Source organism: Eleutherodactylus coqui, chromosome 12 (assembly GCF_035609145.1).
Source record: "Eleutherodactylus coqui strain aEleCoq1 chromosome 12, aEleCoq1.hap1, whole genome shotgun sequence".
Taxonomy (NCBI): domain Eukaryota; kingdom Metazoa; phylum Chordata; class Amphibia; order Anura; family Eleutherodactylidae; genus Eleutherodactylus; species Eleutherodactylus coqui.
This window is the reverse complement of record NC_089848.1, coordinates 131,648,168-131,792,346: the sequence shown is the minus strand read 5'-3', so window position 1 is coordinate 131,792,346 and position 144,179 is coordinate 131,648,168. Positions and strand designations below refer to the sequence as shown.

The following is a 144,179-nucleotide window of genomic DNA, read 5'->3' as shown; positions in this document are numbered from 1 at the left end:
AGATAGATAGATAGATAGATAGATAGATAGATAGATAGATAGATAGGAGATAGATAGATAGATAGATAGATAGATAGATATGGGATAGATAGATAGATAGATAGATAGATAGATAGATAGATATGAGATAAATAGATAGATAATAGATAGATAGATAGATAGATAGATAGATAGATAGATAGATAGATAGATAGATATGAGATAGATAGATAGATAGATAGATAGATGGATAGGAGATAGATAGGAGATAGATAGATAGATAGATAGATAGATAGATAGATATGAGATAGATAGATAGATAGATATGAGATAGATAGATAGATATGAGATAAATAGATAGATAATAGATAGATAGATAGATAGATAGATAGATAGATAGATAGATAGATAGATAGATAGATAGATGTGAGGTAGATAGATATGAGATAGATAGATAGATAGATAGATAGGAGATAGATAGATATGAGATAGATAGATATGAGATAGATAGATAGATAGATAGATAGATATGAGATAGATATGATAGATAGATAGATAGATAGATAGATATGAGATAGATATGATAGATACGATAGATAGATAGATAGGTATGAGATACATAGATAAATAGATAGATATGAGATAGATAGACATAGGCGTAGCGCCACGGGTTGCTGGGGTCGCCATGGCGACCCAGCCCCTGCGCTCACGGGGCCCCGAGGCCACCCTCCACCATACCCACATGCACATTCAGTGCATTAATGGCTGGCTGGTCTGTCTGCAGCAAGATTGCTATCATGCGGCAGCCAGAACGGCCAGCCTGAGAGGAAGCCCGGCAGAGCAGGGAGTAACTCACATGGGCCGACAGGGGAGGAGGGAGGAAGTCATATGGGACGGCAGGGCACAGTGATTATGTGCTGCCCCCTGCTTCCTGCTGAATGGAAGCTTCTGAGTTTGCCTCTCCTGCTGCTGTCACATGGAGGAGAAGTGGACCGGGCCCTGGGGTAAGTGTATATATGTGTGTGTATCTGTCTGTCTGTCTCCCTCCTTTATCTATCTATCTATCTATCTATCTCAGTATCCGTCTGCTATCTATATACTATCTATCTATCATTCTATCTATCTATCATCTATCTGTCTGCTATCTATATACTATCTATCTATCTACTATCTCTCTGCTATCTATATACTATCTATCTATCATTCTATCTATCTATCATCTATCTATCTCATATCTGTCTGCTATCTATATACTATCTATCTATCTACTATCTATCTGCTATCTATATACTATCTATCTATCTACTATCTATCTGCTATCTATATACTATCTATCTATCATTCTATCTATCTATCATCTATCTATCTCATATCTGTCTATCTATCTCATATCTATCTAGCTATATACTATCTATCTGCTATCTATATACTATCTATTCATCTATCTATCTATCTATCTATCTATCTATCTATCTATCTATCTCATATCTATCTATCTATCTCTCTCTCTCTCTGGTACAAGTTATACATCTCCCTGGATTTACTGTATTCACACTTTACACACACTTAAAAACCGCATCCAATACACATGCAGTTTTTAATAGTGTCTGCAGCTCATTAATAACGTATGCGGTCTTTAAATTCTGCATGCAGGTTTTTTTATGTGTTTTTCTTTATTGTGGTTCTAAAGTACAACATAAACATGACCCCCCCTAAGCCCAGGTTCACACAGGGCAGATTTGCCGCGGTTCTGCCGCAGCAGATCCGCTCGCGGCCGCTAATCTCGGGATTAGCCAGCCATGTGGACAAGGTTTCTCAGAAACCGCTGCGGTAAATCCGGTTGAAACCGCGGCTGCGTCCGCCGCAGCCGCGGTTTCAAAAGAAGCAGCATGTCTGTTTACTTTTCTTTTTTTGTTTATCTACATCGCGGCCGCGCTCTCCTTTATGGGAGAGCCGGCCGCAATGGAAAAGCAAGCAGCCGGGCCACTTCAAAGCCGTCGCGGCTTAAACCGGAGCGGCGGTTCTCCCGGCGGAAATCTTGCGGTTTTTGCTGCAGCCAAACCGCGAGATTTCCGACTGGAATACGCCAAGTGTGAACCCAGCCTAAGGCCGCTCTCACACATGTTCAGAAAACGCAGCTTGAAATCGTGGCATTTTTACCGGAATTTCAAGCAGCGCTTTCGAACACAGGTTACAACGTTTGACAGCGCTTTTTAATGGACCCCATCGTTGTGAGGAGGTGTGTTAAAAACCACGAAAAAATAGAACAGACAGCTCTCGAAAATTACAGCGTTAGAAACACCGTGTTCAAGCGCAGATTTGAGTAACCTCATTAAAATCTACGGGAGTGTTATACCGCGGTTAGTACGGCGCTCGGGACACCGCGCTAATAGCGGTAAAAAGCGGTGTGTGTCTGAGTGGCCTGCGGGGCTACAAACAAATGTTCAGGAAATGCATCATGTTTGGAAAGATAACGCCAAGGGGGAGATCATGTAAGCAGCACGATCTAGATATGGGTACGGGGGCGTGTGGGGTGGAGGCCTGGGGCGGGGGCCCGAGCAGAACTTTTGCACCCGGGCCGCTGAGCCCTTATGTACGCCCCTGTAGATAGATAAATATGAGATAGATAGATATGAGATAGATAGATAGATAGATAGATAGGAGATAGATAGATAGATAGATAGATAGATAGATATGAGATAGATAGATAGATAGATAGATAGATAGGAGATAGATAGATAGATAGATAGGAGATAAATAGATAGATAGATAGATAGATATGAGATAGATAGATATGAGATAGATAGATAGATAGATAGATAGATAGATAGATAGATGGATAGGAGATAGATAGTTAGATAGATAAATAGATAGATATGAGATAGATAGATAGATAGATAGATAGATAGATAGATATGAGATAGATAGATAGATAGATATGAGATAGATAGGAGATAGATAGATAGATAGATAGATAGATAGATAGATAGATAGATAGGAGATAGATAGATAGAGACACAGATAGATATGAGATAGATAGATAGATAGATGGATAGGAGATAGATAGATAGATAGATAAATAGATAGATATGAGATAGATAGATAGATAAATAGATAGATATGAGATAGATAGATAGATATGAGATGGATAGATATGAGATAGATAGATAGATAGATGGATAGGAGATAGATAGTTAGATAGATAAATAGATAGATATGAGATGGGTAGATATGAGATAGATAGATATTAGATAGATAGATAGATAGATATGAGATAGATAGATATGAGATAGATAGATATGAGATAGATAGATATGAGATAGATAGATAGATAGATAGATAGACAGATAGGAGATAGATAGATAGATATGAGATAGATAGATATGAGATAGATAGATAGATGGATAGGAGATAGATAGTTAGATAGATAAATAGATAGATATGAGATAGATAGATAGATAGATATGAGATAGATAGATATGAGATAGATAGATAGATATGAGATAGATAGATAGATAGATAGATAGATAGATAGATAGATAGATAGGAGATAGATAGATAGATAGGAGATAGATAGATAGATATGAGATAGATAGATATGAGATAGATAGATAGATAGATAGATAGATAGATAGATAGATAGGAGATAGATAGATAGATAGATAGGAGATAGATAGATAGATAGGAGATAGATAGATAGGAGATAGATAGATAGATAGATAGATAGATAGATAGATAGGAGATAGATAGATAGATAGATAGATAGATATGAGATAGATAGATAGATAGATAGATAGATAGGAGATAGATAGGAGATAGATAGATAGATAGATAGATAGATAGATAGGAGATAGATAGATAGATAGGAGATAGATAGATAGATAGATAGGAGATAGATAGATAGGAGATAGATAGATAGATAGATAGATAGATAGATAGATAGATAGATAGATAGGAGATAGATAGATAGATAGATAGATAGATATGAGATAGATAGATAGATAGATAGATAGATAGATAGATAGGAGATAGATAGATAGATAGATAGATAGGAGATAGATAGATAGAGAGACAGATAGATATGAGATAGATAGATAGATAGATAGATGGATAGGAGATAGATAGATAGATAGATAAATAGATAGATATGAGATAAATAGATAGATATGAGATAGATAGATATGAGATAGATAGATAGATAGATAGGAGATAGATAGATAGATAGATAGATAGATAGATATGAGATAGATATGATAGATACGATAGATAGATAGATAGGTATGAGATACATAGATAAATAGATAGATATGAGATAGATAGACATAGGCGTAGCGCCACGGGTTGCTGGGGTCGCCATGGCGACCCAGCCCCTGCGCTCACGGGGCCCCGAGGCCACCCTCCACCATACCCACATGCACATTCAGTGCATTAATGGCTGGCTGGTCTGTCTGCAGCAAGATTGCTATCATGCGGCAGCCAGAACGGCCAGCCTGAGAGGAAGCCCGGCAGAGCAGGGAGTAACTCACATGGGCCGACAGGGGAGGAGGGAGGAAGTCATATGGGACGGCAGGGCACAGTGATTATGTGCTGCCCCCTGCTTCCTGCTGAATGGAAGCTTCTGAGTTTGCCTCTCCTGCTGCTGTCACATGGAGGAGAAGTGGACCGGGCCCTGGGGTAAGTGTATATATGTGTGTGTATCTGTCTGTCTGTCTCCCTCCTTTATCTATCTATCTATCTATCTATCTCAGTATCCGTCTGCTATCTATATACTATCTATCTATCATTCTATCTATCTATCATCTATCTGTCTGCTATCTATATACTATCTATCTATCTACTATCTCTCTGCTATCTATATACTATCTATCTATCATTCTATCTATCTATCATCTATCTATCTCATATCTGTCTGCTATCTATATACTATCTATCTATCTACTATCTATCTGCTATCTATATACTATCTATCTATCTACTATCTATCTGCTATCTATATACTATCTATCTATCATTCTATCTATCTATCATCTATCTATCTCATATCTGTCTATCTATCTCATATCTATCTAGCTATATACTATCTATCTGCTATCTATATACTATCTATTCATCTATCTATCTATCTATCTATCTATCTATCTATCTATCTATCTATCTATCTCATATCTATCTATCTATCTCTCTCTCTCTCTGGTACAAGTTATACATCTCCCTGGATTTACTGTATTCACACTTTACACACACTTAAAAACCGCATCCAATACACATGCAGTTTTTAATAGTGTCTGCAGCTCATTAATAACGTATGCGGTCTTTAAATTCTGCATGCAGGTTTTTTTATGTGTTTTTCTTTATTGTGGTTCTAAAGTACAACATAAACATGACCCCCCCTAAGCCCAGGTTCACACAGGGCAGATTTGCCGCGGTTCTGCCGCAGCAGATCCGCTCGCGGCCGCTAATCTCGGGATTAGCCAGCCATGTGGACAAGGTTTCTCAGAAACCGCTGCGGTAAATCCGGTTGAAACCGCGGCTGCGTCCGCCGCAGCCGCGGTTTCAAAAGAAGCAGCATGTCTGTTTACTTTTCTTTTTTTGTTTATCTACATCGCGGCCGCGCTCTCCTTTATGGGAGAGCCGGCCGCAATGGAAAAGCAAGCAGCCGGGCCACTTCAAAGCCGTCGCGGCTTAAACCGGAGCGGCGGTTCTCCCGGCGGAAATCTTGCGGTTTTTGCTGCAGCCAAACCGCGAGATTTCCGACTGGAATACGCCAAGTGTGAACCCAGCCTAAGGCCGCTCTCACACATGTTCAGAAAACGCAGCTTGAAATCGTGGCATTTTTACCGGAATTTCAAGCAGCGCTTTCGAACACAGGTTACAACGTTTGACAGCGCTTTTTAATGGACCCCATCGTTGTGAGGAGGTGTGTTAAAAACCACGAAAAAATAGAACAGACAGCTCTCGAAAATTACAGCGTTAGAAACACCGTGTTCAAGCGCAGATTTGAGTAACCTCATTAAAATCTACGGGAGTGTTATACCGCGGTTAGTACGGCGCTCGGGACACCGCGCTAATAGCGGTAAAAAGCGGTGTGTGTCTGAGTGGCCTGCGGGGCTACAAACAAATGTTCAGGAAATGCATCATGTTTGGAAAGATAACGCCAAGGGGGAGATCATGTAAGCAGCACGATCTAGATATGGGTACGGGGGCGTGTGGGGTGGAGGCCTGGGGCGGGGGCCCGAGCAGAACTTTTGCACCCGGGCCGCTGAGCCCTTATGTACGCCCCTGTAGATAGATAAATATGAGATAGATAGATATGAGATAGATAGATAGATAGATAGATAGATAGATAGATAGATAGGAGATAGATAGATAGATAGATAGATAGATAGATAGATAGATAGATAGATAGATAGATAGATATGAGATAGATAGATAGATAGATAGATAGATAGATAGATAGGAGATAGATAGATAGATAGATAGATAGGAGATAAATAGATAGATAGATAGATATGAGATAGATAGATATGAGATAGATAGATAGATAGATAGATAGATAGATAGATAGATAGATAGATGGATAGGAGATAGATAGTTAGATAGATAAATAGATAGATATGAGATAGATAGATAGATAGATAGATAGATAGATAGATAGATAGATAGATAGATAGATAGATATGAGATAGATAGATAGATAGATATGAGATAGATAGGAGATAGATAGATAGATAGATAGATAGATAGATAGGAGATAGATAGATAGAGACACAGATAGATATGAGATAGATAGATAGATAGATGGATAGGAGATAGATAGATAGATAGATAAATAGATAGATATGAGATAGATAGATAGATAAATAGATAGATATGAGATAGATAGATAGATATGAGATGGATAGATATGAGATAGATAGATAGATAGATGGATAGGAGATAGATAGTTAGATAGATAAATAGATAGATATGAGATGGGTAGATATGAGATAGATAGATATTAGATAGATAGATAGATAGATATGAGATAGATAGATATGAGATAGATAGATATGAGATAGATAGATATGAGATAGATAGATAGATAGATAGATAGACAGATAGGAGATAGATAGATAGATATGAGATAGATAGATATGAGATAGATAGATAGATGGATAGGAGATAGATAGTTAGATAGATAAATAGATAGATATGAGATAGATAGATAGATAGATATGAGATAGATAGATATGAGATAGATAGATAGATATGAGATAGATAGATAGATAGATAGATAGATAGATAGATAGATAGATAGGAGATAGATAGATAGATATGAGATAGATAGATATGAGATAGATAGATAGATAGATAGATAGATAGGAGATAGATAGATAGATAGATAGGAGATAGATAGATAGATAGGAGATAGATAGATAGGAGATAGATAGATAGATAGATAGATAGATAGGAGATAGATAGATAGATAGATAGATATGAGATAGATAGATAGATAGATAGATAGGAGATAGATAGGAGATAGATAGATAGATAGATAGATAGATAGGAGATAGATAGATAGATAGGAGATAGATAGATAGATAGATAGGAGATAGATAGATAGGAGATAGATAGATAGATAGATAGATAGATAGATAGATAGATAGATAGATAGGAGATAGATAGATAGATAGATAGATAGATAGATAGATATGAGATAGATAGATAGATAGATAGATAGATAGGAGATAGATAGATAGATAGATAGATAGGAGATAGATAGATAGAGAGACAGATAGATATGAGATAGATAGATAGATAGATAGATGGATAGGAGATAGATAGATAGATAGATAAATAGATAGATATGAGATAAATAGATAGATATGAGATAGATAGATATGAGATAGATAGATAGATAGATAGGAGATAGATAGATAGATAGATAGATATGAGATAGATATGATAGATACGATAGATAGATAGATAGGTATGAGATACATAGATAAATAGATAGATATGAGATAGATAGACATAGGCGTAGCGCCACGGGTTGCTGGGGTCGCCATGGCGACCCAGCCCCTGCGCTCACGGGGCCCCGAGGCCACCCTCCACCATACCCACATGCACATTCAGTGCATTAATGGCTGGCTGGTCTGTCTGCAGCAAGATTGCTATCATGCGGCAGCCAGAACGGCCAGCCTGAGAGGAAGCCCGGCAGAGCAGGGAGTAACTCACATGGGCCGACAGGGGAGGAGGGAGGAAGTCATATGGGACGGCAGGGCACAGTGATTATGTGCTGCCCCCTGCTTCCTGCTGAATGGAAGCTTCTGAGTTTGCCTCTCCTGCTGCTGTCACATGGAGGAGAAGTGGACCGGGCCCTGGGGTAAGTGTATATATGTGTGTGTATCTGTCTGTCTGTCTCCCTCCTTTATCTATCTATCTATCTATCTATCTCAGTATCCGTCTGCTATCTATATACTATCTATCTATCATTCTATCTATCTATCATCTATCTGTCTGCTATCTATATACTATCTATCTATCTACTATCTCTCTGCTATCTATATACTATCTATCTATCATTCTATCTATCTATCATCTATCTATCTCATATCTGTCTGCTATCTATATACTATCTATCTATCTACTATCTATCTGCTATCTATATACTATCTATCTATCTACTATCTATCTGCTATCTATATACTATCTATCTATCATTCTATCTATCTATCATCTATCTATCTCATATCTGTCTATCTATCTCATATCTATCTAGCTATATACTATCTATCTGCTATCTATATACTATCTATTCATCTATCTATCTATCTATCTATCTATCTATCTATCTATCTATCTATCTATCTATCTATCTATCTATCTATCTCATATCTATCTATCTATCTCTCTCTCTCTCTGGTACAAGTTATACATCTCCCTGGATTTACTGTATTCACACTTTACACACACTTAAAAACCGCATCCAATACACATGCAGTTTTTAATAGTGTCTGCAGCTCATTAATAACGTATGCGGTCTTTAAATTCTGCATGCAGGTTTTTTTATGTGTTTTTCTTTATTGTGGTTCTAAAGTACAACATAAACATGACCCCCCCTAAGCCCAGGTTCACACAGGGCAGATTTGCCGCGGTTCTGCCGCAGCAGATCCGCTCGCGGCCGCTAATCTCGGGATTAGCCAGCCATGTGGACAAGGTTTCTCAGAAACCGCTGCGGTAAATCCGGTTGAAACCGCGGCTGCGTCCGCCGCAGCCGCGGTTTCAAAAGAAGCAGCATGTCTGTTTACTTTTCTTTTTTTGTTTATCTACATCGCGGCCGCGCTCTCCTTTATGGGAGAGCCGGCCGCAATGGAAAAGCAAGCAGCCGGGCCACTTCAAAGCCGTCGCGGCTTAAACCGGAGCGGCGGTTCTCCCGGCGGAAATCTTGCGGTTTTTGCTGCAGCCAAACCGCGAGATTTCCGACTGGAATACGCCAAGTGTGAACCCAGCCTAAGGCCGCTCTCACACATGTTCAGAAAACGCAGCTTGAAATCGTGGCATTTTTACCGGAATTTCAAGCAGCGCTTTCGAACACAGGTTACAACGTTTGACAGCGCTTTTTAATGGACCCCATCGTTGTGAGGAGGTGTGTTAAAAACCACGAAAAAATAGAACAGACAGCTCTCGAAAATTACAGCGTTAGAAACACCGTGTTCAAGCGCAGATTTGAGTAACCTCATTAAAATCTACGGGAGTGTTATACCGCGGTTAGTACGGCGCTCGGGACACCGCGCTAATAGCGGTAAAAAGCGGTGTGTGTCTGAGTGGCCTGCGGGGCTACAAACAAATGTTCAGGAAATGCATCATGTTTGGAAAGATAACGCCAAGGGGGAGATCATGTAAGCAGCACGATCTAGATATGGGTACGGGGGCGTGTGGGGTGGAGGCCTGGGGCGGGGGCCCGAGCAGAACTTTTGCACCCGGGCCGCTGAGCCCTTATGTACGCCCCTGTAGATAGATAAATATGAGATAGATAGATATGAGATAGATAGATAGATAGATAGATAGATAGATAGATAGATAGATAGATAGGAGATAGATAGATAGATAGATAGATAGATAGATAGATAGATAGATAGATAGATATGAGATAGATAGATAGATAGATAGATAGGAGATAGATAGATAGATAGATAGATAGATAGGAGATAAATAGATAGATAGATAGATATGAGATAGATAGATATGAGATAGATAGATAGATAGATAGATAGATAGATAGATGGATAGGAGATAGATAGTTAGATAGATAAATAGATAGATATGAGATAGATAGATAGATAGATAGATAGATAGATAGATAGATATGAGATAGATAGATAGATAGATATGAGATAGATAGGAGATAGAGAGATAGATAGATAGATAGATAGGAGATAGATAGATAGAGACACAGATAGATATGAGATAGATAGATAGATAGATGGATAGGAGATAGATAGATAGATAGATAAATAGATAGATATGAGATAGATAGATAGATAAATAGATAGATATGAGATAGATAGATAGATATGAGATGGATAGATATGAGATAGATAGATAGATAGATGGATAGGAGATAGATAGTTAGATAGATAAATAGATAGATATGAGATGGGTAGATATGAGATAGATAGATATTAGATAGATAGATAGATAGATATGAGATAGATAGATATGAGATAGATAGATATGAGATAGATAGATATGAGATAGATAGATAGATAGATAGATAGACAGATAGGAGATAGATAGATAGATATGAGATAGATAGATATGAGATAGATAGATAGATGGATAGGAGATAGATAGTTAGATAGATAAATAGATAGATATGAGATAGATAGATAGATAGATATGAGATAGATAGATATGAGATAGATAGATAGATATGAGATAGATAGATAGATAGATAGATAGATAGGAGATAGATAGATAGATAGATAGGAGATAGATAGATAGATATGAGATAGATAGATATGAGATAGATAGATAGATAGATAGATAGATAGATAGATAGGAGATAGATAGATAGATAGATAGGAGATAGATAGATAGATAGGAGATAGATAGATAGGAGATAGATAGATAGATAGATAGATAGATAGATAGATAGGAGATAGATAGATAGATAGATAGATAGATAGATATGAGATAGATAGATAGATAGATAGATAGGAGATAGATAGGAGATAGATAGATAGATAGATAGATAGATAGGAGATAGATAGATAGATAGGAGATAGATAGATAGATAGATAGATAGGAGATAGATAGATAGGAGATAGATAGATAGATAGATAGATAGATAGATAGATAGATAGGAGATAGATAGATAGATAGATAGATAGATAGATAGATAGATAGATATGAGATAGATAGATAGATAGATAGATAGGAGATAGATAGATAGATAGATAGATAGGAGATAGATAGATAGAGAGACAGATAGATATGAGATAGATAGATAGATAGATAGATGGATAGGAGATAGATAGATAGATAGATAAATAGATAGATATGAGATAAATAGATAGATATGAGATAGATAGATATGAGATAGATAGATAGATAGATAGGAGATAGATAGATAGATAGATAGATAGATAGATATGAGATAGATATGATAGATACGATAGATAGATAGATAGGTATGAGATACATAGATAAATAGATAGATATGAGATAGATAGACATAGGCGTAGCGCCACGGGTTGCTGGGGTCGCCATGGCGACCCAGCCCCTGCGCTCACGGGGCCCCGAGGCCACCCTCCACCATACCCACATGCACATTCAGTGCATTAATGGCTGGCTGGTCTGTCTGCAGCAAGATTGCTATCATGCGGCAGCCAGAACGGCCAGCCTGAGAGGAAGCCCGGCAGAGCAGGGAGTAACTCACATGGGCCGACAGGGGAGGAGGGAGGAAGTCATATGGGACGGCAGGGCACAGTGATTATGTGCTGCCCCCTGCTTCCTGCTGAATGGAAGCTTCTGAGTTTGCCTCTCCTGCTGCTGTCACATGGAGGAGAAGTGGACCGGGCCCTGGGGTAAGTGTATATATGTGTGTGTATCTGTCTGTCTGTCTCCCTCCTTTATCTATCTATCTATCTATCTATCTCAGTATCCGTCTGCTATCTATATACTATCTATCTATCATTCTATCTATCTATCATCTATCTGTCTGCTATCTATATACTATCTATCTATCTACTATCTCTCTGCTATCTATATACTATCTATCTATCATTCTATCTATCTATCATCTATCTATCTCATATCTGTCTGCTATCTATATACTATCTATCTATCTACTATCTATCTGCTATCTATATACTATCTATCTATCTACTATCTATCTGCTATCTATATACTATCTATCTATCATTCTATCTATCTATCATCTATCTATCTCATATCTGTCTATCTATCTCATATCTATCTAGCTATATACTATCTATCTGCTATCTATATACTATCTATCTATTCATCTATCTATCTATCTATCTATCTATCTATCTATCTATCTATCTATCTCATATCTATCTATCTATCTCTCTCTCTCTCTGGTACAAGTTATACATCTCCCTGGATTTACTGTATTCACACTTTACACACACTTAAAAACCGCATCCAATACACATGCAGTTTTTAATAGTGTCTGCAGCTCATTAATAACGTATGCGGTCTTTAAATTCTGCATGCAGGTTTTTTTATGTGTTTTTCTTTATTGTGGTTCTAAAGTACAACATAAACATGACCCCCCCTAAGCCCAGGTTCACACAGGGCAGATTTGCCGCGGTTCTGCCGCAGCAGATCCGCTCGCGGCCGCTAATCTCGGGATTAGCCAGCCATGTGGACAAGGTTTCTCAGAAACCGCTGCGGTAAATCCGGTTGAAACCGCGGCTGCGTCCGCCGCAGCCGCGGTTTCAAAAGAAGCAGCATGTCTGTTTACTTTTCTTTTTTTGTTTATCTACATCGCGGCCGCGCTCTCCTTTATGGGAGAGCCGGCCGCAATGGAAAAGCAAGCAGCCGGGCCACTTCAAAGCCGTCGCGGCTTAAACCGGAGCGGCGGTTCTCCCGGCGGAAATCTTGCGGTTTTTGCTGCAGCCAAACCGCGAGATTTCCGACTGGAATACGCCAAGTGTGAACCCAGCCTAAGGCCGCTCTCACACATGTTCAGAAAACGCAGCTTGAAATCGTGGCATTTTTACCGGAATTTCAAGCAGCGCTTTCGAACACAGGTTACAACGTTTGACAGCGCTTTTTAATGGACCCCATCGTTGTGAGGAGGTGTGTTAAAAACCACGAAAAAATAGAACAGACAGCTCTCGAAAATTACAGCGTTAGAAACACCGTGTTCAAGCGCAGATTTGAGTAACCTCATTAAAATCTACGGGAGTGTTATACCGCGGTTAGTACGGCGCTCGGGACACCGCGCTAATAGCGGTAAAAAGCGGTGTGTGTCTGAGTGGCCTGCGGGGCTACAAACAAATGTTCAGGAAATGCATCATGTTTGGAAAGATAACGCCAAGGGGGAGATCATGTAAGCAGCACGATCTAGATATGGGTACGGGGGCGTGTGGGGTGGAGGCCTGGGGCGGGGGCCCGAGCAGAACTTTTGCACCCGGGCCGCTGAGCCCTTATGTACGCCCCTGTAGATAGATAAATATGAGATAGATAGATATGAGATAGATAGATAGATAGATAGATAGATAGATAGATAGGAGATAGATAGATAGATAGATATGAGATAGATAGATAGATAGATAGATAGGAGATAGATAGATAGATAGATAGATAGATAGGAGATAAATAGATAGATAGATAGATATGAGATAGATAGATATGAGATAGATAGATAGATAGATGGATAGGAGATAGATAGTTAGATAGATAAATAGATAGATATGAGATAGATAGATAGATAGATAGATAGATATGAGATAGATAGATAGATATGAGATAGATAGGAGATAGATAGATAGATAGATAGATAGATAGGAGATAGATAGATAGAGACACAGATAGATATGAGATAGATAGATAGATAGATGGATAGGAGATAGATAGATAGATAGATAAATAGATAGATATGAGATAGATAGATAGATAAATAGATAGATATGAGATAGATAGATAGATATGAGATGGATAGATATGAGATAGATAGATAGATAGATGGATAGGAGATAGATAGTTAGATAGATAAATAGATAGATATGAGATGGGTAGATATGAGATAGATAGATATTAGATAGATAGATAGATAGATAGATATGAGATAGATAGATATGAGATAGATAGATATGAGATAGATAGATATGAGATAGATAGATAGATAGATAGATAGATAGATAGATAGATAGACAGATAGGAGATAGATAGATAGATATGAGATAGATAGATATGAGATAGATAGATAGATGGATAGGAGATAGATAGTTAGATAGATAAATAGATAGATATGAGATAGATAGATAGATAGATATGAGATAGATAGATATGAGATAGATAGATAGATATGAGATAGATAGATAGATAGATAGATAGATAGATAGGAGATAGATAGATAGATAGGAGATAGATAGATAGATATGAGATAGATAGATATGAGATAGATAGATAGATAGATAGATAGATAGGAGATAGATAGATAGATAGGAGATAGATAGATAGATAGGAGATAGATAGATAGGAGATAGATAGATAGATAGATAGATAGATAGATAGGAGATAGATAGATAGATAGATAGATAGATAGATAGATAGATATGAGATAGATAGATAGATAGATAGATAGATAGATAGATAGATAGATAGGAGATAGATAGGAGATAGATAGATAGATAGATAGATAGGAGATAGATAGATAGATAGGAGATAGATAGATAGATAGATAGATAGGAGATAGATAGATAGGAGATAGATAGATAGATAGATAGATAGATAGATAGGAGATAGATAGATAGATAGATAGATAGATATGAGATAGATAGATAGATAGATAGATAGATAGATAGATAGGAGATAGATAGATAGATAGATAGGAGATAGATAGATAGAGAGACAGATAGATATGAGATAGATAGATAGATAGATAGATAGATGGATAGGAGATAGATAGATAGATAGATAAATAGATAGATATGAGATAAATAGATAGATATGAGATAGATAGATATGAGATAGATAGATAGATAGATAGGAGATAGATAGATAGATAGATAGATAGATAGATATGAGATAGATATGATAGATACGATAGATAGATAGATAGGTATGAGATACATAGATAAATAGATAGATATGAGATAGATAGACATAGGCGTAGCGCCACGGGTTGCTGGGGTCGCCATGGCGACCCAGCCCCTGCGCTCACGGGGCCCCGAGGCCACCCTCCACCATACCCACATGCACATTCAGTGCATTAATGGCTGGCTGGTCTGTCTGCAGCAAGATTGCTATCATGCGGCAGCCAGAACGGCCAGCCTGAGAGGAAGCCCGGCAGAGCAGGGAGTAACTCACATGGGCCGACAGGGGAGGAGGGAGGAAGTCATATGGGACGGCAGGGCACAGTGATTATGTGCTGCCCCCTGCTTCCTGCTGAATGGAAGCTTCTGAGTTTGCCTCTCCTGCTGCTGTCACATGGAGGAGAAGTGGACCGGGCCCTGGGGTAAGTGTATATATGTGTGTGTATCTGTCTGTCTGTCTCCCTCCTTTATCTATCTATCTATCTATCTATCTATCTATCTCAGTATCCGTCTGCTATCTATATACTATCTATCTATCATTCTATCTATCTATCATCTATCTGTCTGCTATCTATATACTATCTATCTATCTACTATCTCTCTGCTATCTATATACTATCTATCTATCATTCTATCTATCTATCATCTATCTATCTCATATCTGTCTGCTATCTATATACTATCTATCTATCTACTATCTATCTGCTATCTATATACTATCTATCTATCTACTATCTATCTGCTATCTATATACTATCTATCTATCATTCTATCTATCTATCATCTATCTATCTCATATCTGTCTATCTATCTCATATCTATCTAGCTATATACTATCTATCTGCTATCTATATACTATCTATCTATTCATCTATCTATCTATCTATCTATCTATCTATCTATCTATCTATCTATCTCATATCTATCTATCTATCTCTCTCTCTCTCTGGTACAAGTTATACATCTCCCTGGATTTACTGTATTCACACTTTACACACACTTAAAAACCGCATCCAATACACATGCAGTTTTTAATAGTGTCTGCAGCTCATTAATAACGTATGCGGTCTTTAAATTCTGCATGCAGGTTTTTTTATGTGTTTTTCTTTATTGTGGTTCTAAAGTACAACATAAACATGACCCCCCCTAAGCCCAGGTTCACACAGGGCAGATTTGCCGCGGTTCTGCCGCAGCAGATCCGCTCGCGGCCGCTAATCTCGGGATTAGCCAGCCATGTGGACAAGGTTTCTCAGAAACCGCTGCGGTAAATCCGGTTGAAACCGCGGCTGCGTCCGCCGCAGCCGCGGTTTCAAAAGAAGCAGCATGTCTGTTTACTTTTCTTTTTTTGTTTATCTACATCGCGGCCGCGCTCTCCTTTATGGGAGAGCCGGCCGCAATGGAAAAGCAAGCAGCCGGGCCACTTCAAAGCCGTCGCGGCTTAAACCGGAGCGGCGGTTCTCCCGGCGGAAATCTTGCGGTTTTTGCTGCAGCCAAACCGCGAGATTTCCGACTGGAATACGCCAAGTGTGAACCCAGCCTAAGGCCGCTCTCACACATGTTCAGAAAACGCAGCTTGAAATCGTGGCATTTTTACCGGAATTTCAAGCAGCGCTTTCGAACACAGGTTACAACGTTTGACAGCGCTTTTTAATGGACCCCATCGTTGTGAGGAGGTGTGTTAAAAACCACGAAAAAATAGAACAGACAGCTCTCGAAAATTACAGCGTTAGAAACACCGTGTTCAAGCGCAGATTTGAGTAACCTCATTAAAATCTACGGGAGTGTTATACCGCGGTTAGTACGGCGCTCGGGACACCGCGCTAATAGCGGTAAAAAGCGGTGTGTGTCTGAGTGGCCTGCGGGGCTACAAACAAATGTTCAGGAAATGCATCATGTTTGGAAAGATAACGCCAAGGGGGAGATCATGTAAGCAGCACGATCTAGATATGGGTACGGGGGCGTGTGGGGTGGAGGCCTGGGGCGGGGGCCCGAGCAGAACTTTTGCACCCGGGCCGCTGAGCCCTTATGTACGCCCCTGTAGATAGATAAATATGAGATAGATAGATATGAGATAGATAGATAGATAGATAGATAGATAGATAGATAGATAGATAGATAGATAGGAGATAGATAGATAGATAGATAGATATGAGATAGATAGATAGATAGATAGATAGATAGATAGATAGATAGATAGATAGGAGATAGATAGATAGATAGATAGATAGATAGATAGATAGATAGATAGGAGATAAATAGATAGATAGATAGATATGAGATAGATAGATATGAGATAGATAGATAGATAGATAGATAGATAGATAGATAGATGGATAGGAGATAGATAGTTAGATAGATAAATAGATAGATATGAGATAGATAGATAGATAGATAGATAGATAGATAGATATGAGATAGATAGATAGATATGAGATAGATAGGAGATAGATAGATAGATAGATAGGAGATAGATAGATAGAGACACAGATAGATATGAGATAGATAGATAGATAGATAGATGGATAGGAGATAGATAGATAGATAGATAAATAGATAGATATGAGATAGATAGATAGATAAATAGATAGATATGAGATAGATAGATAGATATGAGATGGATAGATATGAGATAGATAGATAGATAGATAGATGGATAGGAGATAGATAGTTAGATAGATAAATAGATAGATATGAGATGGGTAGATATGAGATAGATAGATATTAGATAGATAGATAGATAGATAGATAGATAGATAGATATGAGATAGATAGATATGAGATAGATAGATATGAGATAGATAGATATGAGATAGATAGATAGATAGATAGATAGATAGACAGATAGGAGATAGATAGATACATATGAGATAGATAGATATGAGATAGATAGATAGATGGATAGGAGATAGATAGTTAGATAGATAAATAGATAGATATGAGATAGATAGATAGATAGATATGAGATAGATAGATATGAGATAGATAGATAGATGGATAGGAGATAGATAGTTAGATAGATAAATAGATAGATATGAGATAGATAGATAGATAGATATGAGATAGATAGATATGAGATAGATAGATAGATATGAGATAGATAGATAGATAGATAGATAGGAGATAGATAGATAGATAGATAGGAGATAGATAGATAGATATGAGATAGATAGATATGAGATAGATAGATAGATAGATAGATAGATAGATAGATAGATAGGAGATAGATAGATAGATAGGAGATAGATAGATAGGAGATAGATAGATAGATAGATAGATAGGAGATAGATAGATAGATAGATAGATATGAGATAGATAGATAGATAGATAGATAGGAGATAGATAGGAGATAGATAGATAGATAGATAGGAGATAGATAGATAGATAGGAGATAGATAGATAGATAGATAGGAGATAGATAGATAGGAGATAGATAGATAGATAGATAGATAGGAGATAGATAGATAGATAGATAGATAGATATGAGATAGATAGATAGATAGATAGATAGGAGATAGATAGATAGATAGATAGATAGATAGGAGATAGATAGATAGAGAGACAGATAGATATGAGATAGATAGATAGATAGATAGATAGATGGATAGGAGATAGATAGATAGATAGATAAATAGATAGATATGAGATAAATAGATAGATATGAGATAGATAGATATGAGATAGATAGATAGATAGATAGGAGATAGATAGATAGATAGATAGATAGATATGAGATAGATAGATATGAGATAGATAGATAGATATGAGATAGATAGATATGAGATAGATAGATAGATAGATAGATAGGAGATAGATAGATAGATAGGAGATAGATAGATAGATAGGAGATAGATAGATAGGAGATAGATAGATAGATAGATAGATAGGAGATAGATAGATAGATAGATAGATAGATATGAGATAGATAGATAGATAGATAGGAGATAGATAGGAGATAGATAGATAGATAGATAGATAGATAGATAGGAGATAGATAGATAGATAGGAGATAGATAGATAGATAGATAGGAGATAGATAGATAGGAGATAGATAGATAGATAGATAGATAGATAGATAGATAGATAGATAGATAGATAGGAGATAGATAGATAGATAGATAGATAGATATGAGATAGATAGATAGATAGATAGATAGATAGGAGATAGATAGATAGATAGATAGATAGATAGATAGATAGATAGATAGGAGATAGATAGATAGAGAGACAGATAGATATGAGATAGATAGATAGATAGATAGATGGATAGGAGATAGATAGATAGATAGATAAATAGATAGATATGAGATAAATAGATAGATATGAGATAGATAGATATGAGATAGATAGATAGATAGATAGGAGATAGATAGATAGATAGATAGATAGATATGAGATAGATATGATAGATACGATAGATAGATAGATAGGTATGAGATACATAGATAAATAGATAGATATGAGATAGATAGACATAGGCGTAGCGCCACGGGTTGCTGGGGTCGCCATGGCGACCCAGCCCCTGCGCTCACGGGGCCCCGAGGCCACCCTCCACCATACCCACATGCACATTCAGTGCATTAATGGCTGGCTGGTCTGTCTGCAGCAAGATTGCTATCATGCGGCAGCCAGAACGGCCAGCCTGAGAGGAAGCCCGGCAGAGCAGGGAGTAACTCACATGGGCCGACAGGGGAGGAGGGAGGAAGTCATATGGGACGGCAGGGCACAGTGATTATGTGCTGCCCCCTGCTTCCTGCTGAATGGAAGCTTCTGAGTTTGCCTCTCCTGCTGCTGTCACATGGAGGAGAAGTGGACCGGGCCCTGGGGTAAGTGTATATATGTGTGTGTATCTGTCTGTCTGTCTCCCTCCTTTATCTATCTATCTATCTATCTATCTCAGTATCCGTCTGCTATCTATATACTATCTATCTATCATTCTATCTATCTATCATCTATCTGTCTGCTATCTATATACTATCTATCTATCTACTATCTCTCTGCTATCTATATACTATCTATCTATCATTCTATCTATCTATCATTCTATCTATCTATCATCTATCTATCTCATATCTGTCTGCTATCTATATACTATCTATCTATCTACTATCTATCTGCTATCTATATACTATCTATCTATCTACTATCTATCTGCTATCTATATACTATCTATCTATCATTCTATCTATCTATCATCTATCTATCTCATATCTGTCTATCTATCTCATATCTATCTAGCTATATACTATCTATCTGCTATCTATATACTATCTATCTATTCATCTATCTATCTATCTATCTATCTATCTATCTATCTATCTATCTATCTATCTATCTCATATCTATCTATCTATCTCTCTCTCTCTCTGGTACAAGTTATACATCTCCCTGGATTTACTGTATTCACACTTTACACACACTTAAAAACCGCATCCAATACACATGCAGTTTTTAATAGTGTCTGCAGCTCATTAATAACGTATGCGGTCTTTAAATTCTGCATGCAGGTTTTTTTATGTGTTTTTCTTTATTGTGGTTCTAAAGTACAACATAAACATGACCCCCCCTAAGCCCAGGTTCACACAGGGCAGATTTGCCGCGGTTCTGCCGCAGCAGATCCGCTCGCGGCCGCTAATCTCGGGATTAGCCAGCCATGTGGACAAGGTTTCTCAGAAACCGCTGCGGTAAATCCGGTTGAAACCGCGGCTGCGTCCGCCGCAGCCGCGGTTTCAAAAGAAGCAGCATGTCTGTTTACTTTTCTTTTTTTGTTTATCTACATCGCGGCCGCGCTCTCCTTTATGGGAGAGCCGGCCGCAATGGAAAAGCAAGCAGCCGGGCCACTTCAAAGCCGTCGCGGCTTAAACCGGAGCGGCGGTTCTCCCGGCGGAAATCTTGCGGTTTTTGCTGCAGCCAAACCGCGAGATTTCCGACTGGAATACGCCAAGTGTGAACCCAGCCTAAGGCCGCTCTCACACATGTTCAGAAAACGCAGCTTGAAATCGTGGCATTTTTACCGGAATTTCAAGCAGCGCTTTCGAACACAGGTTACAACGTTTGACAGCGCTTTTTAATGGACCCCATCGTTGTGAGGAGGTGTGTTAAAAACCACGAAAAAATAGAACAGACAGCTCTCGAAAATTACAGCGTTAGAAACACCGTGTTCAAGCGCAGATTTGAGTAACCTCATTAAAATCTACGGGAGTGTTATACCGCGGTTAGTACGGCGCTCGGGACACCGCGCTAATAGCGGTAAAAAGCGGTGTGTGTCTGAGTGGCCTGCGGGGCTACAAACAAATGTTCAGGAAATGCATCATGTTTGGAAAGATAACGCCAAGGGGGAGATCATGTAAGCAGCACGATCTAGATATGGGTACGGGGGCGTGTGGGGTGGAGGCCTGGGGCGGGGGCCCGAGCAGAACTTTTGCACCCGGGCCGCTGAGCCCTTATGTACGCCCCTGTAGATAGATAAATATGAGATAGATAGATATGAGATAGATAGATAGATAGATAGATAGATAGATAGATAGGAGATAGATAGATAGATAGATATGAGATAGATAGATAGATAGATAGATAGGAGATAGATAGATAGATAGATAGATAGATAGGAGATAAATAGATAGATAGATAGATATGAGATAGATAGATATGAGATAGATAGATAGATAGATGGATAGGAGATAGATAGTTAGATAGATAAATAGATAGATATGAGATAGATAGATAGATAGATAGATAGATATGAGATAGATAGATAGATATGAGATAGATAGGAGATAGATAGATAGATAGATAGATAGATAGATAGGAGATAGATAGATAGAGACACAGATAGATATGAGATAGATAGATAGATAGATGGATAGGAGATAGATAGATAGATAGATAAATAGATAGATATGAGATAGATAGATAGATAAATAGATAGATATGAGATAGATAGATAGATATGAGATGGATAGATATGAGATAGATAGATAGATAGATGGATAGGAGATAGATAGTTAGATAGATAAATAGATAGATATGAGATGGGTAGATATGAGATAGATAGATATTAGATAGATAGATAGATAGATAGATATGAGATAGATAGATATGAGATAGATAGATATGAGATAGATAGATATGAGATAGATAGATAGATAGATAGATAGATAGATAGATAGATAGACAGATAGGAGATAGATAGATAGATATGAGATAGATAGATATGAGATAGATAGATAGATGGATAGGAGATAGATAGTTAGATAGATAAATAGATAGATATGAGATAGATAGATAGATAGATATGAGATAGATAGATATGAGATAGATAGATAGATATGAGATAGATAGATAGATAGATAGATAGATAGATAGGAGATAGATAGATAGATAGGAGATAGATAGATAGATATGAGATAGATAGATATGAGATAGATAGATAGATAGATAGATAGATAGGAGATAGATAGATAGATAGGAGATAGATAGATAGATAGGAGATAGATAGATAGGAGATAGATAGATAGATAGATAGATAGATAGATAGGAGATAGATAGATAGATAGATAGATAGATAGATAGATAGATATGAGATAGATAGATAGATAGATAGATAGATAGATAGATAGATAGATAGGAGATAGATAGATAGATAGATAGATAGATATGAGATAGATAGATAGATAGGAGATAGATAGATAGATAGATAGATAGATAGATATGAGATAGATAGGAGATAGATAGATAGATAGATAGATATGAGATAGATAGATATGAGATAGATAGATAGATAGATAGATAGATGGATAGGAGATAGATAGTTAGATAGATAAATAGATAGATATGAGATAGATAGATAGATAGATAGATAGATAGATAGATAGATAGATAGATAGATTTGAGGAGAGGCAACTTCTTGCACAATAAATTGGTTAGATAGATAGATAGATAGGAGATAGATAGATAGAGACACAGATAGATATGAGATAGATAGATAGATAGATGGATAGGAGATAGATAGATAGATAGATAGATAGATAAATAGATAGATATGAGATAGATAGATAGATAAATAGATAGATATGAGATAGATAGATAGATATGAGATGGATAGATATGAGATAGATAGATAGATAGATGGATAGGAGATAGATAGTTAGATAGATAAATAGATAGATATGAGATGGGTAGATATGAGATAGATAGATATTAGATAGATAGATAGATAGATAGATATGAGATAGATAGATATGAGATAGATAGATATGAGATAGATAGATAGATAGATAGATAGACAGATAGGAGATAGATAGATAGATATGAGATAGATAGATATGAGATAGATAGATAGATGGATAGGAGATAGATAGTTAGATAGATAAATAGATAGATATGAGATAGATAGATAGATAGATATGAGATAGATAGATATGAGATAGATAGATAGATGGATAGGAGATAGATAGTTAGATAGATAAATAGATAGATATGAGATAGATAGATAGATATGAGATAGATAGATATGAGATAGATAGATAGATATGAGATAGATAGATAGATAGATAGATAGGAGATAGATAGATAGATAGATAGATAGGAGATAGATAGATAGATATGAGATAGATAGATATGAGATAGATAGATAGATAGATAGATAGGAGATAGATAGATAGATAGGAGATAGATAGATAGATAGGAGATAGATAGATAGGAGATAGATAGATAGATAGATAGATAGATAGATAGGAGATAGATAGATAGATAGATAGATAGATAGATAGATATGAGATAGATAGATAGATAGATAGATAGGAGATAGATAGGAGATAGATAGATAGATAGATAGGAGATAGATAGATAGATAGGAGATAGATAGATAGATAGATAGATAGATAGATAGATAGATAGATAGGAGATAGATAGATAGGAGATAGATAGATAGATAGATAGATAGATAGGAGATAGATAGATAGATAGATAGATAGATAGATAGATAGATAGATAGATATGAGATAGATAGATAGATAGATAGATAGATAGGAGATAGATAGATAGATAGATAGATAGATAGATAGGAGATAGATAGATAGAGAGACAGATAGATATGAGATAGATAGATAGATAGATAGATGGATAGGAGATAGATAGATAGATAGATAGATAAATAGATAGATATGAGATAAATAGATAGATATGAGATAGATAGATATGAGATAGATAGATAGATAGATAGGAGATAGATAGATAGATAGATAGATAGATAGATAGATAGATAGATAGATATGAGATAGATAGATATGAGATAGATAGATAGATAGATAGATGGATAGGAGATAGATAGTTAGATAGATAAATAGATAGATATGAGATAGATAGATAGATATGAGATAGATAGATAGATATGAGATAGATAGGAGATAGATAGATAGATAGATAGATAGATAGATAGGAGATAGATAGATAGATAGAGAGACAGATAGATATGAGATAGATAGATAGATAGATGGATAGGAGATAGATAGATAGATAGATAAATAGATAGATATGAGATAGATAGATAGATATGAGATGGATAGATATGAGATAGATAGATAGATATGAGATAGATAGATAGATATGAGATAGATAGATAGATAGATAGATAGATAGATAGATAGATAGATATGAGATAGATAGATATGAGATAGATAGATAGATAGATAGATAGATAGATAGATAGATAGATAGATAGATTTGAGGAGAGGCAACTTCTTGCACAATAAATTGGTTTTCACGTATTTTCCTGCTCACAGAGGCGTTAGTATGTGATGACATTAGTGGATGAAGCTTAAATAACTTGGCCGGCGTTTAGAGTAGTTCCGTGGTGGCGGTGGTGGTGCGGTGGCGGCGGTGCAGCTGCTCCTTCCAGTTTGCTGCTATGATGTCACACGGATGTTTCTTCGGAGAGGATGCCAAACAGACTGCACCAATTTATTCCCTTTGAAATTCCCTTTGTCAATATTTATGCAGTCTGGATCGTCTCTGCGTGGGATTGTGTGGGGCTCGCCTGTGTCAGTCTCCATGACCATGTGGCCCTCCGACAGACAGAACTCACCTTCGTTAACAGGTCCATTTCCCCCAGCAGGTGATTAAACATATCATCTATCTCGTTATAGGCCTCCTCCATCTGCAGAAAGAAAGGACAGCGGTTACATGTGTGCAGGATAGCGGATACATGAGTGCAGGACAGCGGATACATGAGTGCAGGACAGCGGATACATGTGTGCAGGACAGCGGATACATGTGTGCAGGACAGCGGTTACATGTGTGCAGGACAGCGGTTACATGTGTGCAGGACAGCGGTTACATGTGTGCAGGATAGCGGATACATGAGTGCAGGACAGCGGATACATGAGTGCAGGACAGCGGATACATGTGTGCAGGACAGCGGATACATGAGTGCAGGACAGCGGATACATGTGTGCAGGACAGCGGATACATGTGTGCAGGACAGCGGTTACATGTGTGCAGGACAGCGGTTACATGTGTGCAGGACAGCGGTTACATGTGTGCAGGATAGCGGATACATGAGTGCAGGACAGCGGATACATGTGGGCAGGACAGCGGATACATGTGTGCAGGACAGCGGTTACATGTGTGCAGGACAGCGGTTACATGTGTGCAGGACAGCGGATACATGTGTGCAGGACAGCGGTTACATGTGTGCAGGACAGCGGTTACATGTGTGCAGGACAGCGGTTACATGTGTGCAGGATAGCGGATACATGTGTGCAGGATAGCGGATACATGAGTGCAGGACAGCGGATACATGTGTGCAGGATAGCGGATACATGTGTGCAGGACAGCGGATACATGAATGCAGGACAGCAGATACATGTGTGCAGGACAGCGGTTACATGTGTGCAGGACAGCGGTTACATGTGTGCAGGACAGCAGTTACATGTGTGCAGGACAGCAGATACATGTGTGCAGGACAGCGGTTACATGTGTGCAGGACAGCGGATACATGTGTGCAGGACAGCGGTTACATGTGTGCAGGGTAGCGGTTACATGTGTGCAGGACAGCGGTTACATGTGTGCAGGATAGCGGATACATGAGTGCAGGACAGCGGATACATGTGTGCAGGATAGCGGATACATGAATGCAGGACAGCGGATACATGTGTGCAGGACAGCGGTTACATGTGTGCAGGACAGCGGTTACATGTGTGCAGGACAGCAGATACATGTGTGCAGGACAGCGGTTACATGTGTGCAAGACAGCGGATACATGTGTGCAGGACAGCGGTTACATGTGTGCAGGATAGCGGATACATGAATGCAGGATAGCGGATACATGTGTGCAGGATAGCGGATACATGTGTGCAGGACAGCGGTTACATGTGTGCAGGACAGCGGTTACATGTGTGCAGGACAGCAGTTACATGTGTGCAGGACAGCGGATACATGTGTGCAGGGTAGCGGTTACATGTGTGCAGGACAGCGGTTACATGTGTGCAGGACAGCGGATACATGTGTGCAGGACAGCGGATACATGTGTGCAGGACAGCGGTTACATGTGTGCAGGACAGCGGTTACATGTGTGCAGGACAGCGGTTACATGTGTGCAGGATAGCGGATACATGAGTGCAGGACAGCGGATACATGTGTGCAGGATAGCGGATACATGTGTGCAGGACAGCGGATACATGAATGCAGGACAGCAGATACATGTGTGCAGGACAGCGGTTACATGTGTGCAGGACAGCGGTTACATGTGTGCAGGACAGCAGTTACATGTGTGCAGGACAGCAGATACATGTGTGCAGGACAGCGGTTACATGTGTGCAGGACAGCGGATACATGTGTGCAGGACAGCGGTTACATGTGTGCAGGGTAGCGGTTACATGTGTGCAGGACAGCGGTTACATGTGTGCAGGATAGCGGATACATGAGTGCAGGACAGCGGATACATGTGTGCAGGATAGCGGATACATGAATGCAGGACAGCGGATACATGTGTGCAGGACAGCGGTTACATGTGTGCAGGACAGCGGTTACATGTGTGCAGGACAGCAGATACATGTGTGCAGGACAGCGGTTACATGTGTGCAAGACAGCGGATACATGTGTGCAGGACAGCGGTTACATGTGTGCAGGATAGCGGATACATGAATGCAGGATAGCGGATACATGTGTGCAGGATAGCGGATACATGTGTGCAGGACAGCGGTTACATGTGTGCAGGACAGCGGTTACATGTGTGCAGGACAGCAGTTACATGTGTGCAGGACAGCGGATACATGTGTGCAGGGTAGCGGTTACATGTGTGCAGGACAGCGGTTACATGTGTGCAGGACAGCGGATACATGTATGCAGGATAGCGGTTACATGTGTGCAGGACAGCGGTTACATGTGTGCAGGACAGCGGATGCATGTGTGCAGGACAGCGGATACATGTATGCAGGACAGTGCATACATGTGTGCAGGACAGCGGATACATGTGTGCAGGACAGTGCATACATGTGTGCAGGACAGCGCATACATGTGTGCAGGACAGCGGTTACATGTGTGCAGGGCAGCGCTTACATGTGTGCAGTACAGCGGATACATGAGTGCAGGATAGCGGATACATGTGTGCAGGATAGCGGATACATGAGTGCATGACAGCGGATACATGAGTGCAGGACAGCGGTTACATGAGTGCAGGATAGCAGTTACATGTGTGCAGGACAGCGGATACATGTGTGCAGGATAGCCGATACATGTGTGCAGGATAGCGGATACATGAGTGCAGGATAGCGGTTACATGTGTGCAGGACAGCGGACACATGTGTGCAGGACAGCGGATACATGTGTGCAGGATAGCGGTTACATGAGTGCAGGATAGCGGTTACATGAGTGCAGGATAGCGGTTACATGTGTGCAGGACAGCGGACACATGTGTGCAGGACAGCGGACACATGTGTGCAGGACAGCGGATACATGTGTGCAGGATAGCGGTTACATGTGTGCAGAATAGCGGTTACATGTGTGCAGGACAGCAGATACATGTGTGCAGAATAGCGGATACATGAGTGCAGGATAGCGGATACATGTGTGCAGGATAGCGGATACATGAGTGCAGGATAGCGGATACATGTGTGCAGGATAGCGGATACATGAGTGCAGGACAACGGATACATGAGTGCAGGATAGCGGTTACATTAGTGCAGGATAGCGGTTACATGTGTGCAGGATAGCGGTTACATGTCTGCAGGATAGCGGTTACATGTGTGCAAGACAACGGATACATGTGTGCAGGATAGCGGTTACATGTCTGCAGGATAGCGGTTACATGTGTGCAGGACAGCGGTTACATGAGTGCAGGATAGCGGTTACATGTGTGCAGGACAGCGGTTACGTGTGCAGGATAGACGTTACATGTGTGCAGGACAGCAGTGACATGTGTGCAGCACAGCAGTGACATGTGTGCAGGACAGAGGTTACTTGTATGCAGGACAGCGGTTACACGTGTGCAGGACAGCAGTGACATGTGTGCAGGACAGAGGTTACTTGTATGCAGGACAGCGGTTACACGTGTGCAGGACAGCGGTTACATGTGTGGGGGGTCACTATTACTACCGAAGCCACTCTGCACGTGGCGGCATACCTCTAGCTGATTTAGGGTATGTTCACACGTGGCGGAAATTTCCACAGCAAATGCCACATGTAAAAAAACAATCAAAATGTGTACCATTGGTGCAGATTTTGTCTGGAAATCAGCCGTGTATCCACAGCTGATGTCACACTATGTGGCGCTCCCCCTCACCTCCTCCGAAGGCTTCCTGCTGCCAGCGATTTCCGGCTTCCGGTTCCGAGCGGCCTGGTCAGGTGATATTGGTCAGGTGAGGCCACTACAGACCACTGGGAACCAGAAGTCAGGAAGTGATGACAGCGGAAAGCCTACGGAAGAGGTGAGGGGGAGCGTCGCATCGTATGAGATCAGCTGCGGATACGTCTGATCTCCAGTCAAAATCCGCGCCAATGGTACAGATTTTGACTGCTTTTTAGTTGCAAAACTGCTGCGGAATTTGCTCGCTGTCTTTTTTCGAACCGGCGCTGTACTTTGTATAAAAATGGAGGTAAAATTGTAGGTGGTGATAAGCCCCGCCCATGACCACACCCCTTTGTCCCTCTTTGACCCTGGGAATATCTGGTCGCCTTACCCTAACCTCATTACCAGGTAGTGATGAAAACGCAATCTCCTCTAACTTTCTCTTCTAATTCGCCCCAAACGTTTTCCAGCGTCGTATGTAAATCAGAATAAAAGAGTCCTATCTCCGGGGAAGAGTCACGCCGACTCCTGACCCGCCGCACCCGTCACACCGCTGCTCTTTGACAGCATATTTCTTTTTCCGGCGCTCATGAAATCCCATGCATGTAAATAGACATACTGGCCTGGTTCATGTAGTGTGCCGTACCACCAGCCATACAGCTATATACAACCTAACGCTATATGCCTTGTGCGCTTAGAACATAGAGACTTCCATAGTATATGTTATGTATAGCGCCCCTCCTTCCATACACAGTGGGTTTCGGCTGTCTTTAATAGCTTACACCCACCTACAATAGCCGCAGCTGTTAACCCTTTAAATGACGCTATCAATGTCTTGATTGAAAGGGTTTAAATGTTACAAATGGCGCTCCCATGATGACATTGAAGGGGTGCTGTCTAGGTGTGATGGCATCCTGAGGCCTTCTAGAAGCCCCTAGGGCTGCCAATGATTGTTGGCCTATTAAGACATTCCTGTGGCATGTCTTTTATAGGCAGTCATTTCTTTTAACCCTTTGCAATCCACTTTTGGATTCAGGGTTTCCTAGGGGGCTTTCTCTTTCTGCCATTATACAATAGCGCCATCTGCTAGCTAGAGCCAGTACTGCAGTGTGGGACATGCTGGAGAGGCCCTTGACAACAGAGCGGCCAGTAATCTACAGTAAGAATATCCTGACGGACGTCTTCTGACCTCAGAGCTGTACAGCCTTCAATCAGAATGTCTTAAGACGTCAGACAGTGGATGGGTTAAAAAAGGAATTTTATGTTTTTAGGTTGTACTAAAATAAAAAACTATATAAATTTGATATCATCATAATTGTAATGACACACAGAATACAGAGAATGCCATTTTTACTGTGCCATGAAAGCTGTAAAAACATCCCCCAAAATGGTGTATTTGTATTTTTTACCATTTCGCTCTATTATTAATTATTTTTAAAGTCTTCCAATACATTTGATACTTTAAATGTTACCAATGAAGAATACAAGTCGTCCCTCAAGTACTGAGTTAATTTCTGCAGGAAGCAGACAGCGCTGTCCTCTCTGCAGTGGCCAGGCTTGGTACTACAGGCAAACTTTCCACTTACTTACACGGCTGATCAGTGGGGGTCCTGGGTGGCAGACACTTGCTGATCTACTACTGATGACCTATCTTGCAGATAGGCCATCAATAGTTCACAACCGGACAACCCCTTTAAGGAGACCTAAAAATTCCAAGACAATTCCAAGATGCACCTCAACTGCACTAAAGATTTGCTGTCTTATCTTTATCAGCAAAGTTGTGGCTCTTCCAACATCTTAATTGTATTTTTATCTATGGGGGAGGGATGCGGTTGTGTTTCCGTTGATGTGCACATGGAGCCGAAAGCTTTGCTTGGCTTTCCTTTTATATTTCTTTGTCAAATCTTGAAAGTTCTGACAAGATTTCTAGAACTTCATGCGCTTGTTATGTTAGCTTAGAAAGCCGATAGCCCTGACCTTTAGTGTTTCCATTTACAGTAAGACATAAAAGTCAGCGGACACCTTTATTTGTTAGTCTTGATTCCGATCTTCACCGTAAAAAATGGTTATTTACTTGTAGGTTCAAAAAGTCATCATTCATACGAGACTGTGTGATGCTTTATGTAATCGCAGTCTGATCAAAAGCATACGGGGCTGGTTTGTAGAGGAAAGCTTTAGGCTTCCAGACAGATTTCCACATGTGCTTACCATTATGGCTTTTCCTTGTTTCCAAAATGCCTCCCTGCCAGTGGTCCACTGTAAGACACATAAGTCCCTTGTACAAGGTTATTGCCATCAAGCCTTCTAGATAGACGAGGTTGCCCTCTGATCATTCCTACAAGCTGGCTAACATTATGCCGGTATCCACTAGAGAGTCCAGAAGATGACAAAGACAGACGTGACCAGGGAGGTCCAACCTTTTGCCTTCTCCAGGCCACATTGGAAGAAGAAGACTTGTCTCGGGCGGCACATTAGATGCACAAACACTAATCAAACATGATTTGCCCATTGAGATGGATAAATGCAGAAAGCCACGGATTGTGTCACCGTTTTTAGAGGAAGAAGTCATACGTATAAACGTACCCTTCGGGTTCAAATTATCAATTAACAACCCCCTGAATCAGAGTCCGCACAGAACTGATGACCTCTAAATGAATGCAGATGGGTTGGAGGACCTGGCTCATCTGCTAATTACTATCTGCACTAGGCCGCCCGCTCATTAACTCACATAGACTCACTCACAGTACTGGTGCCGGGCATTGAGTGCTGGCATAGCTGCAGCCCAAGAGAGAATTAGAGAGGAGCTAACAACGGTGCCAGGCGGCTCGCCAACTGCTCCGCTGAGTACATTCTGATGCCTCCAGGTGGTTGGAGGCGAAACTACTAACTGCGGGACCAGTGAAGGGGTTGGCTGGTTTAGACTTGGCCAGCATGGCTCCCTATTGGCTATCCTCTTCAGTGACTCATTTATAACTTGAAGCAGCAACAACAGTGACTGAACCGTAAGTGGCCACCGCCGGGCTCCTGCCCCTTGTCTCTGTACAGTCACACACAGCAGTAATCGGGCAGCTGCTGTTCTTTTATACAGTGGCTGGCCCACTGGGGAGTTTCCAGGTACAGTAAACCGCCAGTCCGCCCCTGTGGGCTGCATTCACAGCCTTCTTGGGCATTCAACACCATCAGACTAGACCAGGGGTGTCAAACTCATTTTCACCGAGGGCCACATCAGGTTTATGGTGACCTTCAAAGGGCCGATTGTAAGACAGTATAGTAAGGGCCCGTTCACACAAGCGTATTTGCGTACATAATATGCAGTGAATAGAGGCCATTGATGTCAATGAGTTCATTCACATAATGTATATTGTCACACAGTATCACCTATTTTGTTGCATACTGCTCAACCCAATAGGCCATTAAAGTAAATGGGCCGCGCAAATACCTGGTGAATGCGCAGAAAACCTGTGTATTCACTGCATATTTGCGCACCATCTCAGGGGCCCATCTGCGTTTTTTTGCGTAACCAAATATGCAGGCATAAGCGATTTTCGATTGCACAAAAACGCAGCGTATTTGTGCGACTGAAATACGATTACGCTTGTGTGTACGAGCCCTAATAGTGACCCCCACAGTGGCCCCAGCATCCACCATTAAACCCCCCCAGCAGCCACCATTAACCCCTCCCCACAGCAACCACCAATCCCCCCCTCAGCAGCCACCATTAACCCCCCCCAGCAGTCACCATTCCCCCCCCTCAGCAACCACCATTACCCACCCCCCACTCAGCAGCCACCATTAACCCCCCCCCAGCAGTCACCATTCCCCCCCCCCTCAGCAGCCACCATTAACCCCCCCCTCAGCAACCACCATTACCCACCCCCACTCAGCAGCCACCATTAACCCTTCCCCCCTCAGCAGCAGGTCCTACAGCATAAAACATCCAGAGCCTTACTGCAGCATGATAATGTCACCGTCATGTGATCACTCAACGACTCTTAGCTCCGCCCCTTATTGCATGACAGTGACCTCATCACAGCTCCTAAAGCAGCAGAGGCAGATGACAAATGTATGTAGCAGAGATGTGTGTGGTATGTGTGATGTGCATGTAGCAGAGCTGTATGTGGTGTTTGTGATGTGTATGTAGCAGAGCTGTGTGTGACGTACATGTAGCAGAACTATGTGTGGTATGTGCGATGCGCATGTAGCAGAGCTGCGTGTGGTGTGTGTGACATGCATGTGGCAAAGATGTGTGTGGTACATGTGACACGCGTATGCAGCATAGCTGTGTGTGGGTTGTGTGATGCGCATGCAGCAGAGCTATGTGTGGTGTGTGTGATGTTCATGTAGCAGAGCTGTGTGTGGTGTGTGTGACGCGCATGCAGCAGAGCTATGTGTGGTGTGTGTGATGCACATGTAGCAGAGCTGTGTGTGGTGTATGTGAAGTGCTTGTAGCAGAGCTATGTGTTGTGCGTGTGATGTGCATGTAAAAGAGCTGTGTATAGTGTGGTGTTTTTGATGTGCATGTAGCAGACCTGTGTATGGTGTGGTGTGTGTGCCACACGCGCATGTAGCAGAACTGTGTAAGATGTGTGTGACACGCATGTAGCAGAGCTATGTGTGGTGTGTGTGTGATGCGCATGTAACAGAGCTGTGTATAGTGTGGTGTGTGTAATGTGCATGTAGCAGAGCTGTGTACGGTGTGGTGTGTGTGCCACACGCGCATGTAGCAGTACTGTGTATGATGTGTGTGACGCACATGTAGCAGAGCTGTGTGTGTGTGGTGTGTGTGTGTGTGTCACACGCACATGTAGCCGAGATATGTGTGTGTGGTGTGTGTGACACTAAAGTAGCAGAGCTGTGTGTGGTGTGTGTGACTTACATGTAACAGATCTGTGTGTGGTGCGTGTGATGTGCATGAAGCAGAGCTGTGTGGAGGACCAAGCAGTGGTGCGGAACACAGCGGGAGATGAGTATATCAGTATTTCTTATGCTAATACACAGGTAACGGGTTGTACTGAGATGTTAAAACTCAGACAACCCCTTTAAATTTGAGTTACAAGTGTTTCAAATTGAGAAGATCATTTGTAATAATAACTCTACCTACACTGTGGAGTCACATTATAATGACACCTCCTAATTTTGATGTTGGCAGTGCGTAGCCCATGAAGGAAGTGACATGTGGTGGGCTCGGTATATAAGGTGTGCGATAGGACATCTGCTCACATATCATTCATTGTTGTCATGAGTAAAAGGGCGATAAGGGGTGATTATGGGCTTTCGGGCCAAGGGTGGGTCGTGTTGAAGGGCAATATGATATATATTTACGGCTGTACAGATAGAGCAAAGCTCAACTTGTCATTTGGGAGAGTTCATGATGATAAAATATTATGTTATATAGGACTACAAGAAAACCCACCCAACCACGGAGAGAACATGGGAACTCATAGGTGGATTGGCCATATGGTCTACGTTACGTTGATAGGCTGATAATGTCATGGGTCAGCCTGGTCAGGCAGGACTGGTGCCAGCACCTAAACGGATGCCCGAACCCACTGCACTCCGATGGACTAATTACAGCTAATTGGGGTTGATGCAGGATGGAGCACTTGCTACAGACCTCCCTGTCCTGGGGGCTCAGGAGGCTCAGGGAGCAGCTTTATAATCGCTGTGGTAGGCGATCTTATATTACAGAAGGCAGTGTGGCTGCACGGAGCCATTGTGCTCCCTTTTCCATAGTCTGGGATCCCATTCCAGAAATTTAATGATGGCGTTGTTACCACATGTTCTGATGTTTGCATTTTGGGCATGGCGCTACCTGGTACAGGGAATATAACTTGTGTAGGTCATCCATTTACAGGGTGGGACATGTTCTCTTGCTGCCCAAGGCAGGGGTTTCATTGTGTACTCCCTTCCCTCCCACCATCAATTCCTAAAATTGCAAAAAGATTTATGCACATGGAGCGGCCAGTTGCATTTTTGTTTTGTGTTGATTTTCACAGAAAAAAAAAGGATTTGTGAAAGTTGTGATCAAAAATGCAATTTGCCACCATGTGAATAGACCCTGATAGCTATGCCGGCTTACCAGCAGACTCAGGCCGGTTAGCTGACAGAATGGCTATTTTACAAATAGGGCATCTAGCAAAAGGCCTGGCACATCCTTAAAATGTTATCAGTAGAGATGAGTGAGCACCAAAATGCTCGGGTGCTCGTTACTCGAGACAAACTTTTCGCAATGCTCGAGGGTTCGTTTTGAGTAACGAACCCCATTGAAGTCAATGGGCGACCCGAGCATTTTTGTATTTCGCCGATGCTCGCTAAGGTTTTAATTTGTGAAAATCTGGGCAATTCAAGAATGTGATGGGAACGACACAGAAACGGATAGGGCAGGCGAGGGGCTACATGTTGGGCTGCATCTCAAGTTCCCAGGTCCCACTATTAAGCCACAATAGCGGCAAGAGTGGGCCCCCCCCTCCCAACAATTTTTACTTCTGAAAAGCCCTCATTAGCAATGCATACCTTAGCTAAGCACCACACTACCTCCAACAAAGCACAATCACTGCCTGCATGACACTCCACTGCCACTTCTCCTGGGTAACATGCTGCCCAAACCCCCCGCACGACCCAGTGTCCACAGCGCACACCAAACTGTCCCTGCCCAGCCTTCAGCTGCCCTCATGCCACACGCTGGCCTCATAGCCACACCACCCTCATGTCTATTTATAAGTGTGTCTGCCATGAGGAGGAACCGCAGGCACACACTGCAGAGGGTTGGCAGGGCCAGGCAGCGACCCTCTTTAAAAGGGGCGGGCGATAGCCCACAATGCTGTACAGAAGCAATGAGAAATCCAATCCTGTGCCACCTCCATTAAGAGCTGCACACGTGGGCATAGCAATGGGGAACCCATGTGCCACACACTATTCATTCTGTCAAGGGGTCTGCATGCCCCAGTCAGACCGGGTTTTTTTATAAATAGTCACAGGCAGGTACAACTCCGCAATGGGAATTCCGTGTGCACCCACAGCATGGGTGGCTCCCTGGAACCCACCGGCGGTACATAAATATATCCCATTGCATTGCCCATCACAGCTGAGGTAACGTCAGGTTTAATGCAGGTGGGCTTCGGCCCACACTGCATGCCCCAGTCAGACTGGGGTTCTTTATATGTAGACACATGCAGTTAGAACTCCGTGTGGACCGACAGCATGGGTGGGTGCCAGGAAGCCACTGGCGGTACATAAATATATCCCATTGCAGTGCCCTGGACAGCAAAGCTAACATCAGATTAAATGCAGGTGGGCTTCGGCAGTACATTAATGCATCCCATTGCAGTGCCCTGCTCAGCAGAGCTAACGTCACACACAATACAGGTGTGCTTCGGCCCACAGTGCATGCCCCAGTCAGACTGGTAATATGTACCTTAACAGTAACCGCGTTGGTGGTAATGTGGTGGTGACTGCGGACCTAGTAGCGTGGTTTTATTTAGTTGGTTTTCAGAATGTGGCCAGGATTAAGTGGGCCGTGGCGGGGGGATGGTGGTGGTGGTGGTGGGGGGGCTCTTTTGTTGTGTCGGTAAAGGTGAAATTCTTGGACTGCCACCAGACGGACCTATGCAAAGGTATTTGCCAAGAATGTTTTCATTGTTGGAGGAGGAGGGGGATGTTTTTGAGGCACTACGTGTCCGTGGTTATATGCACCTTAACAGTAAGGTGGGAAATGGCCTCGCCACCATCATGTCTTTGGGAAGCCTCTGTTTCCACACCCCATTGACATAGCATTAGCAGCGGTATAGGTAGAGCCCAGAATTAGTAACATTTCAGCGGTAGCATTAGGGACAGGCCCCAGTAACATATCACTAGCAGCATTATAGGGGGAGCACAGTATTAGTTCCATTTCAGTAGTAGTAGCAGTCCAGACAGGCCCCAGTAACAATTCCAAAGCAGCAGTATAGGGGGATCACAGCATTAATTCCATTTCAGTAGTAGTAGCAGTCTAGACGGGCCCCAGTAACATATCACTAGCAGCAGTATAAGGGGAGCACAGTATTAGTTCCATTTCAGTAGTAGTAGCAGTATAGACAGGCCCCAGTAACAATTCTGAAGCAGCAGTATAGGGGGAGCACAGTATTAGTTCCATTTCAGTAGTAGTAGCAGCCTAGACAGGCCCCAGTAACATTCCCATTGCAGCAGTTTAGGGAGATAACAGTCTCTTTCACATTTCAGTAGCTGCAGTATAGACAAGGGCCCAGTTACATTTATGTAGCAAAAGTGTAGGCCAACCCCACACACCTTGCTGTACCATGAGTGCAGGCGAAGAACATACAAATTACTAGGATTACACTGTAGGCGAGGGCCCAAAAAAATTGGTGTACCAACAGTACTAATGTACCTCAGAAAAATTGCCCATGCCCAACCAAGATGGCAGGTGAAACCCATTAATCGCTTTGGTTAATGGGGCTTAATTGGTAACTAGGCCTGGAGGCAGCCCAGTTAAAATAAAATTGGTTCAGGTGCAAGTTTCAACGCCTTAATGAGCATTGAAACGTATAAACATTGTTTAGAAAAATGATATGAGTGAGCCTTGTGGGCCTAAGAAAAATTGCCCGTTCGGCGTGATTACGTGAGGTTTCAGGAGGAGGAGCAGGAGGAGGAGGAGGAATATTAGACACAGATTGATGAAGCAGAAATGTCCCCGTTTTGGATGGTGATAGAGAACGTAGCTTCCATCCGCGGGTGCAGCCTACGTATTGCTTAGGTATCACTGCTGTCCGCTGGTGGAGAAGAGAAGTCCGGGGAAATCCAGGCTTTGTTCATCTTGATGAGTGTTAGCCTGTCGGCACTGTCGGTTGACAGGTGGGTACGCTTATCTGTGATGATTCCCCCAGCCGCACTAAACACCCTCTCTGACAAGACGCTAGCCGCAGGACAAGCAAGCACCTCCAGGGCATACAGCGCGAGTTCAGGCCACGTGTCCAGCTTCGACACCCAGTAGTTGTAGGGGGCAGAGGCGTCACGGAGGACGGTCGAGCGATCGGCTACGTACTCCCTCACCATCCTTTGTAAATTGTAGATCCCCATTATGATGAGCTCCATGCCTGGCAATGTCGTCCAGTGTTCTACTTGTGCAATGTATGCGGTCCTTGATCAGCCAATCGAGGGTGCAGACTATTGCGCAAGATGCATGCACGTCGCACATTTAGAAGCCCAAATTCTGGATCTAAATGAGCAACTGGCAACACTGAGAGCCATTGACATCATGGAAAGGAGTTTGCTGCTCACTGAGCAGACATTCGCTGGGGTAGAGGCGGGGGCGGATGGTAGTACGGAAGAGCAGGGGGAGCAGGCAGTCAGCTGGGTGACAGATAGAAGGAGGCGTAGAGGGAATAGATCCAGGGAGGCTGGTCCTGAACTGGTACAACTCAACAGGTCTGCAACGTTGGCAGATGGGGGCGATGCCATTACAGAGCCAGCACCGCTGCAGCACGACATGCCCTCTGAACGCCAGGGGGATGACTGCTCCAGTGAGACGGGGAGTGCAGGGCAGGCTAGACAGGTTCTACTGGTGGGGGACTCAATTATTAGGGGGACAGAGAGGGCAATCTGCCATAAAGACCGGGATCGTCGAACGGTGTGTTGTCTTCCTGGCGCTCGAGTTCGACACATCGCGGATCGGATTGACAGATTACTGGGAGGGCCTGGTGAGGATCCAGCGGTCATCGTGCACGTTGGCACCAATGAACAAGTTAGAGGTCAATGGAGGGCCCTCAAAAATGATTTCAGGGACCTAGGGTCCAAGCTCAGGGCAAGGACCTCCAGGGTAGTTTTCTCGGAAATACTACCTGTACCTAAAGCCACACTAGAAAGGCAGCAGGATCTTAGGGAGGTAAACAAGTGGCTCCGGAGTTGGTGTAAGAAGGAGGGATTTGGGTTCCTGGAGAACTGGGCTGACTTTGCTGTCGGCTACAGGCTCTACCGTAGGGACGGGCTGCATCTTAATGGGGAGGGTGCAGCTGTGCTGGGGGATAAGATGGCTAGAAGGCACGAGGAGTGTTTAAACTAGGGACTGGGGGGGAGAGGGTAAAATGAGAAATAGTGGGGTAGCCAGTGTAACTAGCGATCCGGGTCCAAGCAAAGGGAATGGGGGTTGAGCAGGGGGTGGGGTTAGTACAGTTAGAACTGATAGATCAGCCATAAGTACGAATAGCAAAAAAACAAAGTTAAAAAACGAAAAAAATGATATAAATTGTATGACCACGAATGCAAGACGTCTGATTGGTAAAGTGGGTTAGCTTGAAGCGAGAATGACTGATGAAAATTATGATATAGTCGGAATTACGGAAACATGGCTTGATAATAAGTGCGATTGGGCGGTCAATTTGCAGGGGTACAATCTCTTCAGTAGGGACCGAAGGAACCAGAAAGGGGCAGGGGTATGTCTGTACGTCAAATCGAACTTGAAGCCGAGGCTACGGGAGGATATAGGGGTAGGAGACGAACAGGTGGAATCTCTGTGGGTAGAAATACAGGGAGGAAAAAATAACAAAATCCTGATAGGGGTCTTCTATAGACCACCAAAAGCAACAGAAGAAACTGAAGACTTACTACTAAGGCAGATAGAAGAGGTGTCAAAGCGCAACAAAGTAATTATCATGGGGGACTTTAATTACCCAGATATAACATGGGAGAAGGAAACCTGCAAATCTCACAGGGGTGATAAGTTCTTGAGAGTAATTAAAGACAATTACCTGAACCAACTTGTGCAGGAACCAACAAGAGGGAGGGCCATTCTGGACCTAGTACTAACCAACAAACCGGACCGTATAAAGGGGGTGCAGGTTGAGGGGCACTTGGGGAACAGCGACCACAATATAATCAACTTCCAGCTGTCAATCAATAGGAAGCCTTATCAGGGAGAGACAAAGAAACTAAACTTTAGTAAAGCAAAATTTGATGAGCTTAGAACTACTATCGGTAACATTAATTGGGACAACGTCCTCAAAAATATCAGTACAGAGGACAAATGGGAGGAGTTCAAAAGGATCCTAATCACCTCATGTGAGCAGTTGATTCCCTTCAAAAATAAAAGTAACTCAGCTAAAAGGAAACCAATGTGGCTCGACAAGACGGTACGAGGGGCAATAAACGAAAAGAAGAAAGCGTTCAAACTACTAAAGCAAGAAGGCAGCGAAGAAGCGCTAAAATCATACAGGGGAAAAAACAAAATATGCAAAGATACGATCAAAACTGCCAAGGAGGAAGCAGAAAGACGGATCGCAAAAGAGAGCAGAAACAACCAGAAACTATTCTTCAACTATATTAACAGCAAAAGGATTTGCAGGGAGAGTGCTGGCCCTTTAAAAAATAATGCAGTAGAAATCATTGATGATGACGAAGGGAAAGCAAATCTACTAAACAGTTTCTTCTCAAGTGTATTCACAAACGAAAAGGAAATGCCACACGAGATGCAGGGGAATAAAACGAACCCCTCACAAAATATCTCATACCTAACGCAGGAGGAGGTGCGGAAGCGACTAAAGAAAACTAAAATTGATAAATCGCCGGGCCCAGATGGATTACACCCAAGGATACTAAGGGAACTAAGTGACGAGATAGCTAGGCCGCTATAACTAATATTTCTAGACACTATAGTATAGTACCATTGGAATGGCGCATTGCCAACATGGTTCCAATTTACAAAAAAGGGAGCAAAAGTGAGGCTGGTAACTACAGGCCAGTAAGTCTCACTTTAGCAACGGCAAAAATTTTCGAGGGGATTCTGAGAGACGCCATCGATGAGTAACTCAAGGAAAACAAGGGAATAACTCCTCACCAGCATGGATTCATGAAGGGTCGCTCATGTCAGACAAATCTGATCAGTTTCTACGATGAAGTAAGCTCTAAGCTGGACCAGGGAGAATCTATTGATCTCGTATATCTGGACTTCTCTAAAGCCTTTGACACCGTGCCACATAATAGGCTAATATACAAAATGAGGCAGCTCGGATTGGGTGAAAACGTGTGTAAGTGGGTAAAAAATTGGCTCAATGATAGAAAGCAGAGGGTGGTAATAAATGGTTCATACTCTGGACCACAGTCGCTAGCGGGGTGCCACAGGGTCCAGTATTAGGCCCCACTCTGTTCAACATATTTATCAATGACCTGATAGAGGGGCTGCACAGCAAAATATCAATATTTGCAGATGACACAAAATTATACAATATAATTAATGCAACGGAGGACAATGTGCGGCTACAAACGGACCTGGACTCACGACGAAGTGCAGCAAATTAATGTCAACATTGATTCCACAAGTGGACAATAGAAATTTGGAGGGATGTTGAGCCATCTGAATAGCCCCCACAGCTATGTGGTATTCATAGGTGTAGTTCCCAGGTGTGAATGACCTCTCTTGCACATCCCATAAATGCTTGATTGAACTCATATCGGGCAAATGTGTGGCTGCACCATTCATAGGAACTCTCCAGAATGCTCCTCCTACCAATTGTGGACAACTTGGGTTCAATGGCACAGTGCATTATCCTGATGAATACCCCATTATTGTGGGGTACATGAATTCCATGAAGAGCTGCAAAGGGTCACCAAGCAGTGAAATGTAGCAGGAATTGGTCATTGACATGTTTAGGTGAACCTAACCCATGCCATGAGAACCCCACACCGGTATGGAACCACCACCAGCCTGCACAGTGCCTTGTTGATAACTGAGGTTCATTGCTGCATGGGGTCTGCACCACACGTGAACCCTACCATCAGCCCAAAAGAATTGGTACCATAACTCATCGGACCACGCCACATGTTGCCAGCCTTCTAGGGTCCAGTTAGTTCTGCTCTCACCTCTCATGCAAGTTAAAGAGCGCCTCACTGACCTGCGAGATATGTGTGTAATGCCTCCAGCACTGAATGTGGATGTTGCTTGTCTGTTTGCACAGACTATTATAGCTAGATGCTGCCGGTTGGGATCTTTAAGCAACCGTGGGCAACTCCTGCCCTATCACTGTGGGTGGTAATACCTTCAATGATGTATTCCCGGTACACACATGGCACTATGGATTGAGGAATGTTAAATGCCTGCAAAACTTTGGAAATTGAATGCCCCATCTGTCTGGCACCCAGCATTATGCCCGTGCAAACTCTGATAATTTGTGTCGCCGCGCCATGAGCACACTAGCCAGTGTTCAACCTCACAAGATAACACCTCACCACTTTTACAGGTATGGGCGATCCCAAGCCGTCCCCTGAGGGATCGCCACCTCATCATCATTTTACATACCGCTATCCCAGGACTTCTGCATGTCAGTATAGAATTCAGTAGTGACAATACTAATAGCCCATTGTGCACAGATGGTCTTCATGTGGTCCACCCACAACTGTGTATTTGGGTAACGTTTTCACATGTGTTCGCCATCTATGCAGTTTTTGTATTGTTCTTCTATTGTTTCATCTGCTCGGTCTGTGGTTGTCATTGATGGTCTCTGGTTACTGTGAATTGACTTGGAATCTCCAAAAATAATTGTTGGTACTAGATGAAAAATCCACTTCAATATGAGAATACTACAAAGAGAAGTTGCCACGCTTTCCCTTCCTCTTGGAATCTCAATGATGTCACCGCAAAAATGTTCTTTGCAGTAGGAGAATTTTTAATTAGATCAGCTTTCCTTACAAGGGAGGGAATGATTATACAGAGTTTATCTACACTGAATGGACACTTTATTAGAGACATCTAGTCATCCCTCTAGTAGTACGTTGGACCTCCTTTGGCCTTCAGAGCAGCAGCAGTTCATCATGAAGACCATTAACAAGTATCAGAGGACCCGGGGAGCACATAGATAGCATTGCTCAAACCATTAATCTATCTCCACCAGCCTGAGAGGAAGGGGTCAGCGATTCATGCTGCCTACACCAAATTCTGACCTCCCATCAGCACGATGCTCAGTGATACAAGTTTTGTGCTCTTTTACCTGCTGGAGTCTTTCTGTTTTAGACACAATGGCGCTCAATGTCAGTGAAATGAATATGCAAATAGACACACTAAAAATTCTTTAACACACAGTAATGGCATCATTAAGCTTTTGCACAAGGGTCATATACCCTAGCTTTTTTTACCCCGTACCCAGGGTGTCCCAGTTAAGGAAGTGCCAGCCCAAAGCCATCGTTCATTACACTATATAGGATGTAAATATGTTGATATACCACTCTTATTCTCTTTGAGCCCCTCCTGTACCAAGGCCTGCTGCAAATGCAACCCCTACCCTCCGTGTAGCTACATGACTTAATCATCATCCGATTAAGATAAACTTTAAATAAGAAAAAGTGACTAAACAATAGTAGGGTCAAGGAGATTTAAAGACACCAGAAAGGCTTCCATATATAGCCCTGCAAAACGCTGAAAAAGCTTCTTATAACACAAAGCATATGTAAGTGGCTAAATACCCATGCAAGGTGGCATGTATATTATTGCTGGACTTTACATATGTTTCTTCTAGAACTTTCAAAGAGGTCACATGACTGCGTTTTTTACTCTAACTTTGTTGCTGTTTATTAACAGGGAGTGAGCTGCTCGTTGATTGGCTGAATATAAAAGGCAGGCCCCTTCCCGGGCTCTGGTGTGGCTCAGCCATTTTTGCAGAGAGCCTTGTGAGGTGTGAGCTGCCCCCATGCTACTGGAGAGCTGTATTTTTCTGTAATAGAGAGAGTGAAACTCGGATCCCTGGAGTGGTGCTACCCAGCTGTTGCAATATGAGTGCCAGAGGGAGGTATGCTAATCAAATAAGGAAACCTCAGCTACAATTACCAACTGCAAGTGCTGAACCGACACTGGCAGAGAGACCAGCACTGAGAGCTATAAACCGACAGCTATAGTCAAGTGTGTAATTGTGATTACCATCCCTCAGACTCTTCACCAGTAACACAGATTACTTTAACTTCATCACTGTACAGCCTCCCCAAAGGTCATGTGCTCATAATTTGTCAAGGAGACAATGACTGCAGATTTCAGTTAAGGGATTTAAGGCACATTTACACTGGACGAGTGTTGGGCAAACGATGTCCGACACTCGTCCCTGTGTTCCTTGCTCCCGTGCTTCTGCTCCATAAAAGATAAGCGATGAAGCTTATCGCTCATTGTTAAGTTTAAACAGCCACCGTTCAATAGTGAACGGCCGCTGTGTATCTCAATGGAGAGGGGCAAGCAGCGAGAGGAGGGAAATCTCCTGCACTGCCCGCTGGCTGCTCCGCGACCCAGCCAGCTGTGCTAGCTCCCATGCAGGAGCACGGGAGCGTGGACACACAGGGACAAGTGTCGGGCATCGTTTGCCCGATACTCGTCCAGTGTAAATGGGCTTTTAATCCTAATTTAAAGATAATAGAGATGCGTAAATCCCAAATTTAGTTGATGTATAGCATAAGTGTAAGAAATACAACTGGTTTCCCTAAGGGCTGTAATGCCTCTGGATGGGAAGAGGTTAAAATGTTACTGCAAAGAAAAAAAAGCACAATGTCGGGATGTAAGTCATTAACAGGAAAAGTTCCAGTTTCACAAGTTGACTTTCCATTAATCAAAAGTAATGAGCTCTAGTCGTATGAATTAACACCCCCCCGCCCACCGCCATATGGTACAAATTAGACAACATTCAGTAACATTTAGTGTAGATCATATTATCTTTTATGGTGGAAACAGCCCTAGAGATGGGTTGGAATACAAATGTATTGTTCAGACTATAATGGGCTGTTGTGTCTTTCACTGGCTTCCAGTAATGAACCAATTAACATAAAATATTGTTGCATGTAGTGAGGAGGCACCTCAGAAAATATTAGAATGGGGTCTCCTTTGGATGTTGGTCAATGCCACCACCTGGGATACAAGGGCTCAATGTTCCTTCCCCAAACCTATGCCCAGTGGAGAAACCTTCAGGATGAGGGACTTAGGGTTTGCCATTCTGGAATCCAATAAAATGTATGACAGATGTGTAGGAGCTCTAGTGTAAGACATCGCATAATCCCGACAATCCGGTGGAGATCTAATAATAGTGTAAGGCCTCATGTCCACGGGAAAAATCAGGCCCGCTACGGATTCTCCATGGAGAATCCGTAGCGGGTCCCTCCTGCCCCGCGGACATGAGGCATAAAAATAAGAATAAACTCACCTCTCGCCCCGCTCCGGATCTTCCCTTCGCCGCAGCGTCATCTTCTCTGCGTCGCGGCCGGATCCTCTTTCTTCGGCTCGGCGGATGCGCAAGGCACGTCGGTGACGTGCCCCGCGCATGCACCGGCCCGAAGAAAAAAGATCCGGCCGCGACGGAGAGAAGATGACGCCGCGGCGAAGGGAAGATCCGGAGCGGGTGAGTAAATTCCGATTTTTGTCTCCTGCGGTTCCGGGCGGCTTCCATAGGCTTCAATAGAAGCCCGTGGGAGACCCGCACGAAAATGGAGCATGGTTCAGATTTTTTCATGCTCCATTATTTTTAAAATCACTTTTATTGACCATCCACGGGTATTTATCTACCCCGCGGGTGGTCAATGCATCCCTATGGGACCAAAAAGATATCGGGCTGTGGCTGAGGGTGATGGCCCCGGCACGGCTAGGACATCCCTTTCAAGGAGGCGCCGGGTCTTCGGGCTCGGCCTCTACTTCCGGATCAGGACAAGGAGGGCAGGCTGGAGGGAATCGGCCCGGATTCTGTTGGCAATTCAATGAAGGCCAATGTAAATTCGGGGCGACATGCAAGTTCAAGCATGCATGTTCCCATTGTAGCGCCCAGTCCCACGGGGCGGTCAGATGTTTCAAAAAAGGTCGGGGTAGAGGTGCAGGGGGTGTTCCAAAAAGGGATGACCCCAGTGAGGGTGGCAGAGATGGCACCCTTTCTAAATAAATATCCAGATAGGGAAAAGGCGGAATTACTGTTGAACGGTTTTTTAGACGGTTTTGTTATCCCAACCCCGGCTCACGCGGTCCCCTTTTCGGTTAAAAATTTGCGTTCGGCGCGGGAGCACCCGGGGGTGGTGGGGAAGAAGCTCGCGAAGGAAGTGAGGCTAGGCCGCATGGCCGGCCCCTTTTCCGAACCCCCTGTTCCGGATTTGGTGGTGTCGCCACTTGGCGTGGTGCCGAAAAAAGAGCCGAATGAGTTTCGGCTAATTCACCACCTATCCTATCCAAAAGGGTCCTCGGTGAATGACGGAATTGACCCTGACATTTGTTCAGTAGTTTATACGTCATTCGATGCGGCCGTTCGGTGGGTTAGAAAATACGGTAGGGGGGCTTTGTTGGCAAAGGTCGATATTGAATCGGCCTTTCGCCTACTGCCGGTGGCACCTGAGAGCATTAGACTACTGGGGTGTTTTTGGGAGGGAGAATTCTTCGCGGATCGCTGTTTGCCTATGGGATGTTCCATCTCATGCGCATACTTCGAGGCCTTTAGCACATTCCTCGAATGGGTGGTAAGGGATACCGCGGCAGTACAATCGGTCATCCATTATCTGGATGACTTCTTGTGCGTTGGTCCCGGGGGGTCGCCACTTTGTGCGACCCTACTGGGTACGGTCCAGTGGGTGGCAGAGCGGTTTGGTGTACTGCTGGCCCCGGAAAAAACGGAGGGCCCCACAACCTGCCTTAGTTTTTTGGGCATTTTCATCGATACAGATGCAATGGAGTGCCGACTGCCGGAAAATAAATTGCGCGATTTGCAGGGGGAGGTGCAGTTTGCGCGTTCCGCCAAAAAAGTCACGTTGCGACGTTTGCAATCCTTGCTGGGCAAGCTTAACTTTGCCTGCAGAATCATGCCTATGGGCCGGGTCTTCTGCAGGCGGATGGCGGCAGCGACGGCAGGGGTGAGCGCTCCCCATCATTTTATTAGGTTAGGATCAGGACACAAAAACGATCTGGCGGTTTGGGACGCTTTTTTGAAGCGTTACAACGGCAGGTCGGTTATGATGGCCGAAGTCAGCGAAAACGCAGACTGGGAGCTGTTCACGGACGCAGCTGGGGGGCAGCTTTTGGGGCCTATTTTCAGGGCAAGTGGTGTGTTGGCGAATGGCCAGAACAGTGGAAGCGAGAGGGCCTGGTTCGGAACCTGGTGCTATTGGAGCTATTTCCAATAGTTGTAGCGGTGGCGCTTTGGGGGGCTCACTTTCGGGATCGAAAGGTGAGGTTTCACTGCGACAACTTGGGGGTTGTGCAGGTCATCAATAATATGACGGCCTCATCTCCCCCAGTTGTTAATTTATTGCGGCACTTAGTACTTGAAGCGCTGGCACTGAACATCTGGATAGTAGCGGTTTACGTTCCAGGAGTCCATAATTCAATTGCGGATGCTCTCTCTCGCTTTCAGTGGGAGCGGTTCCGGACGCTGGCGCCGGGAGCGGAGCAGACGGGGAGGCGGTGCCCTCAACAGCTCTGGAACATGGTAAGCGAGCAGTGGGGGACTTGATTTCACAATCACTGGCTCGGGGGACGAGAGCGGCGTATAGCGCTGCGTGGACGGAGTGGGAGGATTGGATGGATCAATGTGGGGGGGCTTGTTCGTCGGATGATAGGGTGGGGATGTTACTGAGCTGGTTGGGAAGGGGTTCCAGGGAAGGGTGGACACTGGGGCGGGTTAACAGGTTTATGGCCGGGGTAGCATTTGGGTGTAAACTAAAAGGGGTAGTAGACGTGACAAAAAATTTTATTGTAAGACAGGCGTTAAAGGGTTTTAGGAGAGGGAAGGGGCGGCCAGATACGAGAAGGCCAGTGTCTTTTGGCATCTTAGAAAGGTTGGGGGGGGCCATAGACTCGGTTTGCGGGGAAAATTTTGAGCGTTTGTTGTTTAAAGCGTTTTTTTCCCTGGCGTTTTTTGGGGCTTTTCGGGTGGGAGAATTAGTTTCACCAAGCAAGGCGGTAGGGGGAGGAGTGCAGAGGGAGGACGTTAGGTTGGTGGAGGATCGACTGGAAATTTTTGTGCGACGGTCTAAGACAGATCAGGAGGGGAGGGGACAACTGGTACGGTTGGGAAAGGTCGCAGGGGCTGTTATGTGCCCGATTAGAGCTTTCAATAACTATAGTCAAGTTGCAGGGGGGGGTAGCGGTCCATTGTTTCGACACCGGGACGGGCAATTTTTGTCGCGTTTCCAATTCACGGCGGTTTTTAAGAGAGCGTTAGAGGAGGCAGGTTTTGATAGCTCGCAGTTTGGGTCCCAATCCTTCAGAATTGGGGCAGCGACGGAGGCCACGGTCCAGGGTATGGATGAGCAGGCGGTGAGAAGGATAGGGCGTTGGGACTCGGCACGATTTAGGTCATATGTACGACCACACCTGTTATAATTAAGAGTTGTAAGGTATTTAAAGAAATTAATATTTAAAAAAATAAATAAATAAATAAAATAAATAAATAAAAAAATTAAAAAATTAAAAATTTTTGTTTATTAATAGAAAAGTGGTTTTATTTTGTCTGTGATTTGTTCTGTTTTGTTTTCTTTCAGGTTGTCCTCAAGCTTTAGTGTGGATATTAGGACATTCTTTTGTTTTTTGGGGGGCTGAGCGGGCTAGGGTTAGGCCTAACGGGAGACAGCTTCGGTTTGCTAAGAGTGAGGCGTTACTCAGGTGGATTGGGATTAGGGGGATGCTGTGGGGTAGGGTGATAGAAGAAGTGGAAAGAGGAATAGAGTTGGATAAAGTGCCGGACGTACTGGTCCTGCACGCCGGGGGGAATGATTTGGGGCAGAGACCGTTCAGAGACTTATCTAGAGACATAAGGTATGACATACTTAGATTGATGTTGTCATACCCGGAAATAAAAATAGTCTGGTCGGAGATAGTCCCCAGAAAAACGTGGAGGGGGTGAGATCAATTAAGGGGTTAGACAAAGCCAGAATCAAATTGAACAGGGAAGTTTCACGCTTCGTTGGGCAGCGAGGGGGTTTGGCCATTAGGCATATTGATTTGGAACGGGGTATAGGCAACTACTGGAGGTCGGATGGGGTCCATCTGAACGAGATAGGGACAGATTTATGGATGGAGGGGATTCAGGAAGGAATCGAGCGAGCGTTGTTGTTGTGGCGGGCGGCGCAGGCTTGAGGGGGTCAAGCCGTGCTGGCTGTGGAGGGGTCCCGTGGAGTCAGAAAGTGGGGGTAGTAGGGGGTAACAGGGAGCTGGATAGCTTCCGTTCCCCTCGGTAAACTGTTTGTTAGAACTGTCGCCTATGGGAGTAGCAAGGCGGTGCCTTGCAGTGGTTTTGGGATGGGTTAGCCAGGTTATGGCTAGCCGTCCTCAGGGTCCGGATGAGGCGACCTGAGACGAAGTGGAGAGTGCCGGGCCCCTGTGTCTGTCGACTTGCGGCCGGGGCACTTGTAGGGAAGTAGTGTTGCCCGAGTCCGCCATGCGACGGGTGACAGGCACAACTACTTCCAGTTTTTTCTGGTAAGGCGACAGTCCGGGGGTAGGGCTCCATGGGATCCCTTCCCAGGTTATCTGCGGTTAAAATTGGTTATTTTACTGTTGATGTTTGTTGTTAAAATAAATGTGGCTGCTGTGGCCATTAATTAATCCAATATTGGTGTTGCGTGGTTTGTAAGGTATGGAGGTAAAGGGAGGTGGGGATAGGTCACAGTGCCCGGCGACTCCGTAATACCCTAGTCATGCAGCTCCAGGGAGTCAGACAAGCTGAGGAGGAATCCATCTGAGCAACCTGCGTGGTGCAGCGTTGCATCTGTTTTCTGCATGGACTTTTGTGTAGCTTTTCTTTGTTGCCTGGAACATACCTTAAATAAAGACTGAAGTAAGTTTTTATGCACTTTTGGAGTCCAGAGTGTCGTTGCCGACCCCACCCCCTGAGAGACATTGCCACAGTGTATAAAGTGTGTGTGTATATATGTGTATATATAGATATAGTGTGTGTGTCTCTATATCTTTCTCAAATCTATCTATCTATCTCTGGTATAAGTTATGTATCCCTCTGTATATACTGTATATATTTTCACTCTTTCCACACAATTAAAAAAAACGCATCAGAAACACATGTGGTTATTAATAGTGTTTGCAGCTTCTTAATTATGTTGGTGGTTTTTAAATATATGTGTTTTTCTTAATTGTGGTTCTAAAGTACAACAAAAACATGAACACACCCTAAGGGCGCCCACCCACTGGCGATTTTTTTTTCTTTGCGTTTTGCGTTTTTTCTCAAGAGCAATTAGAATTGAATGTACTCCTGTCCACTGGCGTTTTTTTTTTGCGTTGCGTTGCGATTTTTAACATAGGAACTGTCAGTTGCATATGTGTCCTTTTTTTTTCACCTAATGCACCCATGAAAGTCAATGGAAATTAATGGAAACGCCGCAAAAACGCGGCAAAAAATGCGGCGAAAAACGCAGCGAAAACGCAGCGTTTTTCACGCACGAAAATCGCAAACGCCAGTGGGTGGGCGCCCTTAGGCTGCCGTCACACGGGACCGAAATACCACAGAAATCTCGTGAAATGACCGCACGGGAATACTGCGAGATTTCTGTGGTGGAAAAGAGCTAAACTTTTGCACTCGGCCCCTGAGCCTTTAGGTACACCCCTGTTTGCAGTGTTGGGGTCCGAAGTTCAAATCTGATCAAGAACAACATCTGCATGGACTTGGAAAACTTCTCTTTCACTATGCGTCTTCCTTATCTGCAGGTGAAGAATAATGACAAAGAAAGCATATAAACTCAATGCAGGTGTTGTCCCTGGCCAGATTTGAACCTAGGACCACAGTGCCGCACACCATACTATCACCACTGTCGCTGTTTCAGGGCTCTTAGTGTTTAATACTAGTTTAAGGGGTTTTCATGAACGTCTGGTCCAGCACAAATGAACCGCCTTAAGCTTAGGTTCTTGCCGAACAGAATTTTTAGCAAAGTTCGACCCAAATTCGGGTTCTACAGGTTTGGTTCGCTCACCTCTACTACCTGTATATCGTACTATTATGTATGCATTTATCACCTGTATGTTCTTGTTGGATAATGTACACGGCCAGGGAGGTGATAATTCTACATACACACACATGTATGTGTACAGACTGCCACCGGACCTGGTTCTTACAGGTAGTTTGTAAACTCACGTTGATCTCTAAATGAAAATAGATGCAACGTGGGAACGACTAACAAAAGAAAAACCACCCGTCTAGTTCTGGCGTTAAACAACCACATAGTACATGCCTCAGATACACACAGGGCACACCCTCCGAGTGCACCAGGCAGAAGATTTCTAACACACATAATCTGCGGTTCATACGATTACATTAACAGAATAATCGTTTAATAAACAACTAGTTAAGCTACTTTAAAAAATATCATTTTTTATTTTAGGACTTAAAATGGAAACATCAATTATTTAGAAAATTTATAGAGATGAGCGAACGTACTCGGTAAGGCCGATTTCGCAATCGAGCACCGCGATTTTCGAGTACTTCACTACTCGGGTGAAAAGATTCGGGGGGCGCCGTGGGTGAGCGGGGGGTTGCAGAGGGGAGTGGGGGGGAGAGGGAGAGAGAGAGAGCTCCCCCCTGTTCCGCGCTGCTACCCCCCGCTCCACCACGCCACGCCCCGACCCCCGGCGACCCCCGAATCTTTTCACCTGAGTAGTGAAGTACTCGAAAATCGCGGTGCTCGATTGCGAAATCGGCCTTACCGAGTACGTTCGCTCATCTCTAAAAATTTAAGATCGAGCTCATAATACAGGGGCTTAAAGGAATTGTCCAGTTTTTAACTACTGATGATCTATTGCAGGTCCTGTTCATTGAAAACAGCACCTACAATACCACCTGCAAAGTATAAGAAGCGGTCTGTTTCCAGTTCTGTATGCTGTAACAGCGGCCCAGTGAATATTATCCAGAACAAAGCTCATAGCGTAAATACAGCACCAAAACCAAGCACATAAATACAGCACCAGAACCAAGCTCATAGCATAAATACAGCACCAGAACCAAGCTCATAGCATAAATACAGCACCAGAACCAAGCACATAGCATAAATACAGCACCAAGACCAAGCTCATAGCATAAATACAGCACCAGAACCAAGTTCTTAGCATAAATACAGCATCAGAACCAAGCTCACAGCATAAATGCAGCAATTCTAATTATAATAATTAGAACAATCACCCATCAACATGTAAAGGGGTTGTCCAGGATTACAAAAAATTGCCTACTTTTTTTTTCCAGAAAAATCACTATTGTCATTAATGACCTGCATCTTGTGTAGCAACTCAGCCTCATTCACCTGAATGGAGATCTGCAACCTGCAATACCAGCTGCAGCCTATGGACAAGAGAGGTGTTGTTACTGTAATCCTGACCCCCCTCTTTAATAGGTTTTTAATGATTGTTTTCCTGTCACTTTTCAGCAAATCTTTACTAGTAACTGAAAATGAAGCAATGCGGACAGATTATATCCATACTGCGAATTACATTATCTTGAATTCAGGTCTCATGGGGGGGGGGGGGGGGGGGGGCGGGACACATGTTTCTATTCTTAACTGTCCTAATGCGCCATCATATCAGATTGTAGTTTGGCTTCCCTTTTCACAATCAAGATTTCTGATAGAGCTATACAGAATTTACTAGTGATACGCCTATGTGCAGGAAAAGTCTGGTACATGATATTTTTATAATGTACTCCATTCATCGTCAGTGGAGCTGCCGGAGAGAGACGAGTGCTTGTACCCAACAATCTCCATCTGCCCCACTGAAATGAATGGAGCGTCGCAACGAACGTGTCAGGTCCACTGCAATCTCCTCATCATTTTGGGGGCTGCAGTTAGCAGACAGTAGGGAGGGGACACGGGATCCTTGTTCTTGGGATCGGTAGAGGTTTCAGCAGTGAGATCTCCCCCCCCCCCCCCCTGACTTTTATCACCTATCCTCGTCCTACGGATGTCAGGTGATGTCATTTATGCTGCATGATTAATGCAAAAAAATGGCAGAATTTGTGTTCTTTTCTCCCTGCCCTTCAAAAAAATGTATAAAAGGTCTACAATATATTATCTGTAACCAAAAATGGTACAAAAAATGTACAGCTTGCCACACAAAAAACAAGCTTTCATACAGCCATGTCGATAGAACAATAAAAAAGTTATGGCTTTTGAAAAAAGGATATGAAAATCCCTAAAAGATTATCGCATCCTTAGGACCGGAATAGGTTGGATCACTAAGGGGTTAAAGACTGGCCATTTAGCGGTTTTTTGTTGTCATATTTTCGTCCTCGTAACCCAAGAACAATAATTTTTTTTATATGAAGACTTGTTTTTGCAGGATAAGTTGTATTTTTTAATGGTACCATTTAATGCATCATATGGTATACTGAAAAATTTCTACGTTGGGGTGAAATGGAAAAAAAATGCAGATGAGGAATTTTGGGGGGTTGTTGTTTTCCCTGCATTCATGGTGCAGTAAAAATGAGATGTTCACTTTACTCTGAGCTCCAGCATGATTACAGAGTTGTGGTTTTTATTGGTACCATTATGAGGTTGTAGAAGGGTAGTACACAGAATGGCCTCTACGGGGCTGTAGATAGGCATTCTTGTACCTGAAGTGAGAAGAAACACCTGTGGGTATGGCAGGAAGTAAGATAAAAGTTTCAGTTCCTGCCACACTCAGGGGGAAATTGGCAGAGAGCCAGAGAGAGAGGTTGCAGAGGTAACTTCGGGAACTAGGAGCCTGAGGTCCAGTGCGGAAAAGTCTGGGCCCATCACAAGGTCCGACTAGACGCCCCGGTTGGGGGATGGTGACAGAGACTCTGTGGATTGTGAACCTGCAATCATTGTACGTTTCACAAGTGTTTACTGTATGTTAAATAAAATCTGGTAGGCGCCAGAATTTCAAGTAACCTGGGTCTCCTGAGCCTTTATGCATGTGGTGCCAACTATCCTGAGTGGAGAAGATGGTGATCCAAGACAGCGAGTAACCCCTAGGTTGCCACAGGTACATACAATTTCTTGATCACTTTTTAGTCATTTTTTTGAATAGCAGGGTGACAAAATAACTGCAATTCTGGTATTACATTTTTTCCTTACAGTATTAAACATGTGAGATAACTGATATTTTAATAGTTTGGACTTTGACGGACCCAATGATACGTGGCATATAAGCTTCATGCAGATGTTGCTTTTGGTCGAATTTGAAGTCATGACATGAGGCCTACAAGCCAATAGTGCTGACCTCTGAGCTACTCCATTTTTAATTTTTTTTACCCCTCATAGGGGACTTGAACTTCTGATCATCTGATTGCCTATACAATATACTGCAATACTAATATACTGCAGTATATCGTGTTTCTGATGTCCTTAATAATAGGCTATGATTAGAGATGAGCGAGCATTGTCCTTAGCGAGTATCTCCCCGCTCGTAAGAAAAGGTTCGGCTGCCGGCGCGGGTGACAGGTGAGTTGTGGTAGTGAGTAGGGAGGAGCAGGGTGAGAGAGATCTCCCCTCTGTTCCTCCCCGCTCTCCCCAGCCGCTCCCCGCACGCCGCTGGCAGCCGAATCTTTTCTTCCGAGCAGGCAGGTACTCGCTAAGTGCAATGCTCGCTCGAGTAATTGCCCTTAGCGAGTATGCTCGCTCATCTCTAGCTATGATCAATAACAAGCCTTCACAAAGCCTCAGACTGCTATGTTAAGTTATTGCATTATTGGACTGATGGCTAGCTGCTTAGATGTCACAGTCAATATTGATTGCAGCATCTAAGCAGTTAAATTGGTGCAATTATAGCTTGCTCTTCAAATCCACTTAAAAATCCAAATGAAAATGCATATAACTCTGCCATGTGTAAACAAGAATTTGGTCGATCACTTGTGCCAAGAAATGTGAATTCTTCATATTTATGATTTTTGTAACACAATTTTATCTAATGCAGTTACTCTAGAAAACTTGGCTGATTTCATTAGTAAATATGGGACATTAGGTAGCCCAGTGTCAGGCAGATGGATGTGGATTTGCCTTGCCACACATTGGTTTGGCTCTGGGCTATCTGAGGCGGCAGCACCTTCGGAACCCCGAATTTCATGCTTAACCCCTCCAAGCGGAATACTGGCTTTTCTGTGGGATCCCCAAGCCCTTACACACACAGATAGTTCCAGTTGTGTGGGTGCCGATGCAGCAGTTGGTCGAGGCGTGGTACCTGCAGGTCTGAACAGGTGTGTCATGGAGAGATGGACTTGAGTCAGGGCTGACAGCACAGGTGCATAAAGGAGGTCCAGGCTATACGTCAGAGCTGGCAGCAGACAAAAGCAGAGCTAAGTACAGCGTGCTCAGGCGTCAGGATAGTCAGACCAAGAATATGCAGAATTGGAGATTTAATCACAATGGTAAGGAGGCCAATTGCTTAGGCATCTTCCACAGAGGGAGGATGCTTGGTATTGCAGGTCATGGCTGGTGATTGGTGGGGACGGCATTATGGAGTGTAGGCATGTTTATGGTCATATGTACCATAGAGGCAGCCCTTGTAGATGTTATGCTACTCTTGATAGATAGAGCCCATCCATGATTGGTATCATCTGGTAGGTTGAATGAACCTGTGTAGGGTGGCTCTTTTGACAAGAACAGCATTGCTAGCATACAAGGGGGTGGAGTTCTGAAATAAAATGTAATTTCTTTTTTTTTTTTAATGTGTTACATTATGTAACGGTTTTGTTATTCCCAAATGCTCAGTTTCACTTCTCCTTCTTCATGAAGTTTCACATGGGCTCTCTTGTTTAACCATTCTAAGAGCAGCAACATTTTATGTTGTGGGGATTTTCTTTTGCAGATCCCTGTGTTATTTTGTCTCTATTGCTCCACCACCCCTACTGCTGCATTATTGAATGCTTTACCCTTTCTGGTTCTGGATCTGCTGCTACATGACATGATATATCCCCCTTTGCTTTTTTTGATGGAGTCATCAAGGTCCACTATTCACACCCGGCCAAGTCTCTCGCTCAGCAGTTGAGTATCGGTTCCTGTTGTGCACACTGTTTCTGTCTTCTACTCCAGTGAATCAGTCTTGACTACAGTTGCTTCAGATCCTGACCTCAGCCTTGTTCCTGAGCACTCCTGCATTGTCCTTTGGACACCATGCTTGATAGTTGGGAATAGTGTCAAACTGGGCTGCCTTATGCCCACCGGTAAAGTTCATTCTGGGGTGGCATGGTGCAGCTACCATCAAGTAGCAAAGAAAAGCTGCATGATGATTAGTGTGTGAGGCCAGCGGCTCACAGGCCCCTGGCACTGACCTAGGCTACACTTCTGTCTATGCTTTTCTCTAGTTATCCAGTCTGTTGTTTTATGACTACTATCCTGGTGCTGACCCTTGGTTACATTAAAGAATACTCTACTATATCGCCACTCCTGCTGGGTCTGCCGGTCAGCTGGTGGATAATCTGGGGATCATCCTGCAGCTAAGTCCATAGTCCCTTGCTATGGTCAACAGTAAAAAACAGGGATCTGCACCAAGTCTAACCAGAGCAAGACCAGTTGTTCTCCTAAGGGGGTTGTCCAGGTGTAGACTGTTGATAGCCTACCTGTAGAATAGGCCATTATAGGGGACAACCCCTTTAAGGAACCACTCCCAAATTAATAAATGGGAAATCTAACATTTTCCTTTGCTTGTGTAAAGATTTTGGTAGAGCCTCACTGGCCACAAATAAGTTAAAGGCAGAACTTACTTCTTTGTTAAGCAATGAAGAAATGAAGGGAAGTGCATAAGATCAGTGCCAGTGATGGTGCAAGGGGAAATGTTTTTGTGAAACTGTTGAAAAGGTTGGGCTATACCGAACTACAACTCACATTAAATCCGCAAATTTTTTGCAGTGTAAAATAGACCGACCCGATCCGGACCTTCTCCATATTGTTACACATTCATAATTGTCTTCTTAAAGTTATATAATACAAAATTCTTTTAAAAAGAAGACCGTCAGTATGTAAGTTTGATGTTATAATGGCATGTCATTACGACAGGTGAAGGTAAGATGTTTGCATCACACCAAAACTTCTGCTGTAGAACATCATACATGTGACTGCTCAATAGGAGGGCACTAAAAACTTGTATCATTTACATCAAACTGAATATGGATTACAGCTCTCAAACATTTCCCACAATGTTTCCTGATGAGCTAATAATGATCTGAGGCTTGCAAGAGAGGCCAAAAGATTTTCAGGGTATATCAAAAGCAAAAGAAAAGTCAAAGATGCTATTGGATGTATACAGGATGAAAATTGTAAATTGGTTAAAAAATGATGTTGAGAAGGACGAATTATTAAATTCCTATTTTGTATCTGTTTTCTCTCAGAAAGTAGATATAATATCAACTGATCTTCCCTGTGTTAGTGGGGGAATAAAAGAATGCAGGCTATCTGTAAGCAGAGAGATGGTGAGGGAACACTTAGCTAACTTACATGAATTCTAGTCTCCGGGGCCAGATGAATTACATCCTAGGATACTAAAGAAAGCAGCAGAGGTAATTGTTGAACCACTTGCTGTATTCTTTGAAAACTCCTGGTGAACAGAAGTCCCAGAAGATTAGAAAAGGGCAAATATTGTTCCTTTGTTCAAAAAAGGGAAGAAGGTGGATCCAGGAAACTATTGGCCTGTGACTTTTATACCGGGAAAGGTCTTTGAACAAATTATTAAATACCATGTAGTAAGTACTTGGATGAGAATGGAGTAATTAACCAGAACCAATATGGGTTTGTAACAAACAAGTCAGGCCAAACAAATCTAATTTCCTTCTATGACAGAATCACCGACTGGGTTGATGAGAGAAATGCGGTAGATATAGTATATCTTGACTTTAGTAAAGCATCTGACAAAGTATCTCATGCCATCCTATTGAAAAAAATTACCAAAAATGGGATCGACAAGGCAACTGTTAGGTGGATTCACAACCTGACTAAGTGATCATACTCAGAGTGGTCATAAATGGCTGCACATCCGATTGTAAGAAAGAAATGAAGTGTCGGAGACATATATACATCGCTGTGTACCTGGGCTTTGGTGACTTGACAAAGGCTGCGGCGACAGCCACAACGTTAGTATCAAGTCCGTGTGGCTTAAATAAAGATGAAATTCCTTTAATTCTATGCATTGATGAATTTGGGTACCCTGCTTTGCGGCTCCAAAACATCATTTCTTGCTGGACTTTATAGGGGTCACGGATCCAGACTCCTTTTGGGAGCTCGCTACATACACAGAAAGGAGCCTCCCTTATTTGATAAGGTACGCACAAGTGCTGTTGTGTTTGCGTTCTTTGGTTCTCCAACTGTAAGAATGTGTCAAGTGATCAAATTTGCTGATGACACAATGCTATGAGGAATAGCTAGCACCAGAGAAGAGAGAGAAAATTCAAAAAGATCCAAACAAGCTTGGACAGTGGACCATGATTAACATAATGCAATTTAACAAGGAGAAATGTAAATCCTACATTTGGGTAAGAAAATGAAAAAAGCGCATACAGAATTGGAGGAATTGAGGTTTACAATTGTAAATGTGAAAAAGAATACATTTCTGGGATGTATTAAGAGAAGCATAGAGTCTAGATCACGTGAGGTCATTATCCCCCTCTACTCTTCCTTAGTTAGACCTCATCTGGAATACTGGGTCCAGTTCTGGGCATCCCACTTTAAAAAAGGCATAGACAAACTGGAGCAAGTTCAGAGAAGAGTTACCAAGATGGTGAGCGGTCTGCAAATCATGTCCTATGAGGAACGGTTAAAGGATCTGGGAATGTTTAGCTGTCTACAAATATCTGAAGGGCTGTCACAGTTCAGAGGGATCAGCCCTATTCTCATCTGCACAAGGAAAGACTAGAAGCAATGGGATGAAACTGAAAGGGAGGAGACACAGATTAGATATTAGACAGTGAGGGTGATCAATGGGTGGAACAGGTTGCCACAGCAAGGGGTGAGTTCTCATTCAATGGAAGTCTTCAAACAGATGTGTAGTGGCCCAGAGTTAATGGGGTTCCCTCCAGAATGTTCTATGTTTGTCTTGTGCACTGTCTTGTTTGTAGAGTGCATCAATTATGTGTATTGGATGACTGCAGGCAGGAATGGGTTAATGCCTGGGAAATGTATCGTTTTGTCTGGTGTGGTATAAAAGTATGGTCATGTGATGTGTGGCAGGTTCTCAGTCTGCCTAATCTGTCGGTTTGCTGCGGCTCTTGCTGTTGTCCGGGCCAGAGAGCAAGAGTCGGTGTAGGAGTCAGTCGACCTGAGTGAAAGAACTGGAGGAAAAGGAAAAATGGAAGAGTCCGAGAAGTGGTCCATTGTTCCCGCTTGGGCTTAACCTTTCAAAGAAACTCCCTTTAGCGTCCATTTCTTGAAGAACTGAATCTACCTGGACTGGAAGAAACGTGTGGAAACCGCACGAGTCCTGACAGGGAGAAAGAAACTGCTAGTAACTGAGAGACTGGCAGAAGAGAGAGTTATGGGGAGAGTAGATGCCTACAGATTACTGGCATTGTAGAGATTTGAATACCCCATGAGTCCTCTCTGCATCACCATTGTAAGAGTTGTTGGACTGTTATCATTTCTACCTGTTTAAGTAAACGAGCAGAACCGAACGTTCCCGGTCCCTGTTCAGCAAAGTGTACTTTGTGCATGGACTACATTATTTCCCGGAATTGACTTCGGAAGAATCCACCGCAGAGGACGGAACGTTGGCGTCACGAATGACAAGTTGGACTATAGGTAACCATGGTTACAGTCAACAGCAGTAACGAGGTCGGGTCCCGAGCTACCCTTAGGGAGGAGATGATAGAGCCCCGTGAAAAGTATATCTCTCTACCCCACTGTCTCCTTGACTGAGGGCCCGCTCATTGGACGCTGCAGATGCTGAACAGACATCTGTCTGAGATCATTTAGTGAAGCAGGGGGTTGGATCTGATGACCCTAGGGGTCCCTTTCAACTTTCGGAATCTATGATTCAATAATATGCCAGCAAACTGGTCTACATTCTGGTCAGCCTTGACCAGGTGATGACAAAGAATACATCTTTTCCCATGCGCTGGTGCTTTAATGGACTTCCTGATCATCAGCAAATGCATGTTTTTTGACCCACTTGTCATGTCTCTAGGCTGCACCTTTAACTCTGGGCCACCTGATCATCATTGACCATTTTTTTTGTCATGATGACCTCTCCCTCCAGCTGGGGATGTCACTAAGGTCCCAACTTTTGGGCCTGATCCTCAGTTCCATGCTGAGAACTTGGGCATGTAAGCACCGATCACCCACTGCACCTCCAGTAGAAGTATGTTGTTGCTTGTTCTTCAAATGGAGGAAGCAGTAAGCTCTTCTTCTTCATAAGCATAGAATAACCCTATTAACAATTCCCACTATTAGATTGGCGCTAAGATGGGCAGTGTCCTCTTGGTTGACCTGACTAAGGTCTCCTCTCCTCATGGCAACATCCATTCTCATACTTTGGGTGCACTCTCCAACTAGACCCCAAACTGCTCTCTGCTCTGCATTGACAGATGGAAACTCTCCAGGGCATATCCACAAGGTCTTCAGACCAGCATACCGTCAGTTGCCTTGTCATTACTGCAACAACCAACATCCAAGTCACCCTAAAATAGGAGGGGAGGAAGACTGCATCTACTTACATGCACTTGTGCTCTACTGGCTTCCTGGTCATCAGCGACCAGCACACTTTTGGACCCACTTGTCGCCTCTCTAGACTGCAACTGGCGTCTTGGGATTGTTAAGTCATGGTTACAACAAACTGCAAGTGGCAACAGTGGCATATTCACTTGCATTAGGTTGTGATGTAGCATAGGAATATTGTGAGCCTTGGTCATATGGCCTGTACTGTAGTCACCCTGTAGCCCTATCCTCACTCTGAGCCTTCTATAGTCACCACAATGATACGGATCTATGCATCATATGCTGATGCTTACATCATTCATCTTTACATATTGTTCACACATATACTATTTTCCTGTTGCATGTAGGTTGAAATACAGATTTAGTCTTATGAAGGAGGATGAAAAAAACAGATCTTCATTTCCTGGCTTCTTATCTGTGGATAGCTCGGATCATGAGAAAGGTTTGCAGTAGGGGACGGTGAAAGATCCTGAGAAGTACGGGGATACAAAGTTGGTTTTCATTCTCATTACTAATAATTCATGAAGATTTAACATCTGGTAATAATTGTTGTTTATCTGTTGTAGAAATCTCATTTTATATATCCTATTGGTGAATGTTGAGTTATCAGTGGGAGGGTAAAGGGGTGCCTCGTCCAGGCCATTCCTCTATCAGCCAGGAGAGAGAGGGAATTCAAAGAGTATTTCTCTCTGGAGGACTCAGCCAGTCCGTTTACATAACTGATTCCAACTTGTAATACTTTATTTTTCCTGTGGTGGTGCTGTGGGCATTGAACGTTTGCTGCCCCACCCTCTTGATTCCCTTTTTAAAGTATACCACCATTTTTAAATGCAAATCTCTCCTCTAAAGAAGACAGATGCCTCTAATGGATTATCCCTGGTGAATAAGTCTTTTGGATATTACTGTGGGCAACGCTGATAGCTTTCAGAGACTGTGGAGTAAAAAAATATATAGTCCTTGTATAAAGGGGTTGCCCAGTTGCAAAATATTCATGGTCTATCCACAGGACAGCAAAAGTAGATTGTTGGGGAACCCCTACTAATCATCTGCTTTCAAGAAAGCAAACAGCTCCATTTCCACTGCAGTGGCCAGACTTGGTATTACCAGCCAAGTTCTCATTCACTTCAATGGGAACTTGCCCTGCAATACCAAACCTGGCCATTGCAGTGGGAACAAAGCTGTCTGCTTCTTGCAGAAATCAGCTCAGTGCAGAAGTGCACTGGACCAGTGAACACCTGGTTGGTGGGGGTCTCAGGTGCCAAATCCCTGCTGATCTGCTATTGATGGCTCATCCTGCAGACAGACATCAATAGTTTACAACTGGACAACCCCTTTAATTTTCAATTCTTCTCTTATCCTATTGTCTCAAATTGTTTGAAACTGTCTAAATGATGATGCGGAATATTAAGACCCAACCCTTATCTTAGCCCGCCCCTTTAACCATTTGCTAGCCTAAAATGGAAGACATGAGAAGAAAACTCACACCTAAAAATAAATGTATTACCAATAATGCGGCTGGTTTTCCATTGAAGCCATTCTGAAACATTTCAAATTTAAAAGTTGACATAACTGCAGTAATACTCAGTGAAAACGACACGCGGTTTTTGGTACATTTTTGCCGCAACTTACATGTAAGTCATTAACAAGTACAGACAGCGTGAAAGCACAGGAGCGCTCATAGACGTCTGTTAATCTAATGTAATAGTATCTCCCTGTGTTCTGCACCGGGGTCTCCGACAGACCGTCATCAAACCTGCAACTCCACATCTCTAACTCTGCAAATGCTTAAAGGGGTTTCCAAGTAATTTTATGTAGTTTTAGATGCCATGGCCAGAAAACTCGGTGATGTCCCATAAGCCAGTCAGATGGTAGATGCCCCAGTCACATGGTAGATGCCCCAGTCACACAGTGGATGCCCCAGTCACACGGTAGATGCCCCAGTCACACGGTGGATGCCCCAGTCACACGGGGGATGCCCCAGTCACACGGTGGATGCCCAAGTCACATGGTAGATGCCCCAGTCACACGGTGGATGCCCCAGTCACACGGTGGATGCCCCAGTCACACGGTGGATGCCCCAGTCACACGGTAGATGCCCCAGTCACACGGTAGATGCCCCAGTCACACGGTGGATGTCCCAGTCACATGGTAGATGCCCCAGTCACACGGTAGATGCCCCAGTCACACGGTGGATGCCCCAGTCACACGGTGGATGCCTCAGTCACACGGTAGATGCCCCAGTCACACAGTAGATGCCCCAGTCACATGGTAGATGCCCCAGTCACACAGTGGATGCCCCAGTCACACGGTAGATGCCCCAGTCACACGGTGGATGCCCCAGTCACACGGGGGATGCCCCAGTCACACGGTGGATGCCCAAGTCACATGGTAGATGCCCCAGTCACACGGTAGATGCCCCAGTCACACGGTGGATGCCCAGTCACACGGTAGATGCCCCAGTCACACAGTAGATGCCCCAGTCACACGGTGGATGCCCCAGTCACACGGGGGATGCCCCAGTCACACGGTGGATGCCCAAGTCACATGGTAGATGCCCCAGTCACACGGTAGATGCCCCAGTCACACGGTGGATGCCCCAGTCACACGGTGGATGCCCCAGTCACACGGTGGATGCCCCAGTCACACGGGGGATGCCCCAGTCACACGGTGGATGCCCAAGTCACATGGTAGATGCCCCAGTCACACGGTAGATGCCCCAGTCACACGGTGGATGCCCCAGTCACACGGTGGATGCCCCAGTCACACGGTAGATGCCCCAGTCACACAGTAGATGCCCCAGTCACACGGTAGATGCCCCAGTCACACGGTGGATGCCCCAGTCACATGGTAGATGCCCCAGTCATACAGTTTTTTCTCCATCACTTCCTGTTTTCCAAATCCTTGGGAATAATATACCCAGCGCAGACGCAGACACCGCAGCGCTCCTGTGCAGAGCGGCGTCCTTTCGCACATGCAAGTCTTGATGCAGTTTTAAGGCACATTACAAATCCCATTGAAGTCTGAAGAGAAACTTGCCGTATAAACTCCGTTCCACAAGCACGCTGCAACCTAATAGAAACTCTACTGACCACAAAATTGGCCAAAAAACTGCACAAACGAGAGATTGTATATGTAGAGATATTCACGTGTTCCCGAGAAAATGGCATTAACAAAATGCAGTGGGAAAGTCACCCTAAGGGCATTTTTATGCCCATATTATGGGTGAGTGCCCCCGCACTGCGCTATTTGGACCTGCATCCAGGACGCAGGTGTAGTGCATCTTAGTGGGAGGCTCTGATAGACGGGGTCTCATTACCTACACATCCAATGGCAGCCATTGTCAGGATGGATAGGCGGCGCTGTCAGGAGGAAGAGTTCTGTAGCGAGGGAGCGTGGCTTCACAAAACAAGAGCATGATGGAGACCCGCTAATTGCATTATACTAGTAAGTAATATCTATTGCCCTGCACTTATTATACAGTATATAAGGTAACCGACCCTTTTAAGTAAAGTTCTGGAATCATAACATTCATCTTACGTCGATTTTAAAGAGGTTCCCCAGGTTTAGAAAAAAATGGCTGCTTTCATTCAAAAACAGCGCCTCACCTGTTCACAGGTTGTGTGTGGTATTGTAAGAGGGGAGAGTGATTGCACTTCCCCTTAGACAGGTAAGTAGCATACAGCCACTGTGATATGTGGTCATTGGTCGTACTAAGCTCCACCCCTTCTAGCCCAAGACCCAGCTAGACAGAGGAGGGAGCTGCTCAGGGCACCTGGTGGTGGCCCAATCCCCTGACACTGCAGTGACACGGGGAGTAAGGGGTTAACAGAGGCACTGTGAAGTGCTAAGAGGACGCCCTCCCTAACGCAGGAGGAAGTGCGGAACAGGTTAAAGAAGATTAAAATAGCCAGGCCCAGATGGAATACACCCAAGGATACTAAGGGAACTAAGTGATGAGTTAGCTAGGCCGCTATATCTAATATTTCTAGACACTATCAAGACCGGTGTTGTACCATTGGATTGGCGCATTGCCAACGTGGTTCCAATTTATAAAAAGGGGACCAAAAGTGAGCCTGGTAACTACAGGCCGGTAAGTCTCACTTCAGTAATGGAAAAAATCTTCGAGAGTATTCTGAGAGACTCCATCGATGAGTACCTCAAGGAGATTAAGGGAATAACTCCTCACCAGCATGGATTCATGAAGGGTCGCTCATGTCAGACAAATCTGATCAGTTTCTACGATGAAGTAAGCTCTAAGCTGGACCTGGGAGAATCTATTGATCTCGTATATCTGGACTTCTCTAAAGCCTTTGACACCGTGCCACATAATAGGCTAATATACAAAATTAAACAGCTCGGATTGGGTGAAAACATGTGTAAGTGGGTAAAAAATTGGCTCAATGATAGAAAGCAGAGGGTGGTAATAAATGGCTCATACTCCGATTGGGCCCCCGTCACTAGCGGGGTGCCACAGGGTTCAGTATTGGGCCCCATTTTGTTTAATATATTTTTCAACGACCTGATAGAGGGGCTGCACAGCAAAATATCAATATTTGCAGATGACACAAAATTATACAAAATAATTAATGCAACGGAAGACAATGTGCGGCTACAAACGGACCTGGATAAGATGGGGGCTTGGGCAGAAAAATGGCAAATGAAGTTCAATGTTGAAAAATGTAAGACTATGCACATGGGCAGCAAGAATGGATGGCACCAATATTCACTTAATGGGGTACCGCTAGGGAAAAGTGATATGGAAAAAGACCTGGGGGTACTAGTGGACTATAGATTAAACTGGAGTAACCAATGCCAGTCAGCTGCTGCAAAGGCAAATAAAGTTTTGGGATGCATTAAAAGAGGTATAGGGGCGAAGGACGAGAACATTATCCTTCCATTATATAAGGCACTTGTCAGGCCTCACATGGAATACTGCGCACAGTTCTGGTCACCGGTGCTCAGGAAAGATGTCACAGTGCTTGAGGGGGTTCAAAGAAGGGCAACTAAACTAATACATGGAATGACGGGACTGGAATACCCAGAGAGGCACCAAAACTGGGATTATTTACTCTAGAAAAAAGAAGGTTAAGAGGCGACCAAATAACCCTGTATAAGTACATGAGGGGACAATACAGGGATCTCTCCCAGGATCTGTTTACACCCAGGACCATAACGGTAACAAGAGGGCATCCGCTACGATTAGAGGAAAGCAGGTTTCATCACCAACACAGAAAAGGGTTCTTTACTGTTAGAGCAGCTAGACTGTGGAACTCTCTGCCTGAGGACGTGGTGATGGCAAAATCCTTAGAGGAGTTTAAAAGGGGACTTGATGTCTTTCTGGAGAGGAAGGATATTATAGGTTATAAATCTTAGGTTAATTCTTAATCCGGGTATATAGGCAGGTAGGAACTATTAGGGGTTGGTCCAGGGAACAGTCTGATTGCCATTAGGGAGTCGGGAAGGAATTTTTCCCCCAAAAGGGCTAATTGGCTTCTGCTCTTGGTTTTTTTTGCCTTCCTCTGGATCAACAAAACAGGAGGCTAACAGGCTGGACTAGATGGTCATTGTCTTCATTCAGCCTTACGAACTATGTTACTATGTTACTATGAAATTGAGCCACTAAGTCCTGCCCCCTCTAGAAGCTTCTGGAAGGTTGACTTCTGCATCAGGAACTTTATAAAGGTCTGTGCTGCCACGGAGGAGTGAGACAGCAGCAGCAAGGAGTGATCAACGTGGTTACAGAGACACTGCAGCAGTGCTGCCCAACAGCATGGGTCTTAAAGTGGTGGAGGCCGCTCATGGGAAACCTCGTTCATTCAGTTGGACTTCAGTTAAACATATTTTTGTAAAAATGTGCTGCCTCGGTCTTCGCCTTTATCATTGTGCCATCATCACACCATCACACATCCTGCAACATCGGGCATTACCACCCACCTGTTACATTTCCTTGTTACAGTAAGACTGATTTGCTTTTATTGTACTGTATTTTTAAGAAGGGGCGGGATGGAGGAACAGGGTCTTGGTGAGCAGGCAGGGAGCTAAAAGTGAGGGCAGTTGGTGTGCACCAAAGCTGTAGATGGAGGTAATTGGAGTCTATCTTGTGTTGTAGCAAACGTCCTACGAACAATGGCCTGCGGTGACCACAGAGTAACTGGTAAGGCTGGATTAGGCAGATGAAGTGGCAGGATGTACCATAGTACTCTTTTTCTCCCCTTCTTGCAATTGCTGTCCCGCATGAATGGGCCCGAAGTAAAAGTGTTCTTGGTTAACCAGGCTAAGAACTGTTTACTCTTTCCCAAGTAAGCGGGACTGAGGACCATGTTACCCTGGGTGACTGGGTCCAAAAGTCTGAGAAAGTTTATTTTAATGGAGAAAGTTCCTGTTAAAGATTTGTTATTTGTCAATAAAGACTGTTGATCGTTCCTGCAATGATGACTACTTCTGACTACATCACTTACCCCGGAGCATCCAGGCCACAGTTACCAATTGGGCCTACTTCTAGACCCGGCTCTCACCAGAGTTGGTGTTGTCGGAACAGGGCTATGACTCCCTGATTACACAAGTGTTATGGGGTAGCATTGCAACGATGCTGCCCCTTACACAGTGATGCAGCATGTGGCCACTCTGACCGGCAGTCCATGGCTGCTCTAAGCACCGCCCCATTTCGGTTGGAGATGTGGCTTGGAGAGGAGGAAGCAGGGCACTTCGGGTGCCATCTGAGCCCTGTGCCATGGCTGGGGTGAGGAGAGGAGCAGTGAGGCGAGTGCCCCATTGCTCTCCTGCCATAGAGCAGTGGCAAGGAGCTGGAAGGAAAGGCAGAGCACTGTGAGGAGGCTCTCTCTCCAGAACAACATGGGTGATGATGCAGCTAGCACGTCACTGCCAGAAGATCCGGCCCCAAGAAGTACTGTGAATGAGAGAGGTCCCACCCACTGACATCACGGCCGGTGACCATCTTGGCCATATAAAGATTGGGTAGCTGCATAACAGCTCCAGACTGCAGACAAAAGTGTGAGCAGCAGTGTGTGAGAGGCCACAAAGGACAGGGCAGCAGTCATTGTGTGTGGCATGGGTACACTGTCCCCAAGCTGGGAAGCAGCGCAGGTGAGACAAGAAAAGACCCTGACGACTGAGGGTGGAAAAGGGCCTGATGAACAGAAGCCGAATATGTCAAGACACATGGTAAGAGATAGAGTCTGCCTTCCCCACAGGGTACTTGGTCCCAGAAAAAGATGACCATGGACTTGGATGCGCCAAAGTGGCTAGACATGTAAAACCGATCCAACAACTTTTTAGGGACACTATGATGGAAGTGTTCAAACAAAGGCTGGACAAATATCTGTCTGGGATAACTTAGCGAATTATGCACTGAGCAGGGGGTTGGACCTGATGACCCTGGAGGACCCTTCCAACTCTACCATTCTAGGATTTCATGATGGACCAGTATGGACTGGGCAGTACCTCCCCAAGGGGACTGTAGTTAATTGGGAAGTGTGACAAGTTTGATATTTACCATTAATACGTGATGTGATAGACTCTGATGGGGAAGCAAGACACTTTAGTGTTAACAACGCTATGTGCCCTTAAGAGATACGTGAGATGAAAGAGTAATGAAGATGCCATTTTGCACCAACTGTGCATGGTGGAGGCAGTGACTTGGAGCTCCTAAAAATGTAGATGTACTCTGGCGCCTATGGTGTGTGAGGCTGTGATGCCGCGGATCTTCAAGAACATAATACAGAGTACAATGTTAAGTATGCAGTACCACTGGGACCGTAGTTAGTGATGGGTGGTTCAAGGTGCCTTGTCCCGTCGAGGGTCCCCTGATACAGATATGTGATAATGTTCAAGTATGAAATGTCCTCCTTTGGAGCGAGAGCCTCTACTTATTACTAGTTTGTTAAGTAAAACTTATATTTTTGTAAAAAATTGCAACACCACCGGCTTCACAACTGCCGATGTATGAGGAGAAAGGGACCATGACTACCCTGGCAGAGCTTAGCCTAGCCCTCCCCGCAATGAAGGCCAACCAGTCCAGGGAGGCTAGAACTATGATTGACCCGGAGGACCAGGAAATTATGAGATCCTCTACTGGTAGCTCCTTACAGTATTGAAGCTCAGCCTTAGTCACTTCTGTGGATTGGGCTGCAATACCAGACACAAACCATGGAGAGGTGTGGCGCTATTTTTTAGAAAAAAAGCAACCATGTTTTTTCTAGCAACCTCTTTAACTGTGAAAAGAGGAAGTCACCTTTAGGCTAATTTCACACGGGCGAGTGCAATATCGGGCCATCCAAAAGAATGCGAGATTTGTGCATGTCGCAACGCACAAATCTAGTGTGATTTTCTCAGCCATGCGAAACCTGCCTAAATATATGATATACAGGAGTTTACATATCGATGACTTCATGGTGTTAAATAAGAACCATCTGAAGCCGGGCGGTGCGTAACCACAATGCAGCGCTGCTGTTATCTGTCATCATAAGGCGCACTTCCTGAGTACACAACGGGGCACCTTGGATGTTGGTTGATGCAGAGTATTTACAGCAGAAGCTGCGCCCAAGTTCTCTGCTATTCACTGCCTTCGCTGTAGATACCGTCGGTCGCTGCGTGTCGGTATTATTATATGAAATAACCTTGTGGATTTCGTGATGATTAATATTTTCCTGAAACCTTTTAGTTACTTCCCTTTACAAGACAGAAGTCCAAACTGGAGCTCACAGTATACAGTTCATTGTATGACCCCTTTATTAGAGACCCTGGCGGTCTCATAATTGGCGTTTCCCTGTATGATAATTCTCCCCGTGACCCTGGAGTTTTCCGTGGATCAGTTTCAGTGTGAATACACATTAGATGGGAAAATCCAGCGATCGGAGCGACTTCCAACAAGGCCGGGTCATCGGTGCTGGACTAGCCGGGGCCTCAGCGCCAACCACTGGGGTTTTCTCATACAACAATGTAGAGAATATACCAAGAATGGCGCGATCGAGGAAAACATCCAGTGAAAGGGGATCCTGTGGATGGAAACAACTCATCACTGAAAGGGGTCGGAGGAGGATGTCAGGAATCGTTCTGACTAACAGGCTGCACAGTCAGCTGAATACAACGCTGGAGCTCCAACTAACGTGTCCGAATGCACAAGTCACCATTTCAGATCACAGATGTGTTGTAATAGTCAATGACTAGCTACACCTCCATAGTTCCTGTCCTGCCACCACTGATTATCCCCTCTGACCCCTCCTGCCGGCGCCTGTGCTGTTGGAGGGTTGTAATCGGTCAGAGCCGGTGATAATCACTGGCGGTCAGACCGGAGCTACGGAGGGAGGTGAAGTACTTCCTAGTGGGTTTGCTGCCCCACTGGAGTTACTGGGGGCACTATCTCCAGTGGTGGCCTCTATTACTACTGGGGACCACTATTATTACTTGGGGTCACTGGGGGCCACTATTACCACTGAAAGCCACTATTACTACTGGGGTTGCAATTAAATCTATTACCACTCGGGGCTACTATTACTACTGCGACCACTGTTGTCCACTATTATCACTGGTAGAACTATTATTACTGGGGGCCACTATTATCACTGGTAGAACTATTATTACTAGGGGCCACTATTACTTCTGGGGGTGCTATTAACTCTATTACCACTGGGGGCTACTATTACTACTGCAACCACTGTTGGCCACTATTATCATTGGGGGCCACTAGTACTATTGGGGGTTATTATTACTACTGCGACCACTGTTGGCCACTATTATTACTGGGAGTACTATTATTACTGGGGGCCACTATTACTACTGGGAGTACTATTATTACTGGGGGCCACTATTATTACTGGGAGTGCTATTATTACTGGGGGCCACTATTATTACTGGGAGTACTATTATTACTGGGGGCCACTATTACTACTGGGAGTACTATTATTACTGGGGGCCACTATTATTACTGGGAGTACTATTATTACTGGGGGCCACTATTACTACTGGGACACAGTGGGAGTGACATAAAAAAGGCTCAAGGCGTAACGACTTCAAAAAATGGTGATGATGGTAAGATATAAAGATTTTATTATATGAGGAGTAAAACCAGCAGAACGAATGCGTTTCGAGGAAAAACCTCTTCTTCAGTAATTGCTGGGGCACAACATGCCGGATGGCTACGGTGAGTATTTAGGTTGCCATGCTGGCATGGCCAATAGGGAAACCATAGGGAGAGGACCGGGCTGCAGGCGTGGCACCCGGTGTCTGAAGGGTAGATAAATCCATTAACTATTTCACGTTGAAATAATCCATGAGTTAACCCTTTACTGCACCAATACAGAATAGGCAAAAACTGAATCAGCCTCACCTGCCACTGCGGCCCGACAGGTGCCAGATTACCAAATATTCCGGTATAATACAGGAAAGTGAACTGTATGGGGAGGAGCTAGCAGGAAGAAAGATAATAAACCAAATGTGACAACATTTCTCATGAGCCTTTACACCCCAGTAGAGGCTCCCTAGGGGATAATTCGGCTTCCAGTTCTCAGCGGCTTGTAGGGACCTCACCTGACCAGCAGTGCCGCACCTGACCAGGTTGCTGGGAACCAGAAGCCGGGGAGCGCTGACATTGGGAAGCCTTCGGAGAAGGTAAGGGGGAGCGCCGCATAGTAGGACATCAGCTGCGGATACGCAATTGATTTCTTGTCATAATCCATAGCAATAGTGCGAATTTTGACTGTATTTTTGATGCAGAAATTGCCACAGAATTTTTTTCTGTGGATGTTCCGCAGTGTTTGCACCACGTGTAAACAAGCCCTGAGTCAGCTTGAGGTATGCTGCCATGTGCACAGTTGCCTCAGTGGTAAGAGTGTCCCCCACAGTGGCCTCAGTAACAATAGTGTCCCCCACAGTGGCCTCAGTAGTAATAGTGTCCCCCACAGTAGCCCCAGTAGTAACAGTGACCCCAGTAGTAATAGTGTCCCCCATAGTGGCCCCAGTAGTAATAGTGGCCCCAGTAGTAATAGTGTCCCCCACAGTGTCCTCAGTAGTAATAGTGTCCCCCACAGTGGCCCCAGTAGTAATAGTGTCCCCCACAGTAGCCTCAGTAGTAATAGTGACCCCCGCAGTGGCCCCAGTAATAATAACCCCCTCAGTAGCAATATTAATCCCACAGTAACCGCAGTAATAATATTAACTTCCTCAGTATCCCAAGTAGTAATAATAACCTCTCAGCAGCCCCAGTAGTAATATTAACCTTTTGAGTAGCCCCAGCTGTGCGGATGCCTGAACCCCCTCCATCTGTAGCTGTGCAGCCGCCCGAATCCCCTTTGACCATAGTTGCGCGGGCGCCTGAATCCCCTCCACCCTGAAGTGTGTGGCACCCCAATCCCCTCCGTCCGTAGCTGTGCGGACGCCCAAATCCTGCCCAAATCAAGGTGATCACCCTGCTTTCAGGCAGGAACCCACCAAGTCATGTTTCGGTTAGGGACAGATTTCCTGTTGTGAGTCTATGTAGTTTATCTCTGTCTTGGGTGATGCCCATGCAGGGTATTGTGGTTTTCCCCTGCACGGACGTAACACAGATACATGCTTGTTCGCAATGACCTGTTAGTTTGCAGCCTGCCATGATTAGGTGTGATGGGTGCAGCAATAGAACATAGGGACGGCTAAAATACCGGCTCAAATGGTCCAAAACCAAAGTTGTAACTTAATAAGAGCATATTAGCAGCTACACGTGACCCAACACAAAACTAGCGCTAAATACCTGGGAACAGGAAATATTTTGTTACCTAGCGTTATTTGTGTATGAATAAGCATTAATGCCATTAGATCCACATGAGGTTTACTGATTTTATGCAAAGAAGGATAGTTTTTCTGGCCACAAACCAGAGTTTAAAGCGAACTAATAGTTATTCTAAAGGTTTGTTGTGACATAAGACATCAGGAATGAAGGGTTACAACCTAGGAATGAAGAGCTGAGAGATAACACTTTCAGTCTTCGCGCTCTGAAACATTATTACTCTAACTGTAAAGAATCCTTTCTAGAAAATGTAACAAGTGTCAGCATATCAGAAGCCGCTGAGATTCCCTCCATTACGGTACGGATTTTCAGGCATTTCCCCTTCTGTGAGAATCTGTCGCCATAAGTAACTCTTAAAGTTTAGCAGTAGCTACAATGTCATAAGATTGCTGATCGTCTTACCTTCTCTGTCCGTTGCGATCTCTCCTTTCTTGAAACGTAAAACAAAAATGCGCTTTACTTTTTAGACCTGAGTATTTGTGAGTCACTTGGAAACGTCTTTAGGTTAAACGTACCACCCCTCCCCCAAAGAGGAAGTGGTATGTCTAATTAACAAAGAGGGATGGTGTATCCTCCGCATGTTGTATCTTTCACAATCAGCGGATGTATATTTTGGATTTATTTTGTTTTTTAGCCATTTCTAACCAAACAAATTTAAAGGGGTAGAAAAAAGAATTTGCGTCTCTTTCGTCTTTAGGCCTCAATCAGATGAGGGGGGATGAGCTGAAATACTGGACACAGCAAATTAGTTAATTGTTGGATAACTGTTAAAGGGGTTTTCTGGGACTATACTATTGATAACCTGTCCTCAGCATAGGTCATCAATAGTTAATCAGCGGGGGCCGTCACTTGGGATCCCCACCAATTACTGATTGAAGGGACTGTGGCACTTGGGTGAGGGATGTTGCCTCTTCTCAGGCCAATGTCATCATGTCCATTGGTCACATGGACTGAGAGAAGCTCATTTTCATTCAAGTTAATGGGATTGAGCTGCAATACCAAGCTTAGCCACTATATGATGTACAGTGCTGTGCCTGGTATGGACTGAAGTGCCGCTGTCACTTCTATCAGCTGATCAATAGGGGAACCCAAGTGGCAGAACTCTGCTGATCAGCTATTGATGATCTATCTTAAGAATAAGCCATCAATAGTGTAGTCCCAGAAAACCCCTTTAACAAAATGGAGGACTACCCTTTTAAGCCAGGTTCACACAGAATATACCAGAACTACTAATTATTATGAGCATATTAGGACTCTATGATGCTGTGAGTTGGGGCATAAATGCATCCATAATATGCTTGTGTGAAGTCGGCCTTAAAAGCGTTTCCTGTCACACGGATTTATCTTTGGAAGATCCACACCAAGGTTTTTCAACTTGGATCTGCCAGTAATCCGATGCCGACCCTCCATTCCTGCTACAGATTTGCATGCGGATCCATACATGGATTCAGCCTCATTCAATGGGATAATCAGTGGATCCCCAGTGCAATTTCTGTATCACAAACTGACATCTGAATTATTACTCTGTGATTGTTCTCAGTGAGAAAAACCGAGTCGTCTGGTAGAGAAGATACTTTTTAATGGTAACAAAAATACATGATGTTACAGCGAGCTTTCCAACCTACTCAGGGTTCATGCTCGGGCTTAAATTATTACTATGGCATGGATTCCTACTAAGTTCAATGGGAGGCATGTAAGCAGGTTAGAAGGTATGTCAGAGAGGTAGGAGGTATGTAGGTGGGGTAGGAGGTATGGAAGACAATTAGAAGGTATGTCAGGAGGGTAGGATGTATATCAGAATGTAAGTAGTGTAGGAGGTATGCAAGAGGGGCAGGAAGCATGTAAAAGGGGCAGAAATTATGTCAGTGAGGCAGGAGGTATTAAAGGGGTTGTCCCGCGGCAGCAAGTGGGTCTATACACTTCTGTATGGCCATAATAATGCACTTTGTAATGTACATTGTGCATTAATTATGAGCCATACAGAAGTTATAAAAAGTTTTATACTTACCTGCTCCGTTGCTAGCGTCCTCGTCTCCATGGTGCCGACTAATTTTTGGCCTCCGATGGCCAAATTAGCCGCGCTTGCACAGTCCGGGTCTTCAGCAGTCTTCTATGGAGCCGCTCGTGCCAGAGAGCGGCTCCGTGTAGCTCCGCCCCGTCACGTGCCGATTCCAGCCAATCAGGAGGCTGGAATCGGCAGTGGACCGCACAGAAGAGCTGCGGTCCACGAAGACAGAGGATCCCGGCGGCCATCTTCAGCGGTAAGTATTGAAGTCACCGGAGCGCGGGGATTAAGGTAAGCGCTCCGGTAAACTTTCTTTACTTCCCTGCATCGGGGTTGTCTCGCGCCGAACGGGGGGGGGGTTGAAAAAAAAAAAACCCCGTTTCGGCGCGGGACAACCCCTTTAAGCTATGTAAGAGAGGTAGGAGGTATGTCATCGGGGCAGGAGGTATGTCATCGGGTATGTCAGCAGGGTAGGAGGTATGTCAGCGAAGTAGGAGGTATGTGAGTGACGTAGGAGGTATGCAAGCGGGGTAGGAGGTATGTCAGTGGGGTAGGAGGTATGTCAGCGAAGTAGGAGGTATGTGAGTGAAGTAGGAGGTATGCAAGCGGGGTAGGAGGTATGTCAGTGGGGTAGGAGGTATGTCAGCGGGGTAGGAGGTATGTCAGCGGGGTAGGAGGTATGTCAGTGGGGTAGGAGGTATGTCAGTGGGGTAGGAGGTATGTCAGCGGGTTAGGAGGTATGTCAGCGGGTTAGGAGGTATGTCAGCGGGTTAGGAGGTATGTCAGCGGGTTAGGAGGTATGTCAGAGGGGTAGGCGGTATGTCAGAAGGGTTGGAGGTACGTCAGAAGGGTCAGAGGGGTAGGCGGTATGTCAGAGGGGTAGGCGGTATGTCAGAGGGGTTGGAAGTATGTCAGAGGGGTAGGAGGTATGTCAGTGGGGTAGGAGGTATGTAAACCTGGTAGGAGGTATGTCAGAGGGGTTGGTGGTATGTAAAAAGGGTAGGAGTTATGTCAGAAGAGTAGGAGGTATGTCATCTGGGCAGAAGATATGTAAGCAGGGTAGGAGGCATGTCAAAGGCATAGAAGGTATGTAAGCAGGGCGGGAGGTATGTAAGGAGTTAGGATGTATGTAATAGGAGTATGTGGAATTGAAAAGAAATTGGAAGAATGTAAACAGGGTGTAAGGTATGTCAGTGGGGTAGGAGGTATGTCAGTGGGGTAGGCGGTATGTCAGCGGGGTAGGCGGTATGTCAGCGGGGTAGGCGGTATGTCAGCGGGGTAGGCGGTATGTCAGCGGGGTAGGCGGTATGTCAGTGGGGTAGGCGGTATGTCAGCGGGGTAGGCGGTATGTCAGAGGGGTAGGAGGTATGTCAGAGGGGTAGGAGGTATGTCAGCGGGGTAGGAGATATGCAAAATTGGTAGGAGTAATGTAAACAGGGCACAAAGTTTTTAAGTAGGGTAGGGGGTATGTAAGAGGCATGAGGGGTAGATAGGTGGGGTAGGAGGTAAGAAGGGCGGGAGGTAATTAAAAGGAGAAGGAGGTATGTCAGCAGGGTACTATATAATCAACCTTGTACGTTGTATCTGTCAGAGGATGTTGGGTGTTGTAGTTTCACGTCAGTCGGAGTGTGTGGAGGGTGGGGGGCGGCAATGACCATTCCTCTACACAATAATAATCCTAAAAAATGATCCTGAGAGAAAACGTTCCATCATCAGTAAGTCGTTCTTGCATTAGTTTCTTCAAATCTGCCATCACAACTCCGTCTCTGCAGAACAGACATAAGAATCTGAGCTCAGCGATTACTGGCAGGTATCCAGCAGCGCCGCGTGAGTCGTGTCAGCGCCGTCACCTCCAGCTATTACCATCCCATTGGTATTCCTGACATGTAGGGCCTTAGTGAAAGCTACATGATCCTCTGCCAGTGATAACAGAGAGCAGGCGCAGCAGAGAATGACATTATGTATTAGCTGACAGCGAGAGATCCACCCAGTGGCGGACAAAAACCCGAAGAACTGACAGAAAGCATTAAATGTCCAGCGTCAAGATAAGAGGAAACATTGCCGCGCTATATGTGCATGATGGTAGTCCTCACAGTCGCCACCTAGTGGAAACTAGATCTATCTGCCTACCTGTCTAATCCTATCCGGCCCTCTCATGATTGGTGCTTCCCTGTATGGAAAATAGCGCTGTAACCCCGGAGTGCGGCATAAAATCACGTGACAAGTTTTCCGCAAATCAGTTTCAGTGTGAATCCACATTAGATGGGAAAACCCAGCGATCGGAGCGACTTCCAACGAGGCCGGTCATCAGTGCTAGACTAGTCGGGGTCTCACTGCCAATCACAGGGGGTTTATTATGTACCAGTGTGGAGAGTATACAGAGAATGGCGCGATCGAGGAAAAGCATCCAGAGAAAGGGGATCCTGAGGACGGAAACAACTCGTCACTGAAAGGGGTCGGAGGAGGATGTCAGGAATCGTTCTGACCAACAGGCTGCACAGTCAGCTGAATACAACGCTGGAGCTCCAACTAGCAGACAACTTCTTGACATGTCAGACATTGCGACTTATCAGCCTTTCATGACAAATCCCAGGAACAGGCAGATGGAGGGAGTGACATCAGAAAGCACAAGAACTGCATATGGTTATCCAGTATGATGGACGCATGAGCTCTCAGTGTACTTCAGCTCACTTCCACATCAGTATCCCATCTGGATCTGCAGCTGGGGTCTCTTTACTTTTTTTAAACTTTTGTTGAGAAGCCTTTCGAGTTTGGGAGGTTTTTTCATAGTAAGAACAGGAACATCTGCAATGTTTCCTTCTCCTTTCCAAGCAGCGCAGTTCAGTTTTTTTTTATAGGTGCCTCTTTAAGAAACAAGTTGAAATCCAGATGTAGCAGAGCTAAGTGGGCTTTATTCTTAAAGTGGTTTTCTAATACTTTACTTCTGATGAGCTGCAGTCCCATAAAACACTCACATCATCAATCAGTGACTGCAGCAACTCATTTTAAAGTGCGAATTGCACTAAAGCAACAGTAAAGCCTGTGAGGATGGACTGGCTGGCAACTTGGTAACTCGGTAACTTGGTAAAGTTCTGGGCCCCTCAGAGATCACAATGCCACAGCTGATGATGTCGCCTCCCATTGATGATGTCATGATAGTGACATTTCACAAGTTACACGGCTGGGATTATAGCAAACCTTGACTCTGTAAATGTAGTGTGCCGGCTGAGTAGATTTGGGTGTTAAAGGCTTTGTTGGCACCTGTAGAACCGCTCTGAGACTGCGGGGCCTGAGGAGAGCAGCTGATTGCTCAATCAGGGGGTTATAGGACTGATTTAGGCAAGCGCTCTAGGCCCGAGGCTCTACAGGCCCATAGCCGCCCAGAGAGCCCCATTAATAATTCAGCATTGCGGTAAGATTGCAGCCTGCCCAGGCACACACCATCAGCCCCAAGGTACACCAAGTAATAAAGTACCACCATGGAGCGCAGCAGAGAACGGACACCAAAAATCTTGATCCATAGCATTATGCCAAACAGCCAACCTCCAATAAAGGAGTGCATGGAGGACAACGCCAAGCCGGTTACTCAGAAAACAATGTGGAAAACATGATGTATATTATATCACTTCAGCACTTCTTATAAAAAAGGCATCATTATTAAAATCTATCCACTAAAAGGTATAAACGCACATATGTTCGAACAGGGAGCGACACGTTACGGCAAAACTATGATCAAGGTTTAGGTTAGACCTGAAACGCGTTGGTACCCTGTTTGCACATATGTGTGTTTTTACCTTTTAATGGATTTAGTCTAATAAAGATTCATTTTTTATGAGATGTGCGGGAGTGATATATATATATATGTATATATATATATATATATATATATCATGTTTTCCATGCTACAATGGAACATCCGGAGCGGAGTCATGAAGAGTAGAATAAGTCGGCACCATCTCCTCCAGCAGTCATCCCAGCCATCAAGCTGTGTCTCCATCACTTAGTACGGCACTTCGAGGCGATCGGCTGGGCTGGATCTGCTGAGACATCACTGTCTAATAAACTAGAGAAAAGGCAGAAGATACCAGGGCTCAGGCACGACCTATAGTCCATGTAGACCTTCAGAACATCTGGTTGTACGTACGTTGAGTCAAATAAAGCTTTTGTAGAAGGGATGTATAATCCATATTATAAAATCTAACTAGCAATGTAACGTGTTTCGCGGCTCGCCGACCTCTTCATCAGACAGCTGGGTGACTATAGCTTATAGAGACCAAAGGTACATCGGGAAAATAGCCATTTAGGAGGAAAAAAGAGGCAAGATAAAGACAAAAAAATGAATAGTTGGAATGAAAGTACATTTATGTGTTAAGCATCGGAACAGATTGTAAGAAAATATATTACATTCTGCATTTAAAAAAATGTAAATAGCGCGCACTGCAGCGGGTTTATACATCCGGTAGGAGATACAGTGCCGGGGGTGCGAATCACAGTCATTGGCAGGATCAGCTGCGGTAGTGTGGATGGCAGATCATTTCTGAGGTATGTGTAGATCACATGGAATATAAAACAATCTTCATGTATATAAACAAATACAAAACAAACAAATGTAGTAAAAATCAGTACAAAACCTATAAATGATGTGTCCGTATATACATACATAACTCTTATGTTTTTGGAAAATCGGCGGGAAGGGGAAAATGATGGAGGGAGTTGTGGATGTAAATACAGATGGTCCCAATGTTTAGAGGGATAAACACCATGGATAGTATGTAGATTAGAGATGGGCGAGCACCCAAATGCTCGGGTCCGCGTTATTCGAGTCGAGCTTTTCGTAAAATTCGAGAGCTCTAGTCCAGTAACGAACCCCATTGACTACAATGGGAGACTCCAGCATTTTTGTATGTGGAACGCCGGGTCCCGAGATTTTTTTTTGTTTTTTTACTTGGTTCGTCTCTCTCTCTCTTCCCTGCCAGACCAAAAATTTTCAAATGATGCGCGCTGCGTCGTGGCAGGGAGGGGCCAAAACAGGCACGTCACAGCGGGGAGGAGCCAAAAGCTGAGGCGGGGTCAAACGCGATTTGCTGCTCATTCGAGTAACGAGCACCATCGAGTTCGCTAATACTCGAACGAGCATCAAGCTCGCCAGAGTATGTTCGCTCAACTCTAATGTAGATATATAAACAGTAGAGATGAGCGAGCACGCTCGGATAAGTCAGTTACTCGAGCGAGCCTCGCTCTTCTCGAGTAACTGCATTCTTGTCCGAGCGTGCTCGGGGGAGCGGGTGGGGGGAAGATCTCACTTGTCAGACATGGATTCACCTAGAGGGTGTACTGCAGTCTATTCCAACACAGGCTATATAGAATCAGAGGGTTGGGAAGTAATCTACAACAGTTGAGACCTGTAGGAATAGTTTGCATCCCATTGCAAACCATAGTTTGCTTTCTGTGCTTCAGAGCAGGGGACCTTGATGGGTTTTTCTGAAAAAAGCTCTGCTTTAAATCATAAATTCAGACTGTTATTGTGTTTCAGGTTAAAATGTCATAATATTTTTATGTTTTTAGCTTACTTTTGAACCATTTCACGTTATTTACTAGACTTGAACGGTGTAGGCTCCCACACACTTGCGTTTTGTTTTTTTTTTTAAAGGGCGCCCACCCAGTGGCGATTTTTTTCCCCGCGAAATTCGCAGCATTTTTTTCTCTGCAGGGGTCTATGGGACTTGTAATGTTAAAATTGCGATCGCGCAAAATCGCGATTTCGCGGTAAATTGCGATTTTGCGCGATCGCGATTTTAACATTACAAGTCCCATAGACCCCTGCAGAGAAAAAAATGCTGCAAATTTCGCAGGGAAAAAAATCGCCAGTGGGTGGGCGCCCTAAAGCTGCATTTTTTTAAACGCAAATGTCAATGGGACTTTCTAATGTTAAAAATGTATCGCACAAAACCCGCAAAGCACAAAGTTGCGATGCGTTTTTAACATTAGAAAATCCCTTTGACATTCGTGTTAAAAAAAACACAGCGTTAAAAAAAACGCAAGTGTGTAGTAGCCCTAATGTCAAAAATAACTGGAAAACTTGAGGTGTTCTAAAACTTTTGACAGGTTGGGAATATTTAGTAAGTTTGGTTCTATTATTGTATCTATGTAGTAAGCTTGGTTCTGGTACTGTATCTATGTAGTAAGCTTGGTTCTGGTACCGTACCTATACAGCAAGCGTCAGATGATTAAATCTTCAGACTGGTGGGGACCCACAATATTCAGGGCCATGATAAACTTAGTTTGCCAATTGCCTCAGCTCATGCTCTCGGCCCACAGGTCAATCATCTGATTTTGCCTGGGGGAAGCTACAACCACCCACACACTTTTCCTACAGTGGCCACTGCAGGGAACATGTAGTATTAGGCCGCCTGCAGCCGAGCGGAAATCCCGCCGCGGGATTTCCCGCGGGATTTCCGCTGCTGAAAGTCTGCATAGGAGTGCATTACAATACGCACTCCTATGCAGACGGCCGCGGTTTGGCCACGCGAAATCTCGCGCGGCAAACAAACCGCGGCATGTTCTAATTTTGTGCGGAGCACGCACTCACCTGGCCGCCGGCTCCGGTCTGCGCATGCGCCGGCTGCGCGGCAGCCGGCACATCAAAGAGCCGGGGCCGCCAGGCGCGGGTGAGTACGCGCTCGCCCCTGCAGGCTCTGGGGTCGGATCGCGCGGCGAGATTTCTCGCTGCCGGATCCGACCCGCTTGTCTGCAGGCGGCCTTACAGGAAGGCTATTCTCATGAATGACTATCCTGTAACACAAGGACATCACAAGGTCTGCCAGAATGGAAGCGGTTCTTACTGTTCTGGGTCATAGATGGAGGACCCCGTTTCATGATGGTCATTTGTTCTTGGCACAACCCCCTTACCTCCCAGCTGCCAGTTGCCTACATTTATGGTGCAGAGCTTATTCAGCTTTATCTTAAAGTCGTGTAACAGCAGCCTACAAGCAGACTGCAGGCTACTTTACATCATAAACCTGTAATCTGTGCTGCTTACGTGTGTTTACCTTCCAGCCCAACACCAACACGATGATAGAGAAACGCTCAGTTTGTACCAGACTGCAAAATAAAGCTCTTTTTTCTTTTAAGGGAAACAGCACCCCTTTTTCTCATTGGCTGTGTCTAGTATTGCAGCTCAGTCTCATTCACAGCTGCAGTACCAGATACAACCTAAGGACAAGAGTGCTGCTGTTTCTGGAATAACTGAGTTATTTTTTATGTAGTCTTAATGTCCTAATGTAAACTATGTTGAAAAAGTATGCCCACCCCCACCAATCCTGTACTGTCAGGTGATGTGTGAGCATTAGAGATGAGCGAGCATACTCGTCCGAGCTTCATACTCGTTCGAGTATTAGGGTGTTCGGGATGCTCGTTACTCGTAACGAGTACCACGCGGTGTTCTGGTTACTTTCACTTCCTTCCCTGAGACGTTAGCGTGCTTTTCTGGCCAATTGAAAGACAGGGAAGGCATTACAACGTCCCCCTGCGACGTTCATGCCCTATACCACCCCCCTGCTGTGAGTGGCTGGCGAGATCAGGTGTCACCCGAGTATAAAAATCGGCCCCTCCCGCGGCTCGCCACAGATGCATTCTGACATAGTTCAGGGACAGTGCTGCTGGTGCCGGAACTGCTATAGGGAGAGCGTTAGGAGTTATTTTAGGCTTCAAGAACCCCAACGGTCCTTCTTAGGGCCACATCTAACCGTGTGCAGTACTGTGGAGGCTGCTTTTTGCAGTGTTGCACATTTTTTTTTTTTTGTATATCGGCCGTGCAGAGCATTGCGCCCTGCAGTAATTATACATACTCCAGGGCCAGTAGCGGTGAGGCAGGGACAGAAGACATATATTATTGAATATAGGCAGTGGGCCTTTCCAAAAACATTTGGGAAAAAAAATCTATTTGGGCTGCCTGTGACCGTCCTCAGTGTACTGGGTCTCTGCTGGGGGTAGTTGTCCTAATTCATACGCAGCCAGCTAAGTGTTACAGCAGGCTTGCGCAAAATTATTTCCTGTCTCTGCTGTGCGTTCCGTAAGCGAAGTCAGCCTCCAACCACAGGCCAATAAGCGGCACATTTAATTACAGCGTTCTGTTTCTGCACTACTGGCAATACACCATGCTGAGGGGTAGAGGTAGGCCTAGAGGACGTGGACGCGGGCGAGGACGCGGAGGCCCAAGTCAGGGTGTGGGCACAGGCCGAGCCAGTGCGGTGGCCAGGGGTAGAGGCAGGGCCAGACCGAATAATCCACCAACTGGTTCCCAAAGCGCCCCCTCGCGCCATGCCAGGTGCTCTACGGTGTGGCAGTTTTTCACAGAGACGCCTGACGACCGACGAACAGTGGTGTGCAACCTTTGTCGCGCCAAGATCAGCTAGGGAGCCACCACCACCTGCATGCGCAGGCATATGATGGCCAAGCACCCCACAAGGTGGGACGAAGGCCGTTCACCGCCTCCGGTTTGCACCACTGCCTCTCCCCCTGTGCCCCAACCTGCCACTGAGATCCAACCCCCTTCTGAGGACACAGGCAGTACCGTCTCCTGGCCTGCACCCACACCCTCACCTCCGCTGTCCTCGGCCCCATCCAGCAATGTCTCTCATCGCAGCGTCCAGACGTCGCTAGCGCCACAGTTTGAGCGCGAGCGCAAGTACGCCGCCACGCACCCACACGCTCAAGCGTTAAACGTGCACATTGCCAAATTGATCAGCCTGGAGATGCTGCCGTATAGGCTTGTGGAAATGGAGGCTTTCAAAAGCATGATGGCGGCGGCGGCCCCACGCTACTCAGTTCCCAGTTGCCACTACTTTTCCCGATGTGCCGTCCCAGCCCTGCATGACCACGTCTCCCGCAACATTGTACGCGCCCTCACCAACGCGGTTACTGACACGGTCCACTTAACAACAGACACGTGGACAAGCACAGGCGGGCAGGGCCACTATATCTCCCTGACGGCACATTGGGTGAATTTAGTGGAGGCTGGGACAGAGTCAGAGCCTGGAACCGCTCACGTCCTACCCACCCCCAGAATTGCGGGCCCCAGCTCGGTGGTGGTATCTGCGGCGGTGTATGCTTCCTCCACTAAACCACCCTCCTCCTCCTCCTCCGCAACCTCTATCTCGCAATCAAGATGTGTCAGCAGCACGTCGCCAGCAGTCGGTGTCGCGCGGCGTGGCGTGGCAGCACAGCGGTGGGCTTACTCAGCTTAGGAGAGAAGAGGCACACGGCCCACGAACTGCTGCAGGGTCTGACAGAGCAGACCGACCGCTGGCTTGCGCCGCTGAGCCTCCAACCGGGCATGGCCGTGTGTGACAACGGCCGTAACCTGGTGGCGGCTTTGCAGCTCGGCAGCCTCACGCACGTGCCATGCCTGGCCCATGTCTTTAATTTGGTGGTTCAGCGCTTTCTGAAAAGCTACCCACACTTGTCATACCTGCTCGGAAAGGTACGCCAGGTCAGCGCACATTTCCGCAACTCCAAGACGGACGCTGTCACCCTGCGGACCCTGCAACATCGGTTTAATCTGCCAGTGCACCGACTGCTGTGCGACGTGCCCACACGGTGGAACTCTACGCTCCACATGTTGGCCAGGCTCTATGAGCAGCGTAGAGCTATAGTGGAATACCAACTCCAACATGGGCGGCGCAGTGGGAGTCAGCCTCCTCAATTCTTTACAGAAGCGTGGGCCTGGTTGGCAGACATCTGCCAGGTCCTTGGAAACTTGGAGGAGTCTACCCAGGTGGTGAGCGGTGATGCTGCAATCATTAGTGTCACCATTCCTCTCCTATGCCTCTTCAGAAGTTCCCTGCAAAGCATAAAGGCAGACGCTTTGCACTCGGAAACGGAGGCGGGGGAAGACAGTATGTCGCTGGATAGTCAGAGTACCCTCATGTCTATATCTCAGCACGTTGAGGAGGAGGAGGAGGAGCATGAGGAGGATGAGGAGGAGGAGGAGGGGGAAGAGACAGCTTGGCCCACTGCTGACGGTACCCATGCTGCTTGCCTCTCATCTGTTCAGCGTGTATGGCCTGAGGAGGAGGAGGAGGAGGAGGAGGATCCTGAAAGTGATCTTCCTAGTGAGGACAGCCATGTGTTGCGTACAGGTACCCTGGCACACATGGCTGACTTCATGTTAGGATGCCTTTCTCGTGACCCTTGCGTTACACGCATTCTGGCCACTACGGATTACTGGGTGTACACACTGCTCGACCCACGGTATAAGGAGAACCTTTCCACTCTCATTCCCGAAGAGGAAAGGGGTTCGAGAGTGATGCTATACCACAGGACCCTGGCGGACAAGCTGATGGTAAACTTCCCATCCGACAGCGCTAGTGGCCGAAGGCGCAGTTCCGAGGGCCAGGTAGCAGGGGAGGCGCAGAGATCAGGCAGCATGTACAGCGCAGGCAGAGGAATACTCTCTAAGGCCTTTGACAGCTTTATGGCTCCCCAGCAAGACTGTGTCACTGCTCCCCAGTCAAGGCTGAGTTGGCGGGAGCACTGTAAAAGGATGGTGAGGGAGTACGTAGCCGATCGCACGACCGTCCTCCGTGACGCCTCTGCCCCCTACAACTACTGGGTGTCAGAGCAGGACACGTGGCCTGAACTCGCACTGTATGCCCTGGAGGTGCTTGCTTGTCCTGCGGCTAGCGTCTTGTCAGAGAGGGTGTTTAGTGCGGCTGGGGGAATCATCACGGATAAGCGTACCCACCTGTCAACCGACAGTGCCGACAGGCTAACACTCATCAAGATGAACAAAGCCTGGATTTCGCCAGACTTCTCTTCTCCACCAGCGGACAGCAGTGATACCTAAACAATACGTAGGCTGCACCCGCGGATGGAAGCATCGTTCTCTATCACCATCCAAAACGGGGACATTTCTGCTTCATCAATCTGTGTCTAATATTCCTCCTCCTCCTCCTCCTGCTCCTCCTCCTGAAACCTCACGTAATCACGCTGAACGGGCAATTTTTCTTAGGGCCACAAGGCTCACTCATATTATTTTCCTAAACAATTTTTATACATTTATACGTTTATACGTTTCAATGCTCATTAAAGCGTTGAAACTTTCACTTGAACCAATTTTTCGTTACACTGGGCTGCCTCCAGGCCTAGTTACCACTTAAGCCACATTAACCAAAGCGATTAATGGGTTTCACCTGCCCTCTTGGCTGGCCATGGGCAATTTTTCTGACGTACATTAGTACTGTTGGTACACCAATTTTTTGGGGCCCTCGCCTACAGTGTAATCCAATTAATTTTTTGCCCACCTGCATTACAGCTGACGTTACATCAGCTGTGATGGGCACTGCAATGGGATATTTTTGTGTATCGCCGGTGGGTTCCAGGGAGCCACCCATGCTGTCGGTCCACACGGAGTTGTAACTACATGTGTCCACTTGTAAAGAACCCCAGTCTGACTGGGGCATGCAGTGTTGGCCGAAGCCCACCTGCATTAAACATGACATTACCTCAGCTGTGATGGGCAATGCTATGGGATATATTTATGTACAGCTGGTGGCTTCCTGGCACCCACCCATGCTGTCGGTCCACAGGGACTTCACAATAGGGAGTTGTACCTGCCTGTGTCTATGAATTAAAGGGGTTGTCCCGCGAAAGCAAGTGGGGTATACACTTCTGTATGGCCATATTAATGCACTTTGTAATGTACATTGTGCATTAATTATGAGCCATACAGAAGTTATTCACTTACCTGCTCCGTTGCTGGCGTCCTCGTCTCCATGGAGCCGACTAATTTTCAGCGTCTAATCGCCGGATTAGACGCGCTTGCGCAGTCCAGTCGTCTTCTTTTCTCAATGGGGCCGCTCGTGCTGGAGAGCGGCTCCGTGTAGCTCCGCCCCGTCACGTGCCGATTCCAGCCAATCAGGAGGCTGGAATCGGCAATGGACCGCACAGAAGCCCTGCGGTCCACCGAGGGAGATGATGCCGGCGGCCATCTTCAGCAGGTAAGTAAGAAGTCACCGGAGCGCGGGGATTCAGGTAAGCGCTGTGCGGATTTTTTTTTAGATCCCTGCATCGGGTTTGTCTCGCGCCGAACGGGGGGGCTGTTGAAAAAAAAACAAACCCATTTCGGCGCTGGACAACCCCTTTAAAAAGCCCGGTCAGGTTGGGGCATGCAGTGTGGGCCGAAGCCCACCTGCATTTAATCTGACGTTAGCTCTGCTGTCCAGGGCACTGCAATGGGATACATTTATGTACAGCCGGTGGGTTTCAGGGAGCCACCCATGCTGTGGGTGCACACGGAATTCCCATTGCGGAGTTGGGGATTCCCAGTTGTACCTGCCTGTGACTATTTATAAAAAAACGCGGTCTGACTGGGGCATGCAGACACCTTGACAGAATGAATAGTGTGTGGCACATAGGTTCCCCATTGCTATGCCAACGTGTGCAGCTCCTGATGGCGGTGGCACAGGATTATATTTCTCCTTGCTTCTGTACAGCATTGTGGGCTATCGCCCCGCCCCTTTTAAAGAGGGTCGCTGCCTAGCCGTGCCAACCCTCTGCAGTGTGTGCCTGCGGTTCCTCCTCATGGTAGACACACTTATAAATAGACATGAGTGTGGCGTGGCATGAGGGCAGCTGAAGGCTGCGCAGGGACAATTTGGTGTGCGCTGTGGACACTGGGTCGTGTGTGTGTGTGTGTGTGTGTGGGGGGGGGGTTGGGCAGCATGTAACCCAGGAGAAGTGGCAGCGGAGTGTCATGCAGGCAGTGATTGTGCTTTGTTGGAGGTAGTGTGGTGCTTAGCTAAGGTATGCATTGCTAATGAGGGCTTTTCAGAAGTAAAAATTGTTGGGAGGGGGGGGGGCACTCTTGCCGCTATTGTGGCTTAATAGTGGGACCTGGGAACTTGAGATGCAGCCCAACATGTAGCCCCTCGCCTGCCCTATCTGTTGTTGTGTTGTTCCCATCACTTTCTTGAATTGCCCAGATTTTCACAAATGGAAACCTTAGCGAGCATCGGCGATATACAAAAATGCTCTGGTCGCCATTGACTTCAATGGGGTTCGTTACTCGAAACGAACCCTTGAACATCGCGAAAATTTTGTCCCGAGTAACGAGCACCCGAGCATTTTGGTGCTCGCTCATCTCTAATGAGCATCTATATATATATAAAGACGAAAGCCCTCACTGACTCACTCACTGACTCACTGACTGACTCGCCACTAATTCTCCAGCTTCCCGATGTCGTAGAAACATGAAATTTGGCACAAGCATTGATTATGTCCAAAATAGGAAAAGTAATTGGGTCCCAACTCGATTATTCAATTCTAGTGCAAAAGAACTAGCGTCCAAATTTTATGTACGGAATCTAATTCTCTCACTTCCCGATGTCGTAGAAACATGAAATTTGGCACGAGCATTGATTATGTAATAAATAGGAAAAGTTATTCGGTCCCAACTTGATTATTCAATTCTAAGCGCAAAAGAATTAGCGTCCAAATTTTACGTATGTAATCTAATTCTCTCACTTCCCGATGTCATTTTATATAAAGGAAACGTTGCATGGTTACCTCCCCGTGGTGTTTCCTGGGTAACGCAAAGAACCATGCAAAATGGGGAACATATTTTTTTCTCGGTATCTCTAAAGTAACCACGACTTCATAAGATTTTCCGTGTGAACACCAGATAAACACCAGTACCAAATTAACTCGGGCGAAGCAGGGTATATCAGCTAGTTAGGTATAAAGGAGAGTATCGTTTTAGCATATCCCAGTACAGTCTGGTGGTGGGATGTCACCAGGTGTAGAGTGGAAAACGGGGTCTGTTGGGGGGGGGGGGATGTCACAAGGTGTAGAGCACACAATGGAGTCTGGTGGGGGGATGTCACCAGGTGTAGAGCTGACAATGGGGTATGGTGGGGGGAGAACACCAGTCTGGTGGTGGGATGTCACCAGGTGTAGAGCGGAAAACGGGGTCTGGTGGGGGGATGTCACCTACCAATCAGTACGGGACTTTTCAGCTTTGGGGCCTTTAGAGTCCACTGTTGGCCATGTTATTGGGCGATGGAAACCATCTGGTGTGTGCGGTGCCGCCACGTTCAGGGAGACCTCGTAAACTGGCAGAACATGGACAATGAAGCCTTGTATGAGCTATGAAGACATCTCCTTCCCTCGCTTTAGGGGGTCTCACAGGACATTGGAACATCCATTAGTACCAGAACCCTCCGTAGTGAGCGGCATGTAAAAGGTTACCATGGATGAGCGGCTGCACACAACATCCTAGCAGTGAATGCTCAGTGGTGCCTGCGATAGTGCTTGAAGCAACGGACTGTAAGTGAGTGGAAGCAAGTGCTGTGGACAGATGAATCACAGGACACCATCTTCCGGTCAGATATCCGCACTAGGGTGTGGTGGTTGCCTGGAGAGTGGTTTCTACGTGACGGCATCGTCTCGGTAGGGAAGTTTGGAGGAGGTTCTGTTATGGTGGGGGGTGTTTCTGCTAGAAAGGACGAGGATCATTAGTTATAGTGACATTCACCCCTATAAGCAACTACAATGCCGTATCCGTGCGCCCAACACACCCATCATCCCCCACATCACTTTCTGACGCTCTCCTTGAGAAATGGAGGAAAGTCCCTCCACACATCTATTGGAATTTGGTAGAATGCAGCCTAGGAGGGTTACTGCAATCATCGAGACCAAAGGCGGTCCAACACCATATGGAAAAATGTGAACAAAATCCAATATTATCACCTTCTATGTCCATCCCAATACTTCTGCCAACATGGTGTATCTGTCAAGGCTTGAGAAAGGATAACCTCCAGTCAGTGGGTAAGTAGACTGCGTTGCAATCATCCCTTGCCTCTCTTCATCACGTACTATTGCTGATATCAGAACTAAACCCACAAAGCCAAACAGATCAGCTACGGCATGTTGCGATCCGTGCTGCTTAGAGCTTTCCCGGCTCTCCATGACCTTCTATGAACGCTACTCTATATATACCGTATACACACTGTGACTTTATATTAGACTCTCCGTCTCAGCTCAGCTGTTAATCTTCTTGTCATGTCTTCAGGCTGCGACGCGTACAATGCAGCTCAGAGGAGACAAAAGTCACACGTGATTTTGGCCTATCACGACTTGCATGATGAACCTCAGACGTAGTAATACAAATAGACAGGCACAGATTTTGCCCACGAACACTGCAAGAGAAGACGAGGCGGAGGGCAGAACAGGAATATATGAGATCAGGCTCTGGATCCAGCACACTCTGCATCTTATTTACATTCTCGGTGGCTTCCCGACCTCATTTACATGATTGCTCTTTGGAGGAGATAAAAAGCTGACGAAGGAAGCCGGTTGTAGGATGGCTCTGAATAGTGAGCGGAGATAAGGTTCACTCTGGAGCAGAATGATAAGAGCCGTTACATATTACCTAGGCTGCTTGTGTCTTTGATGACGGTTACGAAGGAGAATCGTTACCACATCCATCTTCTCTGTAGGCCACGAGATGGTGCAACGGTTCTGCAACACTAAGCAGTCAGAAGAGCGGCAGGAGGAAGGCTGGAAAATAATCCGACATGTAAAATTCCTGAAATCTGAGATGAATAGAACTTGATGGATGCTGGATTATCACATGAAGTGGATCAACAGTCATAGAAACCTATTTGGGACTTAAAGAAGTTTTGCGACAAATATAAGTGGCATATTGGTAGGATGCACTATCCTACCAAAAGTAATTGGACCCCTGAGTAAGAATCACAAGTAGTATTTATTTCCATACGTTAATACTTAGTGGGGCTCCTTTGGCCCTAATGACATCAGATACCCTCCATGTCATATTTTCTGCTAACGTCTAATACACTTCAGATGGTATATCCTTCCATTCATCCTGCAAATGTCTAGCAAGTTCTCTCAAAGAAGGTGGCCGCTGTTCATATTTCCTGACTGGATGTTCCAGTTTGTCCCACAGATGTTCAGTAGGGATCAGGACTGTGCAGACAGTCCAATCGTGGAACATCCATATCTGCAACCCAATGTAAAATTGCATTGGATGTTTGATAAGCCGCGTTGTCTTCTTGGAAGTATGGCCGACCATTCCCAGAGTATTGCCACATTGTCAGCAGCACATTATATTATTGTCTAGAATGTCAGGGTATATCTCCCTGTTCATGGTTCTTGTCACTACAACCAACAGAGTGAGACCATGCCACGTAAAATACCCTCAGACCTTAACAGAACCGCCGCCATTCTTAACTGTTGGCACAACACGCTAGAAAGCGTTCTTATCATCCTCCACACCCAGGTACATTCATCTAATGTGTAGATGGAGTACTGTGATTCATCACTCCATAGAACATTTTTCCATTGCTAAACTGTCCAATGACAACACTCCTTGCACCATTGTAGATGGGCCGATGCATTGGACTTCGTGAAGGATGACTTGTGTGCAGTGGCATAACCTGTATATCCAGTAGCATGCAGTTACCATCACAGTCTATAGGTGACACCTCCAAGGGTCTGCATCTTATGTAGCATGGTTTAGGACACATGACATGATCCATTCTACTGATAGGAGTGTCCAAATACTTTTGGTAAGATAGTGTATATCATCAATGTCTGATTGGCTGGGTGGGGTCTGATTGGTATGACTCCATGATTGCTAGAAGGGAGAAACAGCGTGTCTTCAACTCCTGTTTGCTCCCCTTGGTTTTCTCTGAAGGCTGCATTGCTGGGTCATTGTGGTGCATGGTTGATTATTTGGTTGCTCTGACTCAAAATACCTGGAATCAATGGAAATCTGCCAAAACTGAGACTTATTGACCTCTGTTTCAGCAGATTTCATTAATGGAGGTCCTGGTTCCATGTAAGTTCCATCCAGAGACTCCATTTTGGGGGATTCTGATGAGAAGTCCATTGGTAGCCCTGGACAGATTAAAAATGAGAGGTGCACAGGCCCTAACAGTAAGAGTGACATACATTGTCCAAATAATATTAAATTCGGTTCGATCAACAGAGGTTATAGAATTATATATTCGACTCAAAAGAGTTTTTCGACATATACTGGTGGCATATCTATAGAATGTCTGATTGGCTGGGGTCTGCTTGGTATGACTCCACGATTACTAGAAGGGAGAAGCAAATGCCTGTTGGCTCCACTCAGCTTTGAAGGCTGAATTCTATTGAATGGTTGGCCAAGTTGTGGCCCCAGGAAAAAAGCCAAGCATGTAAGAGAGGCCCACATACCTAAGATGGGATAGTTTCCATCCAAAAGACCTCAAAAAGTCCATTGTCTACTGCCAGGCCATCAGATACAACCGGATCTGCTCCATCCCAACAGGCAGAGAGGAACAGCTATACCATCTTAAAAGGACATTTTCAATCCAGGGCCACCATTCCACTTCAACTGATGACCAAATCACCAGAGCCTCCAGAATGCCCAGAAGTCAACTACTTCAATACACAGAGAGGAAAGGAAACGGTCGTGTGCCTCTAGTAGTGACCTACAATCCACAACAAGAGGTACTAAGGAAAACTGCAAAGAAACTCCATCATACCTACACAAGGATGACCATCAGACCACCATATTCCCTGACCCTCCCCTTCTGTGTTACAGGCAACCTCCTAATTTGCGGAGCTTTATAATCAGGAGTGTATTGCCCTCGGACACACAAGAAGGAACTTATCTCTGCAACGTAAAGAGCTGCAAGACCTGCTCACATATACGGTCCGCGAACAGGATACGGATCCCCAACACACAGCAGTACTATAAGATCCCTGGACATTCACATGTTCCACGTCTGATGTGTGCCTGATCTGCTGCAGTAAATGTCCTGTTGGGGTAACTTTATGTTAGGGAAACAGGACAAAAACTGAACGCGAGGATGAGATCTCATCGCCACACAACTAGAGAGGGACAGACAGAATTACCTGCTGCTGAGCACTTTTCTAGTCATGGACACGACATAGAACACATGAAAGTCACCATATTAAAAGGCAATTTCAAATCACAAAACCATAGAAGAATTTGAGAGTACATATTTATAAGAACTCTTGACACTTTCAACAGAGGCCTAAATTCTTCAAGAATTATTAATGTGTGAGTGGGAAGTATGAGAAATCTATAGCAGAGATAACTATCTGGCCTGGTGACCCCCTAACACTAATTCAGGGACCATAAAACCTTCATACCTTTATCAGTTTTTAAGTATTTATTTGCTCATCCTGCTTTGGGATGTATCATTTTAAAGTGTAAATTAATCACATCCATGTCTGTGCCTTGTCATAAATATGTGTGTATAAATATGCATGCCTCTTCAGATCTATTTCATTATGCCTGATGAAGAACCCTGAGAGGTTGGAAAGCTTGCTGTAACATCATGTATTTTTGTTAGCCATTAAAAGGTCTCAAATCTACTAGATTACTTTGACAGCTGTGGCAGAAGTCCAGGATGCTATTTCATTGCCGGCCCCATTGAAAGCAGTGGTTTTTAGGCAACCCCCGCAGCATGATTTTTGGGAAATATAAGCCCTTCCCTGAAAATCATTCCTAGTGTGTGAAAAAAAGCAAAAAAAAAAATCTTTACTCACCTCTCCGCCGCTCAGGTGCGTCCTCCAACTGGCTCCCCTGCACTGCTGTCCAGCACTTTCAGAAGGCGGGGATTTAAATTCATTGATGAATAGCTAAGCACTGCCTGTAATTGGCTGAACACTCAGCCAATCAGCCCATCCCTTTCAGGAGGCAGGAATTTTTAAATCCCCGCCTGCTGAAAGTGCTGGACAGCAGTGCAGGGGAGCCAGCCGGAAGACGCGCCTGAGCGGCGGAGAGGTGAGTGAAGATTTTTTTTGCTTTTTTCACAGACTAAGGATATTTCAAGCCCTTCCCTGAAAATCATGCTGTGGGTGTTGCCTAAAAATCATTGCTTTCAATGGGGCAGGCAGCAGCACCAACCCCATTGAAAGCAATGGGATAGCATCCTGGACTTCTGCCACAGCTGTGACAGCTGTGGCAGAGGCTTTCTTCATCCCCACGGTTCCCGCAGGGATGAAGGAAGCTCCTGTCACAGCTGTGGCACAAGTCGGCGATATATTCCCTATGCTTTCAATGGGGCTGGCACTACTGCTGCTGCTGCCAGCCCCATTGAAAGCATTTGCGATATCTCAGCGTTTTTTTTGCACTGCGAGGCGAGTGTTTTCACCTGCTCTTGCAGCACAAGAAATAAAAACACCAGTGGGTGTCCACCCTTAGTCAGACTTCATCTGGAATACTGGGTCCAGTTCTGGGCACCCCACTTTAAAAAAAGACAGACAAACTGAAGCAAGTTCAGAGAAGAGTTACCAAGATGGTGAGCGGTCTGCAAATCATGTCCTATGAGGAACGGTTAAAGGATCTGGGAATGTTTAGCAGAAGAGAAGGCTGAGAGGAGACTTAATAGCTGTCTACAAATATCTGAAGGACTGTCACAGTGCAGAGGGATCAGCCCTATTCTCATCTGTACAAGGAAAGACTAGAAGCAATGGGATGAAACTGAAATGGAGAAGACACAGATTAGATATTAGACAGTGAGGGGGATGAATGAGTGGAACAGGTTGCCATGGAAGGTGGTGAGTTTTCCTTCAATGCAAGTGTTCAAACAAAGACTGGACAAATATCTGTCTGGGATGATTTACAAATCCTGTACTGAGCAGGGGGTCGGACCCAATGACCCCAGAGGTCCCTTCCAACTCTACCATTCTGGTATTCTAATATGTGATACGAGTGGGCATAAACGCTCTAGTGCCCTGTTGTACTGTCTCTAGCTTGGATACAAGATGTGATACAGGCAGGCATGGAGGCATATGGCGTCCTCCAGCATATTGCTCCACATTTGCTGAAACCGAGCCTCTAGATTATTTAAATCATAGACTGTGGAAGTTGGCATCTTAGATGGTCCCATACATGTTCGATTGGAGATAAATCTGGTGATTGGGAAGCCATGGAAGTGTGATAATATTGTGGAGACATATCTGGGACCCCCTTGTGTGCGGCCGAGCATTATCTCTTGCCTCTTGGAAGCCACCATGAGAGGAACACATGTGGCTGCAGGATGTCCTGAACATATTGCTGAGCTGTCATTGTCCCTCGTTCCACTACTAGGGGGGACCGACTGTCAAATTAAATCTGGATTCATTGCTGAAGACAACCACAGTAGTATTAACTACGTGCAAGAAAGTTAGGGCAAATCCTATTAATGGGCGAGCATCCTGCTAGTGAAAACGAAACCCTTGAAATCAGTTGTTTTGTTTCGGCCCATTATGCGGCTGTGATTATCAGGCTGCATAACGGGACACAATCACACCGATGTGAAGAAGCCCTAAGGCCGTGTTCCTGCAGGAGTTACCATCTGTGTCATTTTACATGAAGGGTCTTGCTCTATATCAAAGTGACTTCAATATTATATCTTTTCCCTTTTTTGCATTTCCTTTAGTCACCTTTGCATCGTTCGAGTTGTCTGGAATTAGGATGACGTACATATAGCAATAAATGTGTTTTCATGTGGCCGTAGAGGAGAAATGTAATGTTTCCATTGGTGTTTGAAGGATGTAGAACAGAGAAAAATCACGGAAAACTATGAAAAAGAAACAGTTGCATTTAATGAATACATTGTTCTGTAATTACGGAGTTCCTGCTAACCATCAGATCGCAGCAAGAAATGTTCTAGAGCCCATTGAAGGTCCCCGTAAGACGTGTCCGGACAATGCCAGAGATGGAGCAGTCGGAAAGTAACATGACCCAATACTGTGACCTGGAAAAATGCAGCCGGGACGCACTTCAAAGTGCTTTGTAATTAAAGGTTTGGCTGATTCAACAGCAAAAAACCCTTCGGATATCAGAATTTCTGCACGGCGATTTGTTTTGTGAAGTTCTGTAGATTGCAATTAATTACATGATGGAAAAAAACAGCATTTTGTAGTTACCGAACAGCACAAATATGAGAAGTCTCTGAGCTACATCCATCCGCAAAAGGTAATGCTACATGATAAATGTACACTAAGCTAACTGAAGTATTTGGACCCCCATATCAGAATAATGGATCTTATTAGTATACAACTTGTCCCAAGTCATGCTACATAAGATGCAGATCCTTGCAGACCCGTGGAGGTGTCAGCCATGGTTTGTGATGCGTCCTGCATACTATTGGATATACCAGTTGGGCTACATCCGCACGGGCGAGACGCACAAAACTCGCACCAATATGAACTCTATTCTTTTGAATGGACTTATTCACATGAGCGATTTTGGCCCCTGCAGCAATGCTGTGAGGCTAAAAATCGCAGCAAGTTCTTTCTTTCTGCGCTCTCTCTAGCTCATTGTTTTTAATGGCACTTTAAAAGACATTGCATGGCGTTCAATGCGCATGTGAGTGCGATGTGATGTTTCCCATTGAAATTAATGAGCAACACTTGTGATCCTCTGGGAATCACAGAAGTGATGTGGGGAGTTTGTAAATCACTGTGAACAGCACACATTGGCAAGCGTGATATCAGACCGATTTTCTCGTCTCGATATGGCACTCGCCATGTGAATGTAGCCTCGTGTCCCTGTACACAAGCCATCCATCACACAGTGTAATGCACGTCGAGTCAGGACGCATGAACACTGTACATCTTCTTTAAGAGAACTCAACGGACATTTGCAGGGTGAATGGAGGAAAACACCAGCTGCAGAGCATCAGGCACTAGTAGAAAGTATGCCACAGAGAGTATCCGATAATATTAGGGCCAAAGGAGCCCCAGTAAATGTTAACATATGGAAATAAAAACTAATTTAGCTTTCTGCTCAGAGGTTATATAACTTTTCATAGGATACGTTCCGATGTTTCCATCCACAGGGGGTTGTGTAATATATCATTCCAAAGCCATAGACAAAGATATGGGATTATTGTAACATCCTCCAATCTTGCAATGCATTTTCACATGATGCAGATATGTTGGAAACATTTTTTGTGATTGACCCATCCCTGCCATTGCAAAGATTCATGCACATGGTGCAGACCTATACCCCCTTCAGATATACGGAACTGATGGTCTGCAACAAATTTGCAGCATGTGAATTCACTGTGAATACTTGACTGCATCAATGTGAAACATCTTTGACCAATCTATAAAAGTTCTTCAACAACCAATTTAGCAAACTATTTTCTAGACCTTGCTATGCGTACAGGGCCGTTGTCATTGTGAAAAAGGAAAGGATCTTCCAAAAACTTGGAATTTTCTAGAATATCATCTCTGTAATGTTAAATGGTCACTTTTTCAAAAACTTGCATTTATGTGATAAGTAGCAGAAGTGCAAATTACTTTATTTTTCTAAAATTAGTTTTTTATGTTGAAAAAAACATCTAAAGTGCTGGACACTAGGGGGCTCCCTTTCTTCCAATTTGCAACCCACTGCCTGTTGTCAAGTGAAGTCTGTCTGTAGTAATAGTGCTAACAAGATGGAGCACAGGAAGTGAAGAAGGGTGATGATTAGAGAGGAGCGAGCGTACTCGTCCGAGCTTGATGCTCGTCCAAGCTTGATGCTCGTTCGAGTATTAGGGTGTTCGAGATGCTCGTTACTAGAGGCGAGTACCACGCGGTGCTCGACTCCATTACATTTCCTTCCCTGAGAAATGTGCGCGCTTTTCTGGCCAATAGAAAGACATGGAAGGCATTACAACTTCCTCCTGTGACATTCCAGCCCTATCCCACCCCCCTGCAGTGAGTGGCTGGGGAGATCAGATGACACCCGAGTATTTAAATCGGCCCCTCCCGCGGCTCGGCTCAGATGCATTCTGACAGAGATCAGGGAAAGTGCTGTCTTGCTGCTATAGGGAGAGTGTTAGGTGTAATATTAGGCTTCAAGAACCCCAACGGTCCTTCTTAGGGCCACATCTATCCGTGTGCAGTAGTGTTGAGGCTGCTTTTAGCAGTGTTGCACATTTTTTTTTTTGTATATCGGGCGTGCAGACCATAGCGTCCTCAGTCTGCAGTCCTTGTACATAGTATAGGGGCAGTACTGATGAGGCAGGGACAGTGGTACAGGGAAAGAGGTATACTGACTATATAGGCAGTGGGCTTTTTCAAAAAAATTGGAAAAAAATACTATATTTGGGCTGCCTGTGACCGTCTTCAGTTTACTGCGTGTCTGCTGGGGGTAGTAGTCGCTAAATAATACCCAGCTAAGCGTTATAGCAGGCTTGCGCATAATTGTTTTCTGGCTCCGCAGTGCGTTCCGTAACATCATTGTCGTCATCCCGCCACAGTACACATTATATCCGCTGCATGCGGTGTCTCTGGTTTTTCACCTCACCATTTTAAAAAATTGAGGCAAAATACTTAAGGCCTACCACTGGGCTTTGCCCACTTCACTGGTTCTGCGCTGTGAATTGCAGCAGCTCAGTCATACGCACCTAGGTGCTGTGCACTGTGCTCCCCCTAAACTGCTAGTGATATGTTACTCGGGCCTGTCCTTAATGCTACCGCTGAAATGTTACTAATTCTGGGCTCTACCTATACCGCTCCTAATGCTACGTCACTGGGGTGTGGAAACGGAGGCTTCCCAAAGACATGATGGTGGCGAGGCCATTTCCCACCAACGCGGTTACTGTTAAGGTACATATTACCAGTCTGACTGGGGCATGCACTGTGGGCCGAAGCACACCTGTATTGTATGTGACGTTAGCTCTGCTGAGCAGGGCACTGCAATGGGATACATTTATGTACCACCGATGGGTTCCAGGGAGCCACCCATGCTGTGGGTCCACAGGGACTTCACGTTAGGGATTTGTACCTGCCAGTGTCTATGTATTAAAAACCCCGGTCAGACTGGGGCATGCAGTGTGGGCCGAAGATCACCTGCATTTCATCTCACGTTACCTCAGCTGTGCTGGGCAATGCAATGGGAATTATTTATGTACCGCCGGTGGCTTCCTGGGACCCACGTATGCTGTCGGTCCACACGGAGTTGTAACTGCATGTGTCTACTTATAAAGAAGCCCAGTCTGACTGGGGCATGCAGTGTTGGCCGAAGCCCACCTGCATTTAATGTGACGTTACCTCAGCTGTGCTGGGCACTGCAATGGGATTTGTTTATGTACCGCTGATGGGTTCCAGGGAGCCACCCATGCTGTGGGTCCACAGGGACTTCACATTAGTGATTTGTACCTGCCAGTGTCTATGTATTAAAAACCCCGGTCAGACTGTGGCATGCAGTGTGGGCCGAAGCCCACCTGCATTTCATCTCACGCTACCTCAGCTGTGCTGGGCACTGCAATGGGATTTGTTTATGTACCGCCGGTGGGTTCCAGGGAGCCACCCATGCTGTCGGTCCACACGGACTTCACATTAGGGAGTTGTACCTGCCTGTGTTAACTTATAAAAAACCCCAGTCTGACTGGGGCATGCAGTGTGGGTCGAAGCCCACCTGCATTTAATCTGACGTTACCTCAGCTGTGCTGGACAATGCAATGGGATTTATTTATGTACCGCCGGTGGCTTCCTGGGACCCACCTATGCTGTGGGTGCACACGGAATTCTCATTGCGGAGTTGTACCTGCCTGTGACTATTTATAAAAAAACCCAGTCTGACTGGGGCATGCAGTGTGGGGCGAAGCCCACCTGTATTTAATCTGACGTTAGCTCTACTATCCGGGGCACTGCATTGGGACAAACTACAGGAGCAATACAGCGCTAATGAGACATGCACAGCTACGCTAGCATAGGAGTCCGCTGTAGGCCCGCGATTGCTGAGGGTCTGTGCAGAGGCCTATGTTCTTGGTGCAGCGAATGTCTGCTTCCTGTCTAGGATTGCTGAAGCTGTGGGCCGAGGCCTATGTCGTGGGCGCGGTGCAAGTCTGCCATGTTTGGCCGGTCAGATCAATTTTTGGTTCATGTCTTGGGTTTCCTAGGACCCACCTATGCTGTTGGTGCAAACTTAGCTCCCATTGCGGTGTTTGACCTGTCTGGCACAAAGACACTGACTGACTTGAGTGGAGGGCAGAGCGCAGACGGCTTTCCCCTTGCAGTGTCGATTGAGCTATGCGACACCTTGACAGAATGAATAGTGTGTGGCACAGGGATTCCCCATTGCTATGCCCACGTTTGCAGCTCCTGACGGAGGTGGCACAGGATTGGAGCTCTCATTGCTTCTGTACAGCATTGTGGGCTATCGCCCCGCCCCTTTTAAAGAGGGTCGCTGCCTGGCCCTGCCAGCCCTCTGCAGTGTGTGCCTGCGGTTCCTCCTCATGGCAGACGCACTTATAAATAGACATGAGGGTGGTGTGGCTGTGAGGCCAGCGTGTGGCATGAGGGCAGCTGAAGGCTGCGCAGGGACACTTTGGTGTGCGCTGTGGACACTGGGTCGTGCGGGGGGGTTGGACAGCATGTAACCCAGGAGAAGTGGCAGCGGAGTGTCATGCAGGCAGTGATTGTGCTTTGTTGGAGGTAGTGTGGTGCTTAGCTAAGGTATGCATTGCTAATGAGGGTTTTTCAGAAGTAAAAATTGTTGGGAGGGGGGGGCACTCTTGCCGCTATTGTGGCTTAATAGTGGGACCTGGGAACTTGAGATGCAGCCCAACAAGTAGCCCCTCGCCTGCCCTATCCGTTTCTGTGTCGTTCCCATCACATTCTTGAATTTCCCAGATTTTCACAAATGAAAACCTTAGCGAGCATCGGCGATATACAAAAATGCTCGGGTCGCCCATTGACTTCAATGGGGTTAGTTACTCGAAACGAACCCTCGAGCATCGCGGAAAGTTCGACTCGAGTAACGAGCACCCGAGCATTTTGGTGCTCGCTCATCTCTAGTGATGGTGACTCATGCTGCCAATATATGTCTAAAGAGAGAAGAGGAGGAGGAGAGAGTGCAGCGAGCAGGAGTTGGCAGGAGTAGCCTGAGTGGGTGCCCCAACTCTGGCCAGGTCATGGTAGTGCCTACTCTGCCTAAAAATAGTGGCTTGTGTAGCAAGTGGGATTGCAAAGAGATTCTTGGCGAGAGCAATTGGTAGTTAGCATAAGTTCGGTGTGACGCTAGTGCCTTTGAATCCGTTGTGACGGTGAAATAAACAGATAAGTCCGAAGAGCTATAGCAAAACCGAAGGCACACAGTTTACTTGAACTTGCGGACTGAATACAAGGTTAACAGTTTTCAATTAACAGGCAGTAAATTCTCCAACAACTTCTCCAGCATATTAAATATCACACATCATTTCCTTAATTCTCTCCTGAAGTAAGAAATTACTTGCCAGACTAAGCCAAGTGCTTGCTGTACTAGGAGGTTATTCATGGAGGAATGGAGGCAACAGTACAGGCTCTCCTGTGGATGCTCTGACTCTTGGTTGTGCAGGGACAAATTAACTCACAGTTGGGGTGTCAGGTTCCTCCTGATTTATCAGCAGGGCTTTTCTGATATGGGTCCCTTTCTGTCCCCCTTCCAACTTCACTCCAGGACTTCCTCCATAGCTGGTATACAAGTCTAGACTTGGACCTGCCTACTATTTACTCCATCTCTTCTTCTGCTCTCCTCTCCTCTCTTCCTCCTCCAGACCTTGACTAGACTGGATAGACTCCACCTGCTAACCCCACCAACGCCCTGTCTTTTATACTTTCCCCACTAACCAATTCTGAGCTAAGGGGATTCTCCCTACCCAATCCCAGATGTGTGAGCAGGTTATGATGACTTCTGCATAGGGCACCAGACGTTAACCCTCTAGTGACCATTCAAGGCCAATACACATAACTCAACACTAGTACACATATATACTCTACTTGAGGTAGCTGTGAGAACCCCAACTCTGGGATATTACAAGAGACTCACACACAGAAGAGGCTACCAGAGCTAATGGTGAGTACTGAGCAGTACTCTGCTCAGTACTGCTCTATAATGTACTCCATGATGCTGTTTTTCCTCTGTGTGAGCTACAGAAGGACATTATAGCAGCAGTAAACACCCATCAGCTCAATGATAGAGAAGAGATCCTGTTCTCCTATGTGTACAGTGTATGGAGACATCACAGCAGCAGACTACATCCACCAGCTCAGAGATAGAGAAGAGATCCTGCTCTCCTATGTGTATAGTGCATGGAATACATCATAGCAGCAGTCTACACCCACCAGCTCACAGACAGAGAAGAAATCCTGCTCTCCTATGTGTACAGTGTATGGAGACATCATAGCAGCAGTAAACACCCATCAGCTCAATGATAGAGAAGAGATCCTGCTCTCCTATGTGTGCAATGTATGGAGACACCATAGAAACAATCTACACCCACCAGCTCAGAGATAGAGAAGAGATCCTGCTTTTATATATGTGAATTGATCACATTGTTGTCGGATACAACTTTTAATTACATTGGAGAAGTGCTGGTGATGAATCAATGGTTTATTACTGTGTGTGTGAATAAATCCAAGGGCAAGGCAAATATCTTCACGACTCACTTATTACTCAAACCTGTATAAAAAGAAAAGCAAAAAGTAAATATATATTAATAACTGGATTGAAGTCAACGTCTTCACCTTCAGGTATTACAATGCAGTACAATAGATCCGTTTCGTACAGTTAAAGTGGACATGCTCATTAGATTAATATTGGCCAAACCTGCTTATTTCTGTGGGAACAGCCAACCAACTAATGTGTTCAGGGGCCTCTGATTCTCCCCCGATGGCCAATGATGGTAGGCAGAAGAATCAGGCATCTTGGATCCTGTTGTTCTCAGGGGTGGTAAGCCACAGCTATAGCAGCTTACGACCCTCCCTTCATGGTTAGAGGTTCCTCCAGAGGGAAGCAGCAGCAAGAAGACCTTTACGATGGGGTTGGCACAGTGATCACAGACTAACAAAGATGCTTGACATGGAGGCGTGCAAAACAAACACCATATTGGCTTCACCGGTCCTACTCACGAGGCCATCATGCACATTGCAAAACTACAACAATGCAAGCAGCTGCTGCTCTCTATGTAAATGAGGCCGTTTGGAGTCTGCTGTACGCTGTAAGAATAGGAGTTGGCGGGATGCAATTCTACACTATTACGATGCAGAGTAATGGACCATTTGCCGACTTACTGTGTGTGATTGAAAGTGACTTCAGAGATGATAATTACATCAACGTATTATAATAGTTCAGGGGGCCTTTTTATGATGCAGACAGAAAGATTCTCTTTAACCCTTTCCAATCCACTGTCTGACGTCTTCAGACATTCTGATTGAAGGCTTTACAGTTCGGATGTCGGAAGAGGTCCAGCAGGGTATTCTTGCTGTATATTACTAGCCACTTTGTTGTCGATGGCCTCTTCGGCATGTCACATACTGCAGTACAGGCTCTAGCCAGCAGATGGCGCCATTGTAAAATGACAGAAAGAGAGGGCCCCCTAGGAAACCCTGAATCCGAAATTGGATTGCAAAGGGTTAAGTTCCCTTTCTACAAAGCAGAGTAAATGAATAGACCGGGACGGACTTGGAGATGCAATATGAGCCTGAGGTCTTGCCATTCCATGTTGTTCTGCACAATTTCCTCCCTCTTTGTAGTAATGATGAGGTGGATGTCAAACTAGCAGCTCATTTTAACAGTCTCTCATTTACTCATCTGCTTCTCTTTGTGTTGCAGCAGCAATTATGTTACCTTTCATCACTCCAGCGGCTCCTCCACGTTTCATCTCAAGGTATTGTGAATATGAATACAGTTAACCTGTTAATTTAGATGTGAGCCACCTGCTTTAGGAATGCGCTTATGAGGGTTACTGAAATGTCAGTGAGGCTGAGCCTGAAAGCCTCTTCCTTCTATGATGCTAGTACTACAGGATGGTATATCCTCTACTACAAGCTGGAAGTCCATGAAGAGTTCTGTGCAGGTTTATAACATATCCAAACTTCAAAACCTAAAAGTTCACCCAGTTACCTCTCCAATCTACCTGCCATTGCAGTGAGCCATGCACCCTAAAAAATGCCCAAGCATTGGGTACCTACTAACCCCTTCCCACACCATGATGTACATGTACGTCATGGGAGGGAAGGGGTGTGTGTGAAATGGTGTACATGTGCCCCATCTGCAGCAGGAGCTGCCTTTAACTTGCAGCTGGGGTCTCACAGCAATGGTGGGGTTCACAGAGAACTTTGATCCCCAGTGTTAACCCTTTACATGTCATAATCAATGTAACAGTGAGTTTCCTTGGTGATGTTATTAGTAGAGATGAGCGAGCACACTCGGTAAGGCGATATACTCGAGAGAGCATTGCCTTTTTCGAGTACCTGCTGGCTCGTCCCTGAAGATTCAGGAGGGCCATGGGAGTCGGGGGCGGCGCAGGGCAGCGAGGGGGGGGGGGGGGGGGGAGTGAGAGAGATACTAAAATACCAAATATGTGTTTTTTTTTATATACACTTTTATTAACTTTTCTTTACATTTTTTTATATCCTTGTAGGGGACCTGAGCCATAGCTGCTATGATCGCTATGATAAAGCATTGCAGAACTTCTGTTCTGCAATGCCTTAGCACTTGTATTAGTGATCATCGGCAATGGCAAAGCAGGACGCCTATTGCTGGCATGCTGTTGCCATGGCAACCCGTCGGCCCTCCGCGATTACTACATAGATCGCGTCATGTAAAGGGTGAACAGCAGGGGTCGTTTTCCTTGTGCACAGTCCATATGAGGCTGGCTATCAGTCACAGATCTCTTCTGCTCTCACGATAACCACCTGATGTAAGATTACGTCATGTTGTGTTAATTACCCCGCTGCCATGATGTATGTAGCATTAAGGGGTTAATAATAGTTAAGCTCACAGGCCTGTAGTTTCCTGGGTCCACCTCTTTCCCTTTTTTGAAGATAGGAACAACATTTGCCCTTTTCCAATCTTCTGGGACTTTTCCTGATCCCGATCAACATTAATTGCGGCATGTAGTAGGTTAATGGAGAGGATTAGTGTTATCTCTGATCTCCACCTTTGCAGAAGAAGGCCTGGCAGTCAATTACAGCCGGCTCCTGCTGTAGATGGCAGGGGATGAGCTTCTCTGCCTGCACCATGTACATGCTGTACATATATGGCATTTTGCGCAATCCGCTTTCTTCCCATGATGTACATGTATGTCATGGGATGAAAAGGGTTAATAAAAGACTAAAAATGCAGAATCATCACTGAGTTGTAAAATCCTGATCGGAACAGAGTTAATCTCTGACAATCACAGTCGGTGTATACAGTAATCAGAGGTCCTGTGCATCTGTTTAGCAGCTGCTGTAAGCCGTCTTCGTAACTTCCTACTCCTTAGAGACATTTTCAATTTGTCATGAGTATCCTTTTATTTTTCAAGAGCAAATAAGCATGAAATAAGGTTCTGCATCAAAGTGAGGAGCAGAAAATTGTAGGCAAATTATCAATATAGAATAATTCCATACCAGTGATTAAAGGGAACTTGTATCATTAGAGCAGGAATCCAATCTGCAGGCTGCATGTTAAAAAGCAAAAGGAGCTGAGCAGATGGATATACAGTTTTCTGGGTGTAGGAGTCCAATAGGTGGTCCTATCAGAGTGTATCAATTCAGGCACTAGAGTGGAGCCTCAGGTGTAGCTGCCTCTGGTCTGGAGAGCAGTCAGGGAAGAGCCAGGAGTCAGCAACAGGAGGTCTCAGTTTGCAGTACAATGGATGAGGTGTGTAGCGCAGTCAGATGGAAAGCCAGGAGTTGGTATTAGGAGGTCTTGTCGCATTAGCAGAGGAGCAAGCGGAAGTGGAGCTGATTACTGCTGTGGAGCAGAATAATCATGCGCTGGATCTGCGGCAGGATCAGGCTTTTATAGGAAGTCCCAATTAGCAGCAGGGAGGGGCAAGGACAGGGAGACAGGAAGTGGATTTAACAGAAGCAAAGATGCTAGGATCAGCAGAAAAGCTGGATAGCTCACTGGGGAGAGAAATTGCCATTGTATAGGAGTTCCCAAGTTCGAGTAAACACAATGATTGATAGTGCAAGAGGGGTGAGTAGTGCCCCCTTTACAGTGGTTCTGTCCACTGCGATTCTGTGGAAATATAGATACCTAGAATTGCACTGGACAATTTCTCCAGCTCCAACAATGAGATGACAAAAGGGACCTGATGACCGTCGGGGCCGAAGGTACAGTGGGCATTGCTGTGGATTCAATGGCATCCAGACCTTTGTGGGCCAATAGGGAATGCCGCACTCGCCAAGAAAACACGTGAGTGAGGCTTGGCCTTGTTAAACACCAGTATGCTCATCAGGGGATGGACTCAAAGGTTACTTAGCAGGTTGTGAAAGTAGTAAGGTTATGGACAGTAATAGGATCTCTTCTTCTAAATCTCTCTTAGCTGCACTGAGAGAGATATAGAGCAGGATCTATATCTCTCTCAGAGCAGGATCTCTTCTCTCTCTGAGCTGGTAGGCATAGACTGCTGCTATGATGTCTCCATACACTGTACACATAGGTGTAGTACCCCAAAGTTGGGGTCCCACAGCACTGCTACAGCCACTTTATGTTAAATGTGTATACATTTAACTAATCTGTTAAATGAAGGTGTTCTTACAACCAAACCCTGCATCAGTTGGCTGAATTCACTCTAACCTGCTCTCTCACCTGTCAATCACCCCTAACTAGTGAATGGGTTGCATAGTTAGCATTCCTCTAGCTCTGGATTGGGTGAGTGTTGGGGTATAAAAGGTAGAGAGTCGGTTAGGCAGTCTAGTCTAGGGAAGCCTGAGATAGAGACCGGGGAGGAAGCAGGAGAACATCTTCACTTAGCCTTCTAAGTCCATGCTGAGAGTCTAGTCCAGGCCTGGAGAGAATCTAGTCCAGGGGAGCTAGAACATCTAAAATGTGAGTACTACCAAGCCCAGTTATCCAGAAGAGCTAGCAGAGGAGAGAGACAGAGAGGAAGGTGTTGTAGTAATAATAATGAATGCGTTTTTATTAAATCAGCCTAGGCAAATACGTATATATATGTGTATTGTTATATCTACCTTCATAGGAAATAGCTAGCAGTTAAATGGTTAACGAGCTCAATATTATACCCTGGTATGTGCAAGTACAATGTTGAAGCTAAACCCCAACACATCTTCCCAGCATTGGCTCACAAGGGGGATGGGGGGGCCTACTTAACTACTTCTTATCTACTACTGCATTCCTTTAGTTCAGGCAGGCATATTAATAATGTCTATACTACTTGGGTATATAAGAATTACCTGTTTGGTAGCGGCATACACCTGGGGCGTTAACAACATATGTTAATCATAGAGTCATTACATACTAAGCCAATCATGAGTTGTTATGATGTTGGGGGCGTGCATGTAATGGGTGCCTCATGTTAACAATTGTATCTGTATTGTGATATTAAAAATAAAGCAGAGGGGTATTAGAGACTGACTGACAACATGAGTCAAGCTCAAATACATTTTCATGCATGAAGCTTCTCATATTAACCAACTAGCTGATATACCCGGCTTCGCCCGAGTTAGTTTGGTACTGGTGTTTATGTGGTGTTCACACGGAAAATCTTATGAAGTCGTGGTTACTTTAGAGATACTGAGGAAAAACATATGTTCACCATTTTGCATAGTTCTCTGCGTTACCCAGGAAACACCACGTGGAGGTAACCATGCGAAGTTTCCTTCATATAAAATGACATCAGGAAGTGAGAGAATTAGATTACGTACATAAAATTTGGACACTAATTCTTTTGCGCTTAGAATTGAATAATCGAGTTGGGACCCATTAGCTTTTCATATTTATGACACAATCAACGCTTGTGCCAAATTTCATGTTTCTATGACATTGGGAAGTGAGAGATTTGGATTATGTACGTAAAATTTGGACGCTAATTCTTTTGCGCATAGAATTGAATAATGGAGTTAGGACCCATTAGCTTTTCCTATTTATGACATAATCAATGCTCGTGCCAAATTTCCCGTTTCTATGACACCGGAAAGTGAGAAAATTACATACCGCACGTAAAATTTGGACGCTAATTCTTTTGCGCATAGAATTGAATAATGGAGTTGGGACCCATTCGCTTTTCCTATTTATGACATAATCAATGCTCGTGCCAAATTTCCTGTTTCTATGACACCGGAAAGGGGAAAAAATTACATTCCGCACGGAAAATTTGGACGCTAATTCTTTTGCGCATAGAATTGAATAATCGAGTTGGGACCCATTAGCTTTTCCTATTTATGACCTAATCAATGCTCGTGCCAAATTTCCCGTTTCTATGACACCGGAAAGTGAGAAAATTACACTCCGCACGTAAAATTTGGACGCTCATTCTTTTGCGCATAGAATTGAATAATGGAGTTGGGACCCATTAGCGTTTCCTATTTATGACATAATCAGTGCTCGTGCCAATTGTCCCATTTCTATGACACCGGAAAGTGAGAAAATTACATTCCGCACGTAAAATTTCGACGCCAATTCTTTTGTGCTAGAATTGAATAATCGAGTTGGGACCCATTAGCTTTTCCTATTTATGACATAATCAATGCTCATGCCAAATTTCCCTTTTCTATGACACCGGAATGGGAGAAAATTAGATTCCGTACGTAAAATTTGGACGCTAATTCTTTTGCGCATAGAATTGAATAATGGAGTTGGGACCCATTAGCTTTTACTATTTATGACATAATCAATGCTTGTGCCAAATTTCCAGTTTCTATGACACTGGAAAGTAAAGAAATTACATTCCGTACGTAAAATTTGGACGCTAATTCTTTTGCGCATAAAATTGAATAATCGAGTTGGGACCCATTCGCTTTTCCTATTTATGACATAATCAATGCTCGTGCCAAATTTCACGTTTCTATGACACCGGAAAGTGAGAAAATTACATTCCGCACGTAAAATTTGGACGCCAATTCTTTTGCGCATAGAATTGAATAATGGAGTTGGGACCCATTAGCTTTTCCTATTTATGACATAATCAATGCTCATGCCAAATTTCCCTTTTCTATGACACCGGAATGGGAGAAAATTAGATTCCGTACGTAAAATTTGGACGCTAATTCTTTTGCGCATAGAATTGAATAATGGAGTTGGGACCCATTAGCTTTTACTATTTATGACATAATCAATGCTTGTGCCAAATTTCCAGTTTCTATGACACTGGAAAGTAAAGAAATTACATTCCGTACGTAAAATTTGGACGCTAATTCTTTTGCGCATAAAATTGAATAATCGAGTTGGGACCCATTCGCTTTTCCTATTTATGACATAATCAATGCTCGTGCCAAATTTCACGTTTCTATGACACCGGAAAGTGAGAAAATTACATTCCGCACGTAAAATTTGGACGCCAATTCTTTTGCGCATAGAATTGAATAATCGAGTTGGGACCCATTAGCTTTTCCTGCTTATGACATAACCAATGCTCGTGCCAAATTTCCCGTTTCTATGACACCGGAAAGTGAGAAAATTACATTCCGCATGTAAAATTTCGACGCCAATTCTTTTGCGCTAGAATTGAATAATCGAGTTGGGACCCATTAGCTTTTCCTTTTTATGACATAATCAATGCTCCTGCCAAATTTCATGTTTCTATGACATTGGGAAGTGAGTGATTTAGATTATGTACGTTAAATTTTGACGCCAATTCTTTTGCGCTAGAATTGAATAATCGAGTTGGGACCCAATTTGTTGTCCTAATCTATGCTTGCGCCAAATTTCATGTTTCTACGACATCGGGAAGTTGGAGAACTTTTGGCGAGTCAGTCAGTCAGTCAGTGAGTGGATGAGTCAGTGAGGGCTTTCAGCTTTATATATATAGATTTGGAGCAGACTAGTGAAATCTTCTGGAATATGATATTATTCCCATGACAAAGGAAACAGCAGCAAGAAGTTAGTACAAATAGCAGCGAGGAGAAAGAGAAAATAAGCCAGAAAGAAGAGAATAAATCTTTTTTAATCAAAGCCAGAAGAGTACAGCTGGAGTGTAAAGTCAGGAGTACAAGAAGGGGAAATTCAACCCTAATTTCTTGAACCTAGGAAAAGTGTTTTATATTTCATTTGTCTTCAACTACCTCAAGTGAATGTCATGTAAATTGTGTTTCTGCTGCAAGTCAAACTGTACCCTCTCTCACTGCAAATAAAGAGTTAAATTGTTTTCACCATCTTCATCTTAGAGTCCTTTCCACCATCCACAATATCTGCACTGAGGTACCACATGACACTACAGAAGATTAAGTGCAGTGACTGAGGAGCGGGTCACAGCCTAGGAGACAGCGAGGTAGAGTTGTCTGGGTGACTCAACTGTGGTGTCTCCCACTCGGAGGGTAACCAGTGACACGTCCAAGGGCCGAGGGCAAGTTAATAGAAGGGGAACCCAAGTGATGGATTACCTTGAGTCTTGAGTGTTTTTGTCTTGTGACGTCACCGTTTCTTTCACAGCAGGGGATTCCTGGATAGTGGAATAAATCCTCTCCTGTGTAGCTTCCGTTGGCGGGATTGCAAGGTGATGAAGTAAATCCACACACGGGTACTGTTTAAGACACAGCCTGTGGAAATGGACGGGCGACGGGTTGTTTTACTCAACTTCATCAGAAGTTACAGCCGCAGTTATCTGTAGGTCCTGGCCCGGTCTCTCTCTCTCGGTCTGTGTGTGTGTCTCTCTCTCTATCTCTCTCTCCCCCTCCCTTTCTCTCTCTCTCCCCCTCCCTCTCTCTCTCCCTCTCTCTCCCTCTCCCTCCCCCCCTCTCTCCCTCTCCCTCTCCCCCTCTCTCCCTCTCACTCTCTCCTTAGAACATACTGCCAACCTGCTGGGGAGTAGTAGTCCCCACACTCGCTAAGCCATCCTCTCAGCCTCCTCCATTCTGTGTTTGTGGGGTGAATGTACCCACAGACAGCTGCCCTGCACTCCACTCCTAGCCAGGAATAGAACAGAACTCCCTTTCCCACCCAGACTCAGAACACACATACCAACCAACATCACGTGGCAGACAAAACGATACAAAACTAGACAGTCCTCCACATACCAGACGCTTAACCCATTCAGTGCTGCATATATGCAATGCACACCAATCTTGCAACATGAAAGACACTGACAACACAAGACTGAGCATACACACCATTAAGAAGGGGCCCGTTGTACTGGGCCACTACACAAGGACTACTACCCCCATTATTGTTTGGTTCTCCAGTTTTTATATGTTATTGTTTCTGTTCAGCGAGTATCATACTTTTCGAGTACCTGCCTGCTTGTCAGAAAGGATTCGGGTGCCGGCGGGGGTGAGCGGTAGGTGTTGCGGGAGTGAAGAAGGGGTGAACGGGGGGGAAAAGATCTCCCCCCCCCGTCCCCCCCTGCTCCCCCCCCCCCCCCCGAATCTTTTCTGACGAGCAGGCAGGTACTCGAAAAGGACGATACTCGATCGAGTATCTACCCTTAACGAGTATGCTTGCTCATCTCTAGTCCCTACCCATACAAGGACTGATGTCATAAAAAACCAACACCTTTCTCTACCTGACTCAGTGGGTAGCAGGCTATGCTAACTGCCTCTTTATTTACTTTTACCACTGGTTGTAGCTTGGCCCAGTGGACCACGAATCCTCTTGCCGTTCTGCGTTAATATCTGACTAAGAAATGCGCTGAAAGGATATTAAGGAAGATCAATGAAGTGAAGCCGGTGATGAGATCTCGCTGCGGAATATCCTGGTTTATACGATTCATCTGTTTTATAGAAAGAGGTTTCCATTTATGAAAGGTGACACATAGGGGGCATTAGGGCGCGTTCACACATATCGGAATATTCTGGAACGTGCAACAAATATTTCACAGTGAAAATCCCCACATCTCGCCATCTTTTATCTATTTACTCTCTTTAGGCGTCTTCGGCACATAGTTTTTTTTGCCATTTTGAGGTTTGTAAAAAAAACACCACGAATTTCACTGTTTTTTAAAGTGTTTTTGGGTTGGGGTTTTTTAATACACACATGCATTTTTTCAGGCGTTTTTTTCCTATCCTGAAGTCTATGGACAAATGTCTGAAAAAAACAGCAAACCAAGAGCTTTTGTTGTGCTTATAAAAAACATGCCATCGACCAAAGAGGAACAAAGTAAGGAAAAACCCCACAAGAAAGCAACGAGGCAGATTCACTAATCAGAGTAGGCCAAGCGCTGTACATTTATGGTGCTGAGTCTGAATTGGGTTAAAATAGGAAAGTTGTGCTACTAGGAGGCCCCATATAGCTCCAGCCTTAAAGGATATTCTGGGCAGGATTGATGACCTATCCTCAGGATAGGTCATCAATAGTTGATTGTGAGGGTCTGCGATTCGTGATCCCCAGTAATCAGGTGATCTCAGTCCCCACACTCACTGCAGCGGGCTCAATGTTGACAGTTCCATTGGTGTTGGAGCTAGAAGTGTAATACACTTCCCAATAATTTCAATGGGAGGAAAGCCCTCATTTACACTTTGAGCTCCAATCAATGGGAATTATACATTTCGGTTTACTTCAGGCTCTGATCCAGGCATCCAGCCTCACTGAAGAAAGTGTGGGGCTGAGATCAGCTGATCGCCAAGGATCCCGAGTGACAGGCCTCCACCGATCACCTATTGATGACTTATCCTGAGGACTGGTCATCATCAATACAGCAAGCGGTTAAATGCCTGGAAGAACCCTTGTAAGAAAACTACTTCCAGTGCCAACTATAGATGACTACTCTAAGTAGCAGCTGTCTACTACCAACCCTTCACAGAGCCTTGAAGCATGACTGAATAAATACACTATGTATTTCCATCCTAAAGGGGTTATACCACAATTGCAAGTTATTTCCTATCCACAGGATAGGGGATAACTTGTTAATTAGTGGGGGTCTCACTGCTGAGACCTCCACCAATCCCGAGAACGGGAGCCCCACGTCCCCCGTGGTCCTCAATACAAGGTTACTGCACTTCCCCTATAGCTGGTTGAGCAAGCACACGAGCACTCCATTCACTTTCAATGGGACTGAGGAGATACTTGAGTGCCACGCACTTGACTATTTCCGTCAGCCCCACTGAGATAAGTGTAACACTGACCGTATGTGCTTAGTCAGCACTCTATTCACAGTGACACCATTGCATGGGGAGAAGCCACCCCCGCAGTGACAGGAGAGCGGGACATGGTAGTCCTGTTCCCAAGATCGGTGGGGGTATCACCAATCAGCAAGTTATTCCCTATCCTGTGATTGGGGGATAACCCTGCAATTGTGGTTCAACCCATTTAAACCTTTTTATCCAACACTTGGCACAGAAATATCCAGAAATCCTTTATTACAACCCCCCCAAAAAATTACAAACTCCCCCTATATTTACTTATGTGCGTCAGTAAATGGATCCGTAGATCTACCTATTCTTGGCTTCTGTTTGTGTTTTAGTAAGTATCTATCCCTGCAAAAATGCAGGAAGTGGTCTTGAAATTCAATCGCTCTTAAACATCTTGACTATAGCTGAACCTCCGAGGGAGGAAAAAGGAAAAAAAGTTTTTGCTGCTTCAGTCTGAAAGAAGAGATTGACTGATCTGCACAATGAAAAGCATTCCTGCCCCTGGCGACCATCATTAGGCTAAAACTTGGATTTACATTAACTGGAGGCGCAAACACTTATTCTTTACCTCCTCCTCAGTGGGACAGCATGGGGCAGATTTCATTGGGGGTGAAGAATGTACTTGGAATCTGCAGAGTAATGGATCTGTATTCAGAGTCTACCGAGGAAGAACTATTTCTGGACGTATGAGAAGAAGCAGAATTTCATCTCAAGGTAAGTTGATGGACCATTGAGGCCGGTAGTGAGCGGTGGGTTAATGGGTGGTCTTGAAGAAATTTGAAGCTAATGAAATCCAAGGAATGTTCCACATTACATTCCGCAGCTTGTAGGGTATTTTTTCCCTTGCAGAGGTCACTGGTTTGGATAGCCGGAGTTCTCTGAACTAATGAGAAGTCATTAATTGGAAGTAGCAGCTCAGAAAGACCTGACTCTGCAAGCCTGCCCAAGGTATTCCGAAGCTTCTCCTTCAAGATTCATCCCGGCTAAAGCAAGTCACTAAAGCTGGGACAATTGGAAATGCATGCACGAATGGCTTTATAATATAATTATTAACCCCTTAGTGACTTTTTTGGTATTTGTATCCTTACTTTTCAAGAGCCATAACTTTTTGATTTGTCTGCTGACACGGCCCTATGGGGGTTTGTTTATTGCGTGGCGAGGTGCAGTTTTTTATTGTTACCATGTTTTGGGTTCATATAATGTATTGTATAACTGCGTTCTTGTGGGGCTGGGAGAAAAACACAAATTCTGTTGTCTTTTTACAGTGTTAATCATGCAGCATACATGACATTTTCTGTGGGTTGGTACGATTGCGTCAATACCAAAATTATATATATATTTTTTGTTTTTCCACTTTTGCACAATAAAGCCCACTTTTTTAAAAAATATATATTTATTTGCATCGCTGCATAACTTTTATACTTTTCCATCGACATTGTTTATTTGTCTGACGAGCTGTAGTTTTAATTGATACCATTTTGGGGTATATAAGGCTTTTTCGATCACTTTCATTGCGTTTTTTGGGAGGCAAAAAAAAGCATTCTGGTTAATTCTTTTTTAGAGTGTTTGTAGTGCAGAATAAAAAATGTGTCATGTCTTGTACAGGTCATTACTGATGTGCTGGACCAAACATTTTTAATTCATTTTTTTACACAAAGTAAGGGAATATGCGCAAAAGAACGTTTTTTTTCTACTACTTTTATGTGGGTTAGTTTTTTTTACAATTCTTTTTTTAGACATTTATGTCCCTGTTAGAGATGAGCGAACATACTCGTTACGAGTACGTTCGCTCATCTCTAGTCCCTGTACAAGACTTGAACCTGAGATGCTACAATCGTACTGATCATACATTGCAATACTTCTGTACTGTAGACCATGGCAGACCAAGATGCCATTGCCTGGCGTCCGGTTGCCATGGCAAACCCATCTGACCTCCGCAAATACATGACTGAGAGTCGATGATGTCACAGAGTGAGCGCTCTCTCTCTGTGAACCCTTTACATGCCGCATTGATTACGACATGTATGAGGATAAAAGTGGTGATCAATGTTCTCCCCGATCCCTGCTGTTGCAGCAAGAGGCTAGCTGTCAGTTGCAGCTGGTGAAGCCCTCAGCTTCTGAGCCCGTGCACATCATCTATATGACGCCCGTGTACGCCCAGGACGTATATTTATGCCCCGGGGAAGGAAGGGGTTTTTACATCCTTAGCTGGAAGGAATGCATTTTCTATGTGGTGGTATGCAAACTTGTGTTTAGCAAGATGAGTATCTGCTTGCTGCAATCCTCAACTACTTGCAAAGTCGCTCAAAGTTGCTGGCGAAGGGTTGTTGTGACGACTGTTTTTGTGTATCTGCAGGTAACCATGCTGGGGTGGTGGTCCTGCAGATGGATCAGCTGCCTGCTACTGCTGCCTGCATGTTATGGGAGTCCAGCGGAGAGATGTCCCGGGGGTCAGTCCTCCTGCGCCTCCATCGAGAACGAACAACCAAGGCCATGTGTGGGTTACAGATGTCCAGTTAAAGCAAGCAGAACCTCCCATTCCTACCAGCAGACAGCAAGCAGTGATCTTCCTTACGCACCTGGGAGAGCTAACCAGCAGCAGACATCAGCTTCCACAAGGACCGACCTTTCTGGTAGTGCCGACCCATGGGGAGGAGCGCCGAGTAACGTCACCAGGGACTGCAGAGGAATTGAATGTAGGCTGCCCCTGAGGATCCGCCTAAAGTCCCGAAGCAGAGCTGCTTGCACCGGGGAGGGATGCGCGCCTGCGGAGGGGCAGCAAGCTTTGGTGCGGTTGTCGGACAGGGCGGCTCACTATATTGGGGAGGTACCAGATCTGCAATTCTCAAACTCAGAGCTAGGAGGCGCTCCGCTGGGAGTTCAACTCACCTGCGATATCAAGCCTGGTAAGCATGATTTACTTCATTGTGAATTGATGGGATTGTGGTGAAGTTATGATTAAAGTCAAGTGGCTGCAGAAAAGACCCTTGAAGGGACTATAGCACACACATTCTTTTTATTATAAATTAAAATCAAACAGCGAAGCATTTCATATTTTCTAATGTGTTTATTTGCTGATTGTAGAATTTTTATTCTGTTGTCCATGCAGGACTATGGGGGCGGCCGACTTGCCTGAGATACATTTAACGGCATTTCGAGAGATGCTTTACAGCAGCTTCATGGGCCAGTCACACAATGGACCGGAGCTGACCCACTGAATTGTATGGGAGACTGTTCCAAGCATCGTTTGTGACCCGTACAGGGTTAATTGTATAGTGAGGGGGAGTAAATAGTCACAGCTTTTATATACCGGGAATGGTGAATGGTCACCTCTCAGTGTAATCCTGCCTATACAGGAAGGGGAGGAGGTGAGCTGTGACTATTGTGAATGGTGGATCCTGTGTTATCTATATATGGTGTCCCCATATATACTGTCTCACCAAACTATAAGTGTTATATCCCCCACAAAGGGGATGTGTCATCAGAAAATGACCTCTTGTAGAAATCAAGTTTTTATGGTAAATATAGTTTTGGAATTTTGGGGGATTTTTTTTACATTTTTGATGTCATGATCTAGATTTTACCAAAATCCTGTGTTCTTTATATATAAGTGTCACTTCTCAGTGTAATCCTGTCTGAGATGATGGCTGAGAAGTTTTTCTCTATAGAACAGGAAGTGACAGACTGTTATTAGGCTTAGTGGCCAGTGTGCAAGGAGGGGGAGGAGGGGAGCTCTATTGTGAATGGTGGATTTTATGCTATCTATATATAGGGGTCTCCTCTCAGTGTAATCCTGTCTGTAGAGGGAGGGGGAGGAGGTGAGCTGTGACTATTGTGAATGGCGGCTCCTGTGGTATCTATATGTAGTTGTCCCCTCTCAGTGTAATCCTGTCTGTAGAGGGAGGGGAGGAGGTAAGCTGTGACTCCTCCCCCAGGGATGCGTGCAACCTTTTGCCAAGGCCCTGGCAGGCCTCTCCAGGCAACGCTAGGAATGCCGTTACCTGTATAAAACGCTGCGTGGAAACTTCAGTATATGTCACGGGTGACGCCAACGCTCCATCCGCTGCGGTGAACTTAGATGATGGTGCAATAAACAGTCCGCACACACAGGGTGGTACTTTAAATCGGCTAAACCGGGAACGGTCGGTAAGCCTTTCTTTACTGGAACATCCAACAGGGATAATATACAACAGTTGTAGGACATGGAGGATTGGTTCTGAGACAACTGCTATTTGTGAGGAGGCAGAGAGGCAACTCGGGGCATCTTGATATATACAGTCCAAGTTATCTGTAGGATCACTCTCCCGGATGACTTCTCTCTACCGGCCAACACTCCCGGATTAGTTGTCTGACAAGGCACTTTCTCAATCCTTCCATGGCAGCTTCCAATCTCTATTTTAACTGGGGGTAAACGGGGTATTCCACATTCACAACATATGGATATATCGCTTCGCTTCCTCCATATTGGATAGGTCTAGGTGGGGGTATCTCTTGCTCATGGGTGGACTTGCAGACTCCCTCATTATCTGCTCAACGGCTTGACTCCTCACCCACTCAGACTAGACTCCACCACTTTCTCCTTAGCAAGACCAACAACCAAGACAGAAAGACCTATTTACACACCTTGCAAACACATATATCTTTCATGCTGACGTGACAACATAGACTACACACCAACTGTTACATTTTCCAGACAGACCTAGACGTTAACCCCTTGCGCACTGCAGCTGTGCAATACACATTAATCACTGACAAGACAATTGCGCAGTGCATCCACATTAAAGACGTGTCAGACATCTAGGGACACATTTATGAACTGTTATCGAGGGGACAGATATATATATATATATATGTATACACACTTCAGGCCAGTACATGGGGACAAGATGACTTGGTGCCCTAGTCATGGTAGGCAAATTGCACCCCCTAAATATCCTTTCTGGAGAAGGATATTACAGGATATAAATATTAGGTTAAGTGTCAATCCTGGTATATAGGCAGGTAGGAACTATTAGGGGTTGATCCAGGGAACAGTCTGATTGCCATTAGGGAGTCGGGAAGGAATTTTTTCCCCAAAAGGGCTAATTGGCTTCTGGCCTTGGGGTTTTTTGCCTTCCTCTGGATCAACACAGTAGGATAGACAGGCTGGACTAGATGGACAATGTCTTCATTCAGCCTTACATACTATGTTACTATGTTACTAAAGCCCCCAGAATCAATTATTAACCACCTTACTCTCTGAAGGTCCATTTAGACACAACGATAAATCGCTCAAAAGATGTCGTTGAAGCTACTTTTGAGCGATCATCGTTGTGTCATTTACAGCGCAAGATGATCGCTCAAGATGAGCGATCACCTTGCGCTGCCAGCGGAGGATGCAGAAGACAAGCAGGGTGTCCCCGCTTGTCTTCTGCATCCAGATGTTTTCTGCACGGAGCGCCCGGCTGTCATACAGCCAAGCACTCCATGCCAGGTATGGAGAACAGAGCAGGACCGCTCTGTTCTTCATACCCCGCCTGTCATCAGGGAGCTGGATACAGCTGAAACAATAATATCAGCTGTATCCCACTATGTGTCCCTGATCAGGCTGATCGTCAGCATGCTGAAAGATGACGATGAGCGACAGCATAACGAAAACTGCACAACGTCAGTGCATTTACACGCAACGATTATCCCTCAAAAGACGGCTTTTGAGTGATAGTCGTTGTGTCTAAATGGGCCTTAATGAAAGAGATTTAGATACATTTTAAAGGAAACAGGTAAGACCGTCCTGGACCTACAGTGATGTCACCAGTGTGAACCCAGCAGCTCAGGAAACTCTTGCAGTTGTCCATTCAGGGTGGAGAACCTTCTGCCTGTTGGCCATATGGTACTGTATATGTTCATGTCTTTCTTTGTATGTGTTTAGGATGAAATATCCCATCATGCCACACCGCCTCAGTGGAATTTCATTCAGAAAGATAGCAGTTCACAGGGAAGGATGTTTATTTAGTCTGCTTCCCCTCTCGTATAGCTAGGTCTTTCTGAGCCTTCATTAGTATTTGATCCCATGTCTCTTGCCTGTTCTGCATTATCTTGGATTATGTGCCCTATGCAACGGGAAGTAAAGTTTGATGAAAGGCTGCATTATGTTTGAAACTATCCGGTTGCTTTCCTCGGCCTGTTCTCCATCTGATGTGCTGAGTGATTGCTTAATTATCCATTAGTACATCGACTAGTTGACACTGAATAGGATTAGGCACAAATGTACACTATGTTGATAAAAGTATTGGTACCCCTACCAATCCTCTGCTGTCAGGCGAAGGGGATATGCAAACTGGATATGGGAGCATTAGGTATAAAGGAGAGAATCACACAGGAGATCCCAGTGCAGAAACCATCAGTGGCAGGGATCTGGGGTCCGGGTGACTGGGAGTCCCTGAATAACCCACAACCCCTGTCCCTACCTACTTGCCCTCCTAGGCTAGGCCCTAGGGGGGCAACTGGGGGACGGTCCATAGACTGGCTAGGGATGCGGGGGCAGGAGCCAGACACACAGACAAATACAAGAGACAAACAAACACAAAGGCAGGTCAGGCAATCCGGGTTGGCAACGGGAGAGAACGCCGTACAAGGGGTCAGGGAAGGCAAAGTCAAGTCCAGAGCAGGTAAGTCAAAGCAGGAGCTTAATACAAAGGACCACGGGTGTAGCTGGAGCCCATTTTGTGTCATGTCTAGTATTGCCATTATTAGTTTTGGGGTCAGTAGCAGGTGGAGGCGCATGATTCAGTACAAGACCACCACCCCTCATATCTAGATACTGCTATCAATGATTTACTCATAGCTCTTCATACAGTAGTAGGATTCATTCCTGCATCAAGGGCTTTTAAAGGGACTTTCCATTTTCAGGATAAAATTCTAAGCTGGGACCGTAGGGGTACAGAAGGTACATGGCCTGAAATTGTTCTTCTCTGCCATCCCTCCGATCTGCTGGTTCCAGGTACCATTTTTGGCCTTCCACGATGGCTGACACAATCTTTACTACAGTATTAGACTACCAATGCACTATACCTGCCCTATGATTGGTCACATCTGCTCCTGCATCACTGGCCAATCAGGAAGCAGTGCACAGGATGCATTAGGTAGTTAGAAAATGGCTATGGCCTTCCTGGTCAGTCAAAAACGGGGCCTAGAAGTGGCGATCAGAGGGGCAACAGAGAACAACTGCGGGTAACATACCGTCCTGCCCCTCCAGTCCTCGGACAGAATTTTGTCACAAAATCAATGGGTTGCATTAATGATCTTTTTGAACTCCTAAAAAGCCATAAGTCAAATTAGTTGATATTACCTGTTTTGAGCTCTTTAATGCCAAGTATGGTGCAGATGATGGGCATAAATGTGACTGTGTAAGGGGGTAGCGCTGCAGTGCTTCCCTTTACAGTGAACGGCTCACAGCTCCTGTCACCAGCGGCCCCAAGGCAACGTCCTCTCTGCTGCAGGACTCAGTGGGATAGCAGGGAGGAAGAAGTGACGGGCGCTTGCTAGTGTGAGGAGAAGAGGTACCTCCTGTTCCGGTCAGCGGTGATGTGGTTAGCGCATCACTGCTGGAAAGATTTGGCCCCGGTAGGTAGAATGTACAGAGCTAGGCCTCACCCTCTTGCCTCAGATGTTGAGGAAGGCTCCTAGAGCTATATAAATAGATTAAAAGCTACATTATGGGGCAGTGTAGCAAGGGTGACACGGCTACAGGAGGCCAAGAACAACCGCAGCTGTGGACCTAGCCATCTAATAAAATGGCAGCAGCCATTGAGGAGGGGCTACACAGTGGGTAATTTCTCCATGCTGGAGACAGAGAGACCACCAAAAGGGCCCTGGGGGCAACGAAACGGCTGCATAAAAAAACAGCTCTACCATTGGAGTGAAGAGCCCAGCAGTTCATTGGAGGAGCCTGGGTTTTCTGGTGAATTTGGAGAAATCACTTGATATATTAGTTGTGTTGAGTGATTTACATTGTTCTTGTTTGGTTGTTTTGTGGAACCTGTAAAAGTTTGTAAATGTTGCAAATAAATCTAATTTGGAATTGGGGATGAATACTTTTGATTGCAGCTGTGTGCGGGGCTGGTCGTTCAGGTGGCACAATCATGCTGGTTTTGGCACATTTGCATTTAGCACTAGAGATGAGTGAGTATACTCCCTAAGGCACATTACTCGAGCGAGTAGTGCCTTAGCCGAGTATCTCCCCGCTCGTCTCTAAAGATTCGGGGGCCGGCGCGGGTGACAGGTGAGTTGCGGCGGGGAGCAGGGGGGAGCGGGGGCGAGAGAGGGAGAGAGAGATCTCCCCTCCGTTCCTCCCCGCTCTCCCCCGCCGCTCCCCATTCCCCACCGGCCACCGAATCTTTAGAGACGAGCGGGGAGATACTCGGCTAAGGCACTACTCGCTCCAGTAATGTGCCTTAGTGAGTATACTCGCTCATCTCTATTTAGCACCATTTTTGGGGGTTACTTGTGTGCAATCCGAGGCATTGTAGCGCTCTTCATGATCATCAGAGTCTGATCTGCCACTGATATAATGGGAGGCGCGAGTGTTCCTAATAGCTGAAAGGCTCACGTATCTGCAGATGGTTTTCATCTATTAAACTTTCAATTAGATGGTCACTTATTGCCAGGATTACATTCTACAGAGCTCCAGATTACACTGCATGTACACTGGAATATAAATTAGTAAAGTAACTTTCCTTAAACTTGAAGGATCAGCTGTCCCTCCCTTCTACGAGCCCTTTGCAACAGCTTTTTGCTGCTGTCTGTCTTTTTTGCTGTTTGTTTTTGTTACCTTGATTACTTGTTTTTTATTAAACAGGACCGATGTCATGGTGACCGCCATAACAATGAAGGGATTTGGAGTCATTATGTGGCAAAGAGAGTGCCCCAAAGCAAAGGCCAGACTCACCCCATATTATAGTGTTTGATTTTGCCACACGTGACCGAAGGTGGCTTTACATAGGACGACTATCGTCTGAATAATCACTGGAAAGAGCGAATGTAAACAACAGTTGTTCCTTGTAAACATAGCAGCCAACAGGGTCATTCACTAATTACTAATTGTGTCATTTCAGCTCACCTTAAAAATAGTCCTTGGTTCATCAAAATGTTACTTTCATGTGGGCAAACAAGCACCAGGCCCACATGAACATGACCCAAAGACACGGGTTTTGGGACAACTGGCCCTGTGCTGCAGGGAAGATGGCGAGGCCCTACCTAATAAGCAGGGCGATTGCCTCTATAAAGGCAACCCCGCGCTGGAACCTCGGCCCTGCTCTCCCTGAAAGGGCGATACTCTCAACCAGGAGAAACAGACACACAAATGCACAGACTCACTTACCACACAACCTTGCACACTAAAACAGATAGTAAAGCTGAATATAAAAGCGAGGGATTAGTTCGTACATTGGCCAATGAACTTAAGCCGCAAGGCCTCGACAAGGCTGCTCGTGTCTTGCAGTCCCTACTCTAGCAAGACACTAAACAGGCAGTACAGGACACCATTTACACAGCAACACACTAGGGTTAGCATGCCAGACACAACCACATAGAACAGGACAGTTTACTCCTCATCTGCTCAGACATACAGAACTTGACATTGTCCACACCATATACACAAAACAGGGCTGTCCACACCTGATGTCTGGCCACCTGCCAAACACTGAACAAGCTCCTTTTCACTCACATAACACCCGTACAGGCATGCAAGACCAACAAACCCTAGAGTGAAAGGATCCCAGCTTCTTGCAGAGGGAGGATATTTATCTGCAACCAAACCGGTGGTGATTGGCTAGCAGGATAGCACCACACCCAGCCAGTCCAATCATTCCACACCTGTGGGGCTGTGCTGCTAGAAACCTATATTGTGCATCAGATCCCAGATAGAAACCTATGTAGCACAACAGATTACACCAGATGACCTAACACAAAAGTTGTCTGGTGTAAAGTCACAGCTGTCTGCATTTGAAAGACTTGCAGACAAAGTTGCATGGAGATCCCCCTAATACAATATCTCAGCGAACAACTAACGAACAATTAACAATCATTGCCGACGTTCTCTACGCTCCAGTGACTATTCTGAATGACTCTGCATGATAATTGCTCAGGTACCTCTACTGTAGTGTTTATTTTTTTACACCTTTTTAATGGCCCTTGGACTAACTAATGGGCAGCATTGGGGGCTAGCACTGATGCCTTGCAATATTGGAGCCCTGGGTTTTTAAATTCCACTAAGGACAACATCATACCTATGTTTGCGTACAATCAGATGATCTTTACAGAATGGCCATACACATGAATGACCTTTCTTGATAACAAAATGGCATAAAGGCCCTTTTACTTGCAATGATTATTACTCAAAATTCGTTCAAACAGCAGAAAGTGAGCGATAACCGTTACCTGTAAACGCCGGCAGCCGTGCACTAGTCGGTCAATTGTCGTTTAGCACTGGTTTTAAGCCGACATAAAAAACGATGCTTGGTAGTTTAAAAGACATTCTTAATAGTGTACTCATTGTGTTTTCTTTGCATACATAATAAATATACAGTTTACTCTGCCAGAAGAACAATGGAATTCTGCTGGCCAGATAATTCTGCCTGGCGTACGTTTACCCTCGCATAAACACACGCCCAGCTGAGCAAACAACTCGTGGAGGAAATGCAAATGATTAAAAGCCATATCTGTATGGGTAATTTTATTCAAAAATGTCAGCAGTTTGTTCAGTTGTTTTAGCCATAATTGTTGCGTGTAAAAGGGCCTTAAGATCCACCAGAACAGGAGCTGGTCTTACAGAGGGCATATGACCAGCGGTTGTGCTCCTTGCAGGCACTGTTCCCACTGAAGCCAATCAACTATTGATTACCTATTTTGACAGTAGGACTTCAATACTTTGGATGTAGACAGCCACTATAAATGCCTACATATATAAAGACCAGTTGGATAAGCCAGTTTTAAACTTTATAACATGCATGCTCCTGGTAACCATTTTTCAGGGCTCTAATGTACCAAAATAAAAAAAAAAGCAATTTGCAAATGATTAAAAGTAACTTACCGTTTGGCGTATACAGCACTTATGCAGATGTATGTGTTTCCATAACAACAAACTACAAACAAAACCCTTATTTATTACTTCATTCCATCGACCTATGAAATATACTAGATGATATCTTGCATACATCCTTTGTTTGAAGCATTACCGTGATCATCATTACGTGAAATTTTGACCTAATTCTCTATGTTGTAGGTGAGAATGAAGTTCCGTCAGAAGATGCTTTGATTCTCCAACTGCAGCTTGCCAAAGGCCAGGAGAAGTTTGTGGAGTCCCTGAAAATCCAACAAAAGACCATAACGGACTTACAGCAGAAACTATCTGAACAGCAGAACCTACTGGTGAACCAGCAGCGGGAGATCATAGAGCAGCAGAGGAGGATGTACGAGCAGATGGACATGATCAAAGCCCAGTACAGCATCTTGTTTGATACGGTGAAGCAGATGTCCTTCCAGAGTCTGCAGGAGGACATACAGCAGTACTTTGAAGCCCATCTCCAAGGGATGCAGAATCAAGTTCGGAACCACCTTCAGAAAACATACTCTGTGCACAAGCTGGACGTGGATGCCAAAGTGATTGACCTTGAGGAGCCTCTACCTGAATGTGGCATCTGTGAAAGTGATGAGTTCTGTAACTTTCAGAAAACACCTCCGCAGTGTGAAAAATGTACTTTTTGTCCCGCAGGATTCTTCCAGCTATCTGAATGTTCTGAAAATGTTGATCGGATTTGTCAAGTAAGTAAAAATTAACATTATGTTTTTGCTAAATTTTTTGCAAAATGTTTGCAAAATTCAGATGTGACTGCAATATCCACTGTTTCAAAATCAGAGGTCCAAGACTCCGCGATACAGAGAGCTGGAGTTGGTGGAGTCTCACAATGTAGAGCTGGTGGAGTTCCCTGGTATTTGTTATGGATGGTGTTGACCTTCTAGCGTGTGTGAGGACAGTCGGTCTGTCTCTTCATGTCTCATTTTGGTAAACACCATTTCAGATGTATTGGGGTCCAGGAACCTGAGGTATAGACTGCTGTTCGGAGTAGTTCCATAATGTGGAGCTGTTGCTTGCTAGTAATTTTCTATTAATCCAGCCAACAAACAGTGGTGGTCTGTGGTTAGATGGCCTGTGTGGAATTTGTTTTGTGGTGCCCCTCCAGAAAAACAATGATATATTGCAGTGGTGGGCTATCTACCTGTGTTCTGCTTGTACAGAAAGCAGCAACATAGCAGCATATTAATGTCATTGAATAAATACTGTACTGAAACCAAGTTTATAACATAAATACAGCACCAGAACCAAGCTCAGTATTCATAGATACAATATCAGAACCAAACTCATAACACAAATACAGCCCCAAAACGAAACTCATACCACAAATTCAGTACAAGAAGTAAGCACATAACAAACATCGAACCAATATCATAACATAAATACAGCAATAAGAAACCTCAGTTTATAGATACAATACCAGAACCAAACTGATAACATAAGTACAGCACCAGAAGCAAGTGCATAACATAAAAAAAGTAGCAGAGCTAAGTGGGTGCACTGATGGGCTGACAGCGGCGCCTCAGAACATCAGAGTGGAGGAGAAAGAGCCAGGAGGAGGATTATTCATGTAGCTCCATGAAATGCTGCTGCATGGAGGAATACGCTCATCTAACCGGGCACATCTGCCTGTTGCCCCCTTTGCAAACTGCTGGCTGGTGCCCTTTGCAGCCACACGGGTCACACCAGGCAAAGGCCGGCTGTGTGAACAAGCTGTATACTGGTGCAGCCTCCTGCCTAGTTCATTTGATGTTCCAAAGGTCAGAAAGGTAAGATTGTTTCGCAGGCCGGTAAGCAGATGCGTATTTCCATCCCACTATTAAAATAACATGCATAGATGAAGCACAGCTAACAGCAATTCTATATACAGTAAATACAGGGAGTATACGACCGGCTGGTGTGCGTGCCAGGAGACTAGAAGAAGCAGCCAGGGAGACCGGAGCAGCAGGATCATCATATAAGTATATCCAGTGCCAATACCAACACCACACTCAATGTAAGCCGGGAGGCCTAATGTTACAAGGTCTTGTTGCGGTTTTGTTGCTGCCATTAAAGGCTGTCTTTATTAAAGCAAATCAGGTTTTCCAGTTTCCTTGTGCAACACCCAGAGAAACAACCCAGCCACATTACACCTGTAGGATATGGAATAGTGCTTATACCGGCGTTAACTGCACTCACACCTGAATTTCCAAGATCTTAGTGGAACTAGACTCATCGAGGACATCCAGTCATTTAGACCCTGACATTCTTTAGCGCTCTGAGTTAATAGTGATGTGCCATTACCTACAGCAGTGTCTGGAGAAAAGCTCAAAGCTAGCTCAGCTCCATACATTGTGCAGTGGCCCAAAATGGTATTGCAAGCTCAATTGAATGGGAGAAAAATAGTACCATTCCAGATCAGAGCTGTGCTAATTCCAGTATATAGGTGCTCCTGGAGGGCAACAGGAGAGCTAGGTGAGGGGGAAGGAGGGGGGGGAGAGACAGTGTAGACAAAGTTTTGGGATTAAGGAATAAATACAGTATGGGGGTTGAGCGGAGCTGGAGTTAGTACAGTAAGAACTGACATAGCAGCTAATAGCACTTTATAAAGTAGCATAAAGAATACAAATAACCACAACCATATAAACTGTATGGGGCAACAAATGCATGAAGTCTGATCAGTAAGGTGGGTGAGCTTGAAGCGAGAATGACTGAGGAAAACTACAATATAGTAGGAATAACTGAAACATGGTTTGATGACGAATGCAACTGGGCGGTGAATTTACAGGGTTACAACCTCTACAGAAGGGACTGTGTAAATAGGAAGGGGAGGGGTATGTCTTTATGTTAAATCCTACTTGATGTCAAGACTTAGAGAAGATATAGGTGTAGCAGATGAATACGTGCAAATACAGAGAGGGAAGACTAACAAAATCCTAATAGGAATTTTCTATAGGCTGCCAAAAATAACAGAAGTAACTGAAAACGTATTACTAAGACAAATAGAAGAGGTGTCAAACCACGATGGGGTAATTAATATGGGGGACTTAATTATGCATATATAATATGGGAAGATGAAACCTGCAAATCTCATAAGGGCGATAAGTTCTTGAGAACAATTAAAGATAAATACCTCACCCAACTTGTATGGAAACCAACTAGTGGGAGGGCCAGTCTGGATTTATTATTAACCAATGGTAAAAGGATTTGCTTTGAATGCACTGTCCCTTTAACAAATAATGCAGGAAAAACCAAAGAAGATGATGGGCGGAAGGCGAATCTATATAAATAGTTTTTTTTCAAGTATATTCATGAGAGAAAAAGAAATGTCACACGAGATGCAGGGGGATAAAATGAACCCCCACTAAATATCACCTGATTAACTCAGGAGGAAGTGTATAGCCAGCTAAAAAAGATTAAAATCGACAAATCGCCAGGCCCAGATGGAATACACCCAAGGGTTGTAAGGGAACGGCATAACATGATAGACAGAACGTTATTTCTTATATCTAGGGACTTTATTGAGAACGGAGTTGTACCACTGGATTGGCGCATTGCCAATGTAGTTCCACTATACAAAAAGAGGTCAAGAAGAGAGCCTGGTAACTACAGGCCGGTAAGTCTCACTTCAAGGATTTTCTGAGAGACGCCATCCTGGAATACCTCAAGGAAAACAATAGTATAACCCCTCATCCTCATGAGTTCATTAGGGGTCGATCATGTCAGACCAATTTGATCAGCTTCTACAATGAAGTAAGCTCTACCGGGAAGCTGGATCGGGGAGAGTCTACTCATCTTGTGTATCTGGATTTTTCTAAAGCATTTGACATCGTGCTGCATAATAGGCTGATATATAAAATGAGACAGCTCAGTCTGGGTGAAAATGTGTGTATCTGGGTAAAGAATTGGCTCAGAGATAGAAAGCAGAGGGTGGTAATAAATGGTTCGTACTCTGATTGGGCCACCGTCGCTAGCGGGGTGCCACAGGCTTCAGTAATGGGTCCCATTCTGTTCAATATATTTATCAGTGACCTGACAGAGGGACTGTGCAGTAAAATATCAATATTTTCAGATGATACAAAATTATACAAGATAATTAATACAATATTTTTTAGAGCAGTACGACATTACAGGATATAGACAATAAATAACCAGAAGGGTTGCTGATCTCAAACGTTGATCCAGGGTTTATTCTGACTGCCATTATGAAGTTGGGAAGGAATTTTCCCCCCAAAATGAGGGTAAATTGGCTTCTGCCTCACTGTTTTTTTTTGCCTTCCTCTGGATCAACAAGTGGGGGGATAAACAAGCTGTACTGGATTGACATTTGTCTTTTTCAGCCTAGCAAACATACTATGTTACTATGTTGTTGATTGGCTTGTGACGGATTCCTACTATCTGATAAGAGGTATTGGGACATTGATGGTTATGGAGAGTGATGAGCAAACTTTTGAAAAATTTGGTTGGGCTGGTGACACTGAATTTCAGCAAAAAGTTTGGTCTGGTTGGAATTAGTTTAAGCCGAACTGGAACTTCATCAAATCCCCTAAAACTGATGTATAACAATGTCTAAGAGCCATAAAAGCCTTGTATAACACTCTTAGGTCAGCTAAGGAAAAGGAAACAGAAGGAGGAAAAGGAAAGATGAGGAAAAGAAAAACAAAGAGAAGAAGAAATCAACAACAAAGAAGATGAGGATGAAGAAGAAGATAAGATCATTTTCCTTCTACGTTTTCCTTTTTCTTCTTCTTATTCTTTCTCCTTCTTCCCCTTCTTCATAATTTTCTTTCTTTTTAAAACAAGGAAAAAGGAGAAGGAAAAATAATAATAATAAGAAACATTATAACGGGTTCAGCTGAGATGAATCACTCGAGACTCGTGTTCACGCCAAATCAAACATTTAGCAAAGTTCGACACAAGACAGGGTTCCTCAGTATCGGTTCGCTCATCACTAGTCCAGGTCTTGGTAACAGTTGGTATATCTTGTCTAAGAAGACTTTCAGGAACTTGCTTGTCTTAATAACATAATCACATTCTACATCTTTATTCCTCTATTACCAAAAACTGAAACCACAACAAAATTTATCAAATTATTTGCATGGAACTAATTGTATTCCATTGTATTTTTAGGACAGAGATGAGTGCATGGATTCCCCCAATATCTGTGGCGAGAGGATTAAATGCTTAAACACCCCAGGTACTCCGCTGACTACATACTAAAGTATGGATGTGCTTAATAATTGTAGATTCAGCAAAAGCTATAGGATGTGTTAGTTTTGGGCCTCATGCACATGGCCGTATTACGAGGCCATTTTAGCGGGCCCAGCTATACCTCTATAGGCATCTAATTTCATATGGAGACATATAGAGAGATATTTTCTGCTGTATACTTGAAGGTGTATTCCCATCGTGACTTTTAAGGCATATCCACGGAACTGTTGTCCCATCTAAACATTGGACCCCATGGGATAAGTGAGTGGGAATCTTTGACTTGTCGGAGTTACTTGGTTTTTAACTCAACTAAAAACCAAGTGACTATCGGCCAGTGTAAACAGGTAGTTGTTCATCTATGACTGCCTATTTACTCGGGATAGAGCTGGGTGGCTGGAAGAGATCTCCTGCGTTCTCCCCCTTCATTCATTGAGCAGTTATTGCCCCTCCACATGAAGGCAAAATCAGTGCATGCACCAGTCCGCAGCAGATGCCTTCTGAACATGCTTTGTTCTTAATGTTCATTGTCAGTCAAAGGAAGGGGACTGATTGAGGATAACGTCCACTCACGCCTCTAATGGTCGGGATATGTCCATCGGACTGTTGGGAGATATTTAGCATACAGCACGGGAGTCATGTGGACTACTTTAACTCTTTCCAATCCAATTTGTATCCTGGTATTCCTAGGGGGCTTACTCTTTTTCTGCTGTGATACAATGGTGCTATATGCTGGCTAAAGCCAGTACTGCATGAGGTGACACATTGGATAGGCTCTGACAGCAGAGAGGCTGGCAATATATACAGTAAGAGAACTCAGATGGATGTCTTCCAACATCGGAGCTGTACAGTCTTAAATCATAATGTCTTCAGACGTCAGACAGTGGATTGGAAAGGGTTAACAAAGGTCTACTGAGCAGTAATAAATATACATTTGAAAATGCGTTTCACAGACTAATAACTTAGTAGGAATGGTTCGGTTTGGGGGAACCCGTTGACAGGTCCCCATTAAGTTATGCTCAAAGTTAACATAAATAACTAAAGTTTTTGTGTCCTAGGACATTGCTCAATTTCATGTTTGTCACTATTAAATGCCCTATGTTGCTATTGTTTTACTAGGTGGCTTCCGGTGTCTTGGTGTTGCTGAAAAAGATGCAGCTTTGGGAATTTGTGGCGACCAATACTTCTTTAATAAGGAACTTCAGGAGTGCCAAGCCTGTTCTGAGTGTGAGGAAGGGGTCGTTGACTTTGCATGCACTGCCGATAGTGATACAGTCTGCATAGCTAACAGTGATAGCAAATTATCCGAATCATGGTCGGCGAGTCTTTCTCTGCCCGCATCTAAAATGCCTAACTCACAGATCTACCCAGGGCTCAACCTAAACATCAAAGAGAAGACGCATTGCGAGATCTTATCTTCCGAAGAAAATCAAGTGGTCTTCAAACAACATGGCTTGTTATGGCTGGACCTGAATTTTGCAGTCAAACACAACTGCAGGAATTTTCTTCAGTTGTCTTTAAAATTTAACAACAGCGAAGATGGTTATGAGATAAGTGGTTCACGGATAGAACAGCCAGAAGGGAAATACTTCCAGAGCACAAGTGTAAGTTGCGCAGCAGAAGTTGAGCCAAGCCAAACTATAACTGTGGTTCTAAAAAGCCCCAACCAGTTCTGTAACCAGAGTAAAGATTTACATGTTTATGATCTGAACACCCCACTTAGTTTGTTTTGGCTGTCTCATGACACTGGAGCGGTGGCCATGAGTGCTCAGATGTCTACGGCAATGCATTATCAAACAAACTATCGACCCACCTTTAGGATTATTTCCGTCTCTGATCCATACATGGTCAGTCTGTCTCACGATGGAAGAAGTATAAAGTTGACTGAATCTGGTGTCATCAAGTTCATCTTTCAACAAGCCTTATATTCCATGGGTCCAACCTGTGTGCGTGAAGGTTTCAATCTGATTTCTTACATTAATCGAAATGGCACAAATTCTGAATTAATGCAAGTTTTTAAATCGGGAGTCAACTACAGAGATACATCCATCTCGTTATCTGGAGCCGCCAAAGTAAACTCTGGAGACATAATAAGTTTTGAGGTTCTATCACCAGCTCAATGCAACGTTAGATATTTCGGAGAGAACTCTGGAATTAGTATGTTAAGTCTTCTCTGGATACCAACAGCAATTTCCACCGCTATGATGGCCTCGGTATCCACCTTTGGATTACCAACAGGAGCAGTGAGAAATAAAGTTTTGAGTTTCAGCCCGGATTTGCCCGATGAGAAGATAATTCAACTTATTTCTACTGGTCAGTTTGCCCACAAATATTTCAAGTTTGCAGAAAGTGGAGGTGTCAGTGTATCCTTCAACCTGAAGTTAATCCACTCATGCAACGTTGTCAAAGTGACTATAAGTACGAGGATAAGTGACCAAGTGCAACCAACTGTGATCGCCCAGCAAATTGGTGGACAGATGCCTGAAGGAAGTCAATGGACTAGTGTGGCTCTACGGTCTTCATTTCATGTTCAAAATGGTACAATGTTGTCCGTTTCACTTGATTGTGTTCGTGGTAGGATCAACCAGATTGCTCATGATAAAGGGACACATTTGTCTATCTTATGGGTTTCATCATAGAGCATTCCTAGGTTGGTAAACATTGTATGCATGTCACTGGATAAGACCGAAAAATCAGGCATGTAAGATCAGCTTTAAGGCCCTTTTACATGGGCCGACAATCGGGCATGAATGATTAGAACACTCATCTGCCCAATCAATGTGCTGTATAAAGCTGTAACTGGTCACCAAAAGGTCATTAGTTGGCTAATTGTATCTATTGTGCAATCGAAAAAAATCATTGTTGTTGGCAGCACATCTCTACGTGTGAACAGGAGACGTGCTGCCAACAGCAATAATTCTTTAGGGAGGAATGAATGAACATTTATCTCGAATGGTCTGAATCAGCCAATGTAAAGCTTAGGTAAAGGAATGCCGATCATCATGATCGGTGCTCATTTAAACACCTACAACAGATCAGTCCCTGAAAAGTCTTCACAGTTTAGCCTTATCTAAAGGATGCCATGGAGGGGAGGTGACATCTTAAAATCTATGTGCGTTATCTAATCAAATGATCTATAACTTGATAGTCTTGATCAATGATAAAATATAATTACTATTGTTCTTTTTCAGAACACTCATTATCAAGACAATGGGGGGGGGGGGGGAATATACTAAACGCGTTACGGCTATACAGATATACTTGAAAAAGGCTGTATAGCCGAAACGCATTGTATGTGTTTGTTGTACATAATAAATTGGATCTTTCTACCTATGGAGTAATTGTGGATATCCACGGACCTGACCCAGGACGTTGGACTTTGTACCATATCTTTAGAAAGCCTTCCTGGATTTAGAGGGGGGAGATATCTACCCTGGGACCACTGGGTTGATTTTCTCCCCTCTCCTGAGTGAGTATAGTGTCATCCATCTATATATGAGCGCAGTAGGAGATTCTTTTCTCTGATTGCATGACCCCCACCTCTTCTTGGTGGGTAGGTTTATTCTTTACTATTGCAGCTCTCCACTCATTGTGGATTACAGGTGGATTGATCATCTCACAGCTTTTTGATCATCTTTATCTGAATCCCAAGGCGCTGTCTTTACCATTTTCATCAGTAAGGGGTTAATGACTCATCCTAAGGAGAAGTCATCACTATTAAAGACCTGGAACACCCCTTTAAGCTCTACTCCTATTCTTCCCACTTCCCACTAATACATTATAGTGCAAATATACAAACTTTGCCTTTAAACTCTGCTGGAAGCTTTGATCAAAAATCTGAAATATGTTTTAAGTAATAAAATCTAAATCTTAATCAAAATGTCTTTTATAAAATAGTGTTTTCCTTTTTGTTATGGAGATGATAACGATGTGGTAGAAGGGTTGCACAACAGTGTCCTACAACATGCATCAAAGAGATAAGAAATGACTAAAAGACTTGAGAAACTGTTGTAAGAGGAAGTATTTTACGAGGAGTCAGACCGGTTTTGCTGCCATAAAATGGTCCCACCCTTCATGTGTCTATGGTAGATTCTCACATATAAAGTCTTCAGACCTTATCACTTTTTTTTACATTTTGTTATGTTGTGGCCTTGTGCAAATTTGAAAATATTCAATTTTTCCCCATTATTCTGCACTCAATACCCAATAATGACAAAGTGCAAAAAAATGTTTGAAATCTTGGAAATGTTTATTTTAAATTTTAAAAAAACCTAACATTTTCTATTGACATAAGTATTCACACCCTCTGGTATGACACTTGAAATTTAGCTCTGGGGTCTCCCATTTCTCTTGATCATCTTTGAGATGTTTCTACATCTTGATTGGAGGCACCTGTGGGAAATTCAGTTGATTGGACATAAAAGACGCTCCTATCCATATAAGATTTCTGAGCTCACCATGCATATCAGAGCCAAAACCAAGTCATGAGTAGGAAAGAACTGCCTGTAGAGCTCAGAGACTGATGTATGTAGAGGCGCAGATCTGGAGAAGCTACAAAACATTTTTTGCTGCTTTGAAAGTTCCCAAGAGCCCAGCGGTCTCCATAGTTCTTACATGGCAGAACCACCAGGACTCTTTCTAGAGCCGCCGACCCACCAAACTAAGGAGAAGAAGGGCCTTGGTAAGAGAGGTAACCAAGAACCCAATGGCCACTCTGGCTGAGCTCCAAAGATCCTGTGTGCAGATGGGAGAAACTTTCAGAAGGTCAAACATCACTGCAGCCTCCACCAATCTGGTCTTTATGGCAGAGCGGCCAGAAAGAAGCCTCCTCAGTAAGACACATGGAAGACACCTGGAGTTGCGAAAAAGCATCTAAAGCAGCCGCAGACTGCAAGAAGCAAGATTCTCTAGTATTATGAAACCAAGATGGAACTTTTTTGGCCTCAACTCTAAGCAATCTATCTGGAGGAAACCTGGCGCTGCTAATCACCTACCCAATACCATCCCTACAGTGATGCCTGGCTGTGGAGCATCGTGCTGGGGGAGACCGTTCAGGGTGGATGGAAACCAGGCGCCGCTCATCACCTGCCCAATACCATCCCTACAGTGAAGTCCAGTGGCAGCAGCATCGTACTGGGGGAGAGGAGACCAGTCAGGGTTAATGGAAAGCTGAATGAGATATGCTTAATGAAATCCTGATACAGAATGCAAGAGAGCTCAGACTGGGCAGAAGGTTTGCTATTCATCAAGACAATGACCCTAAGACCACAGCCAAGACCACACAGGAGGGACTTAGGGACATCTCTGTAAATGTCCTTAAATGGCTCGGCCAGAGCCCTGACTTGAGCCCAATTGATCATCTCTGGAGAATCCTGCCAATGGCGTCCACAGATGGCCCGATCCAGACTGAGAGGACAGAAAATCCCCAAATGCAGGTGTATAAACCTTGTGCCATCATACCAAGAAGACTGGAGGCTGGAATCGCTGCCAAAGGGGCTTCCTCTAAGTACTGAGTACGGGGTGTGATACTTTTATGAATGCTAAATGTTAGTTTCTCATTTTAAAAAAATCACAAAGATTTCTATCATTCTGTTCTCATTTTGTCATTATGGGGTACTGAGTGCAGAATGATGGGAAACACAAGACCACAACATAACAAAAGGCAAAAAAAGTGGAAGGGTCTGAAGACTTCCCGGACCCCCTGTATTTATACATTATCAAAACATACTGTATTTAGTGTAGCCATTATTTGGTGAACTCTGTACACTTAGGCCATAGTACAGCTGTGTACCAACTAGAATTTGTACTGCTGCTGAGGGTTCGTATGGAGGTGCTTTTCTATGTTCACCATGCGCCACCTTCTAAAGAAATGGTGCTACGCTGCAGTAGATTCTGTTTGTATGCTGATTTGCCATCCAGAAGTCAATGGAGACTGAAAAAAATTGCATCCATGTATATGAATCCATGTAAAAACCTCTGTATGGGCAACATATGAGGATGATTTTACCCAAGAATGACAGTAGAACTTGGACGTACTCATTCCAGAACTCATACGGGGGTATATAGGACTGTACAAGTACAGAAGACGTATACTCTGAACGATCACTGCATTGGGAACAGCTGCCGCCTGACGTCTTGTGATCAGTAACGGCACCGCATGAAGAACGGATCACCGTCTGCTCTCAGATAATCTGCAGACGGAAGTTTTTTATATGTTTTTTTAAGGATTTCAAGCAGATTAAAAACTATTTGAATTGCACAAGTTGTGACGTGTTTAATGCTGAAAGCCCCCTGTGTACGAATGGCATCATTTACAAGGCCGTCCTTATATACAGAATTCTATATTTAAAGTTATGTTATCAGGTTGCTTGGTTCGTCACTCTATGTAATCTTTACTTTTGAGAAACAAATCTCTGATTGGTAATTAAATCTTATTTGTACAAAGTAACAAGTTGTCTTATTTATTATCCATTTTAACCAAACTGATCTGTGGCTCCAGGGGGCCACGGCCATCATTTTTTTAAAAATCTCTATCGGGGTCCAGACTGAAAGGAAGTATTTTTTTTAGTCACAATTCGTCTCTGCGCACTCTCTCCATTCTGCTGCAACCCAAAATGCCCCTCTCAGTGCCCCTTCCCCCCCACAGTACTGGCAACCCATCTGTGCCCCACTAAGTAATAATGTACCCCCTGTGGCTTCATAAAGTACTATTACCTCCTCTATGGCCCAATAAAGTAATAGTACCCACTCTGTGGCCACACTAAGTAATAATGTACCATCTGTGACCTTCAAAGTAAGTGTCCCCTCTGATCCCGTTAGATAGTGCCCTTCAAAGTCATGGCGCCCTTGAACTAATAGTACTGTACATACGGCTATATACGTTCTAACTGCGAATAGCCGGGGCAGCTAGCATGTCTATAGCCATCCACACCATATGCTGTGCATCAGGGGCGTAAGTAAAGGCTCAGGGCCCCTGATGCAAAAGGTGAGCTGGGGCCCCCCCTCTATCTGTATCTGTACCCGTACCCATACCTAAACCATGCTGCACAGAGACATAACTAGAGGCTTCTGGGCCCCAATGCAAAACCTGTAACAGAGCCCCCAACTATAATGCTTTATTCATAGTACTGGGCTCCCTATACGGAGAAGAGAGGCCTTATGGGCCCCCTAAGGCTCCTGGGCCCGGGTGCAACTGCATCCCCTGCACCCTCTATAGTTATGCCCCTGCTGTGCATGAAGCAGTCTCTGAAGCCGAGCCTGCTCCTCATACAGCGGGTATCCGCTGTCTTTGGCAGTCAACACCTGCCCGCAACAGTGGCAATCAGGGATAACTCTGATCATGGTCATTAACCCTTGAAATGTCGTGGTGCAGATTTTGAATCTGTTTTGGATGTGGGAATTCAGAAATGCTACATTTTCAGCATTTCTGCTCCGCGTGCGCGCGGCCTGAGGAGGGGTTTCTTTAGTTTTTTTGCTCATTAATAGGAATCATGAAGCTGGTAATTGATGTTGCTGGTTACCATCTGGCTGCTGCTCTGCAGGCCATCCGATCATAAATTACTTTGTCATATTGCTTATTTTCTTTAATAAATAGCTATTACAATAAGACGCCGGCTCCCCGCTATTCATTAAGGAGGAAGATCACATCGCGTCAAAGTCAATGCAACCTGAAGAGTGAAAGCAACGAACAATCACATCTGATTCTCATTGTTTCCGCAATACTTACCGAGACTCTGCAAACAGAACATATAGATTCTCCCAGGTATTGTCTGGGAAGCCTAACAAATGGTTGGGGCGAACGTCACTAAACTTACCATTTAAACCATATTTAAAGTCAAGGGATGAAAGATACCGTAAGACGGAACAATCATACAGTGACGGTTTTTCTTTTGTCATTGCATGCATGTTTTTTGCAGAATCCCCTAATTGTAGTAGTGAACAATGAGTAAGTGCCCTTTTATACGTTCCGATAAAGTATTTAGATCCCCGCATCCAGCGTTATCGTTCAGTGTAAATGCAGCAGACTGAATGACGACTGATGACATTTGTGATTGTTCAGTTTCTGAACCCATAAAAGCTGTGAACCACAAGCGGGCCGTAGAAACAGGTAATTGCTGATCTATGAATGACTGCCTGCTTATTGTGAATGGAGGCCGTTGGGCTGGAACGATCCCCGGCGCGCTCCAACTCCATTCACTCAGCTATCATCCCTGTATAATAGCACAGGAACGATCACCGCTGGGGCGAGCTGTGAGGCATCTGCACCCAACAGGTCGCTCCGTGTAAATGACTCCATCTGGACGAACCTAGGTGGGCCGGTTCTTCTCTTTCCACTGACCTTGCCAAGCATCAGTCGTGTTTCCAGTGAGTTCGCGCACATCACTTGGCCAAGAAAATAGAGCTGCTGTTTGATGATTTTGCCCTCTAGTGATATTTTGGGTTTGATGCGATCTAACACTACCTTGTTCGCTGTCATGGCGGTCCAAGGTATCCATAGCATTTTCCTCCAGCACCGCAGTTCAAGCGCATCAATCTTCCTTTTGTCTGTTTTCCTGATTGTCCAACTTTGACAACCATACATCGTTATGGGGAAGACGATTGCATTGGCCAGTCTGGTTTTTGTTGCAATGCTAACATCTTTGTCTTTCCAGATCTTTTCCATTCCTTGCACTGCATTCCTACCAAGTGTAATCTCTTGATGTCGGGTCCACGGTTGTGTCATCGGCGTATTGCAGGTGTTGATGTTGCATCGCCTCACGATCGTTTCTGCATACAGATTGAGAAGGACTGGTGATACAATGCAGCCTTGCCATATGCCGTGCATGATTCCGAACCAATCCGTGTTGCCATTAGCTGTCCTGACTGTTGCTTCTTGGTTGTTGTAAAGAGACCTTATAGGCTCTTTTTAGTGCAGATTCTGCACGGACGGCTTCCATTGAAGTCAATGGAAGTCCTTCCACCCTCGGTCCTTCCACAGTCACATTGTGGAAAGATCGCGGATTCCGTGTCATCGCTTAGCGACAACGCCGGAAAAGCAGTGATTTTTAAAAAAAAAACTGTACTGCGCATGTCCAATAGCTCGCCGTGCGGACGAGACGCAGTACAGAAAGAAGAAAAGAATGTCAGGTACGCGCGGATGCCGGCTTGGCACGGGGTTGGACTCTGCTCCAACTCCGACGTGTGCAGCCGGCCGAAGTAGGTTTTTTAAAAAAAATTAGGGAACTTTAGAACTTGAATGCACCTTGTGTCTGACAACGTTATATGCCAGTGCTTCAGGGCTTAAATAGACAAGCGTATGTCGCAATACGCTCACTCCTGCGCTATTCTTTTACACCATAAACAAGTGTATTTTGTGCTCGTGCCTGCATCCATACTGAGCGTATTTGCGCAGGCACTGCTTGTTCACATGGGCAGAGGAATCCCCTCGCCCTGATTTAAATGACTAATTAGCCTAACCCGGTGCTGGGGATCATGGGTAGCGTTTAGTGCATACCCATGCATGCAGTTGTGCGTGTTTGCGAATCTCTGATACACGTCTATGGGGCTCTTTGGTTCACAAATAAAGATGAGCGAGCACCAAAATGCTCAGGTGCTCGTTACTCGGGACGAAATTTTCGCAGTGCTCGAGGGTTCGTTTCGAGTAACGAACCCCATTGAAGTCAATGGGCGACCAGAGCATTTTTGTATTTCGCCGATGCTCGCTAAGGTTTTCGTTTGTGAAAATCTGGGCAATTCTACAAAGTGATGGGAACGACACAGCAACGGATAGGGCAGGCGAGGGCTACATGTTGGGCTGCATCTCAAGTTCCCAGGTCCAACTATTAAGCCACAATAGCGGCAAGAGTGCCCCCCCCCCCCCGCACTGTCAGCGTAAAGTTCGTTCTCCTCTGCCATAGCTGTAACAGCTGTGGCAGAGAAGAACGATGTTTGCCCATTGAATTCAATGGAGCCAGCAATACAGCAGGTTCCACTGAAAGCAATGGGCTGTCGGCGATCGCAGGATGAATTGTCGGGAAGGGCTTAAATATATAACCCCTTCCCTGCAATTCATCCAGAAATGTGTTACAATAAAAATATATACCGGCGTATAAGGCGACGGGGCGTATAAGACGACCCCCCAACTGTCACCTTATACGCCGGGAATACAGCGGAGCAAAGAATAAAAATCATTACTCACTTCTTCTGACGTTCTGCGCCGCTCCTGCAGGCTGTTGCTCCCTCCTGGTCCACGGCAGAGTATTGCTTTCTGGAGGCAGGGCTTGAAATCCCCGCCTCCAGAAACACAGCCAATCACAGCCATTCAATGACATCATTGTCATTGGCTGTGATTGGCTGAAGGCACGTGTGTTTCTGGAGGCGGGGATTTAAAGCCCTTCGTAGAGAAATCAATGCTCTGCCGGGAACCAGGAGGGAGCGACAGCCTGCAGGAGCACCGCAGAACACCAGGAGGGAGTGACAGTCTACAGGAGCGGCGCAGATCGTCTGAAGAAGTGAGTAATGATTTTTATTCTTTGCTCCGCTGTATTCCCGGCGTATAAGGTGACAGTTGGGGGGTCGTCTTATACGCCCCGTCGTCTTATACGCCGGTATATATTTTTATTGTAACACATTTCTGGATGAATTGCAGGGAAGGGGTTATATATTTAACCCCTTCCCGACAATTCATCCTGCGATCGCCGGCAGCCCATTGCATTCAGTGGAACCTGCTGTATTGCCGCTCCATTGAATTCAATGGGCAAACATCGTTCTTCTCTGCCACAGCTGTTACAGCTGTGGCAGAGAAGAAGGATTTGTCTTCTATATGTTCTCAATGGGGTCGGCGCTGCTGCCGCCGGCCCCATTGAGCGCATATAGAGAAGATTTATGGCCTTAAGAAGGACCGTTGGGGTTCTTGAAACCTAAAATCACTCCTAATGCTCTCCCTATAGCAGCAGCCGCATCAGCAGCACTTTCCCTGAACTAATGTCAGAATGCATCTGTGGTGAGCCGTGGGAGGGGCCGATTTATATACTCGGATGACACCTGATCTCGCCAGCCACTCACTGCAGGGGGGTGGTATAGGGCTTGAACGTCGCAGGGGGAAGTTGTAATGCCTTCCCTGTCTTTCTATTGGCCAGAAAAGCGCGCAAATTTCTCAGGGAAGAAAGTGAAAGTAACCCGAACATCGCGTGGTACTCGTCACGAGTAACGAGCATCTCGAACACCCTAATACTCGAACGAGCATCAAGCTCGGACGACTACGTTCGCTCATCTCTAATAATAAACATTCACAAGATAGAGCGGGTCCTATTTCATTGCATCTGCAAAAACAGCGGACTCAAGAAAAGAAGTGAGAATGAACCCATTGAAATCAGTCGGTTTTATTCTCCGAGCTTTGTGGGGGGGATTTTCCCGCATGCAAAAACACGCCCGTCTGTTTACGCCCTTACTGCGGTTTCATACATATCTTATCATTCTGTAATGCTCCAAGGACCCGTTCACATGGATATATTTTCTGTCTGTATACAGTCTGTATTTTTTTACTGTTTAAGGACATTTTTGCCATAAAACGCCTTGTATCGCTGTGAAAATGTCAGTTGGTGATCATAATACTGGGCTGAGTTTCGATATTGCGCTTACCTGTGTTTAGGTAGCCTATACCAGAAGGTCCGGGGACAGGGTATTGCAGGACATTATAAACTGGCTTTATTCAGTACAGGAACAAGAACACAGTCTCTGTCTCTACACCCATGTGCACGGGTCATACCAGTGACGGAGGGTGAAGAGCGGCGGAGCTACTCTAACCGATTATACTTGCCACTCTCCAGTCTGACTTCCCCGGTTAGTACCGTTCACATGGCTTTGACTTGGCGTCTCGATCACCAGCTGGTTCTGATCGCCCTCAAACTCGTTGCTCTGTTCCTGCCGCCTGTTTAGGGTACTAGACCAGGAATAAAACAACACTCAGTATGGAACGGTATCAACCTCCTCCATTACAAAGCCAGAGGACAGGTTGGGGCAGAATCAGGAGTAGAACAACAGGTACAAGGTGACATATCCAAGGAACGGGTTGGGGGCAGGATCCAGAAACAAGGCCAAGGCCAGAGTCGGGGTCTAGGGGGAAATCCTGAACAATGCAGACCAGAAAGAAGTGTTGAGAGAAGAGGGATAGAAGGCCGACTCCTCCTCAACAGGTAACCAAATGTGGATGGAAGCATGAAATCACAACTGTGAGCAAGAGGACACCGCTGGAGTAAGAAGGGGCGAGCGAGGGTTGCTTAGTATCCTGACACTGCCGGCAGAGTGAAGACATTGAAAGATGAGTAACAATTTCTTCGATCTAGTATAAAATAATCCAGAATATTTCATAAATCTGGTGCCTATCAGAACCCAAGGGGTGTGGTCCCTCCTTAAGAAGAGCAGGGGTGTGGAGACACCTAGAAAGTGGTTTTCTGGGTTAGTTTCCTATTCCCAATCATTGATTTAGACACTTATTTAAAGAGTCGTTCATTGATTTGAAGGAATGCTGCCATCCAATAGGTGGCGCTGCAGATATCAGGTCCCACACATGCAGAATTCAAAGGGTTGTCCAGGGTTCTAAAAACATGGCTGCTTTTTTCCAAACACAGCACTGCCTTTCTTTGGCGGTTGTGTCTGGTATTGCAACTCAGCTCCCGTTCACTTCAATGGAGCTGAGCTGCACTACTGCACACAATCCTACGGACAAGGGTGGCGCTGTGTTTGGAAGAAAGTAGCCATGTTCTGCTAACTCTGGACAACCCCTCTAAAGGGGTTCTAATTAAAGGGGTTGTCTCGCGCCGAAACGTTTTTTTTTTTTTCCCCATAGGCCCCCCGTTCGGCGCAGGACAACCCCAATGGATGTGTTAAAAAAAACCAAAACATATTACTTACCCGAATCCCCGCTCTGCGACGTCTTCCTTCTTCCTACTTCTTCCTTCACCAAGATGGCCGCTGGGATCTTCACCCACGATGCACCGCGGGTCCTTTTCCATGGTGCACTGTGGGCTCTGTGCGGTCCATTGCCAATTCCAGCCTCCTGATTGGCTGGAATCGGCACACATGACGGGGCAGAGCTACGATGACCAGCTCTCCGGCACGAGCGGCCCCATTCACCAGGAAGAAGACCGCACAGCGCAAGCGCGTCTAAAAACGCCAGAAGACATCAGAATTAGACGGATCCATGGCGACGGGGACGCTAGCAACGGAGCAGGTAAGTGAATAACTTCTGTATGGCTCATAATTAATGCACGATGTATATTACAAAGTGCATTAATATGGCCATACAGAAGTGTATACCTCACTTGCTGCCGCGAGACAACCCCTTTAATTAATCTTGTTATTTGTAGAGAACGAACACTTTCAGGTAATTTATTTATTACCCCCACCCCCACCCCCCCCAAGCAAGCTGGGTGCTCATTTTACCAACTTCAGAAGGATGAGTTAACCTTGAGCCGGCTACCTGAACCATGCAGGGACTGAACTTGAAACCTTCAGGTTCTGAGCAAGAGCTTCACACTCTGCACCACACAAGGCTCTTAATGAAAGTAGGCCGTCGGAGCATGTGATGCATACCAGTCCTACGCCGGCCACACGCTGCCGCTTCTGGAGTCTGCTAGGAGTTTCCTTAATCAAATACAAATAGACAGTAAAAAGGTGAAGTTACAGAAACCGCGGGCGCCGTTGGATTAATTGTCCGTAATGGGTATTCATAAGCATTGAGCTCTTTGGCACGTCACAATCGTTGTCTTTACAGCGGATCCAACAGCTTTTAGGACATAATTGAAGCCATAACTCGGACCTCAGGGAGCGGCATGTGCTCAGCAGACGGTTCACTTCATACCGATCTGTTATATATCCGGCGCCAAATGCAACAAAGTCGTCTGCTTAACCAACATATTTGTTGCCCGGAGTTTATTGTTCTTCGTGTTGCACAAATAAAATCTAATAGTCATTATAATGCTGGTTATCGATACGTCTGATATGCTTATTATTACCGCTGTAGTCAGATGATTTCATGATGCCAGCGACATAATAAAAGATATGAAGAGACCGAGGAGATCCCGTACAAACGCTCCTATATTAATGTCTGGTGCCTCATTAGTGTCTTTAAGTACTTTTGTCCAGGAATTATTTAGGTTCTGTCCAGCCAGGAACTTTCCTCGCAAAGACTTCACTCAAAAAAGACAATTCCCAGCATTCCTTGGTGCAGAGGTTATGGCTAAGGATGAGCGAGTATACTCGCTAAGGGCAATTGCTCGAGCGAGCATTGCCTTTAGCGAGTACCTGCCCGCTCAAGACGGAAGGTTTGGGTGCCGTCGGGGGGCAGGGAGCTGCAGGGGAGAGCGGGGAGGAACGGAGGGGAGATCTCTCCCTCCCTCTCCCCCCCCCCCCCCCCCCGCTCCCTCCTGCTGACAGCCGCTACTCACCGCTCCCCCGCGCCGGCACCCGAACCTTCAGTCTCGAGCGGGGCAGGTACTCGCTAAAGGCAATGCTCGCTCGAGCAATTGCCTTTAGCGAGTATACTCGCTCATCTCTAGTTATGGCCATTCCTGTATAGCATGAGCTCTACTTGTCTCTATACATGGCGTAGATTCCACTCGGTGATGAAACGGTTCTGCATGAATACCGGCCCCTGCGGACAGGAAGCTTCTTGTAGTTGCTGCAGATTAGATGGCGGTGCTGATATGTTCTGACCGGCTGACAAGAAGGGGTCAGCGATTCATGCTGCTTGCGCCAAATTCTGACCTTCTTTCAGCAACAGAAATCTGGATCCATCTGACCAGGAGATGTTTTCCCGCTGCTCAGTGATACGAGTTTTGCGCTCTCTTACCCGCTGGAGTCTTTGTTTCTCTTAGACACAATGGCGCTGGAACTGGTCGTCTGCTGTTATATCCCATCAGTACTGAGGAACGGCGAGTTGTGCGTCTGGACACGTTATTGGAGTACCAGTGTTGTATTTGGCTGCTCTTGACTGCAGCGCCTGTTAATCAAGATTCCACAGGATAGGTCTGATCTGTGGGGGTCTAACCGCTGACACACCGATGCCGAGAATGCGGTTCCTGTGTCTCCCTCTTCTGGTCACTGCATCTACCTGCAGTGATGTAAGATTCAGATGGAAATAGCCAAGTCCTCTACAGCTCCATTCAAGGAGAGGACACAGGACTCCCATTCATGGAGGTTTCAGCAGTGAGACCCCCACCAGTCAGACTATTATTATCTATCCTATGGACAGGTGATACATGTGAACTGTAGTACAACCCCTCAACACTTTTAATGGAGACTAAGGCCCAATGTCCGCCGATGAATTTGATTTGTGGAATCCACAAGGGTCACCCGCGTGGAAGGTCTGGAATTCAAAGTGTCCATAGGGAAAAACTGGCATCCGCAACTGAATTTAAGCATGCAGACTCTTTGGTGCAGAAAACAAATCGCAGCACGCTCCATTTCAGTACGGATTCCGTGCGGACGGGCTC

The 144,179-nt window shown here is 44.7% G+C and overlaps 2 protein-coding genes across 5 annotated transcripts in view; one reads left to right on the top strand and one right to left on the bottom strand.

Moving 5' to 3' along the window:
• APBB1IP (amyloid beta precursor protein binding family B member 1 interacting protein) overlaps positions 1 to 72,916 on the bottom strand; it is a 137,221-nt gene extending 64,305 nt beyond the window's left edge. For both annotated transcript variants that reach the window (XM_066585670.1, XM_066585671.1), the window contains exons 1-2: positions 72,794 to 72,916; positions 25,336 to 25,407 (exon numbers count right to left, since the gene is read on the bottom strand). In XM_066585670.1, the coding sequence (XP_066441767.1) occupies positions 25,336 to 25,407 (72 nt within the window). In that variant the 5' untranslated portion in view covers positions 72,794 to 72,916. The remainder of the gene's footprint in view (positions 1 to 25,335; positions 25,408 to 72,793) is intronic.
• Positions 72,917 to 105,344: 32,428 nt separating this feature from the next.
• On the top strand, positions 105,345 to 135,157 carry LOC136587087 (uncharacterized). Of its 3 annotated transcripts, none has more exons than XM_066585539.1 (6): positions 105,345 to 105,582; positions 112,989 to 113,123; positions 114,766 to 115,315; positions 123,670 to 124,208; positions 128,629 to 128,695; positions 129,826 to 135,157. In XM_066585539.1, exons 3-6 carry the CDS (start codon positions 114,772 to 114,774, stop codon positions 131,343 to 131,345), a joined length of 2,670 nt encoding a protein of 889 aa, XP_066441636.1. In that variant the 5' UTR covers positions 105,345 to 105,582; positions 112,989 to 113,123; positions 114,766 to 114,771; the 3' UTR covers positions 131,346 to 135,157. The 3 variants fall into 3 exon arrangements, with proteins under 3 accessions (XP_066441636.1, XP_066441637.1, XP_066441638.1); XM_066585540.1 differs by lacking the exon at positions 105,345 to 105,582 and adding an exon at positions 112,696 to 112,740; XM_066585541.1 differs by lacking the exons at positions 105,345 to 105,582; positions 112,989 to 113,123 and adding an exon at positions 113,274 to 113,357.
• The last annotated feature ends 9,022 nt before the right edge of the window (positions 135,158 to 144,179 follow it).

Coding starts and splice junctions, on each gene's coding strand:
- LOC136587087 (XM_066585539.1), top strand. CDS start 114,772: ATGCTGGGGTGGTGGTCCTGCAGATGGATCAGCTGCCTGCTACTGCTG. Junction 115,316..123,669: donor CACCTGCGATATCAAGCCTG/GTAAGCATGATT, acceptor TCTATGTTGTAG/GTGAGAATGAAGTTCCGTCA. Junction 128,696..129,825: donor TAAATGCTTAAACACCCCAG/GTACTCCGCTGA, acceptor TTGTTTTACTAG/GTGGCTTCCGGTGTCTTGGT.